This window comes from Dromiciops gliroides, chromosome 4 (genome assembly GCF_019393635.1).
Source record: "Dromiciops gliroides isolate mDroGli1 chromosome 4, mDroGli1.pri, whole genome shotgun sequence".
NCBI classification, from domain to species: Eukaryota; Metazoa; Chordata; class Mammalia; order Microbiotheria; family Microbiotheriidae; genus Dromiciops; species Dromiciops gliroides.
The window spans coordinates 442025527-442169705 of NC_057864.1; the positions used below are offsets into that span (position 1 = coordinate 442025527).

Sequence of the window (144179 nt, forward strand, 5' to 3'; positions counted from 1 at the left end):
TGGCTCAGTTTACTAGGAGCCATCTCCAGAGACAATCTGATATCTTTCTTTGAGTGCAAAATCCAGCCTCTGGACACCAGCCTTGGCCAGTTTGGCAGCATCACACAATCATGGAGTCTTAGAGTTGGGAAGGACCTCAGAGGTCTCATAATCCTCCCTAACAAGTGGCCATCTACTTTTCTTTTGGAGACTCCTTGTAAGAGAGGACTCATTGTTTCCTGAGAAGCCCATTTCTCTTTTGGACAGTTTTAATTGTTAGGAAGCTTTCCCTTACATTAAGTCCAAATTTGTCTCTCAGGAGCCTCCATCTATTGTTCTCAGTTCTGCCCCTGGAGGCCAAACAAAGCAAATTCAATATCTCAAATACATGAAGAAAGCTATTCCCATTTGAATCTTCTCTTCTCCAGACTAACCAGCCCCGGTTTTTCCAAACAATCTTAGTATGCTGTGATATCCAAGTCCTTTACCATTTTCATAGTGAAGCAATTACATGGCACAGTGGATAAATCACTGAGCCTGGAGTCAGGAAGACCTGACTTCAAATCTAGCGTCAGATACTTGCTGCCATGTGACCCTGGGCAAGTCACTTAACCCTTACCTCCCTCAACTGTGAAATGGAGATAATAATTGCACCTGCTTCCCTGGATTGTTGTGAGAATCAAAAGAGATAAGATTTTCAAAGTGCTAAATAACTGGCATATAGTAGGCACTTAATAAATCTTATTTCCTTCCTTCTTCCTCTCATCAGGATATTTTCCAGCTTGTCAATGACCTTCCTTAAATGCTCCAGATATAGTTTGGACAAGGCAAATATAACAGGATTATCAAGTCTCATATCTTGGGCACTAGCTCTTTTAAAATGAATCTTGGCATCATTAATTTGGGGGGGGGTTCCATATTATACTGTTTGTTCTGAGCTTGTAGGAACCTAGGTGTCACAGTAGGTAAGAATGTTGGACCTCAGAGCCAGGCAGACCTAAGTTCAAATCCTACCTTAGACACTTAGCTGTGTGACACCGAGCAAATCAGCCTTTCTCAGCTTCAGTTTCCTTGTCTGGAAAATGGGGACACCTCACTAGGTTGTTGTAAGGAACAAATGAGATAACAAATGTATAATGCTTGGTAAACCTTAAAGCACTATGTAATTGTAATCATAATTGTTATTAGTATTGTAGTCTACTAAAATATATATTCCAATCCGAGCTCTTTCCCTGGATCATTTGCAGCACCAGTAGGATACCAAATGTGAAACATCCATCAGAAAGTTGAAATGTGGGTCTGGAGTTTGAGAGAAGTCACAGCCTTGGGCATCATTTACACAGAGATGATAGCTCAAACCATGAAAGGGGGAGAGATTGCCATGGTAGAGTGTGTGGAGAGAAAAAGGGAAGGTCAAAAACTGAGGTTTGAAAGGCTGGGGGCAGAAGTAGAGCTAATAAAATGGACAGCAAAGGACCGGTCACAGAGGGAGGGAGAGGATCAGGACAGCGTCCTGTCATACGAGCCAAAGAAAGAGAAGGCTTCAAGAAGCAGCGGGGGCGGGGGTACAGGGCTAATAACATCAAATGCTACAGAAAGGTCAGAATGAATTAATACCGAGAGAAGTTTAGCAAGTCAGAGGTTCTGGATAGCGTTGAGATAGCAATTGGGACAGCATCTGGTTTTGCTCAGCTTATTAAGTGGGATCCATTTTGGTGTCAGAGCCCCTTGTACTTGGCTTCCACACAGGGCTTGGCATTCGATGCTCTGGACAGACTGGCCTGGCTGTGCTAGGCAGCAGCCTTATAAATCTGATGTTAGAACAGTCTCTCCCCTAACTTATTGTTGCTCTTGCCCCTTGTGCGCAGCTGTGCGATGGCAAAGCCGATCTGTTAATATTTATACTGAAGTTGGCTAAGACTGACCTTCCCCACAGAGAGCCTAGGAAACAATGATCCTGCTTTGTTCCTCAGAGCCCAGGCTCAGTATGGGGGGGAAATGCACTTGAGTCTCCAGGACTTTACAATCTGCTTAGACTGCTTAATGATCTTTCTATTTGTACTTCAGTTATATGGTCGTGTCTGGTACAAAATCATTATTTATTGTTGTTCAGTCGTGGCTGACTCTTTTGGCTCCATTTACAGCTTTTCTTGGCAGAGATGCCGAAGTGGTTTGCCATTTCCTTCTTCAGCTCATTTTACAGATGAAGAAACTGAGGCAAACAGGTAACTTGCCCAGGGTCACATCGCTAGTAAGTATCCGAGGCTGGATTTGAACTCAGGTCTTCCTCACTCCAGTCCCAGCACTCTATCCACTGTCCCACCTAGTTGCCCCCCTGGCAGAAGATAGGTGCTTAATAAATGTCTGTTTGAGTTATTATTCATTAATTATCTGCTGTGCTCAAGACACTGAAATAATCTCTGAACCGAAGAAATTTAGAGCCTAAGATGGGGCACAACATGGCACAAATGAATATGTTATAAGACACAATGGGAGAAGGCCTAAAGAGAGATCTTTCAGAGACATCATGACATGATGAAAAAAGCAGTTTTGGATTCAAATCCTGATTCTACCTTTTATTTAGTTGTACAATCTTGGATAAGTCACTTAACCTTTATGAGTCCCAGTTTCTATGTCTGTTTTGTTGTTCGATTGTTTCAGTTGTATCTGACTCTTCAAGACCCCATTTAGGGTTTTCTTGACAAAGATACTAGAGTGGTTTGCCATTTCCTTCTTCAGCTCATTTGACAGATGAGGAAACTGAGGCAAGCAGGGTGAAGTGATTGGCCCAGGACCACACATCTTGTAAGAGTCTGAGGCCAGATTTGAACTCAGAAAGATGAGCATTCCTGACTCCAGGCCTAGCACTCTAAACAGTGAGCCACCTATCTGCCCCTTCTACAGCTATACAAGATGGTTAATAATACTGGTACTGCTACCTCCCAGGATGTTTGTAGCAAAATCCTTTGGAAACTGCTTTCAACATGGGAGTTATCAATTAGACAGTGGTCAGGGAAAGTTCAAAGATCACTTTGAACTGGAAGGTGGGGGTGTGAAGGGTGAAATTTGGGGGATGGAGGTGGTACCTGTCTTGGGCCTTGAAGAAAAAACACGATTTTCATGGGTGGAGATAACAAAGGGGTATGTTCCAGGCATAAGGGAAAACTTGTGTGAATACACCAAGTTGAAAAAGTAAAAATGAGATTAGGGAATAGTTAATAGTCTAGTTTCCCTAGAAAAAAGAGTGTGTGAAAGAGAATACTGGGAAATAGGCTAGAATATTAGGCTGGAGGCAGAGTGTGGAGAAGCGTAAATGCCAAGCTTAGGAACAGTCACAACAAGGGCAAGGCCAATGGGGTTTTGTTCTAGGGCAATGACATTTAGTAGGGTGCCCTTCTGTAGAAGTCTACTCCTCTCCCCATACCATACATCACCCCTCAATCCTCATTCATTCCCAAATGCTAGGTTAAACCACTCAGAGGCTCTCTCTGCCATGTCACCCTACTTCTTGGGTCTGTCTTCCTCCCCAATCTTCATGAGAGTGAGGGCAGGGGTATCCGTGATGCCTTTTCTCCAGCAAAAGTACTTGGTCTGCTATCTCCATCTGTTGTAATGGTTTTGTCTCCTTATAATTCCCATGTCTTGGAATCAACAATATATAAACCAAGTATAGAAGCAAGAAGACCAGCACTAAAGGAAATCAGGCTATGGATAAGTGAGAGCTCAGACATGAAAACTCAGCTGGTCCTTCCTCCCCACCACAAGTCTTTCTTAGGCTCTGGACCATATATGACACTTTGGACATTGAATAAAGAGCCAGTCAACTCAAAACTGACCTTCCTTTTTTGGGGGGAGGGCTGGGCAATGAGGGTTAAGTGACTTGCCCAGGGTCACACAGCTAATAAGTGTCAAGTGTCTGAGGCTGGATTTAAACTTAGGTCCTCCTGAATCCAGGGCTGGTGCTTTAACCACCTAGCTGCCCCCACAAAACTTATCTTCTAATAGTGGAAGATTCTGCCCAACCTTTTCTTCCTTCTCCTCTTTCTCCTTCTTCTCCTCCTTGTCCTCCACCCCCTTCTCCTCTCTTTCTCTCTGTCTCTTTTTGTCTCTGCCCCAGTCTCAGATTCAGTTCAGTGAAGTTTAAAGGGGGAGGGGCACAACCACACAGGGTGGCCACACTAAAAGAATCACATGCCATCCTAAACTTTTGATATGTTTCTTTTGGAATGGGTGCTCTGTGCACTTTTAGGATCAGTGTCATAGTATAACAATGGCTAGCTTAATGGTGATTGCCTAAAGTAAGGCTATATTTTCCTAACTAGAGGAAGCATGACAGAATCTGGGGGTCATGGCATTGTGCCCTTTCTGCTTACAGTCAATGCAACCTCTACTCCAATAGTCCTCAGGCACCTAAGACTATGGGATGATGCTAACAGACTTCCTGGTCAAAAGCAGGATTTTGTTGTTGTTGTTGGTGGTGGTTGTGATGTTTGGGTGTTAAACCAGGCCTTAAAGCTGCAAGGAGAAGAACTGGGAGATATTTGACATTTAACAAAGGCAGCTGGAATGAGCGAGATATCTACTGGCACATTCATTAAATGTCATCACTTTTGTCTCTCGTCAACATCCAGTGCTTAAGTTATCCTGAATTAATTATGCAGCAACTTGATTTATTCTTTCCATCCCTCCCCGTGTTCATTCCTGCTTACCCTGGCCATAAGAGCCTCATAATTCTCCCCCCCCTCAGTTGCCATAGGATTATAGATCCAAAAGATCATAGATTTTGAGCTGGAAGGGCCACACAGTAAGGTAATAACTGTCTGAGGCAGGATTTGAACACAGACTTTCCTTGGTCCATTACACCATGTTGACAATCGTAGGATGTCAGAGCTGGAAGGAGCCTTAGAGATCATATAGTCCAATCCCTTCATTTTATAGAGGAAACTGAAGGCCAGTATGCACTTGTGAAAGGAGGACCGTGATGTTCAGGAGTGAGATCAGCTCATATTGTCATGTAATTTTTGGATTGAAAAGAACTTTTGTAAATATTCACTCATTTGATCCTCCAAACCACTCTGTGATGCAGGTGGCACAAGTATAATTATCTCCCATTTGATGGAGGAGGAAACCAAGGCAATGAGAGTTGAACAACCCATCCAAGGTTACCCATCTAGGAAGTGGGAGAGCTAGGACTTAGGGTCAGATCTTCTGACTCTAACGCCAGGGTGCTTTTTATTTTTTATTTTTAGATTAATTAAATTTTTTATGGGGCAATGAGGGTTAAGTGACTTGCCCAGGGTCACAATCTAGTAAGTGTCAAGTATCTGAGGCTGGATTTGAACTCAGGTCCTCCTGAATCCAGGGCCTGTGCTTTATTGACTGCACCATCAGCTGCCTCAGGGTGCTTTTTATTATACCCCACTACTTCTCAGGAAGAGAGATGTTACAACCAGGACACCTACGTTTCAGTGACTGGGAATGTTACTTGGACTCCTGGTCAATCTGGCTCTGATCATATTCTATGTCATTGTTCTTTTTGCTGGATCTAGGACTAGGAGACTCCCTTTCCCTGGGGCATTTCAGCTATGCATTGTGGGAGACTAAAGAGCTGCAGATACAAGTTCAGAGGGATGGACATTCATCTAAACAAGAGGGCCCCTTGGTAATTCCTAAGGTAATTCAAATTAGCCCAGACTCCACCCACCCTCCCAAGAAACCCCAACAACACAAAAAACCAACCAACCAACAAACAAAAAAACAAATGAGTCCAGACCCACAGCCCCTAATGGAGAAGTAAGAAAATAGAACAGAAGGAAATCAGATTCTGGGCAAATGGGAACTTTAAGATCTACTTTGTGGATTAATATTGGCAAATGTTTCATCTCATTGTCTTTCCCCTGCCACTTGGCTACACATTAAGACCATTTCCCTCCACCATCCATTGGTACAGTTTCACTGTTGGTCTAAAATAAATAAAATTAAGAATTCAACATTTGTAGGAAGTGTGATTTCATTAGTGTAAATTATACCCTGCATCATGTGCACCATAATCCTTCCATTCCTTGGTCTTTGGAAATTGCTATGATAAAAAAAATTCATCATCTTGTGGCCAACCCTTGGGTGGTGAGCCCCTCTGAGCTTAGCTGATCTGGTCAACAAATGTAGAATTCACGTTTGGGCCCATGAAAACTCTAGCTTATTCCCCACTGGTGTAATCTTTGAGAACCCAGAATAATCTCCATGCCATAATGTGGTGTCAGAGGAATTCTTTAATGAAAGAATTAAATCCGAATTTAGTATATTTCAATACTTCAATGGACTTTTGAATTCGATGGCATGGTTGTTCCCTCCCCTAGTGTGGATAGCAATTCATCCATGTCTTCTCCACCTGTGTTATTCTTGACCACGTCTTTCCAATAATCCAAGTTTCATTAGGTTTGGATAAATCATGTAGGACATGGAACTTGGACTCCAAAAGACTTGAGGTAAAGTCCTGCTCTAGAAACTTACTTTTTGTGAGACTTTGGGCAAGTCTCTATGGCTATCTCAGTTTGTTCAGTTGTAAAATGAGAATAATAATTGCACATGTCTCACAGAATTATTGGGAGGATCAAATGAGAAAATATGTGTAAAGTGCTTCATGAAACTTAAAATCATACATAAAGTTATCTAATTCTTATTAATTCTCCACATAAGACCTTCTTATTTAAAAATCTTTTTGAGTGTTAGGGCAGCAACTGGATAGCATCACTGTTATTACTCATCTGAGTTACCTGATGTCCTAATTCCTTTTGTGGTCAAATGTGTCCTTGATTGGCCCCATTGTGCCAATGATATGCTGAGCCTGTTTACAACCTTTGTGTACCTTCCCATTTCTCTTTGGGTCACACGTGACTTGGATTCCTCCGAGATTGTGGTGTTTCCATGATTCATAGCCTTGTAACATCTCATCTACAGAAGAATATGTCAGTATAGCAAGGGACCAATGACCCCATCCATGTGGGTAGTCCTACCAGGAGATGACTGATATTAAAAAACTCAATCAATCTACAAGCATTTGTTAAGCACTTTAACCCTGTCAGACTCTGTCCTAGGTGCTGAGGATACAAGGAAACTAGGAGCTTTTGCCAAACAAATAGTTTGGGATCATTGAAGAAACTTATTTCCTGGATAATGAATTTTGGCCTTAAGACTATCTAAGAATTTAATATGCTACAAAAGATAATTTGCATAATGCTTCTTACTTTTCGAAATATGCACCTCTATGCAGACATACATTTAAGCCCTTCACAATCTGGCTCCAGTCTACCTTTGCCACTTTGTTACACATTATTGTTATTTACATACTCTATGACCCAAACAAACTGCCTTCCTCCTATTCCTCACACTTGACACTGTATCTCCTATCTTTGTGACGTTACACTAGCTGTCTCTTTGACTTGGAAACCATGCCCTCTTCACCTCCACATCTCAGAATGTTTAGTTTCCTTCAAAGGAAAGGCAGCTAGCTAGGTGGTGCAGTGGATAGAGTGCTGGACCTAGAGTCAGGAAGACCTGAGTCCAAATCTGGTCTTAGACACTTACTAGCTGTGTGACCCTGGGCTAGTCACTTAACCTCTCTGCCTCAGTTTCCTCAATTCTAAAATAGCAATAGCATCTAATTCATAGGACTGTTGTAAGGATCAAATGAGATAATATTTGTAAAAAAAAAAAAAGTACTTACCACAGTGCCTGACACATAGTAGTGCTTAATAAATGCTTATTCATACCCTCTCCTCTTTTTTTTTTTTACCTCAAGCCTACATTATCCTCATTTTTCAAGTGAAGAAACTGAAACAGAAAATGCTAACCTACATGGCTAGGTAAGAGACTAGGTAGGTTTGGACCCCAGGTCCTTAGACTTCTGGAACAGACACCTTACACTGAACCTCGTTATAGTCTGTAGCATTAAGTATTTGGGTATTTTCTTCTTTTTTTGCAGGGCAATGAGGGTTAAGTGACTTGACCATGGTCACACAGCTAGTAAGTGTCAAGTGTCTGAGGCCAGTGGTTCTGAATCCAGGGCCAGTGCTTTATCCACTGTACCACCTAGCTGCCCCGGTATTATCTTCTTATTGTCAGTAATAATAATAATAGATATCATTTAGATAGCACTTTGAGATCTGTAGAGTTCTTTACAAATGTTACCTCATTGGGGCAGCTAGGAGGCACAGTGGATAAAGCACCAGCCCTGGATTCAGGAGGACCTGAGTTCAAATGCGGCCTCAGACACTTGACGCATACTAGCCGTGTGACCCTGGGCAAGTCACTTAACCCTCAATGTCCCACAAAAAAATGGACAAACAAATGTTAGTTCATTTGATTCTCACAACAACCCTGTTGTGGTAGGTCCTACTATTATCCCCATTTTACAGATTAGGAAAAGCTGAGGGTTACATGTCTAGTTCTGAGTCATATAGCTAGTAAGTATATGAGGCAGGACCTTTGCTATTGTCCACATTATTGCTTTTCAATAGAGCTGTAATTAGGAATTCTTTCAACTGAGGAAGAAATGGCTGGGGAGTGCAGCAGTGGTGCAGAGACCAATCTGAACACTGGGAGGGGGGTTGGTCCATCCTTCAGAAAGGTCTGCTCATGCCCCTGTAAGTGTTGGGGGGAGATCATGAGTCCCTAAGAGAGGGACATGGTACCATGGTTACAGGATCCTGGCAAGGGAGCTGGATGAGGATGCTCATCTTTAGTGGAGGACTGTGAGGCACTGGGATGGCGGTCTCTAGGCTGTTGTTGAGAGAAAGCATGCTCCCCCTGGATATTAGCAAACTGGAACAAAGCCCAGGTGGTCCACTCATGTGATGGCTCTGTTCCCTTCTATCAGCACGGAATGTAATGTAATTGAAAGTAAGGAAAGCTTAAATATGTCACCTCAAACATTTGTATTCTTTGTCCCTGTAGCACAAGCAGCTCTAATAAGGAGGGTTCCAAGGTCTATCCAGATTCTACCTTGCTTTTATACCACCACCCCCCCCAGGGGACTTCCTCTTAAGCCAATCTAGGTGAATTGCAAAGCTTTATTTTGCGATCCAGAGGAGGTTGACTAAAAGCTTCAGTGCCAGGGAGGGAGATATATGACAGTCCCACCCCACAAGCTGCAGACCTAGAAAAGAATAGCAGTAAGGGTCTGGGGGGGAGGCCCACTGGGGCTGGAAGTTGGCAAACACAGCATAGCCATATACCACTGCCACCTCCACAGAGGACAGAGGGGTGGGGCTGGGCAGCTTCCTAGAGGAAAATGAAGAATCTCTCTGCATAGTAAGTGAGGCAAGTTTGACCCATCTAGAAAAGAAGCATATTTGTAATTTACGTGCCCAGTGAGAAGGTGACTTGGTGCATGAAGCTGCAGCTGGTCTTCCTCTTTGATTTCAGAACCAGTTTTAACTGCTCTGTATCAGTCAGTGATTTCTCTGGAGATATGAAAGGTGGTGGTACAAAGGAAGATAGCCCTTCAAACTCTGATTACCAAATTCTTTGTGTGCTTAGCAATTCAAATTTCCAGAAATAGTTCTGATAGCTTTTCCTTCTGAAGGTCACAGGATTTCTCACCCCCCAGTTCTTTAGACCTGAAGGGTTCTTACTAACCTGGGCTTTTCATAGCATCTAAGAAGACGCCAGAGAAGGAAAAATTGCACATTGTCTCAGGAAGGCCTCAGGCTGCCTGCCCACGTATGTGCGTCTATGTGCTTGGTGCATATATAGATAATCCTTGATATGTCACCTGACTTTCCAAGTCCATGTTAAAAAAAAAGAGCCTCCTCAGGGAAGAGAGTCACAGCCCTCCCAGATACTAATTTATTGTGAATTAGTCATCTCCAACTTGAGATTGCTGTGGGAGATTTTTGATGGGAAGCCAAAACTGAAAGGAAAAAAAGTAAGGTATGGCAAGAAAAGACAGCCAAAGGTATCATCTATGTGTCGCTCTGAGGTTGTTGACTGTTCTTGGCCACAGCCTTCCACTAACATCATTCCCTTGGACCATTCCTCAAACTGGACTTTTCTCTAAACTTCAATGACACAAACACATTATTTTGCATAATATCCTTTCTTTGTGTCTAACAACTCCTCTGTCTCTTCTTCTTTCTTAGTGTCTAGCACACTCTATTCTGATGATTCTCAAATCTACCTATCCTGTCCTAACTTCTGAGCTGACCTCTAATCTCATATCTACAACTGTCTTTCAGATATCTGGAATGGGATGTCTGGTAGATATCTTAAACTGATCATGTCTAAAATGAAACTCAATATCTTTTCCCCTGAATCCCTGCCCCCAACTACCCCAGTAGAGACGATTACTGTTAAAAGCACCACCATTCTCCCAGTTCATTAGGCTTGCAACCTAGATCCCATCCTTTATTCCTCCTTATCTCACGGCTACCCAATCCAATCTGTTTTTTTTTTTAATTTCTCAATAATGGCGAAGGCTTGCATCATACCACCAATACCTGCTTGTTCCCACTTTTCATTTGGGAGATGACTGAGATCAGGGGTTGCAACCTGTACTTGTGGAAGTTTCTAACCACCAAAGGACAACTGACTCACTATGTTGCAATGGGACTTCTAACTGGTACTGAGAAACCAACTAACCTTGATAAGGTAAGATATATGAGGAAGTGTGGTTTGGTGCACTGGAAAGATAACATGGTCTGATTTGGAAAGTACATTAGAGCTAGAGTGAGAAATGGATTTCTAGTCCTGCCTTAGTCATTTTTGCTAGCTGTGTCATCTTGGGTAAATCCCTTATGCTTCCTGAGGCTCAGTTTCATCATCTACAAAATGGGGATGATTAGTTACATAATAAAACATGGACAAGAATCATCCAGGATTAGGAGTAAAATGGTGGGAGGAAGAAGTACCCACTATTTTATTTTTTTGCGGGGCAATGGGGGTTAAGTGACTTGCCCAGGGTCACACAGCCAGTAAGTGTCAAGTGTCTGAGGCCGGATTTGAACTCAAGTACTCCTGAATCCAGGGCTGGTGCTTTATCCACTGCGCCACCTAGCTGCCCCCAGAAGTACCCACTATTGATGAGATTATGCATCCGCTGAAGGACAATACTTCATTACCCCCTTCATCAGGTTGCTGTGCAGATCAAAAGAGCTAATGTATATGAAGTATTGTTACATTTACAAACATGTGCTACTATTCAGTTGAGAAGTATAAATATTTAGTGAAGAAAATTATTAATATTATTAGAAAATGTACATTCAGTTAAAGTAGAAGCACATTTTATTGTTTTCTGTGTCTTTGACCTCCTTCCATGATGGAAGCAAGCCAAGATTATTGTGATATTCCATCTCCTACCTCCATGTATTTGCATGGGCTGTTCCCTGTTTCTGAAATGTTCTCCCTCCTAACCCTGGTTTCTTGGAATCCCAACGTCCCTTAATTTTTCAGTTCAAATGTAACCTTCTATAAGAAGTTTTTCCTGATTTCTCCAGCTATTGTCATTCCCTTTCTCCTGCCCTGGAAATTATTTGTATACATGTTATTTTTTTAAAATCTGTGTATATATTTGGTTTTTTTCTACCCCACCACTCCTCTCAGTAAAATGTTAGCTCTTTAAAGATACTCATCATTTCCCATTTTAATCCCCAGGTACTAGCATAGTGCCTTGAACATAGTAGGTGTTTATTGAATATTTATTGAATTGTATTTATTTCAAGCTATGCGAGGGGCAGGTATCCACATTCATGTGGTGTGTTGAAGGTATGTCTGTGAATCTGTGCATACATGTGATGATTCATCAGTTTTATGTGTATTGGGATGTCCACTAAGTCCCTGCACTAATATCTCTTGTAGATGTGGAAGTCTTAAAGGTTATACCAGCAGAAACCCAGTCCCCAGCAGGTCCTGTCAAATTGGAAAGGCTCCCAATATGGCCTGTGGTAGCATGGGAATTCACGTTACCAAGCACCAGCTAAAGTAGAGAGAAACTTCATGGTCAGACTTTGATCCATAGGGGATAGATTTTCACTAGTCTTCAATACAGCATGGCCACCTCTCCTCTATTCCACTAAGGAGTGATGAAAAAGGGGGGCAGAGGAAGATGGAGCTTAGAGTGATAGCTCTAATTTGCCATTTTAGTGCAATGATCAAGTTGACATATCCCTGGAGAAACTGAACCCTTCCCCAGCCCCAATCTTTTTTTTTTGTTTGTTTTGTTTTGTTTTGTTTTTTTTTGCAGGGCAATGGGGTTAAGTGACTTGCCCAGGGTCACACAGCTAGTAAGTGTCAAGTGTCGAGGCCGGATTTGAGCTCAGTACTCCGTGAATCCAGGGCCGGTGCTTTATCCACTGCGACACCTAGATGGCCTCAGCCCCAATCTTAAAAAGAGCCCAAGGAAGGCTTCCAATGTACTGGGTTCTCTATTGAGGATATAATGGAAGATGTGGTTGAGAAACAGATGGGTTGCTGTCTATCTCCACTGTGGAATATGATGAGATCTCAGATCTATTTAAGTATTGAAGGCCAGAGGAGTTTGCTGCAGTGATCTGTAGGTAGATCAAATTAGAACCCCTTAACTTATTGATTTTGTTGATCAGGATCATTACCTATTAGGTTTGCTTTTAACTTGGAACAACTATATCATGATTAATATGATTTTACTGGGAGGAATTTACCTTTTCTGATTAGATTTGGGAAGTCAGCCATTCATTCCATCCTGGTCTCTGCTGCTCCCACAAAACTTTATGTTGTTTTTATCAGTTCTTTGGCTGAAACGTCACTGAATTTCCTGCTGGACTGATCTGTGACCCTCACAATAGGCCTATTATAATATGTTTCTTCACATCAATGGTTCTCAACGTTTTGATCTAAGGACCCCCTTTGCAATCTTAAATCTTAAAATGATTGAGGACCCCTGAAGAGCTTTTGTTTATGTGAGTAATATTGATCAATATTTGCCTTATTAGAAATGAAAATATCTTAGCATTTTTAGGACACTAATTTTGACCTCTGGAACTAAGGACCTGCCTGAAAGGGTCTTGGAGGTGGCCAGCACGTCCCCGAGCCATACTTTGAGAACTGCCTGCTTCAGAAAATGAGGGTAACTGATTGAATTCAAATTCTTCAGAGTCTTATTGTAATTTGAATGCAGATGTATCCAAATGCATGTTACCTTCAATTCTCCACTTAGCATACCTTACTGCTAAATTCTTTAAAAGCTGAGGGTGAGTTGGAAAGAAGTTGGAAATCTCTTGCTTTCTCTACTCTGCCTCAATTGCTCTAGACTGTCATTGATTTCCATATTGCCTCCCCGAAGCTTGCTTTGAGAGATAAGACAGGATCCTCTTTCTTGGAATAGAAAAGTATCACATCTTAAGATGCTGAGGATATGTGAAATCTTTTCCTCAGGGGAGTGGTTGGCATCTGGAGGGGCCTGCTTGTTGAGCTGAACAGCTTGAGGAAACAACAGGGTCCTCCACAGTGAAGTACTCCTGTGAGTGACACTTTACAACTACACAGGTGAGTCTGAGTGCTGTGGCATGCGCAGTGTTACCAGGGTCAAAAAAAAGGAAAAGAAACCAGCCCTTCTGCATATGGCCCAGTAGTAACTTCTGTGAAATAAAGATTAAAAAATAGCAAGCAAGGGGCAGCTAGGTGGCACAGTGGATAGAGCATTTGACCCTGGATTCAGGAGGACCTGAGCTCAAATCCAGACTCAGACACTTGACACTTACTCACTGTGTGACCCGGGCAAGTCACTTAACCCCAATTGCCCTCAACCAAAAACCCCCACAAAACAAGCATTCCCATGTCCTGTGTGTGGGCTTGTCCACCTACTAACTTTGGAACCTTGAGTATTTGAAATGGTCAGAAAAAAACAGGCAAGAGACAGAGACTTAACTGAACTAAAACTTTCAGTGGTGAAGGAGATTGAAAAGACCCAAAGAAATGATTGATGATATATTTTGGTAAATGATCATGTAATTAATTAACAATGGGGGGGGGGTTAGGGAAGGGAGGAGGAAGAAGAGAGGTATCCTCAGCCACAAAGGCAACGGCATGTTAGTTTGGAGAAAGGAACAGTGCTCCAGATAACTTGGTTCTCCAAAACATCCTTGAAGTTGTTCCTAGCCTGTTTATTTGATCTCTACAAGTTTACAGGAAGATGGAGGATAGGCATTACTTAATCCACCTGACAAAATGGAGAGCTTGCAAAGACTGAAATATTTCATCCAAAGGACATCAAACTCAACTCTTTTTTTTGGGGGGGGGTGAGGCAATTGGGGTTAAGCGACTTGCCCAGGGTCATACAGCTAGTAAGTGTCAAGTGTCTGAGGCCAGATTCGAACTCAGGTCCTCCTCAATCCAGGGCCAGTGCTCCATCCACTGCACTACCTAGCTGCCCCCGAACTCAATTCTTTTTCTAAAAGGTCTGAGGCTAGAATCAGCAATTGTCACCTGCCTACAAGAGTAAAGAGAACAGGGCAGCTAGGTGTCCGCCCTAGACTAGGGGGACAAGGTGAGGTTTGGGTTTATCTACATCTAATTTTTTTCAGCTGAATAATTCTCCACTCACCTACCTCAGTTCCTCATCTATAAAGGTGAGGGGAGTTAAATGCAATGACTTCTAAGTTCCCCAATAACTCTAAATCTAGGCTGCAATGCCCACTTTAGCTCGTGTAGTTTCTGGAACAATCTTACGAGTAGTTGACGACGCTTCTCAGAGTAATTCCAAAAGAAAAACCTGTTATTTTGGTTTAAAACAAGGGTTTACTTTATTGATTTACTGCTCTAGTAGCATGTAACATGTATAAAGAATGAGACACAAGGTTGGTGAATGGGTTTTATGTATTTGACCTTCCCACCGGGCTGATAGAGGGCATCTCTAGCTTAGCCCAGGTAAGTCCTAAATACATTGGTCTTGCAAGTTTTGCAATAGTGAGTTCTGATCTGGCATGGAAATTCCTCTCCAGCATATTCACTAATGCCATTCAGATGGAGGCTGAGCCCCTGGCCCTGACTGGTGGGCTCTAAATCCACCACTAACTCAGACTTAACATAAGTGTGGGGACAGATATCAGCCTTTTCCTTGAATCTGCCTAAAGTAGATAGCTAAAGAAAAACCCATTTATTAACATGGGAAACAAATGACACAGAAGTACTTAGCAATTTACAGGAACTAAAGCTGAAGGTGAAAATTATCTCCAAAGTCCATAGTTTGCCAAAGCAGATGAGGTGAATTGACCCTAGTAGAAAATATGGGTCCAATGGCAAGATGGACAGAGGGCGGTACCCCAGATCCCCAAACTTACTATTCAGAAATTTGCCTTTTATCTGGGTTTCCTTTTGGCCCATTTGAATGTTTTCAGCAGCTGTTTGGTATCTCATGGAAATTTGAAAACTATATATTACTGCGAATCATTCCTGAACATATGTTATATATGCCTTTCTTTCTTTATAATTAGGGGTATTTTGAGAACAAAGCTCCCGTTTGCAAACAAATGTCACCATTAGCCGCCGGGATCCAGGAAACAGTCGGCACGTTTGGCTCCAGCAAGACTCTTCCCTAAGAAAACATTTCTGCTTTCTTGAAGAGGCAACTTATTTCAATTCATGTGACAAAGCAAATTCAGGGGATCCGCCCCCTGTACAAATCTCACAACCCCCTCAAATTTGGTTAAATTTTCAAAATGAGAACACTTTGAGTTCAAATCTTGGTTTTCTAAATACCAGCCAACCAAGGATTTGGGTGAATCAAGGTCAACCCAACACTGGCTACAAAAGAGTGACCCCATTGGTAGGGAACTCTGAAAATAAAAGGGCTAGCTCAGCTTAGGTTCCTTCCTTTTCAGGAGTAGGGTGACTTTGGTGGAGGTGCAGAATTTCAAAGCTTCACCACCCCCACAGAAAACACTACTATTCTAAACTTTTATTTGACAAACCTTGGGGCACTCTATCCTTCACCACTTCTTCCTTTGCCCCTCTACTTTTTCCTTGACTGCAGATCCATAAAAGTGAAAACCACTACCCACAATGACAAAAACAACAACAACCAACAACAAAAAACCCCAACAAACAAACAAACAAACAAACAAACAAAATCACCTTGGGAGACAGAAAAGACTAAGACAAATCTGACCACACAAGAAATTTCTCAGCCTTGACCTACGGCAGGAACATTTAAGACTCTGGAGTGAGTGGCTGGCTGCTGCTGCTGCGGGTTAACTCCCCCGCACTTGGACTGTTGAACAAGGGCAAAAATAACATCGCTTAGTCCCGTTGGTGTTCCACGGCCATGCATCTCACGGTGTTGGAGGAAGTTTTGGAGATGGGCAGGAACCTTGGCTGTCGAAGCTTGCAGCTCGGCCCTGCCACTGGAGAGAAACAAGAAGTTCTTGTTATTATCATCATTATTATTATACCAGGAAGGCTGGAGGGGCAGGTCCCTGTCAAGGGATTGGTCTTTTTAATATATGCCCAGCAGTTATTGGGCCCTCATGCACTGAATTCACTCTTTCCCAGCTTTCATAAGCTTTCCTGAATTTTGCTGCAGGCCATGCAGAGAAGTAAAGGAAACAGCGTTACTGTTTCATTTTCAGATACCCGATTTTAAAAAAAAAAGACACAGCAAAAGTAATTAAAGCTCTCTTATTTTCTATTGTTTGTTTGTTTGTGTGCACATGTGTTTTAATGAGGTCCTGAGCCTGAGCCTGATTCCTGAGTGTCCTCAGTCATTTTTCAAACTGAAAATCGGATTACGCAGGGCGGCCAAAAAGGCACCCTAACTGTCAGGAACCCACAATCATGAATTATTAGCAATTTGTCTGCGAGCTGTTAGTCCGGCTTAAAAACTAATACAGCTCTGCTCTGGGGTCTGATGCCACACTTCTGCCTTATGCTTCATTGACATTGCATTGGGTAGTTACATTTAACCCGAGAGGCCATAGGCAATCTAAGGACAGGAAGCAAAAAGAGATGGGGAGGAGATCCTGACTGGAGATTGTTCTAGGTTTTCAGGCCTTTGCCCCTTCCCCTATTGGGAACTACTCCCCACTTCCCTACCTCCCACAAGCTTTTTCCCCTCCCTATCTCTACCCTCTATCTACCCTTTCCCTCACCTCCCCAGCACACACACACACACACACACACACACACACACACACACACACACACACACACACAGCTGACTCATCTCTCTGCAGAGCACGATGGTTGTAACGAGTTGGGGGTGGGAATGAAGATGGGTGGACTCTGGTTCTATGTGATTCAACTATTCCTTTAAACTAGAAATCAACTCACAGATGCAGTGGTGTCTTACTGTCAAGGATCTGACTTAATCCTGATCTGTTTGGGAGCCTTATCCTTTTGTCTGAGCCCTACTCACAGGCTTATAGACTTAGAACTGAAAGGGGCCATCTAGTCCAAATTTCTCACTTAACAGATGAGGAAACTGAGGCCCAGAAAGGTTAAGTGAGTTGCCTGAGGTCATATAAGCATTAAGTAGCAGAATCAAGATTTGAACCCAGGTCCTCTAACTTTAAATCTTCTACTCTTTCTATTATAAAACACCATCTCTCTCCCAAACTGTGGTATCTCTTGTTTTCTCTTCAGTGCCTGGATGATCCTACCTTGGCCTAACCTTTTTGATACCTACAGCAAGAAAGTAGAAATGATGGTGGATTCACAAGGATACAGGCTGTCTCTTTGATCAAAATTCCCAGGAGGTGAAATCTAGAGAGGCTGGAATCTCCTAGGAAGATTGAAGCTTCTCAGGGTGATAGGTCCTTAGTCACCCAGTTGTCTATTCTCTTCTCACCTGAAGACAGTGAGTGATTTCCACTGGACACATCTCATCATCTCCAGATACTAGGGCCAAGCTTCCTAAGGAGTAGACTACTTGTCTTTGAGCAAAACTGATAGATGAGCTCACCCATGGGATGGATGGATGATCAGCCCCCCCAAGTTGACACCCCAGACCCCAAAGCCACTGAGCTTATGGAGTTCTTCCTTGATCCAGGGAAGAGCAGGACTGTGGACTCAATGACTTTGTCATGCAAGGCTCAGGTTTCACAGCCCTCTGGGTATCATGAGAACAATCCAGCACAAAGCCCTTGGGTGATAATGAGGTGCTGGGTAGACAGTCGGTGGTGATCACTAATCCTATGTCCTGAGAGCACAAGGCTGTAAGGCTGACTGGATTGCTATGGAGTGGGACACCAACAGCTTGGGGCCATGGCCTCTCTATAACATCAACTCTCTCAGTTCTCATTTCTGGATTCTAAATCTTATAAAGTCCTATTGTTGAATAATCATATACTCAAAGGGCCTGGAGAAGGGGGTTATGTTATTGAAGCCCTTCATTTGACAGATGAGGGAGATAGAGTCTTGGCAAAGATAAGTGACTTCCTTAGCTCACGCAACTAGCTCGTGACAGAGCCAAGATTACAACCTGGGTTTCCTGACTCCCAAACCAGTACTCCTTCCATTCCATCACCATCTCTGCTCGAGGCCACTCTGGGCCAAGAAGGCAGAAAATACACCAAGAAGCCTAGCCTTGTTGGGCCCATCCCGGTGGGTACTTACTCCTAACTCCAGGTGACAGTCTCTGCTTGCAGCATCCACATGAATGAAATCACAATCGAGGGTTTCCCTGGTGAAATATTGTAGATAAATTAAATTGGTTGCTGAGGGCTCCATGCGCCCATTGTGAAATTTGACTCATGTGCTTCACCAAGAGGTGAAATTGGATTGACTCTATTACCCTTCGCGCTTAAAACACATTTCAAGACCTCTAATTTTTTTTCTTATAGCAGCCTTTAATGTTGGTGAAAGGTATATTGAAATTACTGTTTTCTCTCTAGGGAAGCCATACTACTTAATCCACTGTTTGATTTATAGACCAGGCAAGAGGAAGGGGAATTGAAACAGCCACAGGGATACCTTCCATACTGTTAAAGAGAAGTCACATTGGGTTTAATTGTCCAGCTAGGGCTAATTGGGGATGGACTGATGATTTCCTGGCTATTCTGTTGGTTGTTGTTTTTTTCCAAACAAAGATTCAACAAAGAAAGGATCGAGATTTCTTGGACAATGGCAAGGTCAATGATTGCTTCAGGGAGGATGCTCCTAGAGACTCAGAGATGGTGAAGGAGCAGCCCCCAGCATGCACTGAAATGATTGTACAGGGCTATGGCAATTTGAGCAGGGGGCCTTTGTTGGCCTGAAATGGGTCAGACTCCAACAGGGACAAGCATCGCTGGCTGACGATCCGAGCTTGGCCTTCCCTGAGGAAGCCATTGAGTCGATGGAGACACTGGCTATTGTGACTGAGATGATATGTTAGAACTGGAAACAGGGAAGGAAGGGGACAGTAGCAGGGGTGGCTACAGCAGCAGAATCAGCAGCGGCTGCTGCGGGAAAGGGAGGGATAGCTGTGATTTAATTAATTTTTATTCATGAAAAATTCCCAGCAGGGAGAAATGTCTTTTTCAGATAATTTGTTCCCTCTCAACATTATTTTATGTCCAAAACAAGCAAGTGAGGATGGTGTCCTCTGTTCTCATTAGGAAAAAAAAATAATCACAGCATTCTAAGCTTCTCTAAGAAAGGTGCTATATAAATAGAGAGTGCTTCTCAGATACTATCTTATTTATCTTCCCATGAACTAGGGAATAAAGATCGTTCTCTTCATCTTACAAATGGAGAAGCAGGAGACATGAGAAGTGAACACTCAGGCAAAATGGCCCAGTAAGTCAAGAGGGAGTGGGGAGCCAGAACCAAAGGTCTAGGCTCTCAGTAAGGATTCTCTTTTTGGATGACTCCAAGGCGGTTGGAAACGATAGTCAACAGCAAAGAGTTTTGGACACAGAAACACAGAAGGGTTATTACTACCAAGCTGACGTTTTAGGTATTTTTTTTAAACAAAGATCCTTCAACCACCAGGTGCAGTAAGTGTGGGTGGGAATTTTATGCAGATGAATACCAGTGAAATCCTCTTGCTGAGAAGTATCACGTTTTTCAGCTTTTTTTTTTTTTTTTTGAGGCAGAGGAATGATCATCAATTGGAAAGAAATATGAAATAGCTCCTGGGCAGGGTGTGGGGTGTGGGAGCAGGAGTGGGAGAAGAGTCTTGGAAGCTGAGTGTAAGAGGACAAAGGAAAAAAAGAAAACCCATAAGATATTAATCAATTTATTCTTCTTACTTTCCCCTATACTGTTACTTTCCTTTTATTGTCTCATAAAATATTCATTTCCAAGATCTTGGGTCCATTTCATCTTTTTTCTTCTTTTTTTTTTTCCTTTTTCTCCCCTTTTTTCTTTTTTTTCAGCATGAATTCCTGCATGCAAGTTCTCAAAGAAATAAAACTTAAACTCAATTATTTGGCTTAATTACTTTGCATTCATCATGAACCTCTGGGGTCAAGTCTCTCTACTGTAAAACTACCAAACTTTTTTCTTTCTTTTTTTTTTTGGTGGGTCAGTGAGGGTAAGTAACTTGCCCAAGGTCACACAGCAAGTAAGTACCAAGTGTCCTGAGGTCAGATTTGAACTCAGGTCCTCCTGAATCCAGGTCTGGTGCTTTATCCATTGCACCACCAAGCTGCCCCCAACACTACCAAACTTTGACCTCTAAAAATCATTGTCTTGAATGTGCCATAGACAACCCCAGCCTGGGAACTGGGATAGAGAAGGGTTGGGATTTATAGAATGCCTACTCATAGAGCTGATTTTAGAATCCTGGGGATACCAGTTAACTAGAATCATGGATGTTTAAACCTGAAAGATTTTTTTAGTGCCTTCATTTCATAGCTGAGGAACCAGGAGGCCCAGAGAGGTTCAGCAATTTGTCCAAACTCACATAGCTCTTTAGTGGCAGAGCAAAGAAGAGGGACCCACTGCTCTTAGAGAGGGTATTCCTAAACCACTCCAGACATACAGGTGCCTACCTGTTTTTAATTATCTCCAGAATGGGGGGCAGCTAGGTAGTGCAGTGGATAGAGCACCAGCCTTGGATTCAGGAGAACCTGAGTTCAAATCTGGCCTCAGACACTTAACACTTACTAGCTGTGTGACCCTGGGCAAGTCACTTAACCCCAATTGCCTCACACACACAAAAAATTATCTCCAGAATGGGGCAGGGGGTGGGGAATCCACAATCTCCCTCAATCACTTCATTTGATGCTTAAGTGAGAGATACTGATAGGGGGAGTCTCACACACCTAGCTGAGAGAGGGCAGTAACTACTGGAAGATGAAAAGAGGAAGGGAGATGCATTTGTGGGATGAGAGTCTTCCCTTCAAGGAGGGGACTCTGGATAGTGGAAGGACTGCTCTTGTAAAGACTGACAACATAGATATGGGGACATCAGGCAAACATAAATCATTGGAATGAGAAACACTTTGCTCCTGCTGCCTTACTCCCTTTTGGAAAACCCCAAAGGCATCAGATCAGGGAAGCTTTACAAAAAGAGAGAGAATCGATTCATTCCCCACCTGCCTTTTCCATCTTCCCTGCTTATTTCCAAACCTAGACTCCCTCCTTCAAGCTTTCTCAGTGCATACTACTCCTACCCTCCCCATAGGAGCAAGGCGGCAGGCGTCTCTCCATTTTGCTGTCAGTACTGCTCCCATTGAACTGAGCGGAGTGGGAAAATGGCCTTTAGGGTTTAGGGTGAAGGGCTGTGAGATTGGTGAGATTGGAGGATTACACCATAAGGGCTTTTTTTCTCTTCTTCTTCTTTTTTTTTTTTACTGGTCGGGATTGATGGATTGACAGATCCTACGTACTTATCCAGAGTCTTATCAGACCCGAAGCCTAACTGAGATGACAACAGACAAAGCCTTTAGGAATCTGGGAGAATCCCAGAACTTCAAAATTAGAAAAGACCTCAGAGGTCACCTAGTCTGGCCTCTACCAGACAACACAACATCCCTGACAGGTGGCCATCCATCCTCTGCTTGAAATGAGGAGGACTAGCTTCCACCATATTTCTGTTGTAGGCTTCGATGCCTCGTGGCCTTAGGAGGTTTCACCCTCTCCCTGCAAATGAAGAAGAAGGTAAGCATTCCTGAAGAGGAATCACAGAGTTTTAGGGACTGGTGGGGTGAGGATTGCCTGAGAAGTTATCTCATCTGACCCAGTCTATTTCTTAGGTGGGGAAAATCTAAATTTAAGAGACTTGACCCAAATCACGGAAGGAGCTACGGGCAGAGCCAGCCCTAAAGCCCAGTACTCTTGCTTTTCAGGACCTAGTCTTCTTCTTTTTTGCAAGTATGAGAGACACCTCCCTGGCTATGATTAGAACCTAGTCCCATTGCCTTGGCCCGAGGACTACCAAAGTACCACAAGGGAAGCTCCTTTGAGATGCTGCTTGTTTGACTTGCATTTCTCTCCCTGGTGACTGTAAGAAACAAAAAGCTTCTGTAAAGGGGATTTTTCATGATTCCCTAAGCTGTAAAACTGCCAAAAGACTAAATTGAGCCCCAGGGACCTTCCCTACATGGTGGGAATTTCCCATCTGGGATTTAGCCTCCCATTCTTCAAGTCTTGTCGCTTTTCTCTCCTTCTCTGTTATTCTGCCTTCTTTAGAGATGTAGCTCATTGCATTGAATTGTGTGGGAATTGTGGGGGTGGTGTGGGTGATAGATTTGTCCTCTTTTGAGGGGGCACAAAACGTGCCCCCTTTATCCTAAGCGCAATGCAAAGACAAGGTGGGCATTGACCATGACTGAAAAGCCATCAGTTCTCTCTCAATACTTCGGGGATAGGGACGGGGAATGGAACCACTCTTCCTATCCATCCAGGGTCTCTTTTCTGGAGAAAAATCCTACCATATCTTCATGTATCTCTTCTCTTAATGTTAGTCCTATCTTCAGGGGGACTTTCTGAAGTCATTTCAATGATTAATATAACAGGGTTATTGGATCATAGATTTAGAACTGGACGGAATCTTAGAGGTCATCTCGTCCAACCCATTTATAGTACAGATAAGGAAACTGAGGCCCAGAGAGATGAAACGACCCAAGGTCGTACAGGCAGCAATAGCCGAGCTGGGATTTGAAATCAGATGCTGTAACTCTAGGTTCAGTGCTCTGTCTTCACCTCACTGTAACATTACAGGCTCATACTTATTTTCCACTGTGAAAATATTCATGGCTTTCCATACCGCCCTCTACTCAATGACCAAAATTTTTATCAGTTGACTTTTCATCTTCATCTCAAGGGAGCACATCCATTATTTGTTCTCTGCATTTTTAAGCCTTAAGGACAAAACATTTGAAACCAAACCAAAAAGAAAATGGTGGGGTGGGGGAACCACACACCTCAACGCATGGCCTTGCACTGCCTCTTTTCCCAGGAAATGTCTTGAACCTATAGAAAAGCTGATTGCCATTCTCTAGCCAAGTGAGCCATGCACAACCCATGCAATCTAAGGGCCAAGAGGGGCCACACCCACCTCTTTGAAGGATTTCTTTACCTCCACCAAGGAATGCCAGTGTGCAATGGGCTTCCGTGGATAGGCCAACATCTCATTCCAGTGATCTCTTCCCAGGCCTTCAGCACTGATCCCCACTCGGCAGACTCCAATGATCTCATTGTGACCCACTCTGAGCAGGAGACAAAAGACAGAGCATCGGGGAGCTGATGGTGAGTTTTCTTAGGAGTTCTTTGAGGTTGAGGCTTTGAATGGAAATCTGATACATGACTATGCTCCTCTGCTTTGTCAGGATTGCTCTGGAGTCTCAGAGGAGATCTTAAAAGGTAGTAAATCAACCTCCCATGAGTATTTTCTCCTTGCCCTTTCCCATACCTCTTTGGGTTTTTAAGTGTGGCTCATAGCCTATCTCTACAGTGTCCTGGGGGCAGAGTGGCCTGTGCAATAAACCTGATAGCTAAAGTGACATATTCAGAAAACAGTAAATCAACAAATATTTAGTGATCACCTATTATTGACAAGGACATGTACTAAACAACTTAGAATGATGCTTGACTTCCTGGTGTCTTGTTTTTTACTTTTTGTTTGTTTGTTTGTTTTTAACTTCAGAGATAAGAATTTCTGGAATTCCCATCATGTGTTCAGCATTCACAATACTGGGTGTTATAGAGTGACTATGAGATCCAGTCTTTGCATCTGAGCAGTTTATAGACCGAGCAAACAATAGTAATACAAATGAAACACATAGAACAATGAAGTGACAATTGGATTCAGGGAAGGGAGAGAGAAGTTTGAAAAGAATAATCATAAAAAGCTTCCTGGAGAAGATCAATCACTGAATGTTTATACCTTCCATGTATTAGACACTATGTTAAGGGCTGGAGATATGAAGAAAGGCAAAAAAATGAAGAGGTGGGACTTCACCTAGCCATTAAAGGTAGTGGTGCCATAGAGTATAGAGCTCTGGTCTTAGAGTCAGGAAGACTCATCTTCATGAGTTCAAATCTGGCTCCAGACACTTAATAGCTGTGTGACACTGGGCAGGTGACTTAACCCTGTTTGCCTCAATTTCCTCATTTGTAAAATGAGCTGGAGAAGGAAATGGCAAACTACTCCAGTATCTTTGCCAAGAAAATGTCAATTGGTATCATGGAAAATCAGACATGACTGAAAATGACTGAACAACAATAACAACAAAAGGGAAAGAATAAGTAGACCTCAGGAAGGTGAAAACAGTATGGAATTAAGGGTACAGTGAGTATATACATCTCTGATTGGAGCAGAGGGATCCTATTTAGACATGTTGGAAAAGACAGTTAAAGAGATAGAATGGGGCCATATGATAGAAGGCCTTGAAAACCAGGCAAAGAAATACTTGATGCAGCAGGAAATAGGTTCTTAAGTTGGGAGGGGGGTGGTGATATGAAGTAAGTGGTCTTTTAGGAAGATTAGACTTGACTAATATACAGCATATAAGACAGATTAGAACATGTAAAGACTGGAAGCAGGGAGACCACTTAGACATGCATTGCAATGATCTGTGCATGAGGTAACAGAGGTCATAGCTATGTGGTAGCAGGGGAAATGGAAAGCCAGGGGTAAATGAGGGCGATATCTCAAACTGAAAAAAAAAGGTTAAATAGAGGCAATAATGGAGAAGGAAGAGTTAGAGAGGACACCATGGTTTCTAGTTCAAGAAATGAAAAGAATGAGGGTGCCACAGACAGAAATGACACAGTAGAAAGAGAAACTTGACTTTCATCTTTGAAAAACATCACCATTATCTCCTATTGCTGTTGGTTTGTTGGTTTGTCCTTTGTTCTCAAGGAGGACCAAAATAACATCACTATGTTGGGGTCAAGTGGACACAAGCCACTGATTGTGGCTGATCAGACCAACATGGGCTTGGAAGGTTCTACCGAAGGTCAGGCATAAATAATCCATATGAACATTAAAAATTTTTTTTTGTGGGGCAATGAGGGTTAAGTGACTTGCCCAAGGTCACACAGCTAGTAAGTGTCAAGTATCTGAGGCTGGATTTGAACTCAGGTCCTCCTGAATCCAAGGTCAGTGCTTTATCCACTGCACCACCTAGCTGCCCCCCATATGAACATTTGGAGTGGAATGTTTCGTTAGCTCTATTGGTACCATGAAGGTCCAGCTCTGGGCTTCAGGAAAATAAGAGCACTAAAACACAAGCCTGAGAAGCCCTGAGCTGGCTGAGAACTTTTCCCTTTTAAAGTCTCTCTAGGGCAGAGGTTCTTCATCTGGGTTCTATGAACTTAAAAAGAAATTATAATTATATTTCAATGTAATCAACCACATGTATTTTATTTTACTTATCTAAAAATATCATTCTGCAGAGGGGTGCATCTTCTTCCCCAGACTTCCATACTCACCGATCGTAATCCATAACGGAGATGAGGAGGCTGACTTGATCCATGTTCTCTGGTGGGATGTCAAAGATGATGGCCTCATTGTAGACTGGATTAAGTGTATTCTTCTTTATGGTGGTCTTCTTCTTCTTCAGCCTCCGCCCATCGCACAGGAGGGACACTTTGACATAGGGATCTGCGAGGAAGGTGGAAGTGGGATAGAGGGTTAGGGAAGGGGGGAGGGATAGGAAAGGGCAAGAAATGTGTTAAGCAGGTGTTCCTGAAACAGTATTTGAACAAAGAAGGAATCTGTACACAAGACCGACTGTGACTTGTCAGATGGTATCAGTGGGTTGGTAAAAATAATACCACCACCTTGTATTTATATGGAACACCTGCCTCCAAGGAGCATTCCATGCTTAATAAACATGGTCTCTTTAGTTCCCCAGTGTCCTTGGGAGATAACTTAATAGGTTTTTACTAATGGGGAAGTAGGTCCAAGAGCAGTCAAGCGACTTGTCCGTGGGTATACAGGGGAGAAACCAGGAGTCCTTAATTGATGACCCCATGCTTGGCTGACTGAAGGCCCACCGCCTCAGGCTCAGAAAGGTGGTGAGGCTGAACAAAGCCGGTTTATTTCTTTTACCTATTTGGATTCCTGTTCTCTGGGGGGTTTGCCAGGACCATTAACCAAAGGAGTTTAGATTAAGGGGTAAAAATAGAACCCATTTAAGTCCAAGAAGTAGAAATAAACGTGTCAGAGTGAAATGAACAGAGACCAGCAGGACTCTGCTCCTGTCTTCCCTGGCTGACAGAAAGATTATGGGGTCCATTGTCCCCAACAATCACATTTTCACTTGGCCTAGAAAGGGGGAGTGGAGGCCCTGCTCTTGGCATCCCTGAAATTTACTCCCAGTTGACTAGAGGGCAGTGGGGCAGCCAGGAGGAAATGTCAAAGGTCTCTCTGGGATTCAGGGAGAGAGGGGGTGACACATTCCAAAGGGACATCTTGCGTATATTATGCAGGATGAAGAGATTGGCTTCCAGAGGCTCACTGAGTGGTCAGATGGCTACTTTTTAACCAACCTTCCCTTCCTCTTGATGCTCCTACCCCCACTCTTGTTCCCAATAGGAATACTTTGGTGTATTCTCTCTACCCTGAAATTTTCAGCCATTGTCCCTCCTAACACAGGTGTCTTGGGCCCCACCATAATTGTTATTTATGTTCTGCAGCTGAAGAAACAGGAGGAAGCTCGCAGGTAATAACAGCTTTCGAGCATCTGATGTTCTGAGCTGCCCTCTTGCCTGGGAGCCAGGGCACACAGTGTCTCAAAGCAGGCAGAGGCCAGAACAGCTTGCCCACACTAGACATGCAATTCATGATTCTGACTAAACATATATGAAGTCAGGGTTAGAACCCTCTTGAGAGCTTTCTAGTAGGATACTGGGCTCATATCACCAGTAGTAAACAGAGAAAAGGTGGGAGGTGGAAACTAGAAGCTGAGATCAGAAATTTGACATCTGGAAGGCTCTCACACAAACTTTTCAATGAGCCAGAAACTAAGCAATGGGACAGAATAGTTATTTTAAAATACTATTCTGCAAAGGGGTCCATAGGCTTCACCAGCCTTCCAAAGGGTGCCATGACACACCAAAAGGACAAGAACCATTGCTAGAGCTCATACCTACCAATTGTAAATCCATAACAGAGATGAGCAGACAGTGACTTTATTTAGGAAACAGCAGTCAGTGGAGGAGCAAGATAGACCAGGTTTTGCCCATAACACTTAGTAAATGCAGGAAGCAGAATTTGAAACCAGGTTCTCCGAATCTAAACACTATAATCTTTTTTAAAAAAAACAACAACAAAAAACCCCCTACCCTATTCTACGGCCTTAGACCCTGACTCAAGAGAAAAGATAAATATCAACCACGGAGGCTCCCAGGACCCAGAACCATTCTCTGTGTTAGTTTTTCAAACCTTGAGCCCATAAATGCCAGTTCCTGGTGCAGTGAGAGGAGCTGGTTTGTTTTTTTCCAATCAAGCCCAAATATAATACCAGACCCTCCATCTCAGTGGAGAAGAGGTGTGAGTATAGGAGGGAAAAGCAAACTTAACTCAATAAAAAAAAGAAAAACCCTTCTGATTTGGAACAGCTTTTTACAGTTATTTCAGTGGCATTACCACAATCTAGCTTTCCAACACATCAATTTAATTACATCAGGGAAGGTGGTATAAGAATTTAGGTAGCAAAACCCTATTTCCCTCTGCAGCTTCAAGAGTCCTCAGTGAATTTCCATCCCTGGAACATACTTATTTTGATATTAAAATGAAATATACATTAGATATCTTTCAGGGGAAGGAGAGCTGCTGCCGCACAAGAGTCTTTTCACACTCCAGAAGTGGTTCTCTGAGCTTCTCTCCATGTCTTAAGAGTGGTATATAGAGTTGGGGGGAGGGGGGAAGGAGAGGTGTTACGGCTGTCTTTCTGGGCTGGTGCTATCTGGGGCAGACTTTGGCCGCCAGCCTCCCTCAGAGGTGTGAGCTTATCAGAGAGACATTAGAAACTGGGAGCAGAATCTTGGTGTGGTTCAAAGATTATATATATGTGAGTCTGTGTATTTATATTTAAGCACCCAGTTGCCTTTCCCCGAAAAACTTCCAGTTTCAAGGACTGATACCTCATATTTTTTTTCAAATGCCACAGGATGCACCTGGACATAGAGATTGGCAACTTGGATATTATTTCTTTACGGCTGCTATGATTATATTAAGCATGCTTTTCTGCAAGGAAAAGAAAATCTTAAATTTTGTTTCATGCAAGTTTGGGACCCATTCCTAATTGGCTTTGAATGTTGGACTTAAAGTATCAGGATGGGCTTGTTTAAGGTGACTAGGCTCTCAGGTACTTAATTAGTGATCTCAAATTTAAGTTTTTCTTGTTTGCCTTTGAAGAATCTAGCTAAGGATTTCAGTGACCATGTAATCTAAGGTCTACCTTCCATGCTGGGAACCTACAAGGGGAATTCTCAGTAGCATGACCCCATTTCAACTCTCAAGGCAAAGAATGATAGTTCAAGTTGATTCAGGGAGAGATTGCCAGGATTCATCTATCCTCTGGTAGCTAGAGCCTCAAGTAATCCCTCCTTCCTAAACTCTTATCACTTATCCCAAGACACTTCTTTGTGGGTAGGGAAACACATTGGCATAAAAGGTCCCTCTGAGATGGTCACTGCAGCTGCTCCAGAGATAAGAGTATTCTTTGTTAGAGGGTTAGAGCTGCTGTGCTGGATAGAGGGGGAAGAGGAGGAGTAGGTGCTGCAGCTGCCCCAGATAGCTCTTATGAAGTTGAGGCTGAGACTGAGACATGCAGAAAAACTCCAGTAGAAACACTACATGATGAGTGAATGTCATGCAGGTCTAGGGATGGAAAGGCAAGAATACTTGAATGGTGGTCAAACAGACCTCACCCAAACTTGAGGGTTCCTGTTTCCCCTTTCCTTCACTCCTCTCCTTTTCCTTCTCTTCTTATCCTTCTCTTAGAGGATTGTCATGTAGCTTTTCTATCCTCCTCCCCCAATACCCTTTTAGTCCCAAATGAGTTCCCTGAGGTTGAGAGGTGATAAAAGAAGGGACTGTACCTGAATAGCCTGTGATGTCCATTGCTTTGAGGTTGCGACATTTGATTACTGTTAGGGTGAGGCGACCTGCTGTGGGCAGGTAGCAGAGGGAAAACATGATTTCTCCCAAGTCCACACTCTCCTGGAAAGAAACACAGTATAGAGAGAGATCAGGGACATAGAAAACACCTGGACAAAGCAGAAAACACAATCATAGACTTTAGGTCTGGAATCAACGATGGTCTGGTAAATGTTTAACAAACAGCTGTCCAAAAACCCCCTATATGCACAATGTGCATTTAAATTTAATGTTCATTATTCATATTTTCTCCATCACTTTCCTAAGTCTAGATGGTCAACAAAACAATAAGTCAAGCAATGATTTGTAGCATTTGCTGATTTCTAATTTAATGATTAGTTCTCTTTTCTTTTTCTTGGGTGAGGCAATTGGGGTTAAGTGACTTGCCCAGGGTCACACAGCTAGTAAGTGTCAGGTGTCTGAGGTCGAGTTTGAACTCAGGTCCTCCTGACTCCAGGGCTGGTGCTCTATCCACTGTGCCACCTAGCTGTCCCTTAATGATTAGTTCTCAAGAGCTGGTTTAAGTTGAATCTAGCACATGCCTGACTGGAATGCACTTCCTTGATCACCTGGTACAAATTCCTCATTTGACACAGAAGCAAACTAAGCCTAGAGAGGCAATGTGATTTGCCCAAGATCATGGAGCAAGTAAGTAGCAGAGCAGGATTTTAATCCCAGGTCTTTTGATTCCAAGGTCATCGATCTCTTCACCATATTATATTTGTTCTTTTTAGTTAAATATTCTCCTTCAAAGACAGAAATATAGTTCTAGTTTATGCCCAAATATTAATTATTCTATGTTTTGGTGGTGAGCAATGAACTGCAAAGTGGGTCCCCAACAATTGAGGAACAAACTGGGCTACATGAATGCTCTGGAATAGTATTGTGCAGCAAGGAAAGATAGAGATGAAGAATTCAGAGAAATGTGGAAAGATTTATATGATCTGATGCAGAGTTCTTTAAGCAGAACCAGAAGAACAATAAACATGACTATGACAATGTAAATGAAAAAGCACTAAGAAAGGAAGACAAACTTTCAGTAATTGTAAAAGCTAGTCCTGGTTCTGGAAAACAGAGAAGGAAACATACCTCACTCCTCTTAGCAGAGAGGTAGGGCACTAATGTGAAGAATGTTACATATATTGTCAGACTTCCTATATTGTTTTTGTTTTGTTTTGTTACAAAGGAGGATTCAATTTGTGTGTGTGTGTGCGTGCGTGCGTGTGTGTGTGCGTGTGTGTGTGCGTGTGTGTGTATGTGTGTGTGTTTGGGTGAGTGTATATCCAGAACTGTGATAGAAAGACAAAATATATAAACAAAACATTGAAAAAAATTAGTATCATTCTGTTTAGATAAGCCAAGCACCAAAGAGAAATTCAAACTACCTGGGAGGGTTTCTGAACCATGGGTAGAAAATGGCACCAAAGTTCTGAGATTCCCTTCTGTTGCGATAAATATCCTCTGGCCTAATGCCTTTCTTAACCCTCCTTTGAGCTCCTCACTTGTCAGTCCCATATTTCATGCTTGGATCCTGCATCTCTTATGGATCATGTTTGGGGATGCAGAAGTCACTCTATTGCAAAGACATTGACGTTTCTCCATGCTCATCCTCATCCCCATCCCCATCCCCAACCTCATATTAATCCTCATCCTCATCTCCATTCCCATCCCTATGTCCATCTCCATTCCTACATTAGGGCTTCAGGATTTGGGACTGTTCTGGCTTTAGGCTTGGCCAGCCTTCCTTGATGTCCTGGTTCATTTCTCAAAGAGAATCATCCTCCCTTAGGTTTTAGAGCATCAAATCACCAATGTGGTCTCAGAAATAAAGCTCTCGGGCTGTCCATTTCTGAACCCCAAGGTCCCCACCTCCCTATCTCCCTGAATATCAGATCTGTCTGTTCACCTCTAGGTGGCACTGGCTCCATCCCTTTCAAAAGTCAAAGACTTGGTTTTTCCTAGAAACTAATTAAATCTCAGGAGGTCAACTAAGTGGGGATCCAAGAGCCTGGAGAGGGCCCATCTTGTCCCTTTCCAGGTGTAATATCTTCTCTCCTCCATTCAGCAGGGCTCAGCTGCCATTCATTCAATTATTCTACAATTAGCAAGCATTTATTAAGGGTCTACTATATTCATATACTGAGAGAGATACAGAAACAGAAATGCAGATAGATGAACAGATCCTGTTCTCAAGGAGCTTATAATCTAATAAGAAAGGCAGACACATAAATAACTGTGATACATGGGGGCAGTGAGATAAGTACACAAGAGGGAGATAGTAACAGCTCACATATTTCTATTGGGCTTCAAGGTTTATGCAATGTTTTCCATATTACAACCCTGTGAGAGTAGTCATGTATTATCTCAATTTTACAGATGAGGAAACTGAGGCTCAGAAATGTTACACTATGTGTATGTCCTCATTTCTTTTGACTCCACATCCAGTGTTCTCCCCCACTTTACCACGAGTGGCAAGGAGAGGTTCAGGTTCATACACTACAAAACATCTGACATCAGTTCCCTTGGGGGGTAGGCTGAGCCAACCTCAGTTGGGCCTTGGAGAAAGGGAAGGACTTTAAGAGACAGAAGAGAGTGTCTGAGGGTGTTCTAGGCACTGTGAATGAAGGCTTGAACTAGGCACAAACCCTCTGAGCACCAAAGATGTTTTAATTGGCTGACAATTCTAATAATTGGGTTCTTACACACTGAAATTCCATAGATGCTTTAAGTTGCCAAATCTTGCCATTTTTATATCCCTTGCATCTGTTTCCTTTCTAATCAACATCACCATCACCCCCATACAGGTCCTCATCCCTACTGGGCTACTGATTGGCCTCAGACATTTACTAGCCGTGTGACCCTGGGCAAGTTACTTACACTCTGCCTCAGTGCCTGGCACATAGTAGGCACTTAATACATGTTATCTAATTTGAATTGAACTGATCTCTCATTACTCACCATCAGACACAAGCCACACACTGCTTTGTCTCCCTCATGCCTCCTAGCACACTGACTTCTGCATATTAGATACTCAATAAATATTTGTTGAAGATGATGCCAATGTCTTTAGCCTCCCTGAGAGAAGAATTGCCTTTAGGTCCAGAGAAGGAAAGCAATATCTCCCTTCTCTGAATTAATTTGGCACTTTGTCCCTCTCTTCTTGTGATATAGTTATTCTTATACATGTCTCCACCCCACTAGACTGGTGGGGCCAGATCCTAATCTTGGGTGTCCCTGCTCCCCTTCTCCCCTCTGCTCCTACCACAGATTTTTGAGCTGAGTGAATGCTCAATTTTCCCTGAATGAATAAATGGGCCATGAATGAGCTAGCACCCACAAAAATTATTCTTGAAATCAGTAGAGATCTTCTGTCATTTGCCACCCCTGCCCCCCAACCCCACCTGCTCTGAGAAACATTGGTGTCATTTTCTTCTTTTTACCATTGTAACTCCCATTGGCTATGTCCTACAAGATACAGGAATCAGATAAGCCAGCTTCTGGTCCTGGCTCTGCCACTAACTCTCTGTATGACTTGGATAAGTACTTTCCCTCCCTGGTCCCTAAAAATAAGGGTTTTCCTTATCTGCAAAACAAGGGAGCTGGGCCAGATACTCTTGGAGGTTCCATCTGACTGACATTCGATGATCTTCTAGCCCACTTCAACTGGCTTACTTACTCCCACAAGGTCCTACATTTCTCATCTTTGTACTTCTGCACCAGTTGCCTGTGCCTGAAATGCATTTCCTCTTCACCTTTGCCTCTTACAATTCATAATTTCCTTTAAGACTCAGCTTGAGCGCCATCTATGACCTGCCCATGCGTCCTCCCCTGTAACCTTGCATCTATTTTGTACATGCCTATACTTAAGGAGAACCAGTGTACACACTATCTGTTCCTAGTAGAATGTAAGGTCTTTGAGGGCAAAGACAGGTTCACTTTCACCTTTGAATCCCAAACCTTGTCCATTAGGAAGTGTTTAATAGATACTTGTTGATTGATTGAATGAATAATTGCTTCGAAAGGCCAGAGGAATTCTCTCACTAAGCCATTATAAAGATGTAAAGGGACTGCTCCCCACATTTTACAGATGGGAAGTTAAGTCTAGACTGAATTCCTGGAAATATTTATCTTCTTGTTGCTTTCTCATTCTTAACTCTGGATTTACTAAATCACTCTTCAGCTAGTCTCTAAAGATTTAATCTTCTCCCTAAGATGCCCTCTCCTACCAGGGAAATCAACAGAGAAACATGGTGGAATTTACTCTAGTATGAAGAATTATTCCTTATTTCTCTTGGGTCTTTGAGTGATCAGAGGGCCTCAGGTAGGTGACCCCCTTTTCCTTCAGCTTTGATTTGGGGTGACAGATCTGTCCCTCTGAGAGGCTGCCATCTAACTAAACCCTAAGGTTTGATGCAGTAATGTTTTGGTTATAATTAGGACCAAAATTTTTTCTCCTCCTTTCTTCCCACCTTGCCCTTTCCCACACATATTCTGCTTCCCCCCCCCCCAGCTATTTTGTTTTGTTTTCTTTTTTTAAGTGAGGCAATTGGGGTTAAGTGACTTGCCCAGGGTCACACTGCTAGTAAGTGTTAAGTGTCTGAGGTCGGATTTGAACTCAGGTCCTCCTGACTCCAGGGCTGGTGCTCTATCCACTGTGCCACCTAGCTTCCCCTCCCCCAGCTATTTTAATCACAGTGCATTCAATTCATCCTTTATCCCTGGTCCCATGCAGACTCACATCAGACTCACTCACACTCAAGGCTTCTTCTAAGTGAAGGAAATATCTGTACCCAGAACATGAATGTGGCAAGAGAAATCTAGTCTTTGTTATAGGAATATAAACAGGTTGATGTTTTTCTTTTTTAAAAAGTAAATATAAAGAAAAGAGCTAAAGAAACTCAGAGAGTCAGCCTTTCCTCATGGGCTCTTCTCACCCTCTTCACGTCAGCCTTTCCCTCTGGTCAAAGCACCTCTCTTTTTTCTATTTCTTTTGCTTGTCATCTCTCAGCAAGTTCTTGCTTCATCCTAGCCTCCTTCTCTCTCCAGAAGGTTTCATTCTCCCACATTCATTGCATCCTCAGGCCCTGAACATTTTCCCATTTTTAAAAATCCTAATTAGAGATATTTGAGATATCAGCCAAAAATAAAGCTGGGGGTAGAGAAGGGATGTGTAGTGCCTGCCGCATTGTTGCTACCATCTTTTACCTGGCTAAGGATGGCTCTAGGGCCACCAGCTGGTAATGAGGTTCCCAGTGCTGGGGAGATCACCCATCATTAGGAGAGGGTCAGAAACCAGCTTGGCGCTCTTAGCTCCTTCTAGCTGAGGGCTTGTGAAGTGGACCTAGGCTGAGCAGCAGATGGGAAGTAGCACCTGCTGCTTCTGTTGAAGGGGTGAGGTGAGGGCTCTGTGGCCAGAACAAGAGGCAGGCAGATGTTAGTTCCTCAATAAATCTTTCCTTGAGTACAACCTGCCCACATGATGATAGTGCCAGTGGCATTAACAAGATACCATTTCTGGAGCTCTAAGTGGGGTCTGGGCAGTGAGACTTTTAAGGGCCAGCCCGTAACAAGGCATTGTGTTGGACTTGGTTACCTTTGGCCCATCTTCAGTGGTTTACTAAAGCATGTCCTGCCTTGGCCTGAAGTCAGCCCTCTCTGAGTGCGCTGGACAGGGAATCAGGAAATGTGAACCCTAATCCTAGCTCTGCTACGAAAGGCTGAATAACCTGGGGCCAATTTATTTTTCCTCTCTGGGCTTTTCTTCCCTCTTCTCTAGGATACAGTGGCTGGACCAGATGATCTCAGAGTCTCTTTACCTTTAATATTCTATGATTCAAAATGGGAAGGGGCAGAGTTCTCCCATCAACCCTTACTAAAACTTCTAACTGGTGTCAATCCCCTATGCTGAGAAACCCAACAGTTCACTTCTAAGATAGTAACACCTCACATTTCTACACCCCTTGAGACTTATGCAATGCTTTTCTAGTATCTTTGTGAGATAGGTAGTTGGGGTTTTTATCCCCATATTAAAAATGAGGAAATTGGAGTTCAGAGAGGCCAGGCTGCTTGCTCATCATCCTGAAGCTAGTAAATGTTAGAGACGAAATTTGGACCCAAGTCCCCTGGCTCGGAAGCCAGTGCTCTCTCCAAAACACTAAACAAAGCTGATGGGGTGAGGAAAACCAAACATGCATCCCTTCTCATCAGACTTCATTGCCTCTCCATGCCCCTTTGGGGAAGCTCTGAATAGAGCCAGTGTTGCCATTTGCCATCACGGGAATCTGAGCTTCAGAGAGCAAGGATGCTTTTTTTCCCCTTATTCTCAGAGAGCACTTTGGATATCTTCATCTTTAAGTGGTTTGTCTGCATCTCTCATCATCAGCTGGGAAGAATCCCTTACACTTTTATAAAAGCTACAGGAGACCAAAACTGAGTCTGATGCATTGGGCAAGAAGTGCAGTTAAGTTGCATTGTGTGCGTAGAGCTAGTCCAAGGAGGGAAAGAGATTGGCTTTGGCTTTAGGTGATGGCCAGCAGCCTCCTCCCATCTGCTGGGTTCTACCTTTGGAAACTGAGCAGAAAGGGCATGAGCCATCCTCCCCCACATCCCACAGTTTTCTTTATATATACATATATATGTACATATATATGTATGTGTGTGTGTATGTGTATATATAAATATATATTTTTCAGAGTAACTGTGTTAGGGAATCTGCTGCATACTGGGATGACGTGGTTTCTGAGCTTCACTCCTAGTCAGGCTTGGGACTCCAGGGCTCAGGCGGTGAGTCTGGGGGCGGTTGTGTTTGCAAGGGTGGCATCTGTATCTATTGTGATGCTTGGGCTCCCTGCTGTGAGCTCCAGGGGTAGGTTGTATTTGTTTTGTGTTCTGCCTCTTGAATGCCTTTCCACCCCAAGGGCTTTGTGGCTTTATGAATAAGTGATGAGCCTAAGCAAGGTGTCTTAAGTGATACTGTAATAAACTCTAGCTTCTAGTGACTGGGCAGGGGTGCGGCCAGGGAGAGAGAGAGAGAGAGAGAGAGAGAGAGAGAGAGAGAGAGAGTCCTTGAGAAAGCCTGGCCAGAATGGGGCTGGGTTAGCCAGGACCTAGGAGGATTTAGTTTGAGAGGGAGCCTCAGGTGGTGGAGTTCAGCTGTCGGGGATAAGTTGAGAGGCAAAAATGCATGTCAGCAGGGGGGTGAGCAAACTCTTCCATTTCTAAGCATCTTCAGGGAAACAGATGGCTTCATTTCGTAAACTTTCCCTCAGCCTCTGCCTTGGGAACCTGACCTTGAAAAGAGGTCTGTTGTATCACACGCACCATTACTTTTGGGCAAATATTCGTGAGTCAGAATCACACTGGGAGGTACCAGATTTCTTCCTAATGACTTTTTAAAAGGTGGGCGGAAGGCTAGGGAGGTTGGGGAAAAGTAAGGGTTTCAGTAAATTTGAGAAAGGCTGAGAAAACAGGCCACTAATATGAAACATTGGGAAGCCTGTTGCAATTGGAATAAAAGACAGTCTACTGTTAGGAAATGTCCAAGGGCCTGCTGGTCTACCCGAGGTCCAGTCATCCCATAAAGCAATCTCCATTAAGGAATAGGAAAAGGGAGCAAGTGGCATATTAATGGGGTTAATGATGGAGAATCTGTCTTCATTTACTGCCCCGAACTATGGTGTTATGTGAATGTTGAACAACTGTTGGTTTCTACTAGGGAGAGGGGAACATTTCAGTGGTGATTCTCTCTCTGTACCCCTCAATGCATTCATTATCTGTAGTGGGGTATGTAGGTGTTTGTATGTGTGTGTGCACGCTAAAAACTTTCTCCTATGACTGATGAAGAATTCCAATTTAGAGCAAGCATTTCTGGGAACAGACACTTCAGGGATTGGCAAGCCAGTGGGGGTTACAGCCTTAGTGAAGTTTGACGTGTAGTACAGGGTGATACCTAGAGGCCTGTAAGCTTGGCTGCCTCTTTAACAGACTTTGATCCTTAAAGCTCACCAGCTCTAGCTATACTCTTGGCCCACAGTCTGAAATCTTCTCTCCTCTATTATGTGGAGGGGGTCTATGGCTGTTGAGGTCCTGTCTAGCTCTGGGATGCTTGCCTTCCTATTCCCAGGAGCTCAGCAAGGAAAGGGTCACTGTCTGCTGAGGTCAGGCCATTCTGGGGGACAGCCACAGAATCAGAGACATCTAGAGGTTGGATCCCACCCATCCATAAGACAGGAGCCCCTTTCAGGGGGCAGTTTGGTGGCAAAGTGGATAAAGCACTGGCTCTGGATTCAGAATGACCTGAGTTCAAATCTGGCCTCAGCCACTTGACACTTACTAGCTGTGTGACCCAGGGCAAGTCACTTAACCCTCGTTGCCCTGCAAAACAAAACAAAAACAAAAACAAAAACAAAAAACATAGGAGCCCCTTTCTACAACATCCTTGATGAAGGAGTAGCCATTCAGCTGGGGCAGCTGCAGAGTGTGCAAGGTAACCCCCAGGTCTGCACTTTTCCACCAGGGCTCAGCTGCTTCTCCCTCTCCCCTTCACAGCTCCCCCTTTTCCATTGGTAAGTTCCTCTAACTTACTTTTAGGAATGGCCTAGACCAGCCATTCTTCGTTCTCTGGACTTCACTGTCAAGGCTTCCATGGGTATCTCCTCTCACCCCTATCTTTTCATCTCCTTTTTTATGTTATCCTCCCCCACCAGAACATAAGTTCCTTAGGCCAGGGACTGTCTTTCTTTTTGCTTTTATTTGTAATCCCAACCCTTAGTACACTGCCAGGCATATAGTAAGTGCTTAATAAATGCTTATAGACTTAAGTCCTGGAGGGGAGAAGCACTGGTGGAGAAACTACTGGGACTTGGAGTATCTGCTTCCTTTTGTCCCTCTCCCTGCCTCCCCCAACCACTAAGAGAGACAAATTGGTGGTGTCAGACTGCATTACAGATTGCAGGAGGATCCATCTCCTGTTCACTCAAACCTTCCCGGTGCCAGCACACTGGCCCTGGACTGTCATTTCTCAGGAAAATGCCTGTTATGTCATCCTCTCACTCAGTGCTAAATTACTCCAAAGGACACTGCCTTGTGGGAGGGAGGGTGGTGGTGGTGGGAGAGGAAGCTAGGTCCAGTTGGGGCAGAAGTATTGTTCCAGGAGATCTAATTCCCCGAACACCAAGGTGGAAAGACTCCCAGGAGCCCCATCCTGGGGAACGGAGCCTGAGACCTCGTGGTCAACCTTCACCCAGCAGTCTCTGGTCCCTTCACCTCACCATTATGCCCTTTGTCTTATGTGGTGACTGGGGAAGAGAGGAGAGAGCTCCGACTTGATCAATCAATCAATTGGATCACTAAGTCACTAAGCATTTATTAAAGTGCCTGCCATGTGTGGTGGATGTGGGCATACAAAGACAAACTGGAATAATCCAGACTTTCAAAGAATTTACATTTCATTAGGGGTGAAAACATAAGTAGGTATATACAAAGGGTAGGAGATGGAGGCTGAACCTGGACTCTCCCTCTTCCCTTCTACTTCTCTTCCCTCTCCTCCTCCTTCCCTCTTTCTCCTCCTCTTCTTTTTCCCTCTCTCCTCTCCTTTCCTCCCCTTTCCATCCCCCTCCATGCACTCTTCCTTCTCCTCTTTTCCCCTCCTCTTTTTCCTCCTTTTCTCCTTCTTCCCCTCTCTCTCCCTTCCCCTCCTCCTCTTTTTCCTTCTCCTCTCCCTCCTCTTTCTTCTCCTTCCCTTCTCCTCCCCCTCCCTCTCCTTCCCTTCCTCCTCTTCTTTTTCCTACTCCTCTCCTCCCCTTCCCCTCCCCCTCCATGAACTCTTACCCATCAGAACTGAGTATAATACTAAAGAGGGGAAATTAATTTTTTTTTTGGTGGGGCAATGAGGATTAAGTGACTTGCCCAGGGTCATACAGCTAGTAAGTGTCAAGTATCTGAGACTGGATTTGAACTCAGGTCCTCCTGAAGCCAGGGCCGGTGCTTTATCCACTGTGCAACCTAGCTGTCCCCACCTCCATTCACTCTTCCTCCTCCTTTTCTCCCCTCTTCCTCCCCCTCCTTCTCTTTCTCTTCTTTTTCTTCCTCCTCCCCTTCCCCTCCCCTTCCATGCACTCTTCCTTCCTCTTCTTCCCTCCTCTTCCTTCCCCTCTCCTTTCCTCCCTCCACCCTCCTCCTCTTTTACTTTCTTCTCTTCCCTCCTCTTCCTCCTCCTATTTTCCCTTCCTCTTCCTTCCCCTCTTCTTTCCTTCCTCCCCCTCCTCCTCTTTTTCCTTCTCCTCTTCCTCCTCCTCTTCTCCTTCCTTCCTCTTCCTTCCCCTCTCCCTCCCCTCCCTCCCCCCTTCTTCTTTTCCCTCATCCCCCTTCCTTTTCCTCCTTCTCTTTCTTATCACTTTCCTGGCTTCTTTCAAGACTCAGTCCAACTCTCCCCCTCTACAAGCAGCCTTTCCCCATCCCACCCCCCTACTGCTAAGATCTTCTTTCTGAGACCCACTTTTCCTTTACACGGTATAGATCTTGCATGTTGCCACCCCCATTAGAATGTGAACTCCTTGAAGGCAGGTGCTGTCTGTGCCTTTCTTTGTAACCCCAGCATTGAGCCCAGTGTCTGGCATATGGTAGGTGCTTAATAAATGCTGGTTGACTAACTGACTGCTGGATTTCACTGGTGTAGAGAACTCCCAGATGAGGAGACTCTCTCAATGACGCAGGTCAGCCCCCTCGCTGTGACTTAGCGTCTTAGAGATACAAAAGAGACATCCCATGAGCACAAGGCGCACGAACAGATGGGAGATCAGAGGAGAGTGGGATGTCAGGAGGAGGAATTGTTTTCCCTCCTATCTGGATAGATAGCTTTGTGGGCCACTTCTTTTTTTTTCTCTCTTGCCTCTGTCTAGTGAGGGGGGTTGTGCCTCCTTGCAGGCACCCTGGGGCGGGGAAGAGTGCCTCACCCACCAAAGAGAAAGCTGGGCTTTTCAAAGGGAAGAAACTGGCAGATCAAAGGATTACAGCATCACGGATTTTGAGCTGGAAGGGATTTCTGCAGTCCTTTACGTCAATACTTCTTTTTACAGGCAAGGAAACTGAGGCCCGAAGCGGTGGCCTCAGAGACGTAGCCAAGGTGACATACATAGCATCAGAGCAGGGCTTTGAACCCAGGCCCTCTGACTAAAAACTCTGCCCTCAGGGCCACAGATCTAAAGTCATGAGGGATCCTGGAAATCATCTATTCTAACCTCTTTCATTTTACAAGTGAGGAAACTGAGTCCCTGAGAAGGGAAGTGATTTATCCAAGGTCACAGTGATCATAAGACATAGATTTGAACCCAGGTCCTTTAACTCCAGGGACTTTGGTTTCCCTCTGTGCCTTTCTGTTCCCCCCCCCCACCATATCATATGCATACTTCCAAAGAGCAAGAAGACCTCACACTGCTTTAATATTGCCTTATACACTAAAAACAACACCCACCCTCCTTGATTCTCAGCCCCCTTCCAGAAGCCTAGAGTTTAGGAAGTCCCTCTTCAGGTCTAACCCAAATAAATAGCTCTCGTGCAGTTTTAAGCCCTGCCCTCTGGTGCTGTTCCCCATAAAAAAGAAAGAACAGCTCCGCTCATCATTTATTCATCGCCTCTTCATAGACTCTAGGCTGCTTTTTAATTTCTAGTCAACTGCCTCTTTTCTGCAAAGATAAATTCACTTGAGTGAATGGTATAGTGGAAAAAACAATGACTTTGGAGTGGAATGGCCTGTGTTTAAATCCTGCTGGGCAAGTCTCTTAACCTGGGTGGGCCTCTCTGTTCCCATCTGGTTTTTGACCTTTGACCCTATAATCAATCCCTTTGTCCCCTTAAGATTTTTTTTTTTTTGGACATCCCAAGGAAAGTCATAGTTATTTTAAAAAAATTCCTAGAGGGACAATGGAATTGGTCATAGGATCAGAAGTTTGGAGTTGGGAGAAATTTCAGAGGATATGCAGCCCAACCCTCTCATTTTACGGGTGAGGGGACAGAGAGGCCCTGAAAGCTTAGTTACTTGTCCAAGATCTCCCAGGTGGTAAGCTGGATTTGCATTCAAGATTCTCTGATGCTAAAACCAGTGTCCTTTCTACCATACTATTTGGATTTGTGGTCTGCGCTCAGAATTTTACATAAGAAAATGACCTCCCCAGATTCTATAATATGAGTGTGTGTGTGTGTGTGTGTGTGTGTGTGTGTGTGTGTGTGTGTGTGTATATGGGGGGCAGAGTGGGAGGGGAGACAGTAAGAGTATTGAAGTAGCCCACTCGAAGAAGAGGCAACTTTAGAGACCTGGGGTTCATAGCCATACCATAAGCCCACAGATTTATACCAGCTAAATACTACACTGTGAAAGTACCTCCGAAACTAAAAAATCTATCTTTAGGCATGTGTTGGGATTGTTATTATTAACTATAACAAAGAACTGATTAACCATCTTTTACTTCTCTTGTAAGCATAAGGTTATAGGATCATAGATTTAGAGCTGAAAGTAGTCATTCAATCCAACTCTCTCATTTCGTAAGATAAGGAAACTGAGGCAGACAGGTTAAATGACTTGCCCAGGATCAAACAGCTAATAAGTAACTGAAGCAGGTCTTCTTGACTCTAAGTCCATTGCCTAATCCAGTGGGCCATCCTGATGCCTAAGAATTAGGGTTGGTAGGGTACTCAGAGATCAGTGAGTCCTTTTTTTTTTTTTTGGTATTATGGAATGCTTTGACAATCCAGTGGAAGCTATGGATCCTTTCTCAGGAAAAAAATATTTTAAATGCATAAAATACACAGATTTACATAGTAAACCAATTATACTGAAATGCAGTTATCAAAATATTTTTTTAAAAGTCCAAAAATCTGGTAAAAAGCCCTCATTTTATAGAGGAGACAGTTAAGGGCACCTAGGCAGTTGGTACCAGTCGGGATTTGAACTCACATCTTTGGACTCTAAATCCCATACTCTTAGGGCAGCTAGGTGGTACAGTGGATAAAGTACCAGTCCTGGATTCAGGAGGACCTGAGTTCAAATCCGGCCTCAGATACTTGACACTTACTAGCTGTGTGACCCTGGGCAAGTCACTTAACCCTCATTGCCCTGAAAAAATTTTTTAAAAAATTAAATCCCATACTCTTTCCACTTGACAGGGCAGGAAGGTACCCCATGTAATTTGCTCCTCAGAACAATCCTAAACTCTGTACCCTAGATGTGGCAGTCAGGCCCTTGTGTGCTGGTTTAGATAGATCAACCTCCCTACATATAGAGCATCTGTCTGCTGGGCTATGGAGTGATATGCTTTTTATGTAGTTTTAGAAGGTGTGTGGTGGGGAGGGGGTCAGTAAAAAGGGATCAGGACTAAGGGGCGGTGGAGAAGGGAGGGAGCAGCAGCCTGCTCAGCACCTCGGCCCCCTGGTTTGGAACCACAGGGATCTGCGCTGACCCCCACCATCCCTCTCTGGTGCTGGGTAGTCAGGATAGGAAGCCTTTCAAGTGCAGACAATAATGTGATGGAAAGAGAGGGGAGTGGAGCGAGACACAAGCAGTGGGGGTGGGGGTCCACAGGGGCAACTCCTGGGAGTCTGGGGCCGTCCCCAGTGAATCTAAAGCCCTTTCTCAGGGGAGCTGTTACTCATCAATCTGCAGCCTTGTCTCAGCACTCCCTCGCTTGTCCCCATTGCTCCCCTAGGAACAAAATGATGAAACACCAAATTAGCCCCATTATTGTTACTCCTCTAGAAATTACAGACTGTATGTTCTGGCCATGCCAGCTAACGTCTCCCACCACTGAGCAGGTGACACTGATGGCTATTTCCTTGTGTCCAGGAACCAAGCTTAAAGAGACAAGAACAAACACAGAATAGGAATTCAGGGCTGGTGATGCAGCCAGCCCACGTGGAGAGATTAGGGAGCTCAGCTGAAGCTGCAGATGCCTTTATCTTAGGCAGAGGCCACACCTCAGGATTTTTGAGTGCCCCCATGGTAAGAACTCATTCCTGACCAATCCTACTGAGCACCTGGGATGCAGGGGAAAGTACAGGAAGACTCTGCTGGAGTCCAGATAACTGGGTCCTTCTCCCACCTTGGTGGATTACTAGCCCTGTGACCTTGGCCAAGTCACTTAGCCACCGAGCCTCGGTTTCCCTTATCTGTAAAATGGGGACAGTGAAGACTTCCAACCCCTCCTCTATGAACTGTGAAATGCTATGTAAATGTGAGCTAATGTTATTATAACGCTAGTGCCAGGGGACTTTTAAAAATGCTTTCAACTGAATAACTGGAAGCTGGGATAAATTCCTATAAACATTTCAGAAGCTCTCCAAAGACAGATTCCCCCTTGTTTATAACCTTTGTACATGGCAGAGCCCTGCCTCCTTAGAATCACAGGATTTAGAGAAACCCAGGCCTTCTGACTCTAAATTCAATGTTCTCCCACCAGTTCATGATGCTCCTGGGGAGCTGGTCCCCTTTTCCTTCTAGCGTCCAACAATTTTTTAGGCTCCTCTTCTACCTCAATACTGAGCTTTTCTCTCCCTCCTACATAATCACTCATCATTTCTTCTCTCCCTGATCCCCTTCTCACCTCTTCCTTCCCCCTTCCCCCTCCATCTGCCTCTTCTCACACACCAGACATCCACATTCTCCTGCCTGTGTCAGCTTGAGGATGTGATTCCCAGGGGGAGGGAGGTGACTAGGCCACACTAGAATTGCCTGCCTCCTTCTCATCCCATCTTCTCTTTCTTCCCAGGCACATGTTGGCTCCTTTTCCTTGTGCTCATCCAGAAGCTCACCAATCCAGAGGAACCAGAGAGACAGGTAGTGAGGCTAGAGTCAGAGGCCTGAAGCCTAGCTTTGCCGCTCAGGACCCGAGTACGTCATTGCACTGTGCTGGATACCAATTTCCTCCTCTGTGAAATGAGGGGGTTGGGGTCAGCGTGGTGCACGGACGAGAGCTGGGATTTTGAAGAAATCTTGCTTCTGACTCCTTACTTGTGTGACCTTGGGCAAGTCACTTAACCTCTGGGGCCTCTGTTTTCTCATCTGTAAAATGAAAGTGTTGGACTAGGGGGCTTCGGGGTTCCCTTCCAGTCCTAAATCTATGATTCTATGGCTGGATGAATTCAAAGGTGCCTTTTAAGCCTGGATAATCCTCAGCTATCCAGAGAAACAGTGTCTGCTGCTGTTTCCAGCTCCCACCAGCAAAGTAACCAATAATGTCCATTGTCATCCTCAACATCACTGAGCAAAGTAACTAGTGTTTTTGTACTTCCTCATATCTCAGAGTGTAAACTCTTAGAGGGCAGAACTCTACAAAGGGGTACATAACTCACATTTCTATCCGATTTCTAATTTAGAGCCAAAAAGGACCTTGTTGTTGTTTAGTCAATTAGTTGTGCCTGACTCTTCCCCATTTGGCATTTTGTGGGGTTTTTTTGTTTTTGTTTTTTGGCAAAGATACTAGTGTGGTTTGCCATTTTCTTCTCTAGCTCATTTTACAAATGAGGAAACTGAGGCAAATAGGGTTAAATGACTTGCTCAGGGTCACACAGCTAGCAAGTATCTGAGGCTGGATTTAAACTCAGGCCCTCCTGGCTCCAGGGCTGGCACTCTATCTACTGGGTCACCTAGCTGCCACCAAAGGGACCTTAGAGATCATAAGATTCAAATTTATCTTTGAGAAAGAGTAAGGGACTTGTTCAAGGTCATTTAACCAAGGTCAGTGCCAGAACCAGGTCTACCTAGTGTCTTGACACTTCAGCTGGTGTCACTCACTGTGAGGTGGATGCTATGATTCTCTGTAGTTTATGATTAAAAAACTGTAACTCAGGGATGTTAAATTACTTGATGGGATCACACAGTAACTTGTAACACTGGAGGGATTTGAGTCCAGGTCTTCATTTCTTTCCAGGTCCAGCATTCTATTCCAAGATCCTATAATGATCCTGTCTATGTAACAACCATTCTTTGATTCTGAAGCTTTTTCTCTGAACTACAGAGAAACCCCTTGGGAGCTTCTTGGAGAACAACTAGCTGTTCATCACATTGATGTAGCCTCAAGCATTTAAAAGCACTTTCCTCACAACAGTTTTGTACAACTATTATAACCCCATTTTCCAGATGAGGACACTGAGTCTCAGAGAGGGAAACCTTATACTGGGAGATTGTTCTTGTGTCTCTTTCTTATAAGGATAATTTGTTTGTTTTTTTGTTTGTTTTTTTTATAAGGATAATTTTTAACATAGAAAAACTGATTTTGAGCACAGGGTTAAGTTGAAAACATGACCCATTGGGTAGGAGAAGTAATTCTCTGTTTACTTGACAGTTTAAGTTCTGTCTGTCTCCTGGGATCCTTCCAAGGTGCAGGACCCAGGCAGGCAGTTTGCTTCTGGCTGCCCATCCCCCCACCCCATCTCTGGCTCACCATGGGAATAGGAGACCCTGCTGTCGGTACCAGGCTGCTTGCTTTGTGGGTGGTCTAGAACTGAGATCTCATACTCTAGGCTCAGGGCTGGGGCCCAATCTTTGCCATAAGCAGGAAAACAGACCATGAGCTAGCTCTTCTCACTTCTGATGAAGGTGCTTTATCGTTTCTTTGAGCTGCCTGATGCTGAGGTGGAGGGGAGGAGGAGGGGTGGCATTGAACCATGCCAGGCCTCATGCTTCTTGTTCCAAGCACTGGGGCCTCCGCTCATTTCAGGAGCTGCTTGCCTGAGAAGCAGCTCATTCTGACTGCAGAAAGGGAGAGAGAGGGAGAGAGAGAGAGACCGAGAAAGAGAGAGAGAGATAGACAGATGGACAGAGACAGAGAGACAAAGACAGAGACAGAGACAGAGAGAGAGAGAGAGAGAGAGAGAGAGAGAGAGAGAGAGAGAGAGAGAGAGAGAGAGAGAGAGGAAGAAACACAAGCGAACTTTTCCCTAGGGGAAAAAGCCAGCCATTGAGAAAAGGTCACTAGTACCCTAAGAAGCCAGGGAGGCTCCTGGCAAATCACTGAGGCCTCCCTCTGGGTCTCTGATTCCATCAACTCTAAGGCCAGAGGCTGGTTATCTCTTTTTCCCTGTCTCAACCCACCTTTCACTGAGGTCCCTGGGGACCTCACAGTGATCAGTCCATCAGTACCCATGAGCTACTGAAAGATGACCAGAATTAGCATCCCCACAGTCACAGAGTCCAGGACACTGGAGGAGTCAGAGGGATAAATTCTGTGCCTGGCTCCCATCCTGCCTTATGTCTGGGTTTCACTCTGTTCTGAGCTTGTGCTCTCATTTTCCTGCAGGCCAGGCCAGTCTCCACCCCACTTTCTCCCTGTCCATCCCTTTCTTTCCCTTGATTGTAACTCAAAGCCCACTCATTCTGGGAAGCCTCCCTTAATTAGTTTAGTCTATTTCCCATCTCCCAGTACTATCTCTGGTGCACCCTTTCCCTGCAATACCCTCAGAGGGCTTGCAATCACCTTCTATTATACCTCTAACCTTGGCAATTACATTTGTCTAGTCTCACAAAGGCAGCACTTGACCTGGAACTATGAAGCCTTGATTTGAGTTCCCAACCTAACTCTGTTTAGCCATAGGGTGGTGGGGCAGGTTTCAGAACCTCTCTGAGACTCAGTCTCCTAATCTGTAAGATGGGGATAATAATCTTGAACTATAAATACCTCACAAGTTATTTACAGTTGTATAGTATACAACCAAGGTTGTGAGGAAACCACTTTGTAAACAATTATACTAGCTCACATTATGGGGCAGCTAGGTGGTGCGGTGGAGTAAGGAAGACTCATCTTCCTGAGTTCAAATCTGGCCTCAGACACTAGCTGTGTGACCCTGGACAAGTCATTTAACCCTGTTTGTTTCAATTTCCTCATTTGTAAAACAAGCTGGAGAAGGAAATGGCAAACCGTGCTAGTATCTTTGCCATGGTGGAATCATGAAGAGACAGACCAACTGAAACTACTAAAAACCAACATTATAGAGATCTTTAAGCTTTGCAAAACACTTCATATACTTTATGTCACTTGATACTCAGGACAAGCCTATGGGATAGGTGCCATTATTATCCCCATTTCACAAATGAGGAAATTAAGACTCAGAAAGTATAACAAGTCAGTGGCAGAGACCAGATTTGAATCTTGTTTTTGCCTTTGTATTTGTGGTCTCAGAGCTTGGCACACAGTAAGTGCTTACTAAATGCTCATCCATCCATCCATTCATTCATTCCTATCTCCAAGTCTGAGAATCTTTTCATACTTTGTTACACTGACTCTTGTAAACTGTAAAACTCCATATGTCCTAAATCCCTCATTTTACAGATGAGAAAACTGAGGTCCATAGAACTTGGGCTACCTAGGTTATCAAATATGGCAGGTGCAATCTAGTTGAGACCCTTAGGAGGCCTGTTTTAATGTGGTAGAAAGTGATGGAATGTGGTCTTTTCCCAGCTCTAAAATGTAATGATTTTAGGTATGGGGGATAAGTAGCACATTAAGTACCTTGTGCATTGAGTTGGTGCTGCTAAAGGACTCAAAATAGTGCCTTTCCATAGAATATTCTCTTCCCAACCTTTTTCTTACCACTGATTTGTTTAGAAGCCCCCCCCCTTTTAAAATAGACAAGCCACAGGCAAATGAATTCAGTCAAGAGCTAAAGAATCAACTATTCTAAATTTGTGTGATTTTCCTTGTGTATTTATATTCTTTCTTTCTTTCTTTCTTCCTTTCTTTCTGTCTATCATCTCTCCATCCATATCTCTATCAATCTACCTCTCCATCCATATCTATTCATCTCTATCTATCAATCATCTATCTATCTCTCCATCTCTCCATCCATCTCTATCCATATCTATCTATCTATCTATCTATCTATCTATCTATCTATCTATCTATCTATCTATCTATCTACCCATCTATCTATCTACCCATTTCTGTCTCTCCTATCTATCTATCTATCTATCTATCTATCTATCTATCTATCTATCTATCTATCTATCTATCTATCTATCTACCTCTCCATCCATGTCTATCCATATCTATCTATCTATCTATCTATCTATCTATCTATCTATCTATCTATCTATCTATCTATCTATCTATCTATCTATCTATCTAACTATCTGTCTGTCTGTCTCTACTACCTATCTATCTATCATCTATCTATAATCTATCTATTCTCCTCTCCACCTATAGATTACCAGTTCCCTGAGAGAAGAGAATGTTTCATTTTTGTCTTTGAATCCTTAGTACCTATCACTATATGTGTGGTATATAGCCAGCATTTAACAAATGCTAACTGACTGATCGAAGAATATGATTTGCTATTATAACTGCCATTGGATCAAAGGATCCTTATAGTCAGGGACCATATCTATACCTTCATGTGCATTTCAAATGGCAATACCCTGCCAACTACCTTGTGAGGGCTCAGTGGAGACTTCTGCCTATCTTCCTGACTGTACAACTTGGAACAAATGTGTTCTTGTTTCTAGGTCTCAGGTTCCTTATCTGTAAAGAGAAGATAAACTTACCTCTCTATTTGGGAGGTGATTCTAAAAAGAGCTACAGTATCTACTCCCTACCCACAAAACACTCCCTGATAGAGATCTCCCCCTGTGGACTCCTTTGAATCCTTGCTCTCAAAATGTAGTTCCTTCAGGTGGCCCAAAATGCTACTCACCTGGTGACTGAAACCCTTCTGAGGCCTGTGACAGAAAGTCGATAGACCAAGCTTTTAATAGGAACTGAGCCCTCTGTTTATCCAAAAATATTCAGTGTCCAGGGTTGAAGCACATAATCTTTCAAAAGCATGGCAGTGGGGAGTAGAGGGTAAGGGGGGGAGAAGTCATGGGGGAAGGCCAGTGGGTAACTTTGCGAGGAAGGTTAAACCTTCCCCTTGCTGCTTTTTCTTAAGGGCCTACTGGGGAGGGAAGAGGCAGCTCACTTAAAAGAATATTCTTTGGGTAGAAGGAAGGGAGAGGACAGAATATATTAGAAAACCCCATACGGGGGTAATATTCTCCCTTTTGCAGGAGATCTCACTCTTTACCAGGAGCTCATTGCCTACCTATCAAGAATCCATCAAGGGTGTCTCTGTAGTTGGCATGATAAAAAGGCCTGATACCTCCTTCCATACCCTCATTTTTCCCCTTTGCCATAAAAAAAATCCTAAAGCATAAATGCCAGAGGACCTGTGCTTTCCTTCTCAGCAGCCTTCACTGGTACCACATTATTTCATCTTTAGGGGTCCCTAGAAGCTATTGAGCCTGGGCTGATCCCAGACAAAATTGTGAAGTTTAAATAGTCTGGCCTCACCCCTCATCCCTATTGTCCAATTCTGGTGCCTTCCATGAAATGCTGCACTATCCCCCCACCAACTTTTTAGAGTCTATGGTTTCCAAGCGATGCCTGTTCTATTAGACCTCAATACATTCCATGTCCTCCATCCAAACTGACTTATCCTGTGTGTGTCTCATTTCTCCAAGGCTTCTGCTCTTTGCTATGCACAGTGACATCTAGTTAATATGTTAGACTAATTATGTAGATGAGTTCGGGAAATCTGTTCAGATAATGAGTTAGCACTTTAAATGGGGCCATCTTTTAAGACACTGCTTTAACTCAAAGGAGTGACTCTACCCTGGAGGAGAGAACAGGCTTGGTGGAAGAAATCTTGATGGATGGGCAATCCTTTTAGTGTCTCAAATCATACCACCAGCTCAGTCTTTAGTTTATGTCTCCTTTTCATGGAGGGAGACTCTACTCTCCTATTTGGAAATGAAAGGAAATATGAGAAATAAGCACTACCTTTCAGTCCTTTGAAAATCATTTTCCTACTCTTGCCCTTCACTCAAATATATGTGCTTCATAACACACAAAAAAATTGAAGAGATGACTCATGGAAAAATGTCGATATTGACATGCTAGTTAATTTCACTACTGTTGGCCATGTAGCTCAGGGTAACTGTAAATGAAAATATAATTGTAAATGGATTTGAGATTCTTTAAAAATGAATAAAAGTCACCACCTTGGTGACAGATCAGGGCAGGTGGGAAAAGCACCTAACTAGGGATCAGTAGAATGTAAGCTCCTTGAAGGCAGGGAGTATGTTTTTGTATCCCCATTACCTAGTAGAGTGCCTGACACAAAGCAAATACTCAATAAATGTGTAAGCCAGCTAGGTCAAATTCAATAAACATGAATTAAGAACCTACTATGTGCCAGGCATTGTGCTAAGTACTGGAGATATAAATAAGAAAAAGCCAGTCCTTGAACTCAAGGAGTTTCAATCTAAAAAGGGAAGACAGTATATAAAGGGAAGCTGGGAAAAGGCAAAATGTGGAATTCAAACCAAATGGAGCTGCAGATAGAAAGCTGCCATAGTGGTTAGAGCTCTAGACCTGGAGTCAAGACAACTGAATTCAAATCCTGCCTCAGAAACTTACTGGTTATGTGATCCTGCACAAGTCAACCTCTGTCTGCCTCAGTTCCCTCAACTGTCAAATGGGGATAAAATTGCACTTACTTGTGAGGATCAAATGAAATAATATTTGTAAAGCATTCGGCACAGTGCCTGGTACATAGGAGGCATTCAATGCTTGTTCTCCCCTCTGGCTCCCACTGTCTATAGTATAAAATACTTATAATATAAAATACTATAATACTTAGCTTGGCAGAGTTACCATGTAGAATCAAATGAGATAACATGAAAAGAGCTTTGTAAACCTTAAAGTGCTACATAAATTCCAGCTGTTACATTGTTGAGGTCTGGGTCTCAGAGCAGACTTGTTCACAAGCCAATTGTGTACCCTTGGACAAGTCACTTAACTTTTTAAAGCTTCAGGGTAAAAGTCGCAGGGTGGTAAACTTAGACTTGATATAGAAAGGAAAATCTTCTTAATAACTGGAATTATCTCAAGGTAGAATGGGCTGCCTCAGGAGCTAGTGAGTTCCCACTCCCTGTTTTTGTTTGTTTGTTTTTTGTTTTTTGGACAGGGTAATGAGTGTTAAGTGACTTGCCCAGGGTCACACAGCTAGTAAGTGTCAGGTGTCTGAGGCTGGATTTGAACTCAGGTCCTCCTGAATCCAGGGCTGGTGCTTTATCCACTGTGCCATGCCCTCCCAACTCCCTGGTTGTCCTCAATCAGTCACTAAGTATTTATTAAAGACAAAAGTGATGCAGCTCTTGACATCAAGGAGTTTAAAATCTAGTTGTGAAAGATGACATATTAGTTATAGAGTTCTATATGAAAAAGATACAAGGCAATTTGGGTGGGGGTGAGGGTGTGGTTGTGGGCATCAGAAAAGGACTCATGTAGGAGTTGACATTTGAGTTAAGCCTTGAAGGAAGCTAGGGATTCCAAGAGGTGGAGGTAAGGAGGGATTGCATTGCAGGCATAGTGGACAGTCAGTGTAAAGACAATGTGATAAGAGATGAAGTCTTGTGTATGAGGAATAACAAGATGAATTATAGAGTTACATGCAGTAATAAAGCCAGAAATGGAGGTAAAGCCATGTTGTGAAGGGATTTAACTCCTAATCAGAGGACTTTATATTTGAACCTTTAGGTAATAGGTAGCCCCTGGAATTTATTGAACAAGGGAGTAACATCATTAGACCCATGCTTTATGAAAATTTATTTTGGATGACCACTTGGGCATGTAATGGTCGGGGGAAGGAGTTAGGGGAAGGAGTTGGACTAGCTGGCTGCTGAAGTCTCTTCTAGTGCTGAAATTGTATTATTCTGATTCAGTTAGAGGCAGCTAGGTGGCACAATGGATAGAGTTCTGGGCTTTGAGGAAGACATGAGTTCAAATCCAGACTCAGACATTTACTAGCTGTGTTACCTTGGTCAAGTCACTTAAACCGTTTGCCTCAGTTTCTTCAACTATAAAATGGGGATAATAACAGCACCTACCTCCCTGGGTTGTTGTGAGGATAAAAAAAATAATATTTGTGAAGTAGCCCAGTTCCTGGCACTACATAAATGCTTATAATATTTCCATTCCCCTCCCCATCTGTCAAGTGAGGAGTTTGGATGAGACAATCTCTGAGCTCCTGAGCCCATGAATCTCACCCTGGATTGTCATCTCTTTACATCACTCCATTTGAATTGTTCTTCTCATGAAAAGTTCCTGGCATGTGATCCCAAATATCACCACAGGAACTATGAGTAAACCCAGTCAAAAGGAAGGAGTGGGCTGTGTGCCTGGCAGACCCTCTCCTTGAGGTTTCTTGAAAAATGGCACTACTTGAGTTTCCCCCCCACCCTGAACCAGGGAGACAGGAATACTTTTGTCTCTCCCTGAAACAATCTTTCTGACCATAGTCCTATCAGAAGCCAATTTCATATCTGGAGGAGGTTAGTACTACAATCAATCAATCAATTCATAAACAAGCATTTAGTAGCTGTCTTCTCACCCTAGAATATCCCTCCAACATGCTAGCCCCCCTCCCCAACTTGTGAGTTTTTTCTAAGGGTCTTCATTTGGGGGAGTGGCACAAGTGTCCATGCTTCATTCCCCTCCCAGCTGTGCTTCTGTCTCTCCAGACTTTGCCACTACAACCTTGAAAGCTACTTTCTACATTCTTCCTGTTCAGCTCTATTGGATGTGTTCCTCCATTATAATGTAAGTTCCTTGAGGGCAGGGGTTGTCCTTTTTTGCTTTTATCTCATTCCCAATACTTAGCACACTTTAAGTGCCTAATCAATGCTTGTTGCTTACTTGCTTTCTTGCTTACCATGTGTTGGGCACTGTGCTAAGCACTAGGGCCAAGCTATAGGCATAAGGGCAAACCCAAAAAATTAGTTAGTCCAGAGCTCCAAGAGGAAAATATAGGTTCATAAGATCCCAGAGTTTGAGAGTTGGGAGGGTCCTCAGCAGCCACCCAGACCAACCTATACCAAACAAGAAATTCCCACTACAGAAAAGTCAGTGTGTGTGTGTGTGTGGGGGGGTGTGTGGGGGAAATCTAGTATCCATAGATACTAGATTTAAAGCTGTAATGGCCCTTAGCAGCTACTTGGTCCAACAGCCTCATTTTATAGATGAGAGCACTGAGCATCAGAGAGCATTAAGTGGTCTAACCAAAGTCTCCTGGGTGAAGGAGCAGGATTCAAACTCAGGTCCTTTGAATTTAAATGCAATGTTCTTTCTACTACATCAAGTTTATGAGAAGGCAAATGAATGTGGCCATTCTGTACCAATCATTAGCACCATTTTAAGGAAATTGAGAGTCAGAGAATAGTACCCGACCAAACTGATGATACAGGAACATATTAGGAACATGAACCCTAATTTAACTCCTCAAATCACTGGTTCTACCCCCCCACTCACCCCCCCTCCCATTTTCCTTTATGCCCAAGGAAAAGTGGAAACCAGCAAGAACTTCCCTTCTGTCTTCAACTAAGCTTCTGTGCCATGGACAGTCTCTGATGGGGCTACAGACTTACCATGTGACAAAGGGGCACTGAGCTGTCACTAGGAATGAATGCAAATCAATAGGCAAACAAGAGTAAAATGAAGCTGCTTCTGGTGGAAAATTGCTTAGGATAAATGAAGACCAGATGGACATATAAGGGGAGTGACTGTAATAAGCCAGAATATAACAGAAGGCCACATTTTTCTGCATTGTTGCTAATGATAAAAAGCTATAAACAATATTTTGACCATTTGATGATACCACATTCCCTCTGCATTTCCCCTTACCTCTTCCAAAATTATAAATATCCAAATACTTTTTAAGGGGGTGTTCAGTGAAGTAGGGAGAACTCTGATAATGGTTTCTCCTTATCTTTTTTCCCCTGATAATGGCTTGACCCCATTCATATGTGTTATGCCCATTATACCTCTTGGTAATTTCAGAGAGAATATTTTCAGTAGCACAATAGAGTTAGAAGACAGATTGTAAAAATTGGATGAAAAAGTAGGTTATAAGAAAATGGATAAAGTGAATATAGATGACTCTTTGTGGAAATTTAATAATGAAGAGGTAAGAGACAGGATGATAACTTGAGGGGATGACAGGGTCAAGGGAAGTTTTACTGGGTCTCCAATGTTTAGGAGAAACTAAGAACTATATCCTTTTTCTTGGCTATATTCCTTTGGTATCCAACACCAGTGGCAGTGGGTCACAATGGATAGAGTGCTAACCATGGAATCAGAAAGAATGGTGTTTAAATCTGGTCTTTGCTGCTACTACCATTATCTGTGTGACCCTGGGCAAGTCACTTAGCTTCTAAATCCCTTAGAGACAACTTGGTTATCAACTAAATAGGTCATCAACCATTTGGGGGGAGAAATTACTACCATGGTAGTTCTCCATCCCAACAGTGTCAGAATCCCTCATGTGTTCAAGTATTTTGTTCTAGAGACTCCTGGGACTCCCTGGGAGAATTATGGTGAAAAGAGGATTAGACTCAAAGAGTTAGAGTTTGATTCTCTTCTCTGCCACTAACTAACCATGTGATCTTGGGCAAGACATGATGATGATGATGGTGGTGGTGGTGGTGGTGGTGATGACAATGATAACTAATATTTATCTAGTGCCTACTATGTGCCAGGCCCTGTGCTTTATTGCCTCAGTTTCTTCATCTGTAAAATGCAGATATTACTTATACTACATACTTTGTGGAGTTGTGCTACAAACTCTGAAACATATAAATGTGACTTGCTTATTCTCTCTACTCTACTCTACTGTTTCCTTTCTTCCTCTCACTCCTCTCTACCATGAAGCAATGGGCAGATCTATTGAAATGTAGCAGTAGGCAGGTCTCCCCATTTAAAAAAAATCCTTCCCTTGACCCTGTTATCCCCTCAAGATATTATCCTTTATCTCTACTCCTTTTCACCTTTAAACTCCTACAAAATGTTGTCTACCCTCACTATTTCCATTTCTTTTTTACCCACGTACTCATCAATCCCTTATAATCTGGCTTCTAATTCTATAGTGCTAACCCTAAAAATGCTATCTCCAAGGTTACCAAAGACCTTTTAATTGAAAAATCCAGTGGACTTTCTTCAGTTCTCTCCTTCCTTGTTCTTGCTGCAGCATTTGACACTGCTAAACACCCCTATCCTAGATATTCTTTCTTCTTTTGGTTTCTGTGGTGCTGTTTTTTCTTGGTTTTCCTACTTTTCTGACTGCTCTTAGTCTCCTTTACTAGTTCATTAATGCCTCCCCCCAAGTGTAAGTGTCCCCCAAGACCCTGCCCTCAGCCTTCTTTCTCTCCTATCTCCCCTCCCCTCCCTGCTTCATTTATGCTTCAATCACTTCAATGAAGATGATTATCTTCCATGTAGTCAGCCCAATCTCTCTCTCAAATTCTAGTCTTGAACTCTCAAATGACTGTTGAACATCTCTCCTGTATTCCCTAGTAGCATCTCAAACTCACTGTGTCAGAAATTTAACTTATCTTTCCCCACCTCTGCTCCCAAACCTTCCCCTCCTCCCAACTCCCCTCTTTTTACTGATGGCACCAGCATTCCCCCCAGTCACCCAGGCTCACAACTTGAGTCATCTGTGACTCTTCCCCCGCCACCCCTGCAGCCAATCAATCAGATGCCAAGTCCTATTGCCTCTACCTCCACAATATCTACTCCGTCTGACACTAGCCTCATCATTCCATTCACTTTGGTTTAGGGCCTTGCCATCTCTCCCTTGGACTATCATAATATCCTTTAAACAGAATCTTCTTGCCTTTAGTCTCTCCTTTCTCCAATCCATCTTTCACACAGCTGCCAAAATAATCTTCCTAACTCATTTCCTAATTTCTAATCAAGTCACTTGCTAGCTCAACAATCTTTAATGGCTACCTACTACCATAGGTGGCATGGTAATAGAGCTCTGGGTCTGGAGTCAGGAAGACCTGAGTTCAAATCCCACCTCAGACATAATAGCCTAATATTCCTGAACAAGTCACTTAACTGCTGTTTGCTTCAGTTTCTTCAACTGTAAAATGAGAATAATAAAACATCCACTTCCCAGGGTCAAATGAGAGAATATTTCTAAAGTGCTTAGCACAGTACCTGGCACATAGGTAGGTGCTTAATAAATGTGTGTTCTCTTCTCTCCCTCCCATTGCTTATAGTATAAAATATAATCTATTTAGCCTAGCATTTAAAAACCTTTACAGTCTGGCTCCAACCTGCCTTTCCATATTTATTTCCCATTATTTGACTTCAGTTGCTCTATTTTTCCTTGATAGTAAGTAGACTACTCATTGTTCCCTGATTTTGTCCTGTTGTCTCACCTCTCACCATCTATCCTCCAAATCTTCCTCACTTCCACCTATTTAAATCTTCATATTTCAAAGCTTAAATCTGGAACCACTTACTTTATAAAGTCCTCCCTGATTCCCCTAAGACAATAGTGGTTCTTCTTCCTTAGAGCATTGTATATAGGAAGGAGCTCAGAGGGTTAGTCAGTCTAAGCCCCTCATTTAACAGATGAGACCCAAGGACACTAGGTGACTGGCCCAAGGCTTTATACATAGTAAGCATTAGAGACAACATTTAAATCTAGGTTCTCTGACTCTAGAGGCATCTGGGTGATGCAGCAGACAGAGGGTTCAGCCTGGAGTCAGGAAGACTTGAGTTCACATCCAGCTTCAGACACTTACAGGCTGTGTAGCTCTGGGTAAGTCACCTAACCTTTGTCTGCCTTGTTTTCCTCATCTGTAAAATGGGGACAAAAACAGTACCTACCTCCCAGAGTTGTTGGGAAGATCAAATGAGATACTATTTCTAAAGTGCCTGACACATAGTAGGCACTAGATAAATGCTTATTCCTTTTGTCCTTTCTTTCTTTCCACGATACCACACCATCTACCCCCCTTAAACAAATATCTCTTGAATTGAATCATACAGAAGACATGACAGAAGGTTAATGAGAAAAATCAAGCTGGAGAATTTGGTAAAAAAAGAACAACAAGAACAAAATGAAAGCAGATCGGGACTGTAAGAAAATGACAGAGCTCTGCAGGGCCCACCAAGCTTTCTGCCTGGGTGCACGCCATCTCTGGTCACACTTCTGCACTATGGCCCCATTGCTCCAAATCATTGTGAATCCAATGAGGTTATTTCCTCCAGAAAGAATCCGGGATATAATGCATCTATGACTGTGCGCACAGGGGTTTGCTTGCTTCCCCTGTGACCAAATAATCTCTCTCCAAGAGAAAATGTCACTGTTATCAGGTGATGGGACCAGTAAGACAAGTGTATATGTATTCAGGGGAAAGAATTGGGGGGAAAGTATAAAATGCCCCATGTTAGAGAAATAGATTTTTGTTGATGCATGAGGCTATGGCCCAAATGATTGCCCATTCATTCTCTTGTGAGGAAAAGATTAGATATTTATACCATTCTGGTGCACAGAATACCAATGAAGGCCTTATTAGTGTGAGGGCATGGCATGCTGTTTTCTTAGAATCGTAGGAAGTTAGAAATGGAAGGGAAGACCTTGGTGATCATGCAATTGCATGCCCTCATCTCCCAGATGACAAAACTGAAGTCCAGAGACATAAGGTGGTTTGCCCAGGGTCACACCATATCTTCTGTAAGTCATCTCAAGGCAAAAAAAGAGGAGGAAAGAACATAGATGTTGCCTTGTCACACAAAGGAATTGGGAACTACAGGAACCCAGCAAGACTAGAAGGCTTAGTCAATATGATTGCAAAATATTTTGAGGGGAGAAGAGGGAAGAGAAGGGATCTTTTCTTGGTTCCATGAGCCCAGTGGCCTGTAAATTGAATTCCTTTAAAGCTCTGGAGGGAAGGACCAAGCTCCTGCTGGGAAAAGCTTAATTGGGAAATAGTAGTTCCCATGCTATAGCTACTAAGTTCATCTGATTAGCACACCGCACTAATGAAGCCAACGCCATATCCCTTAATAGGTTATTCAGCAGTGATTCTCCCAAGTCCTTCATCAAACTCCTAACTTTATTGGCACTGATACACACTATTTGTCACTCAGGAAAGACTGAGAAATGAAATATGCATCAATGCAAATTTGGTAAATGCAGATCCATTCACTACCTGGAGAAGAATTTTAGGCATGAGGTCCACAAACAAATCTAGTCTACCAAGAACAGTCCACCTAGTCTACAAAGAACAGTCCATTACTCCTCGGGGAACCTAGTTGTTGCTGTTGTTCAGTCATGTCCAACTCTTTGCCACTGCATGGACGATAGTACGCCAATACCATCCACGGGGTTTTCTTGATAGCGATACTAGTTTGGTTTTCCATTTCCTTCTCCACTGGATTGAGACAAAGGTTAAGTGACTTGCCCAGGGTCACACAGCTAGGAAGTGGCTGAGGCCAGATTTGACCTCAGATCTGAGCCACCTAGTTGCCTATATAACCCCAGAGAGAGGTTAATGGTGATGCTTTGGGAAGTTGTACCATACCACATACCTTCTCCTATTTCACATGGATTTTTAGCTAAGTTCTGTCTCAGAAAAGCCAAGAACTTTTTCTACCTTGGACCTAAAGCAATTGCTTCTAACTCCCAACCTCCAGATGCCACTGGCACGAGAATACATACATGACACCGAATCTGGGCTTCGGTATGTGGGGAGCGGACAGATCCCTGGCTCAATCATTCTGAGATCAGGCTTTGTCTAACCTGCCAGGTACTCTGGCATCCTTCTTCCCTCCTGGTCTGCTTCCTAGTTATTCTAGGGCTAGAGAAGACTACATGATAATCCTGTTAGTCATCAGCAAAAGTGATTCATCACTTTGATGTTCCCTGCTCCACCAAGAAATGCCTTCACTCCTTTCTTCTTCCTGCCTTTCCTTGTCAATTAGGTGAGCAAAGGGATTGTCACTGAATCCTGAGTGTTGCTCTTGGCCCAGCTCAGACACAGAACCTGCTGGAGTGTTTGCTGTCTGCAGCCTCAGTTGGCTTGGGGTGCATAGAATGTTAAGACCTAAACAGTTCCGCCCACCCCAAGCTATAGGAAGGAAGTGGAGGAGCACCGTGCTGGAGCCAAAGAATAATGAAGATAATGAGTCCAGGCTCAAGAGACCAGGGATAAATGAAAATCCAGGAAAGGCAATCAGGCTGCTATGCAGCTCTCTGCCAATTGGCTGCTAAACAGGCTAATGTAGAAGCCCCCTAGTCCAACACCAGCCCTAGGCCTGGCTGAGCTGAGGGCAGGGGGTCAGGCAACTGGCAGCAAGCTGGGTGCAGACATGATGGCTCATTCAGCCTCTGTGTTGGGTTGGGACTGGCTTTCCTTCATCTATTATTCAGAGCAGGCTGGCAAGGCATCCCAGGCTGCAGGCTGGGAGAGAAATTGTCTCTCATCTGGGCAAGCAGCCTGGGTAGAGTTCCTGGTTTTCCCCTCTTGGGACTTGGCTGTGGGATGGGGATTTGTCCTTTGACCTTTTGGAGATGACTCTCTACTTCTACCTTTTTCAGTTCTAGTTGTGATCCTTTCTGATCCAAGATCCATGATTTAATTGGCTTGGGGAACCCCTGTTGTGAAGACTCCCCCTGAACCCCCAAAGCGATACTGACTGGAAACTTATCAGTAATTTAGAGTCTTAGACGTACTGAGAGGTTAAGCTACATTGTGTTGTTGGGTTTGTTTTTTTTTATAGATTTAGACCTGGTAGGAACATCAGAGGTAATTTAATCCAGCCTCTCATTTTTCAGATGAAGAAACCGAGATTGGAGAGGTTAAGTGATTTGCCCATGATAGCACAAGTTATAAGTGGCAAATTGAGGAAGTGACCTCCGGTACTCTGGCTCCAAACCCAGCACTCTTTTCCATCTGGAGTATGAAGTGACTTGCTTCTGCTCATGTAGCTGGTATGTGTTAGAGGCAAGATTTCAATCCAGGTTTCCCTGTTGCTCATACTGCTTCACACAGCAGGAGTCTCAGAGTTGGAAAGGACCTCACAGATCACCTAGTCCACCCCATACCTAGGCAGAAATCCCCTCTATCATATCCCTAACAAATCATCCACTTAAAATGGAGATAGCTAGGTGGCCAGGGTGTTGGCCAAGGAGTAAAGAAGACCTGAGTTCAAATCCTGTCTCAGAAACTAGCCCTGTGACCCTGGGAGAGTCTCATAATCTTTCTCAGTCCTAGCTTCCTCATTTGTAAAATGAAGATAAAAATAGTTCCTACTTCCCAGGATTATTGTAAGGACCAAATATGATACTATATGGAAAGGCATTTGCAAAATTTAAGCACTGCATGAATGTTAGCTAGTATTATTACTACTGAAGTCCTTCCATATTGGGAAATTCACTATTTCCTGTCCACTTCGGGGACAGCTCTGATTGCTATTTTTTTTTTTTGCTTATTTTTATTGCTTATTTTGAATCTAAATTTTCCCTTCTTCACCTTCTATCCATCATCCTCTAAATTTCTGACCTCTGAGTTCAAGCTGTATGGGCTTCTATGTCTTGGTTTGTAGAAGACCATACCAGCCCCTCCCATGGCAGCCTCAGGTAGTTTGTTTCAACATAGCTCAATGGGCAACCTCTGTCTTTTTATGATGGGACTGGTCTGGATAATCCATAAGGTCTCTTCTAGCTCTGGCATTGAGTTATTCTGTAATTATTCTTCTAGATGGCAGCCTTTTAAAAACTTCAAGATAAGTGATCACATTCCCCACCAAGTCTCCTTATCTCTAAACTAAATATCCCAACTTCCTTCAATTAATTTTCATAGGACATAGCCTCCAGATCCCTCACCATCCTTTTTCCCATTCTCTGGACATGCTCTAGCTATTAAATATCCTTCCTGAAATGTGGCACCAGGGACTGCAACATGAAGTTCCAAATGGGCTCTGTTCAAGGCTGCATTCAACAACCCCTGCACCTTGGATAGTCCAATTGCTATTTCTGTTTTATAGGCAAGGCTCAGGGAGATGAAGGGACTTGCCTTTGATCGCATAAATCATAAGTGGCAGAGCTAGGATTCTAACCATGTTCTTCTGTCTCCAAGACCAAGAGTCCTATTCACAACCCCATGCCAACTCTCAACCGACTTTTAAGTGTTTAACTGTTTTGTCTCCTGTCAGATCATTAACTTCTTTTTTTTAAAACAGATACCCACTATTTGTCATTCAGGAAAGACTGAATGATAGAATATGGATCAATGCAGATTAGGTAAATGCAGATTCATTCACTACCTGGCAGATCCATTCACTACCTGGAGAAGGATTTTAGGTACAAGGTTTACTAACATACCTAGTTTACAAAGAACAGTCCATTTCTCCTTGGGGGACCTTGTTGTTGTTGTTCAGTTGTGTCCAACTCTTTGTCACTACATTGTGAGAATCAGGGTGCCCCCCCTGATGATAGTGTGACACTATGCCCAGGGACACACAGCTAGTAAGTGTCAAGTGTCTGATGCTGGATTTGAACTCAGGTCCTCCTGACTCTAGGGCCAGTCGCTCTATCCACTGTGCCACCTAGCTGCCCCAGATTATTAACTTCTTAGAGGCAAAGACCTGGTTCTGCCCTTAAGTATTGCAAGTGCTATATGTCTGTGTGTATATAAATGCCTACATAATATACATCTATATGTATGTGCATATATATACATATATACACATATGTACACATATATGTGTGTGTGTGTGTGCCTTCTCTGGACTCAAGCCTTGCTGACTGATTGAAGGGTCAGAGAATAACCAGGTTAGACCTTTCTGAGTCTCCCTTTCTCCCATCCTGTCTTCTTATATGCAAAGAGACTAAAGCTGGGAGTCTTCAAACCTGAGCTTAGCCCTTTGAAGGTGCTGTTTAAAGCTCCTAGTCAATGATGCTTTGAAAATTTCTATGCCAATGTGATTTTGTGAGTCACAGCTGTGGATCCATCATCGGTCAATTGCTGGTCTTTGCATCTACCATGTGAAGAAGTGTGGGAGCCACCACAGAGTCTCCTTTGACCTAAATATCCAGGGGTGAGAAAGGAATGAAATGAAATTTTCTCCAACCAGGCAAGCCTGTCCAGGGAAGCAAATTTCCCTTCAATATACATGGCTGGGGTCAGAGAGGACACAGTTTGTTCACTGGGGCAGCCTGGGGTGATGTAGATGTAAGTCTAGGATTGTCCAAAGGAAGCTGTTATCTCTCTGCCTCTCAGATTTTCAGCCCTGAGCAAAAGCTTCACTCTCCAAAAGCAATGGAAGAAGCAAGCTCCACTGCCTCTCACTTTGTGCTTTATCCCTCCATGGACAACTATTCCAACCCTGTCTTCAGACCTGGCCCCAAATACCCCAGACAGCCTTCTCTCCAAATTCTCCAAATAAAATTCTGCTCACTGCTTTATACTGGATCCTTTTAGTACAAATATGTTTAATAATAATAATGATAATAAAGAACTAACATTTGCATAGTGCCTATTATGTACTAGATGATTTTTTTTTGGTGGGGCATTGAGGGTTAAGTGTCTTGCCCAGGGTTACACAGCTAGCAAGTGTCAAGTGCCTGAGGCCAGATTTGAACTCAGGTCCTCCTGAATCCAGGGCCAGTGCTCTATCCACTGCACCACCTAGTTGCCCCTATGTACTAGATTCTGTACTCAGCATTTTACAATTAGTATCTCATTTGGTACCTACAAAAACCCTAGAAGGTAGGTGTTGTTATTATTCTCATCTATAGATGAGGAAATTGAGGCAAATAGGGGTTAAGTGACTTTCCCAGGGTCACACAGGTAGGGAATATCTAAGGCTGTATTTGAATTCAGGTCTTCCTAACTCCAGACCTATTCACTCTATCCACTGCTTAGGAACCCATTATATGGTATGTGTTTACATTTCTCACAGGGAGTCTTTTAAAGTTATTCTCCTATTAGCTGGATCTTTTCTAGCTTTGTCCCTTCTCTATAGTATCCTTCAACCTCCTCATAACTTAGGATAGGGACCTGCATATAGAAGGGATTGGGAGAATGATTTAATACTAAGAACAACATCAGCAGGAAGAAACTATAGGGAAAAGGCAGAAGGTAAGGGAACACAAAAGAATCCCACACTTCCCCCATTCAAGTGACAGGTTTCAGAGGAAAAGGGAACCAAAGGGGCTGGATTAGATGATCACTAAAGTCTCTTCTAGTATTCTATGAACTAGCAGCCTAAAAGGAAAAGAAAACACCCCCATCAACAAATCCTTTGGCAAGTCCAATGATACTGGGACCCATTCCATGTTTGCCCTTAGCAGTGTGACCATATGCCCTCTCTAATTTCCCACTAACATTATAAGCCTTCAATTTCTCCTGATGAGCAAAGAGAGGGAGACAGAGCAATGAGGATGATGGTCAATATAAGTACAGGGCTGCACCAAATGTGAAAAGGAAGAAAGCACTAGGGTTTATTAACCCCTTGATCTTGATGTTCCCCTATATTTAAGTATGGACACCCTAATACTATGGACTTCCCCAGATCCAAGAAAACAGCTGAGAATTCCCTTTAAGGATTGCCATTTCTTAGAGGCCCAGCCATGCTCTTCACTTTAGTCCCAGCTCAACTCAGTCTCCAGACGGCCTCTATCACCTGCTTCCTTCCCCCCACTTCCAGCATAGGAACCCTTCTCTACACTGTCCCCTACTTCCTAGCTCCCCTATATGTTTTCTTTTTCCTTATTAGAATTTAAGCTTCTTGAGAGTAGGAACCACCTTTTTAAAAAATTGTATTGTTAGCACTTAGGACAGCTCCTGCTGCATAATAAGTATTTAATGCATTGTCTATGTATCTGTCTATCATCTATGTATCTATGTATCTATCTATCATCTATGTATCTATCTATCTATCATCTTTTGGGGAGCCTATAATTTACATCTGTTAAAAGAGGAAAGGTTTACTGAAATGATGTCCAACAGCCTGGCTTTCTGGAGATTTATGTCTATAATTGGAATCTACGGCTCACTCTCCTTGTGCTGTTGACACTAACGTGTTTGATGTAAAAGCCAGAATACCAAGGGCTTTCTTCAAAGCATTGTGGTGGGGTCACAGACCATTTGAGCTGGTAGGGATCTCAGAAGTCAGTCCAACCCCCCCACAATTTACAAATAAGAAAACAGAGGCCCCCCAAAGTGAAGATACTTGCCTGGGATCACATACATACTAAGGAGCAGAATTGGCACTCAAACCCGGATCTTCTGACTCCCAGTTCTGCACTTGCTACCTCCCTTCTTTAAAGGCCTTGCCTCCTTGCTTTCCTCCCTCTCCTCAAAGCATAAGGCATAGAGTATAATTAATACTGCCTCCCTTCTCCCACTCTGACCTAGCTCTAGACTGCTTGGGACCTTTGCAAAAGGCAGGAAGATAAGGAGTTCATTAGGGTCACCACAACACTGCGTATTTATGGTGCCAATTACAAATTTTCATCCCCTGTCACAGAACAGAATCCACAGTAGGATTAGTCGCACCGTACGCATAAGGGTCTAAGGCCTCCTCAGCAATAACGACAATATTACAGAGATGTTGGCAAACCCAGATGACGGCTTTTCCATTATAATGATAAATCTACAGCTTTATATAGAAATAATAAGGCTGGGCCAGGGTAGGGGGGTAATGCAGAGGTAGGGAACAACCCTAATTTTTGTCAATATAAATACATGGAGGAAGGTAAGAGGAAGCTGGGAAATGTGGTAAATTACTGCTGGTCCTTGAAGATAAACAGAGGTAACATTAGCTGGGAAGGAGAGGGCCTCTCCTGCTTAGGTCCACAATTGTTCCACAATTCAAGTGTCAAGTGGCCTCAAAACAAGGGGAAAGATAATGACCACCTGAGATCATGCTCCCAAACCTGAGTTTCTATGATTCAGTGGATGGCAAAAAAGAAATGACAAGCTGAAGCAGAAGAATCAGTCTGCTTGTCTCTAACCAATGTGGAGTGCAAATTCTAATTAAGCAGTCTCTGAATTTTGTGAGGGGTGGGAGAGCATATGTGAGCACATGTGCCCTGAGGCTCTGTCTGCTTTGTAGCCAGTAAAGGGGCATTAAAAAAAACTCCAAGTGTCTACTGAAACTACTTCTCAGGACTCATTTTATTTACCATCAAGTCACTGAAAATGAATGGGAGAATGACTTTATAATCCTGGACTTTATAACCTGAGACTAAGGTGAGCACTTTAGGAAGGACAGCAGTACCTGTAGGCACCTGGTCCCCTTGACCCTTACCTATTCAGACCCCTTGCTGCAAGAGTTGAAAGCAATACTGGAATGGTATCCAAAGAATACATTGAACCTGAAGCCAGTCTGTTCAACTTGGTCTTCAAGGCTTCTAAACACCATAGCACCCCCAATTCCCAAAGGCAGCATGGTACAGTCAGAAGAGTATCAGATCTAAAAGCAGACTTGTGTCCAAATCTTAGCTTTACAACATGCTGCCTGTGTGACTTTGGGTAGGTAATTTCATTTTTCTGTGATTCTGTTTCCTCTTGGAAATTGAAAGAGCTTATAACCAGATGATCTCTAAAGTCTTTCCCAGCACGAAATCTATGATTCCTCTGTCACCCTTCTCCCTTCCCCCCATTACTTTATGTCATTTCCCAGCATGGCATGTCCATCCAGCCACATTATCCTTCTTGTCACTCTCCATACAGAGCCTATCCACACTAACTTATTATTTCTTCTTCTCACCAAGCCACATTCTAACCCTCCTTCAAAACCTGGCTCGATATTCATTGTATCAAATGCTATACAATATTTGCTTCAGGAAACCTTCCCTGATTCTGAATCAATGAGAATTGATTCCAATCCTGATCCCTTCCTTACTATGCAAGTGTCTTTATTATTTACAAAGAACATTTCCACTAAATCATGCTGCATTCATTATTCATTTGAATGCAAAGAGAATAAGAATAGGAGACCTGGTTTGAAGTCCCAGTCTGGCCACTTGGGGCAAAGCTCTTAACTTTTTGGACCATCAATTTCCTCATCTGTAAAAAGGAGACAACCAAATTTGCAACACCTGCTGGAGAGAGATGCTTTGCAAATTGTAAAGTGCCACACAAATGGGTTATTTTTATAAGTACAAGGAAGAGTTTGCTGAAATTAAAATGGGAAGACCTAGGTGCAAGTCTTGACCCCAGTGACCCTTACTGGCTGTGTCATTTACAAGTCCCTTGACCTTTCTTAATTTATTTCCTCATCTGAAAATGGGAATAATCATACTTGAACTTCATGCCTTACAGGTCTGTTACAGAGAATGTGCTTTAGAAACTAAGAAGTGGTATATAATGTAAGTTATTGCTATGGAGCTTCTCCAGAGTGACAGGTAGCTATAGACACTGGCCTCAGTGTCAGAAAGACTGGGCTCACATCCTACCTTGACACACATGGGCTGGGAGACCCTGAGCAAGTGACTTAACCTTCTGCTCTATGCAATTCTCTAGGAGTATATGCTGAATATAAGGCAATGATCAGTAGCAATAGAGAGAATTTACTCTATGGGAGTACTCTACTCTAGTAAAAGCACAAGTCTGTACCAACCTCCTTCCTCAAATGTTACTGAGCAACTATATTGAGGCAGTAACATGGAAGGCAAGATTCTACATAGGACATGATCCTTTGGGAGTGTGCCAGGTCTTTTGAGCAATAAGACATCAGTAAATGAATTAGAATATTATATGAGGCAGGAAGAGATTATTCACCCAAAAAAGAGTGATGTAGACCAGTGATGCGAAACCCAAATAGAAAAGGGGCCACTAAACTGTCCATAAGGATCTCGGCAGGCCACATATTGATTTTGAAAACCACATATTAACACTATGTTTTATTGTATATTTATCTCTTTAAACATTTTCTAATTATAATTTAATCTGGTTCAGGCTGCATTCGGGAGTGTGGCAGGGCCCATGATGCTTCAGGGGGCCATAACTTGACACCTCTGATATAGACAAAGAAGGGGGTGATGGGAAATGAGAAGAGCATTAGGAAGGCCTCATAGGAGAGGCAGAGTGGAAGAAGAAGGCCACTCTGTGTAAGGGGAACAGCATGAGATAAAGCCTAGAAGTTGATATGAGCAGAGTGAGCTTGGAATGGACCAGCCTCGGTGGAGCAAAGGGTTTGCATCGAGATAAGGTTGGATGGATAGGCTGAGCTTGCAGCACTGTGGAAGACTGAGGAGTTTGGGCTTCATCCTGAAGGCACTGGAGTTCTTAAGCAGGAAATGAAATGATGAAAGCAATACTTTAGGAAGATTAATCAGGTGGCTCGTGAAGGATGAATGGGAGTGGAGAGACACCACAGGCAGGTCCTTCATCTCTATCTGTTCCCTCTATAACTACTCCAGTTCTCTGGGTATTCCATCAATCCTATAGACAGGCTGACTTGGGCCTTCTAGGCCAGGAGAAAACTGGGATTTCGAAGAGTCAGCACAAATCAAAAAGCCCGCTTTCCCTCTATGCCCTTCTCCCCTCCCCTCCCCACCAAAGTGGTAGGGGATGTATCTTAAGGTAGGTTAGTATGATCTTTTCTTGGAATAGGCACCCACCTTCTCCCAGGCTCCCTTCAGAACAGCAAAACTGGGCAGCATTCAGGGAAGTAGAGCAAATCTGGGGAATCATCCCTCATGGGGCAGGCCCAGAGAAGACCCAGGGAACTGACTGGGAAGTAAAATCATTCCTTCAAGATGGCGGTTCTAAACCTCTTTTGTGTCGTAGACCCCCCCATTGCAGTCTGATGATGCCCATGAACCCCATCTCAGAATAATGTTTGTAAATGCATAAAATACATATGATTACAAAGTCTAGTGAACTAAAGATGTAATTGTTTTCCCATCCAAGTTCACAGAGCCACTAAAATCTATCTACCAATTCCTCAGGGGAGTTAAGGTTAAGACCTGCAATAATAATAATAATAATAATCACAACAACAATAACATCAATAATGGTGGTGATGATGGTGGTGGTGGTTAACATTTATATAGAGCCTAGGATATGCCAGGCACTGTCCTAAGTGCTTTATAATTATGATCCCTTTTGATCCTCACAACAACTCTGAGAGGTAGGTGTTGTTACTACCTCCATTTTACAGATGAGGAAATTGAAGCAGAGGTTAAGTGACTTGCCCAAGGTCACACTACTAGGGAGTATCTAAGGCTGGATTTGAACTTGTCTTCCTGATTCCAGGTGCAGTGCTCTACCCACTGAACTACTGAGCTGTGTCATCTCATGAGCAGATAAACCCTTTCTGTTCTCTGAGGTCTAGGACTCCTTGGAGTAGGATGACTTCTCAGAGACTGAGAAGGCTTATGCTCATGTCATCCCTGCCACTTGGGTTGGTTGGCCCTTCCTCTGTACATGGCCAAGGCCCAACTGTCCCTCAAGGCCCGAGTCAAGTCCCCCTACCAATACACCATCCTCAAGGAGGTCCCATAACACTCAACCTCTAATACTCATTTAGCATTTACCAGACACTGACTCCCCTTGCAGTCATAAGGAGACAGCATTTTGAACTTGGCAGTAATAGGCCTGGACTGTCCAAGTCACAAAATTAGGCAGTCACCTAAACTCCCTGAGCCCAGGTATTTTCATTTGTAAAATGAGGGTGTTGGACCAGTTAACCTCTCAAGTCCATTCAGCTCCTTTGTTCCTGATGTCCCATCAGGCTATGGCTATAACCCTGGGTCCTTGGGATCATAAGCCCTGGAAGGTCCTTCCAAACTAGAAAGGCTTCCTCACATATGGGCCTGACATCCTGGAGATGGGGTTGGGCTGATAGGTCAAGATGAGCCCTACTTGTCTTTGAAGTCAGACTTATAGAATATTGGAATTGGAAGGGCTCTGAAAGATCATTTATTGTAACCCTCTCCTTTTGTAGCTAGGTGGCACAATGGAGAGAGTGCTGGACCTGGAGTCAGGAAGGCCCGAGTCCAAATCCAGCCTCAGACTCTTACTAGCCATATGACCCTGGACAGGTCACTTACCCTCTGCTTGCCTCAGTTTCTTCATCTGTAAAATGAGCTGGAGAAGGAAATGGTAAACCACTCCAGTATCTTTGCCAGGAAACCCCCAAATTGGGTCATGGAGAATTGGACATAACTGAAACTACTAAACATTTCACAGATGAAGAAACAGGCCTAAAACAATGATGATTCATGTTAAAGGTCACTCAGCTAATTAGTGACAGAGCAGGGACCTGGGGGACCTCTACAGTTAGCTCTCTGTTCATTGCAGATCTGACTGAATCCCTCTCCCTCTCCCAAATCTCCTTCCTGAAGTGGGAGCAGAAAGTGGATGCCTGGAGCATAAGTATCTCGCCTCCCAACCCCTCCATTCTGTTATTGTTCACACCTCACCTCCTGCCTCTCTGTTGGGGCAGAGGCCTGTTGCTTCCTCTCAGTTCCTCTCCCCTGGGCAGGTCCCCTGCAGAGTGTATAAATAGAGGGTGGGGAGAGAGTTTCTCTCCAGGATGTATACAGTCACCATAATGGATTCTGTCCCTTGGGAGACTGAGAGGCAAGAGCAGAAACAGATGTAAACTTCCAAGTGATTTATAGACAAAAGCTCCTGGGCTCTGGGCCGAATCTGTTTGCTGTTCCTTCCTCCTTGCCTTCCCTGCCCTGCTCTGCTGCCTGTGCTATTGGGGATGCTCTGTTGGGAAGGCAGAAGGAGCAGAGGTGTTGGGAAGCCACGTATGGCTAGACAGGAGCCCTGGGGATAGGGAGAGCCATAGGTCTTTGGGAACTCCAGGCAAGCGGTATTACTCCCTCCATGATTAGCAGCTGGAGCTAACACTGCTCTGGAAGTGGTGTGTGTGTGTGTGTGTGTGTGTGTGTGTGTGTGTGTGTGTGTGTGTGTGTGTGCGCGCGCGCACGTGCATCAGTGCATGAGAGAGAGAGAGAGAGAGAGAGAGAGAGAGAGAGAGAGAGAGAGAGAGAAGATAGATGCTGCTCCAGTGTTGCCTCTTTAGGGTAGAAGCAGGGGCCATCTAGAGATTAATTAGTTTCTTTTTATTTTCTCTCTATCTCCGTCACTGTCTCTGTGTCTCTCTGCATCTGTCTGTCTGTCTCTCACCAACAATTCTTTCCTTTCCCTACCAGTTAAGGGTGTGTTCCCCAATTAATCAATCAATAAGCATTTATTAGGCACCAACTTCACACAGTTCCCTGTGCTTTGTATTGGAGATACTAAGATAATAATGAAAGAATTCCTGTCCTCAATGAGCTTATAATCCCCTTAGACCTTCATTCAATATACCTCAGTAATTCAATCCATCTTGCATTTATTGAATGTCTTCTATGAAAGAGGAAGGTTCTAGGGTGGAGAGAATTACTTCGTACCAGATGCCAGAGTGACAATAGGCAAGGGAGGGTCTCAGTTGGCAGCCACTAATGGAACCTTATCTAAACCTATGTGACTGGAGATGTTAACCCTGCCAGCATATTCAAGTTCTCCATGAGACTTAGTTACACTAAAGCAAGGAGGTCCAGCAACACTGATGATACCATATATTACCCATCACCCACCTGTATACACCACCTGACCTGTACCAAAAGGATCTGGAGATGCAATGTATACCATGCCAAAGGCACTCAGTGACACTTCTCTGCTACATGGAAGAGATTGCCACCAATGGACAAGACTGACCACATCTGGGGAAAGTAGATAACTGAAGGCCATAGGGCTTAGGACTAAAGCCTCAGGCCTGTGGCTCTTTGTGGCTAAAACATCCCACTTGAAACTCCTTCCCCTGTCTCTTTGTGAAGTTGTGCCCTTCCCTACCTTCAGAACCCTGTTTAAGATGGAGTGCCAAAAAGCCTTCTCTGAATAATCTTGATTCAATGGGATCACTTTGGCTCCTTCTCAGCCCATATGCACACAGCTCCTGATAATTCTTCTAGCTTCCACATGTTTGCACGCCACCATTCCAAATGTAATTCATTGATCTTCATTTAGATTTGTCCCTTTTTCCTATTAGACCTTAGAGCTCACCAAGAGAAGAGACCATGACTGTTCTTTATTATCTGTTTATTATCTGTTCCAAGCATTTAAAAAAACAACAATGTGATCTATGGGTATTGCTATCTGTTGATTTCACCCTACCTCTTACTCTTGTCCCTTGGGGTGCCTGAATTAAACATGCCCACTTGAAAGATGGGAGACTGGGGCAGCTAGGTGGTGCAGTGGATAGAGCACCAGCCCTGGATTCAGGAGGACCTGAGTTCAAATCTGACCTCAGATCCTTGACACTTACTAGCTGTGTGACTCTGGGCAAGTCACTTAACCCCTATTGCCTCACCAAAAAAAAAAAAAAAAAAAAAGGAAATGTAGGAGACTGAGGCCTGGTGCATAAGGAAAGGTCTCAAAATATGTGATAAGGCAGGAGCAGAGGCACCAGGATTATAATTCACTTTCTATTCCTTAACTTTTTGGCTGTTTTGGTTTCCATAACTTGGAACAGGTTCAGATGACTTTCCCAGAGCTAGCCAGGCACTCCTGGGAAGAGTCTCCAATGTCCCCTGCTTCTCCCTCCCCATTCTGGAGATTATCTAACAGACCATCAGAAAAAGGACCAGCTGTCTTCTGAGAGACGCCAAGCCCCCTCCCAAGAAACAGCAGGAAATAGAGAGAGGTACTCACGCTGGTGGCGTACTGAATGTCCTTCCAGATGGATGTCTCTCGGGACAGGTCAGAGGCCTCAAAGAGGTTGTCCAAGATAACTTCCCCAATCATATCATGGCGGGAAAAGCGGTCAAAGTCGAAGACGCTGAGATGGAGCTTGCGGTCAGCAAGCGCCTCATAAGGAACAGGGAAGTGGAAATTCTCATCAAATGTGGGATTCAAGGTCTTGCGGTGCACGCGGGTCTGCAGCTTGCATTTGCGATCAGGCAGGAGGTAGATCTTGACGTAGGGGTCTGAGCTGCCACAGAAGTCCTTGGCGGGGAGGTCAAAGGCCTTCAGGATCCGCACCACCAGGGTCTCATTCTCATAGTCGTACTTCAGGCTAAAGTTGATCTTCCCACAAGTCTTGGCAGCCTCATTTTTGCCTTCCTCACCATCCACAGACTTTTGCTTGTAAAGCTCAGGCTTGATGCGGCCAATGCTGGTAGGCTGCTCGGCGGCAGGGGGCAGGTCATTGCCGTAGTCCACACTGGAGACATGCATCTGCCGGGGCAGGTGGCGCTTAAAGGAGATGTGCCTAGGAGCAGGCAGGGAAGGGCAAAGGGAGGTCAGGTCTTCATTCAACAAGCATTTAAGTCTCTACTATGTGCAAGGCACTGAACTAGATACTGAGAAACACAGAGTTGAAATATGACTGTTCTTTGCCCTTAAGGAATTCATAATTCAACACATTTAAAATCAGTGAGCTGGGGGCAGCTAGGTGGCACAGTGGCAGTACCAGCCCTGGATTCAGGAGGACCTGAGTTCAAATCTGGCCTCAGACACTTGACACTTACTAGCTGTGTGACCCTGGGCAAGTCATGTAACCCTCATTGCCCCACAAAAAATAAAATAAAGTAAAATAAAATCAGTGAGCACACATTATTCACCCACTGTGTACACAGCATTGTGCCAGGTTCTAGGGGAGAGATACAATTTAGATAGCACATGATCACTCCTGGAATTTACAGTCTATAAAGGAGACATGACCTCGACATAAGTAATTGAGGCAGCAAGGATATCATAGTGGTTAGTGTTGGACTTGAAGTCAGGAAGTTTAAATCTTGCCTCAGATACTTACAAGCTGTGTGATCCTAGGTAAGAACATTTAACCTCTCTGGGCCTCAGTTTCCTTATATGTGAAATGGGGATAATAATAGCTACCTTGCAGGATCAAATGAGTTTGTGTGTGCGTGTGTGTATGTAGAAAACATATAGAAAGCACTTTGCAAACATTCAATGTTAACCATTAGTAGTAGAGACATGAAAGAAATATGATTCTTTTGAGGATGAAGGAGGGAAGGCTATTACCAATGGAATAGAATCAGGAAGGCTATGTGGCACAGTGAATTGAGCACTTGGAGTCAGGCCCTTGGGATCTGCTTGACTCTTGACAGTCACTAAATTTCTCAGTTTCCTCATCTGCAGTATGGGTATAATAATCATTATATCTTAGAGGCACTGTGAGAAAATTCCTGGGAAATCACAAAGTCCTCAGAAATGCATTTCTCGGGGCAGCTAGGTAGCACAGTGGATAAAGCACCGGTCCTGGATTTAGGAGGACCTGAGTTCAAATCTGGCCTCAGACACTTGACACTTACTAGCTGTGTGACTTTGGGCAAGTCACTTAACCCTCATTGCTCAGAAAAAAATGCATTTCTCAAGAAAAGAGGTGGCACTTGATTTGGACCTTAGAAATTGGGTGAGAATGCAAACAGGAGGGGATGGGGAACAGCTTGAGCAAAGGTTCAGTGGTAAAAAAACAAAGGGGTAGGGCAGTGTAAGAGAAGTAGTCCAAGCTGGGCTAGGTGGCACAAGTGGAGAGAGCATTAGGCCTGGAGTCAGGAAGGTCTGAGTCAAATCCAGACTCAGACACTTGTTAGCTGTGTGACCCTGGGCAAACCCCTATTTGCTTCAGTTGCTCACCTGCAAAATGGGGAAATGGCAAACTACTCCAGTATCTTTGCCAAGAAAACCTCACAGACTTTGTCCATGGGGGTCATGTAGAGTCAGACCCGACTGAACTATAACAGAGTATGCAGAGATGAGTAGCATTGGCTAAGTCTGGAAAGGTAGGGAGGTGCCAGATTGTGGAGGCCTTGAATATTTGAACTTATTTATTATTATTATTATTATTATTGTGTGAGGCAATTGCAGTTAACTGACTTGCCCAAGGTCACACAGTTAGTAAGTGTCAAGTGTCTGAGGCCAGATTTGAACTCAGGTCTTCCTGACTCCAGGGCCAGTATTCTATCCACTGTGCCACCTAGCTGCTCCTATATTTGAACTTAATAGGCAAGAATGAACCACTGCAGTTTTGTTTGTTTGTTTGTTTTTGTTTTTTTTTGGGGGGGGGTTGGTGGAGCAATGGGGGTTAAGTGACTTGCCCAGGGTCACACAGCTAGTAAGTGTCAAATGTCTGAGGCCGGATTTGAACTCAGGTCCTCATGAATCCAGGGCCGGTGCTTTATCCACTGGGCCACCTAGCTGCCCTCTTGTTTGTTTTTTGTGCACAGTAATGATACTAGATCTATGTAGAAGGAAAATCAATCTGGTGGTGGAGTAAAGGATAGTTTGGAACTTGGGGGAGGAAGCACATGGCAGGGACATGGGAAGAACTATTAGGAGGCTTTTGCAATAGTCCAATGGAGTGGTAATGAACCTGCACAACCTATGGGAGATAAGACAATGCAAGTAATGACATGATAAGTGAATGGAAGAAGTATAGCAAATGGCCATGAAAGCTGGGAAGAGGAAGAGAGATCCCTGTCAGCTGGAGGGAGGGAAGAAGGAAAGCTTCACACAGGAAGTGGACCCTGTGTTGGTCCATGAAAGAAGGGAAGGTTTTCAACAGGCAGAGATAGGGAGAGGGGCACCTGCAGGTGGGGGTTGGGTCCCATGCTAGTTCTAGGGTGTGCCAAGTGCAAAGACACAGAAGTGAGAGAAGACAGGAAAAGGTTAAGGCTTGAGAAAAGGAACTTTCAGATACACACAACCATAAGTCATCCCCTGACCCCTCTTACTTCCCCAAAGCCCACATTGATGAACAAGTCCAATAATTACAACTTCCACCTCTTAGCTGACCTGATGGTCTTTACATGTTTCTAAGTCACTTTCAGAAATTTCCATATTGGGGGGCAGCTAGATTACACAGTGAATAAAGCATTGGATTCAGGAGGACCTGAGTTCAAATCCAGGCTCAGACACTTGACACTTACTAGCTGTGTGACCCTGGGCAAGTCACTTAACCTTCACTGCTCCACCAAAAAAAAAAAAAGAAAGAAAAAAGAAAAAAAAAGTTTCCATATGTCTAAGGAGAACCACTTCATCCCATTCTCAAATGAGATAATAGTTGTAAAGCGCTTAGCCATAGTAGATGACCAATCAAAGCTTGTTCCCTTCCCCTTCCTCTGTACCTCCTCATAGATACAGGGGAGGGGGAGGGGAGAAAGAGAAGATTTGTGTTCGCAGGAGGCCAGAGGGTAGACTCCTTACCTGGTGGATGAGGCCGGTTCTGTGGTCTGCCGCTGCAGCCTCGTGTGACGCATGATGTGCTCCTTAACAGACATCTGCACTTCTGCCGGGATGTCTGGAGACGTGTGGCTGATCTTCACAGCTGCCTCCAGGAAGCCAAGGGTGTTGGGGTCCTTCAGCTTGTCGGCCATCGTGTCTCTGGGGCTGGGGCCGGGACTCTGGGGGGCCGCCAAGGTAGGGTTAGTGGAAGAGGGGCTGGAGGCCTCCTTGTTCCTCCAGGGCATCCAACACAGCTTCCAAAAGAGAAAGAAAAATACTGCCACCAGGGCCACGCCACACACAATAACTACCACAGCAAGGAGGCTGACGGAGGCGCCTACCAGCAGGGACAGAGCAGGCAGGGGAGACAGAGACGGACAGAAGAGAGGGGAGGAGATGGCAGAGGGGACAAGGGGGTGAGGAGTGAGGGGGGAGAGGGAACGGGGGAGGGAGCACACATGGGGGACAAAGAAAGGAGAAAAGAAAAGAGTGATCATGAGAAAGCTACCAGGTCAAAGGAAAAAAATGGTTTTTCAGCCAACTCTCAATTTTCCATCATGTGGATTATCAGCAGAAAGGGTTTTTTGCCCCATATTAGGTTGCTCTTACCACCGGGATGCCTCCTCTCCCTGAGGGTGGGGGATGTTCTTGAGGAGTGAAAAGTCAATTGAATAACAGCCTAAACAACCCATAGATTCACTGAAGAATGGAATTGCATCCCGTGTTTCTTTTGTGTCACCCACAGTGCCTAGCCTAGTGCTGCTCATGTGGAAGGCTTAATGCCATTGACTTCACTTGAAATGTGCTACTTCAGAGTGTGACATATATTACAAAATATAAGAGAAGCCCTTCCCCACTTTTTTGTGGTGCTGGCAGTAGGGATTATATGCTGTTTGAGATTATTGTTAGTATTTTTTTGTTTTGTTTTTGTTTGTTTTTAGTAAGGCAATTGGGGTTAAGTGACTTGCCCAGGGTCACACAGCTAGTGTCAAGTGTCTGAGGCCGGATTTGAACTCAGGTATTCCTGAATCCAGGGCCTGTGCTCTATCCACTGCGCCATCTAGCTGCCCCTGAGATTATTGTTAGTATTAAGCGTTGGCTCCATTCATGGAGATAATTGAGAGTCTTACTGGAAAACCTTTTCATTTAGATGTTATGGCAGGCGGCCTGAGACAGCACCCTAGAGTTACTGCTGACCCATGAAGTCAGGCCAGATAAATCCCTCCCTCCCTCTCTCCCTCCCATCAGACCTCTGGAAGAGTCCCACCTCCCACCACTCCCCAGGGAGGGGGCTTGCTAAAAGGAGAGTAAGGTAGAGAATAGAGTTTGGCTCCTAGAGACAATATTACCCATACCACCCATGTCACCCCAACATCCAAGCCAAGGGTATACCTACCACACCTTGGGTAAGTACTTACTCTGGGTAGAAGAGACCCAAGACAGAGGAGGAAAACTGAGTATCATTTTTTCCCAACCAAACCTTCAGGCAGCACTGGGACTTTATCTAAGAGCACTGACCTAGGATTCTTGTCTGAACTTTAGCAAGCATCTAGACTTGCTCTAGGCCTCCATTTCTTTATCCTTAGAATGAGGGGATTTTAGTAGATTTTTGCTATGGTCCCTTTCAACTCTAATATTCAATGATTCTCTGAATCTGAGACAATAAGAGAATGCCTAAGACTTCCTGGGAATGAGTTAAATCAGACTCCAGGGACCTGAGATGAGCCTTCCTTAGCCCTAAACCTCTTCTGTTAGAGTGACTGGGGCCAGCAAATGTCCTTCAGTCTGCAAAGCCCATTGAGCGATTCAGAAGAGAGTAGCCAAGGTGGGTTTGTACATATGGTGTTATTATGATCCAGAACACCGAGGCAATAACTCGGCTATTACACAAGCCTAAGTCATTATGTGAGGGAAATGATAAAACAACAACACATGGGCCAAAAATCCAGGGATGGGGCCCAGAGAGTGGGGAGGGCTATACTGAGGGCAGGTCTTCAGATGAACTGGGAATGGATCCTCCCCAAATGATAGCCCAACAACCTGGAAAACTGGTTTTCTGGTACCTTTTAGAAGCCACACTGCACTTTGCAAACAAAAACTCATCCAGCAACAATTCAAGGAAAAATCAGCTCAAAAGATACCCTTATTTTAAGTAGTGGGGCGTTTCAAGATACTTCACATCTGTTCCCTGTTACAGCTGTGCTGGATGTAATCCCTAAGAATATGAGTCACCTTAAAACACAAGGTATTTCTAGGACTTCATTTCCCTTTGATCATGCCTTCTTTTCTCTGATAATAATTAGAATTTTAATGTGAATGGCAGGGTGGGGAATCTATAGAACATAGAGTGCATTTAAATGTTCAGTCTGACAAAAACCTGAATCCAGATTAATTGATCTGGGTAGTTGCTATTTTGAATGCTCTCTGAAATGCATGTATCCAGGCTGTTGCTCTCAGTCTGTGACTCAAAACAAGTGGGGTTTACTTGTTAGGAATGATAACCCTAAACTCCATCCTAGTTTGATGCTAACCAAAAGGTGCTCTCTTGGGGGGAACTTCTTCAGGGAGGACTGAAGCTCACAAATTTCTGCCACAGGCAGGGTTGTTTGGCTCAGTTCAATATCAGAGAGACCAGGGTGATAGATTCAGTTCCTTTCAAGGCATCAGAACTGAAATCCAGCCAGCCTTCTCACCACTGCACTAGGTCACAAGGGGTTTGGGGTGACTGATGGCTCAAAGTCTAGGCTAGGAGGGTATACTGAATGCCACTGACAGGCCTTCCTGACACGTAACACCATCTCCAATGGACCTGTTATAGTTAACCCATTAGTACCCATATTCACCTATAGGATACAAGCAAGAAAGATTGCTACAACTCTCCCTGCACTGTGGGGATATGGGATAAGTCACACACACACACACACACACACACACACACACTCATGCACACTCATGCACACTCTCTCACACACACTCTCATGAACACATTCACACATAAATACACTCTCTCACACATACTTATACTCTCTCTCTCTCTCTCTCACACACACACACACACACACACACACACACACACACACACACACACACACACACACAGACTCCATTCATTATTCTAGAAGTCTGTTTCTTAAACAACCACCAGGAATCTTCCTGACTATTGAAGGATTCCAGGAGACAACAATTGACAGATTTGGTATTTGGAGTCAGGAGATGTTTTTTTTAATCCTTTCTCTGCTATTTACTACCAACGTGACTGCAGGCAAACATTTAATCTCTCTGGTCTCAGTTTCCTCATCTGTAAAATGAAAACTTTCAACCAGAAGTCCTTGAATGTCCCTTCTAGTCCTAAATCAATGATCTTCTATAGCACAGTGCAAGGTCTTTGGAGATATGTGCATTTTTCTGACCCAGGAGATGGGTTAGAAAAGGGAACCCAAGAAACTTGAACTTTCAGAAATTCTACAGGTTTATGGATTAAATGACCTCTAAGCTTCCTCCTAGCTCTGAAAGTCCTTGCTTCACAAATGAAGCAGACCAGAGGGGTAGAAGAAAGAGTTCTCACCTAGGAATCAGGAGACCGGACATCCTGCCCCAGTTCTGCCATTAGCTAGCTGTTTGACCTTAGCTGAATCACTTTACCCCACAGTTTTCTCATACATCAAAGTGGAGGATTGGATGTAGAACATCCAGACCTAGCTGGAACTTAGACACAGGGCAGAAATCTCTGTGATTGTTTGTCCTAAGCTTGGTAATCCCTGTGGATCCTTTTCCTTGTTGTAGTCTGCATAGGGAATGGTCCTGAGAGTCTCTGAAATGTCTTTCAATTCTGATTTTCTAATTCTGTGAGCCAACAATGTTTGGGGCTCTGTTCCTGCCTCCAAATCTGGTGGAGAAGATCCCCTCCACTCAGTGAACTAGGCAAACTTCCAGTACATCAGGACCCTCAACAGAGTCTTCTGAACCCCTCATTTCCCTGCTGTTTGCCTGGAAAGGAGCCAGTTCCTCCAAAGGCTATGAGGCCAATATCTCTTTGCCATTCACAGCAATCCCACCATGGCCAGGGTGACGGCTCTCTTATGAAACTGTCTAGGGCCTTTCTCCTCTTTCTGAAATTACATGAGGTTATTAATTAGCAGGCAAAGCCTTATCTTTCATATTGACACCTCATTCCCCAGAGACTGGCCACCACATCTCCTCCACCCTTGGCCTTAAGTTTCATCATTGCTCTTATCACTTGCTATTGTTACCATTTTTTCTAAACTGGCTTCCATGTCAGGAAAATCCATTTTGTTACAGTAATAGGCGTTCCTGCTAACAGATTATAATTGAAAAGATAAACCAGGGAGAGAAAGCAAAGGAAGGGCCTTTTTCTTGCCTTACTCTAGAGGTGGGGTGGGCTTGGCATCAGGGTCTGCCTGGGGCTTCTGGGAGACTCTTAGAGACAGACCCCACTCAAACACTACAGGGAGAATTAATGCTGCCTCTGAAGAGCAGTGCTCACATACAGACAGATACACAGAGATGGAAGTAGACTCAGAAACAATAGTTAGATATAGTGACCCAAGGAACAGAAATCTCCAGAGATGGAGATCCAGGCACAGAGCTAAGAGACACAGAGTGACAAAGACAGAATAACCAGAGGAACAGAGAAATAGACAGACTCAGAGCTAATCGACAGAGAAAGGAAGAGACCCTTAGATACAGGAACATAAATACTGACCAAGAGACAAGGGAAGACAGAGATCTTTGATGTTTTCAGAGAACAGTTGAGGTCCACAGTGAGAAGAAACTTGGACTGGTACTGCATAACTATGCCCCTTTGCCAGCCCACAAGGCAGAGATGAGCCAAGAATTAAAGGCCAGGAACAAGAGGGTGTCAGAGAATAGAAATTAATTCCCTAAAGCTCACAGAATCTTTCCAGGGTGGATGACCTCCGTGCCCCAAGCCCTGAAGCCCTTCCCTAGGGTTAGTCTCCCTCCTCTGGAAAAGTAAAGAGGCTGCAAATCAGCCTCCAGACCACCAGGCAATTGGCCAAATGCTCTCTAGAATAGGCCAACTCTGGTTTCCTCTGAAAAGCAAGGGTGTATGTATATATGTGTGTGTTTGTATGTGTGCATATGTGTGTGCACTCCTGTATGAAGGGACATGGGAGAGCAATAGTGTGTGGAAGAGGAGGGATGGGGGTAGGGGCTTGTCTTATTCCGAGGCTCTCAGATTCAGCTCATTAATAAAATGGTCCATTTGACTTGCAAATTCACTAGGAGAACCCAGTGTAATTAAAATTCAGGGTTTTGGGGGGTTGAGTGTTTGCTGTCTTTCACTTCTTCCAGAGATCCAGGCCTGAGTTACCAGTGGGGATAATTAGCAGAGTCCAAACAGAGAAGAGATGAAGGCTCCCCGATGAAGCTATGATGAGGGAAGACAATAGTGGGCTAATTACTGAAACACTGAGCTTTATGACTCCATGCCTGCTCCCACCATCATTAAGGGGATTCATAGACAAATAGGAGACTAATGTGAGGAGTTATATTTAATAGAGCTCTGGCTGTAATTTAGCAATTATTAGTATTATTATTTTTGGCAGATTGCAGTGAAAAGCTTTCTGTCAGCTCAGCCACTACTTATAGCCCTAAAGTTGGGGATTAAGGGGAGAGGTAGGAAAAGAGTGGGATTGAGAGACTGGCAGGGGGAAAGAAAGAAAGAGAGAAGGAAGGAGGGAGGGAGGGGAGCAGGGAGGAGAGAAAGGAGAGAAAAAGGGAGGAAGGAAGGAAGAAGGGAGAAAAGAAAGAAAGAAGTAAAGAAAGAAAAAGGAAGAGAAATATGGAGGTAGGTAGGTGGCTTATTGAATAGAGTGCTATACCCAAAACTAGTTTAAATCCTGCCTCAGATATATATTAGCTGTGTGACCTTGGGCAAGTCACTTAATTTTTCTTCACCTCAGTTTCCTCATCTATAAAATGGGGACAATAGTCCCTATGTGACTGGGTTGTTATGAGGATCAATTGAGATAAGACATGTAAAGCACTATTTAATGCTGGCTATTATTAAAAAGTGAAGGAAACATGGAAAGACAGTGAAAGACTAGTGGTCATGTTCCTGTCCACCTGCAATTGACATCAGTGAGAAAAAGGCCTTTGTGGGTCTTTAGACAAGATATCAAGCAGAGATTTACCCTCAGAAGTCACTAAGTCACAGGGTAGAAGTGTACATGAGGAAATCAAGAGCTAACGGTCGGACCTACATGCCTCTTCTCCTCCAAAGGCTCTGTATTTTAATTACTAACCGAAAAGAAAATGCATTCCTAAGAGTCTGCCTCTTTCTGAGACAGGACCAGATAGAGCTTTGGGTCTGCTCCATCCATGTCTACATCTTAGTGATCATCCTGGCATGTGACACCAACCCTAAAAGGTTCTGTCCCAAACCCTAACTATAAACAGCAGTCCAACCTACCCTCGATGAATGCAGAAGAGGGAAGAGAATTAAAGACTTAACTCTACAATGGGGCATTCTTAGCCCAACATTCCTTATACTAAAGCAGGGGTCCTTAATCTAGCATCTGTAATTAAAAAATATTTTAATAACTTTCAATATAATTGGTTATCTTTGTAATTCCATATGTTTTGCTTTATGCTCATGACACAAAAAAGGTCAAGAACCCTGTCTTGAAGTTTCGACCACCTCCCCATAGGGAGATCAGAAGACTAGGTGTTCTACAGGAGGACCTGAGTTCAAATCCAGCTTCAAACTCTTGACACTTACTAGCTGTGTGACCCTGGGCAAGTCACTTAACCCTGATTGCCTCACTCCACCCCACCCCTAAAAAAAAGAAGACTAGGTGTTCTAAAACATACCACTATCAGGTCATGAGTTCTAGAATTCTGGAAAACAAAACTTTTGGAGAAGGACCATCACTCTTCCAGGTTCTCTAGGCTCCTGACGCTGGGTCTCGTCTCTTAATTCTTCAAGGAGCCATGCTTTCATAATCCTGGGCTGTTTGTCCACAAGGAAGATTACAATCCCTCTCCAGATTAACAGATAGTTTTAGAGAGCAGCTAGAGCCAAAAAACCATACACATCACATGGCCAGTCTGAATTTAGGCTGGCTGGTCTTTAAACAGGAGATAGTCTGTCACTAGAGTGGTACTTGAAGAATCCTTTTCGGCTTAATAAAAATCTGTCAAAGTTTGTGTTCACCTTTGTGGACCTAGGGTCTCTCCCATGCCACATGAGGCACGTAAATAGGAATTAAAGAAGTCTTTACTTCCAGAAGGGAAAATTGAAAGAGTCTTCCTTTGTAGGACACTGACAGAGCTTTTGGTCATAAAGTTACGGAAATAGGGATGTGAGTTTTTTAATCAAATTGTTTTGCATGCAATTTGCCATCACCAACTAAGAAAGCTTGTCCAAGTTAGAAAGGGCCAGGTTCAAAGACAGGGAGGTGAAGAAGAAGTTATTTCTGGAGTCATTAGACAAATGAATAAAAAATCACAAACATTCTCCTCATTACCACCCGCAGCAAACACTACCAAATCCCAAATCTGTTCTCTCTGATGGACAGAGACAGACTCAGAGGCCTAAAGACCCAGAGGAAACCAGAAGTGGAAAGAGATTTTTGAGATGGAAAGCTAAACCCTGATCTGAATTGCAAAGCTATGCCCTCCCTAAATCAAGCCCCCTCCCCCAGTCCCCCAGCTCTGCCTGGGGCTGTCAGTGACTCAGCAGCTAAAGTTGCCCCCAGGGGGAGAACTCAAACTTGCTTTCTGAAGCAACCAGGAGAACAAACCAGATTCACCTTCAAAACCTCCCCCAAGTATTTGTCCCTCTCCCCCCCCCCAATTAGTTTAGGTCTTAGCCATCTACACAAAAGGGCGCTCTTTCTTTAAAGGCCTCCTGGGCAGGGCTAACATACAGGATCCATTCTACGTCCCATCTCCCATCCTCTGACTGTCAGCAAACTTTAACTCACATCCATCCCTCTGGCTGCTGGTAGTTCAGCTGCAACCCTCAGTGGATAAGGAGGGCTGGTCTTTTTCCTCTGTAGAAAAATGGAAGTCAGTCATCCCTCAGCTTCCTCTCTCTGAGAAGGGTCAGTGAGAGGAAACAAGGTTCCAGAGGATGACAGGTGGCTTTGTGGAACAGGCCTCAAAAGGAGAGTGATTTTGAGAGGAAGGCTGCGATTGGAGGATTGGGAGGGAGGTACTGAGAGATTGTAGAACTGATGGAGGAAATTGGATGAAAGTCAGGATGTATTTACTTGTGGGATGGGGGTCTCCCCAATCCAAGGTATATCTTTGGTCAGCATGCAAACTCTATCCAAAAGCAATATGGAATTGTTCAGTCTTAAGGGATGGGGCCCCAAGAGACTAGAGACAGAAGAAGAGGAAATATAGTGAAAAGAGAGCAGGCTTAGTCCTCAGAGGACTTCGGTTCAAATCCTTCCCCAGTCACTTTCAATCTATGTGACCTTGGACAAATCACTCAACTTCTCTCGGCCTCAGTTTCCTTATCTGCAAAATAAGAAGGTTGGGCTAGATGCCTTCTAAGGTCCTTTCCAGTTCTAAATTTGTGAATCTATGACTCTATATCCTATATCATAATCACCATCAGAAGCACCATCATACAGCATACAGTATACATTGTCTCCTTTACCATGTGGCTATTTATTGTCTAGAAGTTCTTTCTAATGTCTAACTTCAGTTCCTTCTGCAGCAGTATCAACCCATTAATTAAGGATTCAGTAGATACGGAGTACAGCGCCCCCTTCCAGCCATCCGGGCCGAACTAAGCTTGAGCTGACCCAAATCTTAGACGCAGCCCCCCCCCCCCCCCCCCCCCCCCCCCGCCCAGCACCGAGTGAGTGATCCCAGCTCTCAAGCCTCCGGGTCTTTTTGGATTTCTCACCTTTGACCCAGAGGAACAGAAGCAAGAAACATAAGCCCAAGTTCCCCGTCCCAGCCAGCACAGAGCAAAACCCCACAGTCACCCTTTGCTAACAAGGATGGGGCTAGGGGTTCTTAGCTTCAATTTCTCCAAGGATGGGGGATGGGGAGAGGGGGAGCGTGGGAATTAAATTCCAGCTTCTCTCCTACCCCTTGCCCCACTTCTTGGCTTGCACCTACCTACTAGCACCGTGTTGACATGGTGGCGAGGCCTTGAGAGATTTCCCCCATTGCTCCACTATAACCCCCATCCCTCCAGGGACTTAGGAGAGGGAGGTGGGGGTTAGGGAGCTGAGACAGACCCCCGTCTCCTTTTCATCTCTGTAGAATTTCCCGACACCCCCTCCCAGCCAACCCCAGTTCCCCACTGAGAGTCTCGGCTACCAGCAGGTGGGGGGCCGACCTCGAATCTCCTCGCCCCTTCCGAGTCCCCCCACCTTCGTCTTATACCCTGCTGTGCTGTCTCCCCACCAGATGTTGGAATCCGGACAAAGAATCAACATCTGCAGACCAAGGGCTGAGAGATTGGGGGGGGGGGGTTGACTGCAGGAAGCTCATCAGGTCGTCAGAAAGCCAGGTAAACGCCCCCTCCTACTCTAGACCCAGTACTTCCCCCCCAACCTCTGGCACCACAAAGTCCCCCATGGTGTCTAGATTGCCCGACAGCCCACTGTCGCGACTCCGCCAAGCCACTGCGGCCGCGCGCCGGGCCCCAGCGTAGGGGCTCTCGGCTCCGGGCTCCGGGCTCCGGGCTCGGGACTCACCCGGCTCGGGTTCCCGCTTTGGCTCCGAAGCCTCTCTGGGGCCGGCTCTGGGTTTCGGGTCCTGGGGGCTACTGGAACTAAGACGCCCGGTTCGGAAAGTCAGAGAGGAACCGGCTCAGTCCCCGCACCGGCCCCGAGTCCGAGTGAGTCACGGAGAGAGCGCGAGCGAGTTATAGAGGTGGTGGTGGTAGGGGGTGGGACGGGGACGCGGAGACACCCTCCCCCCTCCTCTTCCCCCGCCCCCCCGCAGGGACGGAGAAATAGAGCCAGAGAGAGGCATTGGTACACAAAACCTGAGAGCGAGACAGTCAACTCAAGTTTCTCGCTACCATGGGGGACTGGGGGGTGGGGGTGGGGGGTGGAGGGGGGAAGGTAGTTGAACCTCTCCGAGACGGATATGGAGAAAGAGAGACAGAGACACAAACCTCTCTGCAACTGGGGAGGTCTGTTCATCTCTTCCTCTGACCTTTTTCCGGGGTATTTTGCCTTCTCTTTGTGGGAAGAGAATCTCCCCACCCTACAGGAGGAAACTGAGGCACTAAGGTAGGGCTATTTCCCAGAGTTGGAAAGGGTCCTCGAACGAAACTCAAGGTCTGGCTCCACACTAGGGGCTTCCCGAATCGCACTCGGAGGGTAGGAAGACACCCCCTCCTCCAACTCCACTCCCCAGGACCCTCTTTACTGACACTGGCAAGATCTGAATCCAGATCTAAGGGAATGGGTGAGAAGAAAGGTTAGCTCCTTCCTCTTCAATCTAAGCTTTTCTCTTAGGGGAGGGAAGGGTATCAAGAAAGAGAGGCTCCAGATTAGGAAGAGGGGCTGTGGTAGGGAAAGGTGGGGAGGGCGCAGGGTCGCCCAGTTACCTGTATCAGCAGAACTCGGACTCCGCTCGGGGGGCTGCAGCTCGAAACTCCGACAAGTCTCCAAGTCCAGACCCTGCGGGGGCGGCTGCCCCTGACATAGCGAGGCCAGGATACCCAGCGCCGCCTGGCACCTCGCCTCCTCGGACCCCCCCACCCTGCTCATGCCCCGAACCCTCCCCCCTTCCCTGCTTAGCGCACTGTGGGTTAGTCCCGTCCCGCCCAGCTCCCTGCAGCTGCTCCAGGTCCCTAACTGCTGTCGGGCTGGGGCGGGACAGGGCGGGTCCGCTAGAAGACCCTCCCCCAAACAGCTCCAGGCGAGTCACTGCACTCGCATTCCCTGTCTAGGCTTTTAACCACTTCTCTACGGGGTCTCCGCCCCTCAGTGAGATACAGACTCTACAGAGAAATTCAGTTCCCCCTTGTCAGCCCCCTCATTACGTTTGGTGTCCGGCCAGATCCTGGTCCCAGTACTGTGTCATTGGGGAATGGGTTGGTGCCACGGAGGCTGAAGGAGAAGAGAATAAAGGGTGATTGAGCCCAGCACTAGTAGGATCCTAAGGGCATGTCTTCCCAAGAGAGGGACCCATGGTTCCCAGGTCTCAAAAAGGGCAGGATTGAGGGAGGGGCTCGGACCGCCGGGCAACGGAAGTTGGTTAAACTTGCAGTATTTTTTTTTATAAGAGGGAAATCTATCCTAGCCCCAGAACTGTGGAGCTAGGGTAGAGAGTGGGGTTCAGGGGCTTTTAGAGCCCCGCAATCGGCTGGTCGCGTCACCCACTCGTTGCTATGGCGACAGGAGGCATCGGCTGTCTCTCTCCATGGCAACGGGAAGGAAAAGTTTCAGGAGAAATTGGGGAGGGGGGGAGACGACACTTCATCAGATCGTCTTTTTTCAAGTCTGTCCCCCTCCTTCGCCATCGAATCGCACCTTATTTCCCATATGTCTTCAGGAAGCTTCAACATAAAGATAGAAATAGACTGAAAATATAACGGGAGGGCTTGAGGTGAGACAAAACGAAGAACTTCCCTACGGTGCGAACTGTGAGATGAAGCACCAGCTAGGGTGGCTAAATGAGTATAGGACGTTTCCACTCGTTTACCGCCCCCCCCCCCTTTCTGGAGCTAGATCTCTCGGTTCTGGAGAGCCACGCTGCGGCTGCTTGACGGCATGGGTTAGGGGAGGAGCCACTTTGTCCAGAGACAGGGGCATGGATGAGATGTGGTGTGAATCTCTTCTTCAGTTGAATACGATTCCTTTTGCTCGGAGTGGAAGCGAGGTTCAGTGCCTGGCATTTGAAGCCATGGTCTCCACTTCCTTTCCTAGCGGTTGAAAGTCATTCTTTGGCGGTAGCATCCGGAAGCCACGGGTTGGCTTGTTCCTGGGTTGGTTGGGGGAGGAGGGTCTTTACTTCTAATTAACACACTAATTGGAAGTGGCTCCGGCGGTGACTCACGTTCCGGAGCTTTGAGATTCTCGGCGAGGGCTTTTGGCGGTAACAACTGCACGCGCCATCTGTGAGCCCCTTTATCCCACCACCCCTCCCCCGCCGCACCCCAAGCAGACCCTTTTGAAGTGCAGGCTCCCCTCTGTCCCTCCTCCCGTTCCCATAAGAGTCCCCCCATTTCCCATCTGGGTATGCAGTTTCATCGCAGAAACTAGAGAAAAAGACTTCATCGGTCTGTTGAGGTTTCCTGGTGCTTACCCCACCGGGGACCCACCTCTGTCCAGGGTGCTGATGAATTTTTTTTTTTTTTTTAAAGAACAGCCTGGAGCTGAGTTCACAATGTGATTTGACTAGCTAGGTACGTGATGACTGGGAAGGGACCACATTTCTTCTACCTTGTCCCTTAAGTAGGGGTGATAAGAGTTGTGGGGTTGGGAGGTGAGGAAGGATGTGGAGGGAATTGAGAAACTAAAGGGAGGTGGTCATGCTGCAGGATTGTCAACTCCAACACACCCTAAAATCAGGGCAGTCTTCCTTACTGGAGGGGAGGTTTGGTGACATTTTACTGTTTAAAGCCAGGCAAGGCCGTGGTGTGTGTGTGTGTGTGTGTGTGTGTGTGTGTGTGTGTGTGTGTGTGTGTGTGTGTGTGTGTTCGGTGTTCTGGTGTGACCCATGCCTGTAGGTGTTTCTAAGGCTCAACTAAAGTGTTAAGAGAACCTGTTTGGATCTCCTCCACTTCCAGACCCTAGCAATTCAGAGATTGGAATTCACGGACTCAAACCCCCACCCCCACCCCTCCTCAAACCCCAGCAAACTGCTCATTAGCTTCTTTGTATTTGTATTTATGTATTTATGTATTTATGTAAAATAGTAGTGGAGAGAGGTTCACCTCATCTTTACAGCAATGCTACTATTCTCAGATTTCTCCTCCCCCTCCCCAGTTACAGGAGAAATTGGGAGAACAAAGCTCTTGTTTTGCTTTTCCAGGGAGTGAAACAACACAGGACCGCACCAACAGCCAAGGCCTGTGATGCAGGGAAATCAATATTTTGCTTACAACTAGTCAGGGAATTTGCATCTAAACAGAAGGCTAAGGAGCCTTTTCGGAGCAGAGCAGGCAGCAGGAGCCACAGAGAGCAGAGAATTAACAGATAATTTCTCATTGTTCCTGGATTCATCCCCCACACCAGGCAGCTGGGACCTGCAGTGTCTCCTGCGGTCACAGCAGCAGCCAGGACCTGGTATTTCTCAGCTTAAATGGGAAAAAGCATTTGCCCTGACACTGCTGTAGGAAAGGACTAAAGGCTCTGATACTCCTATGGTCATGTCAATAGCTATTGGATGTGTGTGTGTGTGTGTGTGTGTGTGTGTGTGTGTGTGTGTGACAGAGAGATGGTTAGAGATCTCTGAGACAGAAACAGAGTTTGTGAAATAACTCTTGTGTCTGTGACTACAATAACCATAATTTTGTCTTTCCTTCCTTCCTTCCTTCCTTCCTTCCTTCCTTCCTTCCTTCCTTCCTTCCTTCCTTCCTTCCTTCCTTCCTTCCTTCCTTCCTTCCTTCCTTCCTTCCTTCTTTCTTTCTTTCTTTCTTTCTTTCTTTCTTTTTTTCTTTCTTTCTGGCAATGGGGGTTAAGTGACTTGCCCAGGGTCACACAGCTAGTAAGTGTCAAGTGTCTGAGGCTGGATTTGAACTCAGGTACTCCTGAATCTAGGTCAGGTGCTTTTATCCACTGAGCCACCTATCTGCCCCCTTTAGTCAAGTCTTGAGAGTGGGGTGGGGCAGGGATCTAGTTGCTTGTCCCCAAACCCACACCCACTTACTCTGAGAGAATTGGGAGATGGGGTGAGGGAAGGAGGGGAACAGGAATAGAAAGAAAAAGTATGGGGTAAGGGAAGACTGAAGGCTACTTACTAGTTATTTACACTGGCCTAGAAGCAGCAGAATGGATATCTCACGGCCTGGAGCACTACTCCCCTTGCACCCTGTTTGCTTTCTTCCTCTCTTCCTCTCCTTCACTTTATCTATAAATTGTTCACAATCACTCATGGGTGAACCTTTCTGAGCCTCAGACCCTCACAGAGCAGAGACTAAAGAGCCAAACCAGCCCAAGCATACTTCTGGAAAGTCAGCAAAACCGTTGAAGGCTTAGGTCACTATTTCCCACCATTTCAGGGGGGTGAGGGGAGGCAGCGCAACATGTAGAGCTCTCCCTCACCCCTCCCTCACCTTTATCCCAAGGCCCCAGGGGGGCAATTCTCTGATATCTCTCTGAGCATAAATCCATATTTTATTATCCTGTGAAGTTTTGCCAAAATAAAATAATATATTTTTTTAAATGAGCCCAGGTAGATAATCGCTGCTGTGGTGGGTGGGAAGAACAGTTTCTTTGACATGAGCTGATGTGTCATATTGTCTTTCTCTCTCAATGTGATTTATAAATAGGGAGTCCTTACCCCCTCCCTCTCTCCCCTCTAAGTCCCCAGCATGGAGTTAAAGGGAGCAGTCTGACGTTAGTACCTGTGATTGTCTAATATTTAGGCAAGCATGCATGCGTGAGCATGTGTGCACACATGCACGGCGTGTGTGCACGCACACACACACACACCATCAAATTACACTGCTCTGGTCTGAACCAAAGGGAAGTTCTGACCCATCCTGTGTACCCTCTAGACCCCCCCATCCACCCCCATATCCTCATGGTGTCACACATACCACCTACCTGGAGCCCACTTCTGTTGAAGCTTTTTTTTCTTTCCTTTGAGAAAACATTTTAGTGGGAATTGGGCTCTTAATGGTGGCAGATTCAAGACTTATGGTCTGCATATGTTATTAATGGGAGAAAAAATGATTTTGGTATCCTTTTTTATTGTCTTAACAATTTGAAGCCCTAAAATCAGTATAGAGGTCTCAGAGTACAGGTGGAGGTGCTCAACTCTGCTTGAAATAATCCATTTCCTCCCCTCCAGCTCCATCCAATGACCTCTGCAAAGCTGACTTAATAAATTCCCATAATACAGGCTTCAAGGTGGAGTTTCCAGGGATCCCTCTCACCTCTAGACAAAGTGCAAAGGGTACTTAAAAGGTCACAGAGTTAGCCTGGGGAATCTAGTTCTGGCTTCCTTCCATGAAGGGTCCCCAATTCTCAACCCACACTGAATCAGATTTGCCTGTCATTCCCCTGTTCTTCAAATAATTCAGATGAGATCTGAATCCTCTGAGGTTTTGGTCTCTTGCCAGGCCAGCTACAGCCTGGAGAACCAGAGCCTTCCTCGGGGAACAATGAGAAAGGATCAGAAGACAAATTTTACATACATCACAGTCTTGCCTGTGGCTGGCCTTGACCCTGCCTATTCCCTTGATTTGTGTTGATTTGTTTATTTGTTTTCTTTTAAGAACTCACATCTATATAGCATTTTATGGTGACAAACCATGTTACATATATTTTCTTGTGCAGTCCACATAATATCCCTATGAGTCAGATAATGAAAGAAATTATTATCCTTATCTCATAGGTTAGAAAACTAAGCCTGAGAGAAGTCAGTATTCCCATTTTACAGATAAGCAAATTGAACCTAAAAGAGGGGATGTGACTTGTCCAACCATACAAAGCTAGGAACTGGCCAAGTCAGGACTTAAATATAGACTTTAGGATTTTCAAAGTACACTTTGTAAATGCCAACACTCAAACACAGATCTTCTGCCTCTGAATCTTGTACTCTTTCCAGTATATTATATAACCTCTCAATCTCAGAGATGGATGGCACCATTCATGTGAAAGAGAGCTGGTAGCTAGATTTCAGGGGGTCCTTACAGCCATGGTCCTATAGTTCAGAGAATAAGAACACTTGTGACCTTATTCTTGAATGAGTCTTCTCATGTTGAACTGAAGTCCTAGAGGGTAGAGTGGTGAGTTAGGGCTGGCATCTCTGGGCTGCCTCACATCGTCAGTGAAACCAGTTTCCTGGAAAGGGCCAAGATGAGATTCTTGTAAGAACAAGGCCTCAAAGACTGGAATTTTCCCTAAGGAGCAGGGAGGGAGTTTGCAATGTCAGGACTCTGGCTGCTCTGCTAATGAAAATAAACCAGATAAAATGCCAGAGCTAATTAAAGTGACAAACCTGGAAAGGCCCTGTCAAACCAAGGAAGTCTTAATCTTTGATTTCAGCAGAATTCAGGCAGCTCTGATGAAGTAGGCTTCTGATTGGTGGCCTGATGGGCCCTGGAGGTAAAGGAGATCTGGGTCCCCTGGAAAGAGCAAATCTGTCTAGCCAGTCAATCATCCCTGATTGTTCAAGGGTGAAGAACAAATGACTTCTCACCACCCAATCCCCAAACTTCCTTTGCATAAGACCAAGTTCCCCAAATTCCAAATCCACTGATTTTGAGATGGACAAAGGCACCATGGAATAGTCAGCTAAAAGCACTGATCAAGCATGTCTAGTATGCATGTCCGTCCTAAGGACTGAAAGAAATAGAATATGTGATGTTTGTCCCTTTGAACTTAAATGAACTAATGGTCTGGAGAGATAAGACATCTATCAAACAAATAAATGGGCAAACTAGAAGAGTATAATATAGCCCTTGTTTCAGAGGCTTTCTCCTAACACAAAGGGCCTGGGCACATTTTCAAGATAATAGATATGTAACATATTATTTGATATGATATAACAACATAATATGATATTTATATAATGCTATATACATACATGCATACGTACACACATACACGCATACCTACATAAACACACATTTATGGTTTTTCCCAACTGATAAAACCTAAGAATTTTAGTAAGGGTGGTCATGAGTTCCTCTTATAAGCACTTAGATTCACAAACTTCAAAAGATAGAAGTTTTATTTATACAACAAAGGTCACAGAAACAATATACATTTGAACATGAGAATCAAATAATATCTCCTTTTTCCATTGGTCCATTTCCTCCCAAGGGACCTATGTGTTCAAATGACATAGTTCTACCCTGAGCAGAGTCCAAGATAAAGATAAGGACTTATATCTGGGTCCATAGAGAATCATAAGATTACCCCACTTTACATGGATCACTCTCTCCTCATGGACATGTATGTTCCATATAAAATTATTATTATTATTATTATTATTATTTGCAGGGCAATGAGAGTTAGGTGACTTGTCCAGGGTCACACAGCTAGTAAGTGTTAAGTGTCTGAGATCAGATTTGAACTCAGGTCCTCCTGAATCCAGGGCTGGTGCTCTGTCCACTGTGCCCCCTAGCTGCCTCTGACACATTGCTCTTTTTATAGCCTCTATGTGATAGTTCCCAATTTTTGTTACCCGTTACCCCAAGAAGTTAGATTTTAGTAGAATAGGGTTCGTTTGTTGTTCATTTGTTTAGTAATGCCTTACTAAACTTACTATGGACCTTACAGACCAATATTTTGTGAAGTCTGTCCAAGCTCATGTGTATTGGCTTCCATGACACTATCTATCAGTCTCATCTTTTGCCATCCACTTCTCCTTTTGTCTTCAATCTTTCTAGTCTTTTCCAATGAGTCCTGTCTGTTCATTATGTGGCCAAAGTATTTAAGCCTCAGCTTCACTAGTTATCTTTCCAATGAGTAGTCTGAATTAATTTCTTTAAGTATTAACTGATTTGATCTCCTTGCTGTCCACGGGACTCTCAAAAGTTTTCTCCAGAACCACAATTTGAAAGCATTGATTCTGTGACACTCAGCTTTCTTTGTATTCCAGGTTTCGCAGCCATACTTTTCTACTGGAAAAACCATAGCTTTGATTAGACAGACCTTTGTTAACAAGGTGGTATCTCTGTTTTTTAATATGCTGTCCAGATTTTCCATAGCTTTCCCTCCAAGGAGCAAGCATCTTTTAATTTCATGGCTGCAGTCACCATTGGCAGTGATCTTTGAGCCCAAGAATATAAAATCGAACACTGCTTTCATTTCTTTTCCTTCCGTTTGCCAGAAAGTGATGGGACCAGGTGCCAAGATCTTAGGTTTTTGATGTTAATCTTCAAGCCAGCTTTTATATTCTTCTCTTTCACCCTCATCAAGAGACTTCTGAATTCTTCTTCATTTTCTGCCATCAGAGCAGTATCATCTGCAGATCTGTCTGAGATTGTTGATATTTCTCCTGGCAACCTTAATTCCAGTCTTTTATTCATCCAGTCTGCATTTTACATGATGTACTTTGCATATAAGTCAAATAAATAAGGTGACAATATGCAGCCTTCTCATACTCTTTTTCCAATCTTAAACCAATCAATTGTTCCATGTTTGGTTCTAACTGTTGCTTCTTAACCTGCATACAGGTTCCTCATGAGGCAAGTGAGATGATCTAGTACTTCCAATTCTTTAAGGATTTGCTACATTTTGTTTTGTTCCAAACAGTCAAAGGCTTTAGTGTAGTCAATGAAGCAGAAGTAGATGGTTTCTGGAACTCTCTTGCTTTCTCCTTAATCCAGAAAATGTTAGCCATTTGGTCTCTAGTTCCTCTGCTTCTTCAAAAACCAATCTGCACTTCTGGTAATTCTTGGTTCATATATTGGTAAAGCTTAGCTTGCAGAATTTTAAGCATAACCTTACTGGCATGTGAAATGACTACAATTGTTTACTAATTTGAACATTCCTTGACATTGCCCTTCTTTGGGATTGGGATGTAACTGATCTTTTTTCAACCCAGTGGTCACTGTTGACTTTTCCAAATTTGCTAGCATATTGAGTGTATCATAATTAACAGAATTGTCTTGTAGGATTTTAAATAGCTCATCTGGAATTCCATCACCTCCACTAGCCTTATTGTTAGCAATGCTTTCTAAGGCCCACTGGACTTCATTCTCTGGGATGTCTGGCTTTAGATCTGTAACCACATCATTATGGTTATCAAGTGATGTTAAGATCACAATTCTTCTATATATTCTTGCAATCTCTTCTTAATCTCTTCTACTTCTAAGTCCCTACCATTTTTGTCTTTTATCATGTCTGTTTTTGCATGAAACTTTCCTTTGATATCTATAATTTTCTTGAAGGGAAATTTGTCTTTTCCTACTCTATTGTTTTCTTCTCTTTGCATTGCTCATTTGAGAAAACCTTATCTCTCTCTTTCTGCTATTCTCTGGAATTCTGCATTCATTTGGGCATATCTTTCCCTTTCTCTTTCATTCTTTCCTCAACTATTTTAAAAGCCTTGGCAGACAGTCATTTTGCTTTCTTGCTTTTCTTTTTATTTGGGATGTTTTTTCCATATAAATATTTTATTATTTTCCAGTTACATATGATAGTTTTCAACACTTGTTTTCACAGGATTTTTAGTTCCAATTTTTTTCTCTCACCCTCTCTTTCCTCCCTTCTCCCCAAGATGGAAAGCAGTCTGATATAGGTTGTATATGTACAATCACATTATATATATTTCTACATTAGTCATTTTGTGAAAGAAGAATTGGAGCACAAGGGAAAAACCTCAAAAAAGAAGGAAAAAAAACAGTCCAAAAGTAGAAACAGTATGGTTCAATCTGCATTCATAATTCACAGTTCTTTTTTCTGGATGTTGAGAACATTTTCTATCATGAGTTCTTTGAAACTGTTTTGGATCATTGCACTGCTGAGAAGAGCCAAGTCTATCCTAATTGCTCATCACACAATGTTGCTGTTACTATGTACAATGTTCTCCTGGTTCTGCTCCTCTCAGTCAGCATCAGTTCATGTAAGTCCTTCCAGCTTTCTCTGAACTCCTCCTGATCATTGTTTCTTACAGCACAATAGTATTCCATTACATTCATATACCACAACTTGTATAGCCATTTCCCTATTGATGGGCATTCCCTTGATTTCCAATTCTTTGCCACCACAAAGAGAGCTGCTATAAATATTTTTGTACATATGGGTCCTTTTCCCTTTTCTGTGGTCTCTTTGGGATACAGTCAGGTCTTATTTTAACTGACTGTATAGAGTTTCTCCACATTTGGCTGCAAAATATATAATCAATTCGATTTTAATATTGACCATCTGGTGATATCCATGTGTAGAGTCACCTTTTGGGTTGTTGAAAAAAGTTTTTGTTATGACTAGTGAGTTATCTTGACAAAACTGCTTCATTTTGTGATTTGAGACCAAACTTTCCTATTATTCAAATTACATTTTGATTTCCTACTTTAGCATTCCAGTCCCCTATGATGAATGTGACCTCTTTTTGGATTTTATTTCTAGATGTTGTAGGTCTTCACAGAACTGAGCAACTTTGGACAAAGATGGGATTGTCAGTTGTTCGAGCCTAGATTTGTCTTACCGTGATGCTGAAAGGTTTGCCTTGAATTCCAACAGATATCATTCAGTCATTTTTGAGATTATACTCTAGTAGTGCCTTTCTTATCCTTTTATTGACTATGATGGCTACCCCATTTCTCCTTTTTTTGTGGGGCAATGAGGGTTAAGTGACTTGCCCAGGGTCACACAGCTAGTAAGTGTCAAGTATCTGAGGCTGGGTTTGAACTCAGATCCTCCTGAATCCAGGGCTGGTGCTTTATCCACTGCATCACCTAGCTGCCCTTCATATGGAAACTTTTGAAAGTGACTTGGAAACATGTAAAGACCATTTCTTCTAAGGGATTCTTGCCCACAGTAGTATATGTAGTGATCACCTGAATTAAATTCACCCAATCCCATCCATTTGAGTTCACTGACACTCAAGATGTTGATATTTAATTTTTCCATCTCCTTTTTGACCACATCAAGCTTATTTTGGTTCATAGATCTTACATTCTGGCTTCCCATGCAATATTGCAAAAGATATGCAAAATTTACATCAGACTTTCCTTTTGTCATCAGACAGATCTGCAGCTGTCCTTTCAGCTTTGGCCCAGCTGCTTCCGTCTTTCTGGATTTACTTGTAGGTGTCCTAATGTGTTGGACATCTTCTGACCTGAGGGACTCATCTTCTGGTGTCCCATCTTTTATCATTTTGTAGTGTCCATGAGATTTTCTTGGCAGATACTGGAGTGGTTTTCCATTTCCATCTCCAGTAGATCACCTTTTGTCAGAACTTTCTACTTTGACCTGTCTATCTTGGGTAACCCTGTACCACATAGATCATAGCTTCATTGAACTCCTTCACCATGGCAAGGAGGGGAGAGAAGGTTTCGATGGGATGATTAGACCAGGACTTCAGCTGCCTTTGTTAGAGGTCTTTTACATCTCGGGGTCTGAATGCTTCCAAGCTGTTTGTACCTTCTACTCTTTAACATCTAGACTCTGTAGCGCTCCTCTACAGACTGTCACCTATGTAGCTATAAAGTCAATTCATCTAACCTCTTTCCTGCCTCCCTGAGTATAAAAAAGGAGCTAGATTTTTGCTAAGGTCTCTTCTAGCTATGTAATTCTGGGGTCCCACAATGCCCTAATGAAGAAGAACATCCATTCCAGTTTGTGGGAACAGTTTGTGCCAAGCATCTGAGGCAGAGATAAGCACAGCATGTGAGAGATGTTGAACAGATTAGAACAGAGTCTGATAGGGCATGCTGGCAAATGAGCCTGGTGACATAGGGAAACCATGGCCCTCATTCATTCAACCATCTTTTAGTGGGTGGTCACTGCACTATTCTAGCTACTTTGGGAAAGCAGACTGGCATAGAAAAGGGACTGTGGTGTGGTATAAAGAGCCCTGGATCAGGAATCAAAAATCTGGGTTCTAGTCCTGATCCTGCCACTAAACAGCCATCTATCTGTCCACCAGGGACCTTTGACAGAAAGGGTTCCATTATCTTCAATAAAGGGACACTCCAGAATATGGGGAAAGCTGCCATCTGTGACCTGGCTACACACATTCATGGGATGCAATGAAAGGGTACTGATCTTACAGTCAGAGTTTTTCTTTTGTACTCCTTAGCCATGTCATCTTGAACTAGTGATTCAACCTCTAAGCCTCAGTTTCCTTAGCATTGTATATTGGGGACAGTGCTGGACTTGGAATTAGGAAAACATGGATTCAAATCTTTCCTCAGATACTTACAAGCTGTGTGACCATGGGTAAGTCAATTAACCTCACCAAGCCTCAGTTTCTTCATCTATAAAACGGAGATAATAATACCTATAGTATGAATTAAAATGTACATTAAATCTTTTTTAAGAAAAATTTTTGCAGGACAATGAGGGTTAAGTGACTTGCCCAGGGTCACATAGCTAGTAATTGTCAAGTGTCTGAGGCCAGATTTGAACTCAGGTCCTCCTGAATCCAGGGCTGGTGATTTATCCACTGTGTACCTAGCTGCCCCTGCATTAAATCTTAAAAGACATCATGGCATAGTGGATAGAGAGCTGGCCTCAGCATCAAGAATACCTGGTTTCAAGTCTCACCTGATATTGGCTTGTGACCTAGTAAAGTCACTTTGTCCCCCCAGACACTTCTTTAAGATTATTAGTTATACAGATGTGGCTACCTGCATTGGTAGATGAAATTTCTACTAGAGAGTTCCCTACACCAGTGAAATCACATATCTAATTTTTTTTCTGGGCAATGAGGGGTTAAGTGACTTAACCCAGGGTCACACAGCTAGTAAGTGTCAAGTGTCTGAACCTGGATTTGAACTCGGGTCCTCCTGAATCCAGGGCCTTTGCTTTATCCACTGAGGCACCTAGCTGGCCCACATGTCTAATTTTTAAAAATAGCAACCAATGTTAAAATGCTGTGTAAATGTCAGTCATTCTTGTAAAATGGTTAGAACAATGCTTATATGATCTAGCAGGTGGGTGACTCGGTGGATAGAACATTGATCCTGTAGTCAAAATAGATCTGAGTTCAAATTCAGCCTCAGCTACTTACCAACTGTGTGACCCTAGGCAAGTTACTTAATCTCTGTCTGCCTCAGTTTCCTCTACTGTCAAATAGGGATAATAAAAGCCCCTATCTCCCAGGGTTATTGTGAGGGTCAGATGAGATATTATCTGTAAAATGCTTAGACCAGAACCTGGCACATAGTAGACACTATACAAATACTTTCCCTCTTCCCCTTTTAGCTTAAAAGACTATTGTGGGAGGGCAGGTAGGGTGGTGCAGTGGATAGAGCACCAGCCCTGGATTCAGGAGGACCTGAGTTCAAATCTGGCCTCAGACACTTGACACTTACTAGCTGTGTGATCCTGGGCAAGTCACTTAACCCTCATTGCCTGACCACCCCTCCCCCCAAAAAACCCACAACAACAACAAAAAAAGACTATTGTAAGGAATATACTGTTTCAGCCATTCAGGGCTACATAAATATGAACTTTTATTGCTATAATAGTAATAATAAGGGGCAGCTAGATGGTGGAGTGGATAGAGCACTGACCCTGAAGTTGGAAGGACTTGAGTTCAAATCTAACTTCAGACCCTTACTAGCTGTGTGACCTTGTGCTAGTCACTTAACCTTAATTGCATTAAACATCCAGAGCCATCTCCAGTCTTCTTTTTTTTTTTTTTTGCGGGGCAATGGGGGTTAAGTGACTTGCCCAGGGTCACACAGCTAGTAAGTGTCAAGTGTCTGAGGCCGGATTTGAACTCAGGTACTCCTGAATCCCGGGCCAGTGCTTTATCCACTGTACCACCTAGCTGCCCCGTCTCCAGTCTTCTTGATGAATATCTTGCCATTGGATCCAGATGACTCTGGAGGATAGAGTAAGGCTGGTGACTTTGCACAGCCCTCCCTCATTTAAATCCAATTCACTGCAAGTCATGACATCGCCTCCTGATGTCATAGCCCTCTATGAGAATGAAGGACAAACAACAACAGCAGCAGTAGCAGCAGCAACAGTAATAATAAATACAAGCATAATGTTTTCCAGCTTTGAGAAGTACTATAGAATAATTGCGCAAGGAGAGCAGTACAGACATCATCAAATTAAAGTTGGAAGGTACCTTTTAGGTCTTCTGGTTCAACTCAGTGATTTTACAAAGAAGGGAGCTGAGGTCCAAAGAGTGTGTCATTTCTCCCAAAGCTCATAGCAGGTAAGTAGCAAAGCCAGTATTCAAACATGAGTACTCTCACTCTAAATGAAGTTTTCTTCCCATTTCACCAGTCAGATGGATTGTACCCTGCCATTGAATTCCCTTTTTATAGATGAGTAGACTGAGGCAGGAAAAATTTGAGTGACTTGCCCAAGGTCACTTAGCTAGTAAGTGTCTGAGGCTGGCTTTGAATTCAGGCACCCTTACTCCAAGTTAAGCATGCTTTCCACTACAACAATGCTATCGTTGTCACAATTGTTGTTATTGTAGTGTTTGTTATCGCTGTTTAATATTATTGTTATTACTATTCCCCTCCTACCCTTCAGTGGTCCCTGTGCCCCAAACCTTAGGCAGCTTGCAGCAAATCTCAGCCCATGACACAGAGGAATACAGGACACCAGAAGAAAAGGCACTCAGGAAATCCATCCCCCTGACTGTTGGAGCTATTCTGCTCTGCCGTGGGGAAGTTTCATCTCTATTCTCATATGATCAGCTGGGCCAGCCTGCAACACCAGCCCAGAGGTTCTGCCTCTTCTTCATGTGCTGCCTGAAGGCAGGAGAGGCTGGTGTAACTTTGCGGCACATTGTCCAGAGCTGCAGTCTATTGTCCTTCAGATCATAAAATTTAGAGTTCAAAGAGATTTTAGAGATCATGTACCAGTCTGATACATTCATTTTCTAGATGGAGAAACTGAGGCCTGGAGAAGAGGATTGACTTGCCCAATGCCATACAAAGAGTAAGTGACAAAACCAGGACTCAAATTCAGATCCCCTGCTTGCAGGTTCAGAGTTCTTTTCATAACACCACATTGATTTCCCCAGCTTCCCTAGCCTGATAAAACTGTTTTTGATCTTGGAAATATTACTTAAAGTCTCTGAGCCTCAGTTTTCTCTTCTGTAAAAAGGGATGCTCATTTCTGGCCCCCTCCCTCACAAGGTTTTTGTGCAAATATTAAGAAATAAGGAATATCCAGTAAATGGGAGCTATTCTTCAAAGGAGATAGAAGACATTGCCTCCCTCTAAGAACTTGTGATGTGAAAGATACTGAAGCTGGAGGAAGCAGGGAGGAAGGATGCTGAGCCACTAAAATTCTCTGTTCCCCCTCCCCCATGAAGCTCCCAATTGACCAAATTAGAGCCAAGTTTTTGGTCTTGAAAAGTTTCCCTGCACGAGAAGAAATTGCTCATTTGTTCTGAAATGTCAGGCGAGTATCTCTGTGCAAAGAATGAGCGTCTGCTGGGGCAGCTGACTGTTTTCCCAGATACATTTCTGGTAATGACACAAAGGCATTACTGAGCAATTAGCTCTGTTAATGGGGAATGTGCAGCACCCCCCCCTTCTGCTGCTTCCCTCCCAAGCCCTTTTTCCCAAATGTTTTACTTAGTTTAAAAAATTAACAAGTATTTATTCTCTCTCTTTCTATCTGCCTCCCCCCACCCAAAAAAAGAAAGACAAAACCCTTGTAACAAATATGCATAGTCAAGGAAAACAAATTCCCACATTGGCCACGTCAAAAAAATATGTCTCAATCTACATCCTGAGTTCATCACCCACCAGGAGGTGGGCAACATGTTTAATTATGAGTTCTCTGGAGTTGTGATTGGTCACTGTATTGATCAGAATTATTGTCTTTCCAAGTTGTTTTCTTTATAATGTTGTTATTGTATAAAATCTTCTCCTGGTTCTGATCACATCAATCTGTATTAGTTCATACAAATCTTCCCAGATTTCTCTGAAATTGTCTGTGTTATTATTTCTTATGTCATGTTAGCATTCCATTACATTTATACACAATAATTTGTTCAGCCATCCCCCAATTGGTGAGCACTTCCTTAGTTTCCAATTCTTTTGCCTCTACCAAAAAAACCTGCTTTAAATATTTTTGTACATACACTTTCCTTTTATTTGATCTCTTTGCCTCCCAAGTCTTCTTAATATCACCTTCCAACCACAGCCCTGACTATGATGAAAACAATGACTTGAGTCCTAGGTGTGGAAAACTAGGAAACAGTACCTAATGGGCTGAGGGAACAAAGCTAGGCAAAGCAGAAGATAGTAAGGACAAGAGAGAAAACAGCAGTTTTTCCGTGGAAAGAATAATGACAATTTGTATTCACATAGCAAGTTACAGCTACAAAGAGCTTTCACATCCATTATTGTGTTTGACACTCACAACATTTTAGCCAGACTAGACTCCCAACTGTCTCTTGGTCTTCTCCTCCCACCTCTGCTCATCCTCAGCAGACCACCCTGCAAGTCTGACGTACTCCACAACTCAACAGGTGGAAATCCTTTATCTTTAAGACCAAGTTCAGGTACTATCTTCTCCATGGAGCTGTCCTTGATTATATGCCCCTAGCTGAAAAGTGATTTCTCTGCCTTCATATTCATTTATTTTTTTTTTAGTCCTATCTAGTGTTCCTTTTATTATTTATTTAATTTTCGATCTTTAGATTTATCGATGCCTTTTGTTTTCATACTACATTAATTTCTGAATATATTCTTCTCTGTACCACTACCCAGTGGGTCATCTCTTGCAACAAAAATTAAATAAGAAAAAGGAAGAAAAAAAATCAGTTCAGCAAAACTAAAAAACTAAAAAAATCCAAACATCAGCAGAGTCTGACAACATATACAATATTCTACAACAACATTCCCTACCTCAGTACTTAGGGAGAAGGAGGTACATTTTCTCAATTCTTCTGTGGGGCCAAACATGCTCATTGTAATTACAGTTTGGTGTTTTTGTCTTTTGTTTATATTGTTTTAGTTGGTGTGGATGTTGTTTTACTGGTTTTGCCAGTACTTCACTGTGGATCAGTTCAAATGCCTTTCCATGCTTCGCTGAATTCTTCCTATTTGTCGTTTCTTAAGGAACAATAATATTTCCTTATGTTCAAATGCCACAATTTATTTAGGCATTTCCTAGTCGATAATCAGCTACTTTGTTTCCCCCTTTTTACTACCACGAGAGTGCTGTTATGAATACTTTTGTGTATATAGGACCTTTCTATCTTTGCTCTCCTTTGAGTATATGCCTAGCAGTGGAATTTTGGGGTTAAAGAGTATCTGTCATTTTAGTAACTGCTTTTCCCCCCAACTAATTCAAAGTTGCTTCCCAGAAAATTTAACTATCTAGTTCCACTCACAGTGTATCAAAGTGTCTCTGTTCCTGTAACACTACCATTTGCATCTTTTGTCATCTTTGCCACTTCACTGAATATGAGGTGAAACTTGAGATTTGTTTGATTGGTAGAGTACTAAATCTGCAAATTAATCTAAGCAATATCATCATCTTTATTATGTTGGGCTGGCCAAACCATGAGCAATAAACATTCCTCCAATTATCAATCAACAAGCATTTATTAAGTACCCCCTGTGACCCAGGTACTGTAAGCATAAGCATGAATACTGGAGTCCCCAAGTATAATTTCTTTGTTTGTTTTGTTTTGTTTTGAGGGGCAATGAGGGTTAAGTGACTTGCCCAGGGGGCAGCTAGGTGGCACAGTAGATAAAGCACTGGCCCTGAATTTAGAAGGACCTGAGTTCAAATCCGGCCTCAGACACTTGACATTTACTAGTTGTGTGACCCTGGGCAAGTTACTTAAACCTCATTGCCCCACAAAGAAAGAAAGAAAGAAAGAAAGTGACTTGCTCAGGGTCACACAGCTAGTAAGTGTCAAGTGTCTGAGGCCGGATTTGAACTCAGGTCCTCCTGAATCCAGGGCTGGTGTTTTATCCACTGCACCATCTAGTTGCCTTTCCCCAAGTATTATTGCAGGAGTTGGGCAGGAGAGGAAGACAGTGAACCAGGTACTGAACTCATTAAAAAGGGAGAGAGAATGATCTAGGGGCCATTAGAATTTTTTGTCATTCTATATTTCTTGAAAAAAACACATTTTGCAATAGTATTAAGATGTCTTGATTTGTTACTGACTCCCAGATATGTTATATGTTTTGTAATGATTTTAAATGAAATTTCCCTCTCTCTTAGTTCTTATATTTGTTATATTGTCATTTTGTGGATTTATTTTGAATCCTGCTTCTTTACTGAGGCAATTGATTATCTCAATTATTTTGCTGCTTCTTTGAGATTTTCCAAGTGAACCATCATGTCACCTACACATAGGGATTATTTTGTATACTCTTTGCTAATGGTCATGTCTTTATTTTCTTTTTCTTGTTTTATTTCTATCACTACCATTTCAATAATTGTGAAATAATAGTAGAAAGTTCTGTGTTTATTGAGAAAACTTGCCTAGTTGTAAATGCTTAATAAATTCTTGTTTCCTTCCTTCTCTCCTTCCTCTTTTTTCCTTCCTTCCATCTTTCCTTCCTTCCTTCCTCCATTTATCCAACGAACATTTATTAATGGCTTATGTAAGGAAAAAGTAGTGAATTGGGGCTCCATGTATATAATGAGGCAAGGATGCTATCCTTGTGTGTTGCTGGCAGAGAGAAATAGACATCTCCAGCTCCTTCTACTCCAGCCCTTCTTAGAGGGAGACTTTTTCATTCTTGAGAAAATAGGAAACAGGAAATTAAGGCCAGAAGACATCCATTCTCCTCAGAAAAAGGGGTACTGGAGTAGAAATATACCTTTTTGATCCCTTAAATATTGTTTGTCTAGGGGATATGATCAGGTTACATTTAAATTTTTATTGCTTTATCATTTTGGGGGGGAAGGGGCACCCTAAGCTCTATATCCCAGGCTTGGCCCCTTACCCACCAAATATCAGTCCAACAGTGAACATCCATAGTAAATAGCAAAGAAGCCCTTTTATCCAAATTGGTGCAAAACAGAAATCAGAGAAGGTATACATAGGAGAATAGATGTCAGACAATGGAGAGTGAAGCATCTCTTCCACTGGGAGTGATATAACTCAACTCAACCAAATGTCCTAGATCTCACCCAAGGGAAAACTCCACAAAGTCTCTAGCGTAGCAAGTTGGAGAAGGGACACAATAGAGACCTCGTCTTCATAGAGGCTTTTTCTTCAGTAACTTGAAGTGAGGTTAGCCTCTTCCATCTTCTCTCTCAAAGCTGGAATCCCCAAATGGGGACTGACTGAGAATTGAAGCTCTTGCCAACTCCACCCTTCCCTTCATGCAGGGCAGGGCCTTCATCTCCACCAATAAGGAGAGAGTCCCTTGCCAATGGGCTTTGAGACAGGGATGATACCTATTATGTTCAGGGAAACACACTAGGTGCTGAGTGGGTGGGAAAGAGGATAACATGAGCATTTTTGTATTTTTTTTTCAGGAAGCACAAATGACCACGGTGCCTAAAGGCTATCTAGTGGGTGTGCTTTCATGCCTATGCAGTGTTTAGTGGGGGAAAATACTGGATCTGAAATGAGGGGATCTGGGTTCAAATTCTGATTCTAATACTGTCTATCTGATCAGGGACAAGTCACAGATGCTTTAGGTTTTGGTTTCCTCATCTATAAAATGAGATGGCCAAAAGAGCCTGACTTTAAGGTCTCTTCTGACTCTTGACTCTATGACCGATGAGGCTGAGATTTGCCCAGCATGCTTTGAGGACAGTGTTTATTCCAGAGTCCAAGTAATAGGGCTTGAGGTGGCTTCTGATGAGAAAATATTTTGTTCTGTTCTAATCATTTTGCTCTCATACACACATCATTGAGTATATTTCTCAGCCAAATTCCTCAAATAACTTGACAGTATCTCTGACATGCCTATAGGCTTTCTGACTACAGGTAACTGCTATCCTACTGGGAAGTTCATAGCCTCTAAAGAAATCTCATTACCTTTTTATTTATTTATTTTGGGGAGAAATGGGCATGGGGAATGTTGAGAAGAAAGAGGCACCTGAGAGATAGACTTTCCTAGAAATTCTGAGCTAGAGGTAAGCACTAAAGTAGGAAATGCAATGGGATCATTAAGGGAAGTAGGGAAAGATCCCCAGAGAGAAGGCCCCAGATAGGAGATTATGATATTCTAGGCTCCCTTGGCTCCTGGATTTTAGGAATCTTAACTTTAGTTTGTAATATTTATAAGGTCATAAACAAGGAAACCAAAACTGAGATATCCTGAAAAAACTTTTAAGAATAAAATGAGTGCAGAACTTTGATTTCATTGGTATAAACAAATCATTTCTGATGACTAAAGTTCCTTTACCAATTGAAATCTGCAATTTATAATCTTAGACACTTGCCTGTGGCTCTAAGAACTTAAATGACATACCCAGGGTCAAACAGCCAGTTGGTGTCAGAGGCAAAACTTAAGCCCATATCTTTGGGACTCTGAGTCCCACTCTCAGCCATTAAATCAAGCTGCTTCTCTCTTTAAAATAATCATGAAATTACAACATGCAAAAAGTGGGAAACAGGCTTATGGAGTTCTTATTTATTTCTAAGTTGTTTTTAAGCTCTTAATTGATGCTCAACTATTTAAAAATAGTCAGCAATGTTTTATGGAGCAAAAGGAAATGGGATTTTCTTGTTTACATTTTTCCCTATGGAGGAAGTCCTAGCAAGGTGCTGTTGTACTTGAAAGTAGAGGACCTGACTTGGTATCCCAAACTCTGCTACTTTCTACCTGCATGACCTTGGGTTAATCACTTAACATCCATGGGCCTCAGTTCCCTTATCTGTAAAATAAGGGAGTTGGATAAGACACCTTTAAATCTCTGTGACTAAGACCCCGTGGCCATTTTCTGCCTCGTCTTGGTTCTTCTGAGTTACTGAGGATTTGAAGCTTCCCTCTTCCTCCTTGTAGCCACACCTCCCAAGCCCTCAGCAGTCAATTTTCTCTAGGCTTTGAGTTAAGTGGGGGCAGTTCTTGGCCTATGAAAAGATGGACTCAGGCTACCTGCTTTTCTTTGTCTAGGCACATGGTTGTCCTTAGGTAAGGGTTTCACATACTTACTAGATAATCCAGAATGGCTCTCAGAGCTTCTGGAGACTTCAAACTAGAATTCATCATGTGCTAAACAGGTGATTCATTGACTCTTCAAGTGAAGAGAGACCTATAGCATCTGTACACCAAATTAATTTGATCCTATGGGCTCCTCACTGCACCTCCATCCCAGGGAGAAAGGTAGGCAGGAAGATCAGAGGAGAGAAGACTAATGACTAAAGAGGAAAGAAGGAAGAGGAGCTATTACTAGGGGGAATTGTAGAAGGGAAGGGGGCAAAGATGGTGCAAAAGAAAAGGACAAAATATCAACAAGAAACTCAGTCCAGGTATCAAAAAAAGTATCTCCATGGAGAGGGGAGATGAGATGATGAGGGAGAAGGGGTTGAGAAATGGATGTCATCACAAATACCCCAAGCCCTGGCAGGGAGTGGATTGAATCCTGTCTTGTACTATCTCCAATTCTCTATGATTCGTGCGTGAAAATTGGCAAAACCCCATAATTTTCCTCACAGCTGGGCATGTGTGTGTGTGTGTGTGTATGTGTGTGTGTGTGTTCATTATTCATTGGACTGAACTGAGCCAAATAACACAACAAAGGGAAGTCAGTTGTTTCTATTGAAAGTCCTTTCAATTTCCGATGTAGACCCAGGGACTAGCAACCATGTAGTGTTTTGGTAACTTCAGGCAGCCTACAGGTAAAGCTCAGGGAACCTGGGACACCTGCCCAGGCTCCTCTTTGTTTATCAATGTCTTTCACTTCCCAAACATAAATCAAAACCCACCTACTCTGGGAAGACTCACCAGTTAACCCTACTTGGGCAAGATTATCGCATATCTGCTCAGCACCTACCCATCTATCATAGTCTTTTCTTTCCTCTTCCATAGCTTTTATAAAGCCACTGGTAGGTGCTTGGTCCTGGCGCACAGTCTTCCCTTCAACACCAACCCCTGCCCTCATGCTCATGGTCTTGTGCTCCCAGTCTGCCAGCCTTCTCAACCCCTCCATGACCTGCATCTTTATTCCATCACATCTTACATCTTACCATCAATCATAACATTCCATGACCTGAATGCTGAAATGCCTCACCACGTCATGGTCTCCTGTCCTCTCATCTTTTCTCTGTGTCTCACTTCTCATCCTCTTCAACTTCCATTTCTCCTACTTCATCCTGTTCTGCCATTCTATTACCTCCCTCTGACCTTGATTTTGTCACTTTCTAGTCTTGACCTGTTTAACTATACATCACCCTCCACCCTTGAATTCCTTGACCTCTTGTCCTCTTGCCCCCAACAAACCTCAGTCCTGGGTTCTCTCTGTCTCTTTCTCTCTGTCTTTATCTCTCTGTCTGTCTCTGTTTCTGTCTGTCTGTCTCTGTCTGTCTCTGTCACACACACACACACACACACACACACACACACCGTCCTCTGCTTATTTGACACCTACTGAATGATGTTGCAGGAAGTCGATCAAATCTACTGACTTGGTCCATGACAAATTATTGTTACCTAATCATAATTGGTTCCTCAATATGGCTCACAATTCTTTTATTCTTCCCTGATTGACTACCATATGTCCCCATCCATCAACAAGCATTTATTAAGAACTTACTATGTACCAGGCTCTGAACTGAGTGCTGAGGATACAAAGGCAAGAACAGCTCCTGCCCTCAAAGAGCTTATACTCTAATGAGGAAGGGAACCTGTACGATATCAATAGGTAGACAAAAGATGCAGACAGAGCAGAATTGTAGCCCGAGATGGAAAGGTGTTAGCAGTCAAACATGTCAGCCTTTCTTTTCTGCCCTCGAGACCTTATGCCACCATTTCTCTTTCCTGTTCAGTTGAGGATTTCTCTTCATGTGCTAATAAAAAATAGAAACTTTAAGCCCCTGTTTTTTCTCTACTCCTCTACATCTATATGATTCTTCTTTTGCTCATGTCTGAGGTAGACGTAGAACTTTTTTTTTTTCTGAAGCTAACCCTTCTACTGGTGCCTTTGATCCTGTCCTCTCCCATTTTGCCAGGGAGCTTACCCCCTCTCTCCCTCCCATAATTCCCTGTTTTTATCTTCATTGCCTCCTTTTCTACAGGAGGCAATATTTCTACAAACATACCCTGATATAGCCTTACCCTTAAAAAAAGTCACCTGACCTTTCTGTTTCCTCAGACTATGGTATCTAAAGTTCATTGAGTCCATCTGGCCTCTGGAAGTAGAAACCATTGTAACTCCTCCCCAGGGTCTTTCTCCAGGCAAGTCAGGGACCCTGGCCTCCTGATCAGGCTCTGATTCTTTTACCAGCTCCAAGGCAGGCCTCTTGGGGACTAACAAGACACAGCATCTCCATCTGACAACAGGTTGAACCTCAAGGTGGGACCTGTATTGTGTTTCCCTCAATGTATCTCTCTCTAACCACTGATCCTCTTCCTAGACTCACCCCTCAATGTTTAGCATACTCTCATTCCCCTTGTCTTCTCTCTACCCTAGTGATTCTGAACTTCCCAGCTTCCAATGTACAAAACCCATTCTCCAATCCCAACTCACCAGTGCACACCATCCACTTCAACTCTACTTCCCCCCACCCCACCTGCTTCCTTAATCAGGTCCCATTCAGATGTGCCTGCCCTCTCCATAATGAACAAACTTCCTTTTATCTTATAAGTACTCCCTTTCTCACTTCTATCTTATGGTCCTCAGAGAAGTGAGTCAAACCTGGAGAGAAGTGGGGTGTTTAACATAATTAGGTGAAACCCCTTCACGACGTGGGTTTTGACTAAAGCTTACTGTAATAATGCCACACTCTTTTTTAGTGTCAATTTACAATTGAAGGGTTCACATAAGTGAACCCATTGAATGAGACTATCCATTATCCACATTACATTATACTTTGCTCTACTCCATGTAGTCTATATTTCAGGAATACTGGCCTCCTTGCTGTTTCTCAAACTCAAAACTTCATCTCCTGTTTCCTTTTCATGAACCATTTCACCCATTTACCTCTTGCCCCTGACACCCCCCCCCCCCCCAGGGATATTCAATCTTCTCTGAGTTTCCCTCACTTCCTCCATGGCTCAGATCAAACCTCATCTATTTCAGGAAGCCTCTTCAGGTTCCTTCCATATGCTGATACCTTCCCTTCTCAGAGTGCCATTCATCCCCTCTGAGATGGATGTGTATATATAGACATGCATGTCTATATATACATACACATATATGTATTTATGGATGCATGTATATATAGAAAACTATCTAGTTATTTACATGTTGTTTACCTCATTAGAATGCAAGTTCTTTGAGTAAAGGGACTGATTTCTCAATTGCTTCTTGAATTTGCATTCCCATTTCTTAGCATTGTATCCAGCAGTAGTGTTTAATAAATGCTATCTCTCATCTCTCTCATCTTTCTCTCTCTCTCCTCTCCTCTCCTCTCCTCTCCTCTCCTCTCCTCTCCTCTCCTCTCCTCTCCTCTCCTCTCCTCTCCTCTCCTCTCCTCTCCTCTCCTCTCCTCTCCTCTCCTCTCCTCTCCTCTCCTCTCCTCTCCTCTCTTCTCTTCTCTTCTCTTCTCTTCTCTTCTCTTCTCTTCTCTTCTCTTCTCTTCTCTTCTCTTCTCTTCTCTTCTCTTCTCTTCTCTTCTCTTCTCTTCTCTTCTCTCCTCTCCTCTCTTTCTGTCTCTCTCCTTTTTCTCTCCTCTCCTCTCTTTCTGTCTCTCTCCTTTTTCTTCTCTCTTCTCTCTGTCCATCTCTCTCTCTGTGTCTCTCTCATCTTTATCTAAGAAAAGACCCATCTATACTCTGATTCCAATTTCTTATCTCCCACTCACTTCTCAACTCCTTAAAACCTGGCTCTGACCTCACCAATCAGCTGAAACTACTCTTTCTTTCTCTTCACAAACGATCTCTTAACTGCTAAATATAATGGCCTTTTCATACTCCTCATTATACTTGACCTCTTCGCAGCTTTTGACAGTCAACCACCCTCTCCTCCTGAATACTCTCTCCTCCAGAGGCCTCTGTGACACTGCACATGCCTGTTTTTCCTCTGGCCTTTCTAACCACTATTCTTTTATGGAATCATCATCCACACACTGGGGATATAGCTGTCCCCCAAGACTGTCCTTTTCTCTTTATACTTTCTTAGTGACTTATTTAGGTCTCATGGGTTCAATTATAATCTCTATGCAAGTAACTACTAAATTCAGCCCTACTCTCTCTCCTGAACCCCAGTCCTATATCAGCAGCTACCTGCTGGACACTTCCACCTGGACACCCTTTCAATAAGCATAGCAAACTCACTATGTTCCCAATGGAATTCATCTTCTCCCTGATACTATTTCTTGACCTCAAATCTCCCTATTTCCATTGAGGACAGTCATCCAGGATGGGAGTGGCGAGAAAGACTCACCTCAGAGTCATCCTTCTCTCTTCTCTCTCCCTCATATCCAATGGCTACAACTCTAGTTCAGGCCTTCATCTCTTCTAACTTGGACCATTTCATTCACCTCTTAACTAGTCTTTGTCTCTACTGCTATTTTTCTTCTCCACTCCATTGTCCTGACCCCAACACCCACCCCAGCAAATGTCTGACCATGTCACTTCTATGTCTCAAGAGGTTCAATGCCTCCCTGTTGCCTCCAGGAGAAGATGCAGAGTCCTCTGTTTGATACTTGAAAGTCCTTCACACTCTGGTTCCAGCCTCTGCTTTCAGTATTACTGCACATCATCCATTCACATTCTGCCCAAACTATTTACTGTTCTCAAAAGTGGTGTGCCTTCTCCGGAGTCTGTGCCTTGCACAGTCTTTCCCCTCTCCCCTTTTCCACTCTGAAGCGCATTCCTTCCTCCATCTGATTCCCCTTCTTACAGGATGTATTCCTGGTGCCCTGAATTGCTAGGGCTTTCCTTTGCCAGAAATTACACTGTATATGTAGAAAGATACATACATGTACATGTATGTATGCATGCATAACTTTGGAATTGATTGAATAACATGGCAGACACCAGCAAAGGACTGTCCAGCTTGGTGCATCCACATCAGAGAAGGTGCTGTGCTCTATGAGGAAAGCAGAATTACAGTGGCACAAAAGAAATGTGAGATGCACAAATTTAGAGAATCTGGCCCAAATATTCCCATGGACCATTTGTGCCTGACCTGTGGTGGAGCCTCCTGAGCTTGTATTGGTCTGATGAGCCACAGTTGGATACACTGTACCTTAACCCAAACATAGTGATGCCATTTTGGTTCTCTTCGAGCATGAAGGACAACCACCAATGTATTTGTGATTTAGGATACATCTATGTAATAATCATCTTTCTGTATGTATGTAGTGAGACTGTCCCTGCCATATTGCATAGGGGTATTGTTGCATGACTCCAAAGAAGGCAGAATGGATATCTCAAGCCTTTTGTCTCCTGACCCTTCTTTCTCCAAGGAAGAATTTAATTCCTGCTAGAAGTGGAAACAGAAGGTTGGGGTCAGAAGCTTGGCCACTCTGTTCTCTTTAGTGTGTGTGTGTGTGGGGGGGGGTTACTAGGCTAGGATTATATCTATCTATATCTGTATCATTGTTGTTGTTTGGCCTTCCTTCCCAAAGAGGACCATGGCATTAGCATGATGTCATGACTTGTGCTGACTTGGATTTAAATAAGGAAGGGCTGTACAAGGTCACCAACCTCACTCTCTCCTCCAGAGCCATCTGGGTCCAGTGGCAAAATATACATCAGTTGGCCCCTAGTGTTTTTTTTTAAAGGCAATCAGGGTTAAGTGACTTGACCTGGGTCACACAGCTAGAAAATGTCTAAGGTGAGATTTGAACTCAGGTCCTCTTGACTCCAGGGCCAGTGCTCTATCCACTGCACCACCTAACTGCCCTTCTATATCTATATAGGAAGAGAGGATGGAGGGAGTGATAAAGAAAGGGAGAAAGTGAGGAAGAAAAGGGGGAAAGGGGGAGGGAGGAATGATGGAAAGGTAAGTGCAGAGGAAGGGAGGGAGGGAGGGAGGAAAGAGAAAAAGGAAAGAAAGAAGGGGAGAAAGGAAGGAAGGAAGAAAAGAGGTAAGAAAGGGAGGAAGGAAGGAAAGAAGGCAAGGAAGGAGGGAGGAACTGGCTTTGAGATCAAGAAAAGAGATTTGTCCTGGGTCACTCAGCTAACAAATGGTGGAATAGGGACTGAAACTTTGGCCTGAGTCTTTTGGTTCTAAGCCCAGGGCTCTGAGCCATGCTTCTTTCAGGTATCAACAGGCAAAGCTTCCAAAATCTACCATTAGACCACAATATAAAATGAAACAGCAATTGTCTAAATTGTCTGGATGTCAGGCTTCATTGCTTTGAGCCTCAGTTTTCTCATCTGTAGAATGGAAACAAAAAGACTTGTATTACCTCCAAGTGAAAGATGCTAGGTGGCACAGTGGATGAAGCACTGGATCTGGAGTCAGGAAGACCTAAGTTCAGATTTTGCCTCAGACACTTACTGGCTGTATGACCCTGGGCAAGTCACTTAATAGTTCTCAGCCTCAGTTTCTCCATATGTATAATGAAAATAATGATAATGCCTACCTCACAGGGTTGTTGTGAGAAGACAATGAGATCATATTTGTAAAGCATTTTGTAAACCTTAAAGCACTATTTAAATGCCAGTTCTTTTTTTAACAATTATTTTATGTGTTTGTAAGAAAGTGCTTTGTAAACTTCATGGTGCTATGTAAATATGTGAGCCATTGTATATGTTGCTTCCATCCTATTAACACTTCCCCTCCTCATAACCCCACATTATTTGTCTTGTTATTCTGGATGAGAGGCGTGTGTGTGTGTGTGTGTGTGTGTGTGTGTGTGTGTGTGTGTGTTTGTGTTTCAGTGTGTTTGTTAATCAAGGTGAGGTTACACAAACATATAAACATGATAGCTTTATTAATAAGATAAAAGGCACAACTAAATTTCAAAAGGACAAGAGATGATTCTGGTCTGTTAAAGGAGAGATTAGTTGAATATGCAAAGGTCAGAGGGATTTGGAAACCCCCAAAGGGTGCCCAGCTCCTGGGCTGGGATGTGACCTTCACCATAGAGAGAAGTTTCTCATTCAGTGGGGGAGGCCAAATGGGCTAGCCCAGGATTAAAGCAGAAACCCCAGGCCCTGACCCTCATGCCTGCAAATAGAGTTGGCCCCCCCCAGAGGCCTAATGGAGGAACACAGCCCACTCAACAGTGGGATTAATTAAACTCTGAAAGGTCACAGATTCATAATTGATAGGGAAATCTTTTCTAAAGGAATTCCTTAAGCTAAAGGGTCAGGGTTCCATTCCCCTACCTCTAGTCCCAAAGCAGAATTAAAAAGTCATCTAAAGGTTTCTGCAGTTGTTAATGCGGGCATCAATGATACCTACATGCTTTATCTGGGGCCAAGTAACATTCATTTGAGCTGCATCAAAGCCAGGCATCCATCGGCCTAGTTTAGTGTTGAGACACTATTCTCTGGGATTTGAATATTTAGGACTGGCATGGTCCAATATCAATCACTCCAGTTATCTTCTTGCCATCTACCTGGCATTCGAACCCTGGACCTCTGGAGATTATACCTCGGGAGATTTAATGCATTCTATTTTAGAACTCCTACCTAGGATAGGTTGCTGTGATTAGTGAGTATGGGAGGACAACTTCCCATAAGCCAGTCCTATACCGCCTAGATCACCTAGACCATCCTTCACATCTGGTCCAACCAGCCACCCTGGCCATCTTCTTGCTCTCCACCCTGCTGCCTCACACATATGCTCCTCCCCCCACCTCTCACACCCTTCCTTTCTACTGATTGCTCTAGGCACAGTAATCAAATCAGTGCTAACGTTGTTTCTGGAAAGGAAGTGGCAATGGGCTCATGTAACACTCCACTTACCATCCCTGTGAATTAACCTTAGCACAGAGCCCAGCGCATAGTAGGTGCTTCGTAAATGTTTGTTGAGTGAGTGACTATGAATTCCCATATGGCAGCTAGGTGGCACACTGGATTAAGTTCTGAACCTAGAGTCAGGAATACTTGAGTTCAAATTCAGCATCAGATACTTATTAGCTGTGTGACCTTGGGCAAGTCACTTAACCTCTGTTTGCCTCAGTTTCCTCAACTGTAAAATGAGGTAATCTCTTCGAGAAAAGAGACTGTCTCACTTTTGTATTTGTATTCCCAGTACTTAGTACAGTGCTTGACACAGATTCCACACTTCATAAATGTTTTCAATTAATTAATTTAATTAACGCCTTATCCTGAACATTGCCATGCACCCAGCCCAGCACTAGGTACTATGGGTAATGGCACAAAAGAAAGAGGAAGTACAGACTCAGCCCTTAGAGAGCTTCTGGCACAGAAGTCCTTCCCTAGTGGATGGGGATGTCCCATCCTGGGAGATCTTGAAACTTTAATTCATCATTCAAAGGGACTTCCAAAGTCATCTAGTCCAACCTTTCACCTGGATAGGAATCATCTAGTCTCTGCTTGAACATCTTTGGAGATGGGACACCCACTCCTGAAGTGACCAATTCCTTTTTGAGAAAACTCTAGTCATTAGGAAGTTTTCCCTTACATTGAATTTAAATCTGTCTGTCATTTCTCAACAACACTGCTAGTTTTTCCCTCTTGGGTCAGTTACAGGAAGTTCAGTCCTTTTTTTCACAGGATGATTTTTTTTCAAATACTTGAAGGATTGAACACTGGACTTAGAGTCAGAAAGAAGACCTGAGTTCTGATCCTGCCTCAGACACCTACTGGCTGTGCAACCACAGGAAAATTACATAATCTCTTGGAGCCTCAGTTTTCTCATCTGCAAAATGAGGATAGTAACATGTAGTAACAAGTAGCAGCTAGGTAGTACAGTGAATTTTAAAGTGCTGTCTTTGGAGTGAGGAAAACCTGAATTAAAATCCTGTCTCAGACACTAGATATGTTATCTTGGGCAAATCACTTAACCTCTTTTCAGTCTCAGTTATCTCATTTATAAAATGGGGATAATAGTAGCACCTACAGGATCAAATGAAATAATCTATAGAAATATCAAATGAATCGATCTATAGAAATGTTAGCTGTTATTAATATCTAGGGGCAACTAGGCAGTGTAGTGGATACAGCACTGGGCTTAGAATAGGAAGACATCTTCATGAGTTCAAAGCCAGCTCAGACACTAACTAGCTGTGTGACCCTGGGCAAGTCACTTAACCCTGTTTCCCTCAGTTTCCCCATTTGTAAAATGATCTAGAGAAGGAGATGGCAAGCTGCTCCAGTATCTTTGCCTAGAAAACCCCAAATGGGGTCACAAAGAGTTGGACAATACTGAAAAATGACTGGACAACAACAATTAATATCCAGAGTACCAAACTTATAAAGTTGTTCTGAGACTCAAATGTATGTAAAGTGCTTTGCAAACATTAAAGTCTTATATAAATTCTAGTTATTTTTAATTGCTGAGTTTCTAATTATTTGTGTTTTGAATTGGTGCATTTCCCCTAAATATTGCTATGTCATAAACATATATACAATATATATACATATATTTACATACATACATACACGCACATATATACTTGTTTTATCTCTAAGTCTTCTCTTCTACAGACTGAATATCTCTGGTGAGGATGAGAGAGAATGAAGAATTGAGGATGGTGCCAAGATTGTGAATCTAGGTGACCTAAAGGACATTTTTACCCTTGACAGAAATTGGAAAATTAGGAAAAGGGTTGACTTTATAGAGGGGTTTCCATAGACTTTCTTTGAGATTTCTTTCAATATTGGAGCTCTACGAACTTCTATGAAGAAATACATCCATGAATAAACATACACATGCATATATGTATATATGTATATTGTATATACATGTATTTCAGTTAATCAGAAATCCATTTAAAGGAGCAAGGCTACATATAGTATATTACTAATGCTGACTTGAATATGAAAAGGACTGAAGAAGTCAAGCTGATCATGGAATAAGAATGAGACACAATAAATGGATAGCCTAAGGTATGAATTGGCATCCCTATGATACAAAAAAAGCTGATGAGACAATATCCACCAAAAAAGTCATAGGGGAACCCTTCAAATCTCCATTGACTTCTACCCTCCCAGGGACTCAATTTGGTCTATTATCCCACCCTGGGTTCCCTCTTTGTTCAATTCAATATATTTCACCAGACATTTATCAAGCATATACTATATACAAAGCACTGAGGTAGGAGTCAAAGATACAAAAACAAAATATCTCTTGCCCCCAAGGAGCTTACCTTCTACTGACTGGTTCTACTCATCTACTAATTTAACCAACATCATAGGTAGAAATCCCTTGACACAGATAGAATCATAGATCTTGACCTAACCAGAATCTCTGAAATCATCTTGTTTCATTTTTTAACTGAGGAAATAAGTCCAGTTACATGAATTGCCCAAGGCCAAAAAGGTGGTAAATAAATAGCAGAGCTGGGATTTGAAACCAAGTCCCCATCCTGCACTCTTTCCTTTACACTTTGCTTTTATTATAGCTCCAGGTTTGTACTGTCAACCCGAATGCCCTCTATCCCATGGTCCCAACCTCATTTTCCCCATCTGTACTGAGCCACAACTGAATTTTTATTGAAGGTTAATTGATCATACACAAGAGATTTGTATGTATATTTCAAGAAATATTTCTTTTTGCCTTCAATGTCACTGACTCAAACAATTTCTTTATTCCCTTTTTTGGGGAAAATCTTCAAACCATCTAGCTAAACATTTTTATGTCTTCTAATTTTTAAAATGAGACCATCAATATGAATATGGTTAAGTTACTCCAATAATGTGTTAATTGGACAAGGATAATCAGTTGTGATGACTAATAATTACATTAATGTGTATAAATGATCTAAGAACAGCAGGCTTCTTAGTCTTATTTTCTCCTAGTCTATAAATGGAAAGAGGAAGGTCAGCCCTTCAGTTTACATTCCAAGGGATTGCCTTTAGCTGTGTTGTGATGCAGATCCCAGACATCCACGCCCAGCCAGGTAGAGATAATCCTAGGTATTTTTAAGTCTATTTCTTGATCAACTTTTCTCCTGGGTATTCCTTCTGTTGATATAGGTCACAACTCCTCAATATGTTCTTATTCTTATGGTTTTCATCTGTCTTTCCATAAGACAAAGGATTACAGATTTAGAGGCAGAAGACACCTTAGAGTCTAACCCGTTCATTGTATAGTTGAGGAGGTTCAGTGACTTGTCTCCTCTGGTCCTACTCATGAGCCACTGGATTCCTCAACACATGGAGGAAGTAGGGTTACTTCCAGTACCAAGAGGACTTAAAAGGGTATAGCACTGAGAAGTGTCTATGAGAAACTCAAGTAATATATGTGCATATGTATATATATTATGTGTTTATATAATATATGTGTATATACATACAATATACATTTATATTTAATTTACACATAATATATATTTATATGTGTGTATACACACATACATGCACACACACACACACACACAAATATACTCATACACTCTGGAATCGGTAGAGCTTTGACTTGTACTATATCTTCAGATCACATCTGAGTGCAAGAGAACCCAACATAAGCAGGTGTCACAGGGTGCCCTTCCACTCCAATGACCTCTTTCACTTAGATCCAATCCAGACACTTTTTCTACCAATAATAATCACAGCATTACTGTACCTCCTCATCCCATACAATTCTTGTCCATGTTTACTTATGTCATTAGTAGATATTCTACCCATAACACTAGACTTTCTTCTTTGACTTTTTGTATCACTGAACTTCAGTCCTGGATCACCAACTGCCTACTGAAGATTTCACATTGGCTGTCCCATAGACTTATCAAATGCAACATGTCCCATATAGAACTTATTATCTTTTCTCATCAACTTTCCCCTCTTCTATACTTCCCTATTCCTGTCAAAGGTACCAACATCTTTTCAGTGTTTCAAGTTTCTAATCTTGGTATTATCCAAGAATCTTCATCCAAATATCCACTCAGTTGTCAAATTTTCCTATTTCTACAACCCTCCTATCCAATCTCTTTTCTCCACCCACAGAGCTACCACTTTAATTCAGGCCATCATCTCCTCTGTATTGTATCTGTCTGCTAATCGGTCTCCCTGCCTCAAGTATCTTGCCATTCTAGTTCACCCTACATGCTGTTCCAAAGTAATTTTCCTTAAATGTTGTTCTGACCTTATGTTCCTTTTCCCCCCACTCAGCCAACTCTAGTGACTTCTTATTGCCTTTAAGATAAAGTATAGACTCCTTTGTTCATTTTTTAAAGCCTTAAACGACCTGACCCCAACCTATTTTTCCAGCCTTATTGGATATAATTTTCCTTTCAGCACTCCGTGATCCAGCCAATCCAACTTTCACTTGGTTTCTCACACACTGCCCCTTCTTTGCTTTTGTACTGGTTGCCCCTGTTCCTGGAATGCAGTCCCTCCTTATTTCTGCTTCATTGTCTTTTTCTCTTCCTTTAAAATGTGGTTCAAGCTCCTTCTCCTTTCCTGATCCCCCAAACTGCTAGTGACTTCCCTCCCCACTATCTTGTATTAAACTATTTTATATTTATTTGTATTTATTCACTTTACATTTATGCTATATGAACCTTGGTGCAGCATACAGTGATTGTTGATAATAATAGCTGACATTTATATAGAACCTACTATGTGTCAGGTACTTTGCCAAACATTTTATTGATATTATCTGATTTGAACCTCGAAACAACAGTGGGAGGTAGGTCCTATTATTATCTCCATTTTACAGATGAGGAAACTGAGGCAAACTGAAGTTAATTGACTTGCTCAGGATCACATAGCTAGTAAGTGACTAAGGTAGGATTTGAAATCAGGTCTTTTTGACAAGCCTTGCATTCTCTCCACCTTGATACCTCTATAAAGCTTAAAACGGCACTGACTTTCATAACACCCTATATATTTAATTGCAAGTGCCCTTCCTTCAAAATTATCTTTCATTTGACTATTTTGTATTTTTTATAATTATTCACTTTATATTTATGTTACATATGAATATATGTGCATACATGTGCTTATTTATCTCCCTCATTAGAATGCAAGTTTCTTGTGAGTAGAGATTGTTTCATTCTTTTTTTTTGTGGGGCAATGGGGGTTAAGTGACTTGCCCAGGGTCACACAGCTAGTAAGTGTCAAGTGTCTGAGGCCGGATTTGATCTCAGGTACTGCTTTATCCACTGTACCACCTAGCTGCCCCCAATTGTTTCATTCTTTATACTTGTATCCCACAGTTCCTGGTCCCAAGTAGAGGTTTTATAAATACTAGTTGATTGATTACCCAAAAAGGCAGCTAGGTTGCACAGTGGATAAAGCACCGGGCCTGGACTCAGGAGGACCTGAGTTCAAATCCAACCTCGGATACTTGACACTAGCTGTATGACCCTGGGCAAGTTACTTAACCGTCATTGCCCCCCCCCCCAAAAGACTGATTACCCAGCATCACATAGATAGAAGGTTAGAAGGTATCTCAACACCTCAATTTCAGTAGGGCAGACACAAATCACCATGGAAGTTCCCAATGAGTAAAATACCTGGTGTTTAAATTTATAAAATGGGGATACTAATATCTGTAATACTCACCTCACACCATTGTTGTATGGCTCCAATAAGATCAGATGTATAAAAAGTGCTTTGCAAACTTCAACATACTCACCATTTAACTATCAGCTATATAATTTCTTTTTTAAAATAAAAGCATTTTATTATTTTCCAGTCACATCTAGAGATAGTTCTCAACACCCATCTACACAAGACTTCCAATTTCAAACCTTTCTCCTTCCCTCCCCTTCCCCTCCCCCCCCCCCCCCCCCCCCCCCCCCATCCCCCAGACAGCAGGAAATCTGATACAGGTCACATATATACAATAACATATAATTTCTTTTATTACTAGCTGCAAAGCAAATGCTTTTTTAGCTGACTGACATGTTCAGGAAAGATTCAGTGAAGATCTGAACTCCTCTAGGTCAAGGGAATAGATTTCAGCTCATTGTAGTTGACAAGAGGAAAACATTCCAGGTCTCTGGAAGCCAACACCAGCTCAGAAGTGAACAAACTCCAAGTGAAAGGTAGATGCACCGTGCAATTATCATGGGCAGCACTGGTTGTCAACACAGAGAGAGCAAAAGATTGAAAGAGCGCAAGCATATGGCAAAGGGAGAACAATCATATGGACAGTCCAGCTGTTATCAACTCCTACTCCAATTGCAGATCATTAGCCTGAGCCTATAAAAATAAATGTCAGAGACACCTCCGATGCTAGTCATCTACATTGTTTTGTGCTGTCCAGGGAAGGCCATTACACAATAATGATTAGCCAAACCCTGCTTTGGTGGAAGGACAATCTCCTCTTGGATAGAAGAACAAGGTCCAAATTGGGATGAACACAAGCATAAACCAAAAAGTCAGAAGTGGATTGACCTGGGTTTCTTTGGAATACTGACAACTAAGGAAATGAGATGAGGAAGAAAGTGAGTTTCTGAAGCAGCAATTCAGGCCAGGTGATGAGTTCTGGTTGCAGAAGAATGTTAAGAAGTTGTCTTACTCGATCTGCCTCTCCAAAGTTCCAATCTTTTATGGAAGCTGCTTGGATTCCCTGTCCCTTTCACACTGATATTTGGTGTAGTCTTGGGTCAGCTCTGCCATGCTCCCTTCTTACTCTTCTCTATTAATAAGGACATTCAGTCAGTCACTATCCCTGCCCACAGAATGCTTCCCTGGACCTCAAGGCCATGGCCAAGTGAATGAAAACTCATTTGTTAAACATTTCAATCTATGTATAAAGTACCTGGGTGGGTGCTGGGGATATAGAAAATCAAAACAATTTCAGTTTTCAAGGATTCTGTTAGAGTGAGGGGAAACCACACATTTCAGTTGAAGGGCAAGTGGAAACATACGACGATACTAAGGGTTTAGAAAGAAGAAAGACAATAAAGTTTGGGGGTCCTTAGTGTATATTGGCAAATCACACGGCAGAGTGGGTGATCATATTCACTTTGTGTGGAGACAGTTAGAAGTATACCAGCTACTGCCTTTGGGAAAGGGAGAATGAGTCTAAGGATCAGAAGGGAGTAGAGACTCTGGATTCTCTCATGAAATTGGGAAATGGGGGAGAGGTCAGTGTCCAGCCAGGAAGGGCACTTGAGAAATGACAGGAAATTTGGGAGGTTTCCCATTATACCAGTCCCCAGTAGGTCCCCTGGTGCCTGGATGGGATTGGGTGAATGAAAGGACTGGAGTGGGGGAGAGCACCTTATATACCTACTTCTGCTGGGCTTTTTTCTCACTCAGATGGGATCTGGTGATATGGTACAAGTCAAAGACTTCCCTCAGTTCCAGGGTATGTATATTGCCTGAGCCATTCCCATATCTACTCCTCAGGGCCATACCCTTCTTTCATATGTTGAGGATTTTTTGAATATATTTTTCTTGCCCATTCATAATTAGCAGTGATGGGTAAGAACTTGAAGGACATATTCAGCTCAAATTGAGCCCATCTTAATAGAAGGGAATGAAACATGGGAGGTGTACATGGAGTAACAAGGTTAGCCCTGGCCAGTAGACCCATAGGACTTACCATCTGATTGATGAGAAGGGGGTCCATCAGCTTCCAGGAAGGTCTTTAGGATTTATGGGAAATATAATCAGATCTAATCCCCTATGCACATGTGGTTATAAAGGCAGCTAGTCCCTGGTTTGTACTCTCTTTGAACTTTTTTAGGCTGTATCACAAATCAGCCTGGGTAGCTTTCAGCAATCTTGGGCAGTTATTGACCACAGGCACTGCAGTATGCAGGATGAATACAGGAAAAAATTGAAGGTGAAACCATAGTTCATATCTGTATGAGCAAAACTAATCATTTAAAAGAAAACTATAGGCAAGCTGTAGAGTAGTCCAATAGTCTGATGATATTGGTGATGATGCACCACTAGAGACATTGCTTCAGGATTTGGTTCATGTTCTCTGCCTACCTTTTAGTCTGGAGGTGCAGGGTGTGAGGGTTGTAAGATCAGAAATGTGTGGTCAGCTGGGAACCGTGATTAGAGGGGATGTGAAAAAGAAGGCCACACAGAAAAACATGACACTAGTAGTGGTAGTGGTGGTAGTAAAAGCAGCAACAGCAAAAGCAGCAGCAGTAGCAATAGCAGTAGCAGTGATAGCAGCAGCAGCAGCAATAGTAATAAATAGGCTACAACATATAAATAATGGGAATTCCAAAAAATAGAGGTAAAATATGTCATCAAGGAATTGTATGATTGGAAAAGGAAATGGACTGCTTCTGTGATGAGAGCAAGGGATCTGAGTGCTCCACTGATACCTTGCCAATGTCAAAAGAAGGTGAGGAACTTGTAGGAAGTCAAGGACAAGACTTTCACAGGTTGGGCAGGTATGGAAGGACTGAAATCTGCCATGTTAGAGGAAACTTTTGAAACAATCAAACCACATGTCCATTTGAATATTTGGTAATAATGATAATGTTTCAGGATTGGTTATCACCACAAGAAATTACAAAAAGGTAATCCTCAAGGATCTTATACTTATTGATCAACACAGCTTATACAATGAAGTGGTGAAAACATATCACTATAGGTTGAAAAAAATTGGCATCTACTAGATACGTAGGAAGACACATGCAGGTAGCTAGAAAGTATATAACAAAAATCTTGCTATCCTTTATAAAACAGATGAAAAATTCCCATACTACAAATACAACCCCCCAAATATGCTTCAGTAAATCAAGTATACTGAAACTATAGTATAACTATAAGCAGAACTGCTGTCCACAAATGCCTGGATATAACACTGAATGTGACTCCACCAAAAATTACATGGAACAAATTTTTTGTTTGTTTGTTTGTTTGGGTTTTTTTTGGAACAAAATTTTTAATAGCTGTGACCATACTGAATACTTATCATCTATAAAGCTCAGGGAATGAAAAGCTTTTAAAATATGGACATTGAAAGAAATAAAAACCACATGGGACTGACATAGAGTTCATGCCATTGCTGTGGTTCCCATGTGCTACTTACTAGAGCTGTCCTAAAGATATTTTCAATGATACTACAGAAGATGTAAGATTTATATCCTAATACCCTTATTCGGTTACAAAAGACTGGAATTTTTATTGACCCATGCAATAATCTACAAAACATTAAATACATAAGAATAAAATCAGGATAGAAAATTGTCTTTAAAGTATTTTTATTTGAATCCCTTCAAAGCCGCCCCATCATCTACATTATGGGCTGATTATGGAGTGGGGTGGGGACAGAAACAATGAGAAAATAAGGCAATGGCAGCAAGGGTGATGTACAGCAAGGACTCTGGGAGCCATGGAGGTCTGGCAGGAACTCTAAAATATTGGTTCCTGTACTTTAGTGTGACTAGGTAAGCATCTTAGCCAACATGATGAAACTCCTTCTATGAATCTAAGAAATAGGCTAGGCAGCATAGGGTTGTGGACTGATTCCTCTTTTAAATTGTTGTGATGATCATGTGTTTTTATTTTTTTATTTTTTTGATCATGTGTTTTTTAAAAATGTATTTTATTTATTTTTTCAACCATTTCTCCCATTAAGTTTTATTTTCCCAAATCACAAGTAAATACAAATTTTGACATCAAATTTAAAAAAAAAAACTTTGTGTTCCAAATTCTCTTTCTCCCTCCTCCCTGAAGAACTCAAGCAATTCAATGTAAGCTATACATGAGCAGTCATACAAAACATTTCCACATTAGCCAGGTTGTGAAATAAAACAGACAAAAACAAAAGATGATCATATGTTGACATGGAGAACTGCAGAGAAAATGGTACTTGGTGTTTTGGTGTCTACTATAAGAAGGAAAGATACATCGGAACAACTCAATCATTGTGTATATTATTTTCCTGGTTTTTCTCACTTTATTATGCATCAGTTGATGTATCTTCCCATATTTTTCTCAATTCTTTATATTTGTTCACTTCTGATTATGCAGTAATATTAAATTGCATTTGCATGCCATAAGTTGTTTAGTAATTCCCCCAACTGAAGGGTGTCTATTTGTTTTTGTTGCTGGGTATCACATTTTAGGAAGGACATTGATACACTAGAGCGTGTCTAGGGGAGGGGCAACCCAAATTGTAAAGGGTCTAAAGATCATATAATGATTGGTTGAATTAGTTGGTTTTTAGCCTAAAGGAAGGAAGTATAAGGGGGTTGGGGTGTAGGCATCATTGCTGCCTTCAAGTATTTGAAGGACTGTCACATAGAAGAATCAGACTTGTTCCATTTGACTTATAGAGCAGAACTAGGAACAATGGGTAGAAGTTGCAAAAAGGCAAATTAAGATTTGATATAAGCAAAAAATTCCCTAGTAGAGCTTCCTAAAATTGAAATGGGTTTACTCAGGTGGCAATAAATTCTCTGGAATTCTTTATTAATTTTTTTGTTATTTCCCAATCACCACCACCAATTACATGTTAAAACATTTTTTAAAACATTTTAAAAAAAGTTTTAAGGTCCAAATTCTATCCCTTCCTATCTCCCCTCCCTCCATCCCAGAGATGGTAAGCTCTTTGCTGGGCAAAGAGGGTTAAGTGACTTGCCCAGGGTCACACAGCTAGTAAGTATCAAGTGTCTTGTCGGATTTGAACTCAGGTCCTCCTGAATCCAGGGTCAGTGCTTTATCTATTGTACCACCTAACTGCCTCCTGATATAGATCGTTCTTGTATAATCATGCAAAACATTTCCATATTAGTCATTTTGTACAAGAAGACTCAAGGAAAGAAGGAAAGAAGGAAGGAAGATTGTATGTTTCAGTCTGTATTCAGACAACACAAGTTCTTTCTCTGAAGACAAATAGTATTTTTCATCATGAATCATTTGGGATTGTCTTAGATTGCTGAGTATTGCTGAGACTAGCTAAGTCATTCACAGTTGAGTATTGTACAATATTGCTGTTACTATATACAATGTTCTCCTGGTTCTGCTCATTTCACTTTATATCAGTTCATGTAAGTCTTTCCAGGTTTTTCTGAGTCATCTTGCTTGTCATTTCCTATAGTACAATAATATTCCCTGGAGTTATTCAAGTACTGTATAACCACTTGTTGAGTATACTATAGAGAGAATTCCTTTTAAGGTATGGCTTGGACAAGATGGCCACAGAATTTTCCACCAGGAAGAAACCAGAACAAAAAACCATCTTTGCCCAAGGTATTGGAAATCTAGAATGTGATAGAGATTCTACAACTTGTATTGCACCAAGAGTGGACCAATCCAATCAATGAAAGAGTTTGGGGACTTCAGATCTGATCTGGAGCCAGATCCAGTGACTCCATCTGCTGTGTGACTACAAATTTGTTTTCATCATAGTAGCAAATGCTGCTTTACAAGGCATCCAGATTCTTAGGGATCTGAGACAACTATATTTCCAGTTATGTAGTCTTTGGAGTTTCTACTGGGGAATCTTAAAGTGCAGCAAGAGGCCCTGCCATTGCCAATTACCATATCCTTGACAAGTGCATATGTATCCTCTGTAGGTCATGTTTTAAAGGAGTCATATGGTGGTTTTATATACCTCTTAGGAGTGGTAGGAAGGCTAACAAATGACTGATGATCAAGCAAAAACTAGAGCAGAAGAATGACCATCCTGTCCCTTGGGGAGGGACATGGTCCAAGTTGGCAAGTGCCAACCAAAAAGAAAGTATAGATCAATACTAGGGTTTTTCAGAAAGCCAAAATCTAGTGGTCTAAGTTAGGTAGAAATTCTTGTTGCTAGAGTGCGAATTAAGGGTTGGGAAGTTAGTACTGGATCCAAAAGCAAGGTCCAAGCTGTGTTGGAGAAACCAACTATTTTTATGACTTAATCAAAACTTTCAGTCTTTCTTGGTGACTGCATTCTTCTCTGGGGAATTCCTCTCATTTAATGCTCAGGATCTCTCTGTCTCTGTCTCTGTGTCTCTCTGTGTCTGTCTGTCTCTTTCTGTCTCTCTGTCTCTGTCTCTGTCTCTCTGTCTCTTTCTCTGAACTGGCCTGTTGAGTGATTTTACACCTCTGTTTCTGGGTGAGACATATTCTGTTTTTATGTTTATGGGAGAACAAGAACCCTTGGGTGGAGGTTCTATTGGTCTCTATCTGCCTGTAGGGAGCAGAATAAAACCAATAAACAGCCCCATACTAGTCATGTGACTCTGAGGGATGAGTACTGATGAGAACTGGCCTCAGAGTAGGCTAATAAGGCTTTTGTCTAAGACTAAGTCTCTATGGTACCTTCTGTCAACCTTTCAGGGAATGACACATGGGGAAGATGATAGGACTTTTAATAAGCCACCAGATCCAGAAGCCCTTGGGAGAAGAACTGGGAGGAGAATCAGGGTGTTTGGATACAATGCCTAATGATGTAAGAAAAGCAAAAATAAAATTCCAGAGTGACTCATTTTGAGGAGTCCTTTTGTCTCACTTGGAAGAGGTGCATTATTCCCACAGCCTTTATTCTTTTGCTGTGACTTTTTTATGAAGTTCCAGGATGATTTTTGTTAACCGGTTCTTCAGCTCTTTTTCTGAAGGAAGACCATTTTTATTTTGTCTGCATTGTCAACTGAGCAGTGACATTACACTGTTTCTTATTTATTTATTTTATTACTATTCAGTACAAAACAAAATGCTGAAGGTGCCCATCAGGGGAAAAAAACAATAGAGGAATGGCTGGAGGAAGCATTGCTGAAACATCGTCCTGTCTTATATTTTTGCTCCTGTTCTTCCCTAAGACTTTCATAGGCACAAAAAAGGCAAGAAATTTATCACAAATGGCAGAAAATTGCTTCCCATTAATTTCAGAGCCTTTGGCTACGACAGCTCAATCTGCAAGAGCTGTTACTGCAAGGCTGTTCAAGGAAACAGAGCACGTTAGAATAAAAGCTATTTTGCTTATCGGTTTCATATTTTAGAAGAATATGTTTCAGCACGTTATCCAGAGAGACTTTGCAGAGCATCCCATTGGTTTATTGAAAATCAGAATCCCTGTACACAGGCATTTCAGGTCCTTGACTTAAACATGGAGATGAGACAAAGCTGCTAGCAAGATTGGGAAGAGTGCCTTCCTCACCTCTCTGGCAAGGACCAAACTGAGAAAAGTTAAATTGTTTTTCAGAATTAAGTGAGAGGTACTTAAGAAAGAGGAAATGAGAGAAAATGTGTCTTTTTTCATTTTTTTTCTTTTGATTGCCTTTCTAGGGTTTTCTGCAGGCCCAAAATGCTAAGAGTTTATATGACAGTTAGGGTAGTATAGAGAAACAAGAATAGATTTAGAATCAGGAGACATGGATTTGAGTTTAAGCTTGGAGAGCTATTAATTACATAACTGTAGATAAGTCACTTAATCTTTCAGGACTTCCATTTCTTCATGTGTAGGAAAAGGATATTCTTTGGATTCCATGGATTTGTGGTAAAGAAAATGCTTTGCAAACTTAAAAAAGGTATGTGTACTGCCCCCCCCCCCCACAACACACACATTCAGTTCCTAGAGTCTATTTGGACTCAGCATAAATATATCACTACCCAAGAGTTCTTCTTTTCCCCTCTAAAAGCTCTATTAGCCAACCAGGACTAAACACGTGGTGCCATGGTAAAGTAAAAAAAGAAAACATTTACTTAAAATAAGAGAGAGGGAAGATAATCAGGTGTTTTTTGCCTTTCTTTGTATCTCTATTACTTAGCTCAGTACCTGGTAAATAGTAAGAGCTTAATAAATACTTATTGACTATCTGAGAAAGGGTTAAATTAAATAGGAAGTATCACCAACACTCATTCCAGAAAAAAAAGGCTGCTGCCTCCCATGTGTCTAAAGGAAGCAACTGTCATCTCCTGAATGAACACACTGTGTCCTCAGTCTGATGGGAACGGACAGTGACCAACAGGTCTGTAAAGGAGTTAACATGAGAAAGTGGTTCTTTGGATCACCTTCTCTTTCCTCTTGGTTTGGCAGTTTAGAGCACGATGTTAATACCTCTTCGTGCTGTTTCACCATTTCCTCAGTAACTGCTCCCACAAATCTCTTTTATCCACCCCCAAATTCTTTCTAGAGTCACTTTCCTTCTCCATGTCTCCATCCTGCCTCTGTGGTCTTGGAAGCATTAAAGCCTGGGAAGTGCTTGTCTTGCCATCAGAGACCCAATGATCTGGAAGTATTGCAAGGACCTTGATGCTTCGTCTCAGGAGTTTGTGTGTTCATATATGTGTCTTTGTAAAGAGGAATGGAATGCCTCCTGTTTAGTAGCAGCAGGGAAAGCTGCTTGGCTCCTTTTATATTTTCTTTCCTCTCTCTCCATCTCTATTTCTTCTCAATTCTATTTCAAACCTTTCTGGCCTTTGTTTTAGAGCTATCTACCTGGTATCTTAATTAATTTTTTTTTTGGTAAGGCAATTGGGGTTAAGTGACTAGCCCAGGGTCACACAGCTAGTAAGTGTTAAGTGTCTGAGGCAGGATTTGAACTCAGGTACTCCTGAATCCAGGGCTGGTGCTTTATCCACTGTGCCACCTAGCTGCCCCTATCTACCTGGTATCTTGCAGGGCAGTCTATAATTGCCCATCTCCCAATCACCAGTGGGCAGAAGTATGCTGGAGCCAGCTCTTACTGGCTCTAAGTTTATTGTTAAATTTTTAGTGTGAGTATTTATACCTTCAAAATTAGCAAATACTACAAATCAGGGCTTGATTTACAGTTTTGCTGATTGTCTAGACTTTAAAAAGTTATAGAGAAAATGCTAATAATGCATATTAAATTAAAAATTTGTCCTGCAGGGGTAGCTAGGTAGTGCAGTGGATAGAGCACCAGCCCTGGAGTCAGGAAAACATGAGTTCAAATCCAGACTCAGACACTTACTAGTTATGTGATCCTGGGCAAGTCACTTAATCCCAATTGCCTCAAAAATATGTGTCCTGCCTATATTTTTTTTGGGGGGGGGCAGGGCAATGAGGATTAAGTGACTTGTCCATGGTCACACAGCTAGTGAGTGTCAAGTGTCTAAGACCGGATTTGAACTCAGGTCCTCCTGAATCCAGGGCTGGTGCTTTATACACTGTGCCACCTAGCTGCCCCCCCCACCTATATTTTTTTTTTCAGAGAACTGTTAAACATTTCCCAGAACATCCTTGAGTTCCCCTACCTCAGCTATTGTAGTCACAGACCTACTATATAATAACCAGGTGCTAATGAAGTATTTAAGTGCTTCTATAACTTGCAAATGTTTCTCTGGTTAAGCAAACGAGAGAAAAACAGAGATTGGCTGAAGAAACAAATCAATCATGCTTCTGTGTGATTTAAATAACTGTCTTGAGGAGCATGGGGTAGTCAGAGCTCAGAAGAGTTATAGTCTGAAACCCCTTGGGGGAGAGGGAATTTCTCTCTCCTCTTCCTCTCCCATTAGTCATCACTCTCAGAAGAGGAAACTCTACACCCAGGAGTTTAAAATTTCTAAGACTTTCAAAGGCAGGAGTGGAGGAAATACCCTACAGGGAAGGAGGAGGGTAATAAACCAGCAGGAGACCCTGCATCTATCAGGGAGCAGATAGACATTGATATTGAGGGATAGTCACTTGAGGAAGGAAGTAACTTGTATTTATGGAGAAGAATTGACTCTAGAAACCCAGCATGAGATTCTATGAAGAAAGAAAGGACTTGAAGACCCTTCAATACCAGAAACTATGCCACAATTAATCCCACATACATACTCAATATCTCTCACACTCACTTTTCCCATGGACACAGTGTATATTTCTAGGAGATTAAGCCACAGGTTTGGGGGAGGGATTTTTATGCCTACTGTTCTATACTGTTTTATACTTACCGTTCTTACTATGCCATATTTGTAACTTTTTGCTAAGAGTTAATTGTATCTACTGCCTGATTGTTAATGGAAAGCACACTGGTAGGGGCTCATGAGCCCTACCAGTGTTAAGACTACAGAGTCATAGAGATACACCTAGAACCTGAAGTAACAGCCACCCTGTGGGACTCAACCTGCAAGTGGGAGTATAAGTTGGGGGAGCAGCCCATGGGTGGTACTATAACAAAATAAGATGAAACTCATGGTTAGGAAACTTTGAGTGTTATTCCAGTTAAAGAGGAAAGGAATATCACATTGACCAGGAGAAGTCCCAGAGCACAGAAGCACTTTCAATGGAGTTGAAAGCTTATTTGTCCAAATTCCCTTCCCCTCCCATATGAGGCAGAAACTTCCCTCCAACCCCCACCAGACTTCCTGCCAATTGATCATCTAGCCTCTTTTTGAAAGTCTTCAGTGGTGGGACACTAGATGTTGGCCCATCTCATTTTTTAAAATTACTTTAATTACTAGTAATCGCTTATAAATAAACAGAAATCTGTCTCTTTATAACATTTACTCAGAGGTCCTAATTCTCATCTCTAGGGTTAAAAAGGAAGTCTAATATCTCTTCCAAATGATAACTCTTCAAATACTTAAGATGGTGATTTTGTCCACCATCTCCACCCATTTTTTCTGCTTACTGCCAATCCTCAGTTTCTTTAACAGGTTAATGTGATGTGGTTTCTAAGTCCCTTGTCATCTTCTGGTCATTCATGGAATCAGAGTTGGTAGAGACTTCAGAAGTTGTCTAAGCTAGGACTTCTTAAGATAGGATCTATGAACTGTCTTAATATTTTGATTATATTTCAATATGTAATTGGTTTCCTTTGTAACCCTATGTATTTTGCTTCATGATTTAAAAACACTATTCTGGGAGACTGTCCATAAGGTTCAATAGACTGCCAAAGGTGTCTGACACAAAAAAGGTTAAGGACAACTGATCTAATTCCACACATACCCAAACATGCATCCCCTCTACAATATGCATTTAGTTTTTGCTCAAAGACCCCTAGTGAGAGGAAGTCCACTGCCTTCCAGAGCAGACCACTCCACTTTTGAGTGGCTCTAATTTTTAAAAAGCTTTCCTTTACAAGCCTAAAAATACTTTCCTGCAACTTCCATCTGTTACTCCTGATTCTATCCTGAATGAAAGAATGATGTGTTCTAGTCAGAGCTGGATTAGCATGAGGTGACTGCAGCTATGCCTCAGATGCTAATATTCCCTCAGGAAGTAAGATTCCTCCCTCTAAGGGATGAGGTCTGGGACTGTGGTAGGGTTGCAATGCTAACTACCTAACTTGTCAGTTTTTCTTCCTAGCTCTCGGTCTGCCATCCCTAGCATCCCATAGGCCCTTTCTTTGGAAGCCATCTCACCAGAGCAGGGTGGAATAACCCTCCCTATGCCTAAGACCTTCCTGGCCTGGGAATTAGCACAGGATAGACTGGAGGAATCAGTAATCAGTGTAGCTCACAGCTGGGCTCACTGGACAATGTCATCCCCCAACCCACCCATAGAAAACTCAGCCCTAACCTTCCCCCCAGTCACTCTCCTTCCTTTGTCTCCCTTTCCACTGTGCCTTCTGCAACTTTACTCTCTATATTTTGAAAGCTTTCCATTTGACAAAATTTGGAGCTTATAAGTGTTTACTATGGTGACATCTATTAAAAAAACACAATTCTTAAATTTTTGTGGGTCAATATTACATCCAAACTACTGTGGGAAACACTTTTGTCTGTAATAATACTCTGGTTCCAGGGAAGTTTATCTGTTAAATTCTTAAGGATATTTTAGGGTTTGTATTTGTAGTAAAGAGATCTTTGTGTCTCTTAAATTTAGGGGTAGAGAGCTCCAGGTATGTGATTCAGGCCTTTTGATCATATCCTTTAAAGTATTAAATAGGTGTTAAAGTTTTGTAACTCACAGTGACATATTGGGCAGTTTCTTTTATTTCCTTGAAAAATGGAACTGAAGCAATGGAACTGTACCAAGTACTGTTAAGTCCAGGCTACTTATGGATAGACCTTCAATAATTCCTAGTCTCACATCGCTATCAAAAACCTCTTCATTTCTAGAAACAAATCTGCTTGACTAAAGCCTTGTGTCCAATGCTTCTTTCTGGATTTATAGGTTGCGTTCATGTGGCTGTTACACTTTTGGTTCTTGGCTTTTTCATAGGCTCATCCTATTTTTTCCTGTTATTCCATGAATATTTCAGGAAGTATTCTTGTAAATTTTTGACCATTTTGTCAGGCAACTGGATAAACACCTGTTAGTCCTTTTCTTTGTTTTTGATCTGGAAGTTTTAATCTTTCTGTAACTGCCTTGAGAAAGCTGACTCTGTGTTTTGTTAACATTGTATATATTTTTGTTTGATATTTTAAAATTACATTGTTAGCCATTTTACTACTTTTACTACAGATCAATCAAATTAGTGTGGCTAAAGAATCCTGAGAAGGGCTGGAACCAATTACCATAATATATGTATGTATTTGCATATATAATTTTATTTTCAATCTAAGTGCCCTATTTTACATATAATTATAACTTTGAGTAGTGCAAATTATAACAATAATGATGATACAGGTTCAGATGATAATGATGATGATGCAACCACTCCAGGGGACTCACAAAACACTAATTGGGACCTAACAGCTTTTATTAGAAGCTTTCATGAGCACTAATAGAGACTTAGTTGCTATTCTTGACATTATAACATTTTGCTATTATATCTAAGCCAGTATTGTCCTGCAGAATAAGATCTGATAGTTTGAAACATGTTCTTCCTCGTCTAATCCTCCAGCATCAAGCTCCCTTTGCCAAGAGATGGCCACACTCACAGGACAAGATTTTTAATTGAGAGCTTGGAAGAGGTTTATGGTGCACCCTGTGAGTGACCCCAGCCTAGCATCAGATCATGTGTTCACATTGACTACACTTCCCATGCAGCCATCCTCTCCACAAGAATACTTCTTGTTCTTGGTCTCAGAGGAGGCTGAACAACTAGTTTACAAGGAACTTTCCAGGAAGGGCCTTTTCCCTGTTGTGTCACTCCATCTCTACCATGGGGCACACCATGGTGATTTCCCACAGCTGGTGTTCCTTCCAACAAGCCATTCCTCCCTCAGGCAGGTGAAATTGGGAAGTGACTCTGCCTGCTAATGAAGAGATGATGTTCCTCTAATGAGAACAGGACATGGTGCTGGGAGCCCACTATGGATGAATAATTACATCCTAATTAAATGCCGCCTTTTGTTTCCTACTCATTTGCTCAGCATTAAATGTGAATGAAGTTTCCTGCACACAAGACTTTCAGGCTCTGATGAATTCCCATGAAGTTGCCAGGGAGCTCTATCTCCCACAGAGCTCATTACACCATTAGTTTTTATCAGGATTTATATATAATCTTTTAAAGTGCAAAAACCAAATTCCTGTTAGCTCCTGATTATCTTCATTATCTGAATTACAGTTTATTCAGGGCAAGCCTTGTTTTCAAGCTCTGTTGACATTATCACCACCTCTGATTAAATAAATTCTTTGTTGACATTATTACCATCTCTGTTTACTCTTCCTGTCCAGGCAGTCTGGAAAAGGAAGACAAAGGAGCAGAAAGATTGGCTTTTAGGTGAGTTCTTTGTGCTAGTCTGAGAGGTGATGCTGTCTGTTCTCAGAATGGGATGGGGCGGGGGAGAGAGAAAGTGACTAAGGGTTGAGCTGGGGAGACTGGATATCTTTTGGATAGTTTTACATTTCCTCTCCCAACAGTTCTTCACATGTGACTTCAAAATATGAGATAGGCATAGTAGGGATGATCTGGGGAGCCAATGGCTTGCTAGAATGAGGCATTCTGGTCCTTTGCTTCCCCTACCCCCAGAAGCAATGGCTGTATGCAGCAAAATACACTATTAATCCCTTCTTCTAGCCTAGCTGAAAATCCAAGGGAAAGAAAGCTTTGGGGAAAAAGTGCCAAAAGAGAGTAGAACCTTTTACACAACCTTTATAGACACCAGAAAAGGGAGTTCCTTCCCAGGAAAGCTTATTCTCTTAAATCATTTTCCAGCTTCCAAGGCAGCTATAGTCACTGGAGACCAATCTCCTTTGCAACCTGTGTCATCTCTGAAAGGAAAGTGCATGTCTTTCAACAAAAGGCCAGAGTGCATATCTAGCCTCCTAGGAGGCACCCAAAGTCCACCAATTCAGAGGTTCTGTTATTCACCATTGCTACATAAAGTCTTGTAAAGCCCTTGAACATTAGACACATTCATATTCAAATTTATTCTAAAACCAAATGGAAAGTACTTTGAGAATCTCCTCTATTCTTAATGCCACTCAATTTGACCTCTCATAATTAGAGTCTAGAGCAGGAGTTCTAAACCTGAAGTCTGTGACTGTTTTTTTTTTTATATTTTGATAACTATTTCAACATAATTTTTTTCCTTTGTAAACTTGTGTATTTTGCTTTATGCATTTGAAAACATTATCCTGAAGAGTCTATAGACTTCACCAGATTGCCAAAAGTGTCTATGACACATAAAAAAGTTAAGAACCACTGACTAGTATAAAGATAATGCAATGAAGTAGATAGAGGGCCAGCCTTTGAATTAGAAAGAACTAGGTGTAAGTCCTGCCCCAGAAACAGCCTGGCTGTGTGACCTTGGGCAAGTCACTTAATCTCTTAGTATTCTAGGCAATTCTCTAAGACTAAATTACAGAAGAGCTACTGATTTGTATTAGTGGTACACACAGGTAGTCTCCCACATGGGTGAAGTCACAGATCCAACCCTCCTCCCTTAATTTTTGTTATGGTTATTTGCATATATGTCTTATTTCTCCTACAAGATGGTAAGCTCTTTGAAGACAGGGATGGTATCACAAAAGCACAGGATCTCAGAATCTCAGAGTTGGAAGGACTTTGAAATAGTCTAATATCTTATTTTTTTGTGTGCCTAGCATCTAGCATTGTTGATTGTTCTTCATTTTTGGAAGACCAATGATACCATGGGTGATATCTTAACTTGTGTGTGAATTAGATTTAAGTGAGACAGAGTTGCACCAAGTTGTCAGCTCCACTCTCTCTTCCTGAGTCATCGATGTCCAGCGGCAAGACCTTTTATGAGCTAGTACAGTCACTAAAATCATGTCATCGGCAGCATCAGTCTTTATTCACCTTTACCAATTTCACAAATGAAATCAGCAGCCTGATTGTTTCTGTTCACGATGAAGAGCTGATCCATCTATCCCAGCACTACAATTTCTTAAGTAGCATATTCCAGGATCTTATTTCATATGGAGTTCACAGGGAAGCCTTCCACCAGAGCCTCTTGACTGACCCAAATTTGCTCATGTTGGGCTAAGATAAGGCCTTTGAGCATCAATCACAGCACAGACATGAAAGGTCGGCTTCCAATACGAATGTTAGTCATAACAGGCAGGCAGAGAGTTATTGCCAACAGAGTCAGCAGAACATAGGAATTGCATACTCCACAGTATGTAGACAGTTGAGACAGATCTGATCCTCCCCAAGCAGAAGAAGGAGGATTACTCAGACACTTGGCCTGCAGGGTCAAGAATGGAGAGAGTAGGGGCGGCTAGGTGGTGCAGTGGATAGAGCTCCGGCCCTAGATTCAGGAGGACCTAAGTTCAAATCCAGCCTCAGACACTTAACACTTACTAGCTGTGTGACCTTGGGCAAGTCATTTAACCCCAATTGCCTCACTAAAAAAAAAAAAAGAATGGAGAGAGTAGATTTTGAAAGAATCTTGTGAGTTTGCCATTCAAAATCTATCAGAAAGGAATCCAAGGACTGTGGTAGCAATTCATGTCTCTTGCAAATCAGTGATCCTGATTCATATGGGGGCAGTAAGGCAAGAGTTTTTTCCAATTAAAAGGGTCATTGGCAAGATGGCTCAGGATCCTGCCATGTTTTTTGGCAATTCTTATAGAAGGAGGCATTGTGGGGTGGTGAAAAGAGCTTTGAATTAGGCATCCAACAGCCTGAGTTCTATCCAGGTGAATAAAATTTAAGCCTCCTTTCAGGGCTAACATTCTAGGCATTGGTAATTGGTGAACATAATAATAACTGACATTTAAATAATGCCTTAAGCATTACAAAGTATATATAATCTCATTTGACCCTCATAATAACCCTATGAGAGAAGTTCTTCAGGCATTATTATCACAATTTTACATATGCAGAAGCTGAGATTTAGAAATGTTAAGTGACTTTACCCCCTGGCGCTCAGCCAGTAAGTGTGGTAGGATATAATTGGGGTCTTCAGGTGATAAGATCTTAGATTTAGGGCTGGAAAGGACCTCAGAGACCATCTAGTTCAACTCTCTCATTTTAATATTGAGGAAACTGAATCTCAGAGAGCCTTAATGTGTCATTCAAAGTCATATAGGCTATAAGGGGCAGAGTTGCTATTTGAACTCTGATTCTAGAGCCAGCACTATTTCCCTGCCCATACTTGATTTAAGTGCATGAATATTTTCTTTCATGTACCATTATTAAAGTTGTTGAGATCCCCATGAATTCATTAAGATAATATTGGTTATCCCTTCATTTCTGAAAGTGTTTTTGGAAATTATGTTGTGAAGAGTCAGGTTGCTTCCCTCAAAGAGAAGCTTCCTCTTAGGAAGGAACTGGTTCACACCACTAGAAATACAAAGCATTCACACCATTCTATAAGGAATCTGGTAACAGATTTCCAGGGGTTCTCCATTCTGTGGAACTTGGAGCCTACCAAAGGGACCCAGATTCCATCTGGATCTAAGTGTGGCATCAATTAGCCTGAAAACTAGAAATGTTTTTGTTGTGGTTTTTTTTTGCTCTAAAGGAAAACCTTAAAGTTGAATTTGATTATCCAGTCAAATAAGGTGTCCAGGGGCCAATCTTATACTCCCCTCCTCATTGAAGCTGAAGTGCAGATGTGATCTTGAGGGCATTGAAAGTGCCCTAGGGGGAAAGATACTTAAGCTGTAGCTATAGCCAATGACTCCTACTAGTCAACTTTCCTTTGCAGATAAATTACCTTCTCAAGGCACAGGTCTGACCATGTCAGTCCTCTCCTCAAAAATCTTCAGTGACTCTTTATTGCCTAGCCTTGCACCAAAAACCTTCTACCATCTGTTGTTTTTTTTTTTAGTGAGGCAATTGGGGTTAAGTGACTTGCCCAGGGTCACACAGCTAATAAATGTTAAGTGTCTGAGGCCGGATTTGAACTCAGGTACTCCTGACTCCAGGGCCAGTGCTCTATCCACTGTGCCACCTAGCTGCCCCTACCAACTGGTTTTAATGTCAATTTCTAGTCTTTTATGTTTCACTTTACATGGAAGGCATCAAGCCAAGTGTTGGATCCAAAGAGACTGGGTTGGTCTTGGGAAAGTCACTTAGCTTCTCCTGTCACTCAGTTTCTCAGGCTAGAGGTGTCAGACACTACTCCTAATGCTCACAGCATGCAGAGTGACTGGAAACAAGTTAAAGGGTATTTGATTGTGTTTAATAAAATAATAATACAGTAAAATATAGATAATGTTAATATGTGGTTTTCTAAGTCAATATGTGGCCCACAGGAATCCTTAAGTATGATTTAGTGAACTCATTTCTATTGGAGTTTGACACCACCACCCTAGGCAACTTTCTAAGACTATAGATTGCAAAGAAGGTGCTGACCTACTTTAGGAGAGGGAGTTTCCTAAGTCACAAGGCAGGTCCTTATCCTTCTTTCCCCCTTTCTATATTCTAATTTCTGGCCAAACTGGACTATTAGCTGTTTCCTGAAGATGATGCATTGCCAAGTAGTCACAATGTGCCTAGAATGTGCTCCCTTCAGGTGACAACTCCTCTGTCTGCCCTGATCCCTTTAGGTCTTGCTGGTCCTCTTCCTCTTCAAATTTACCTAGATCACTTTGTCATACTTTGCCTGTTTTCTAAATCAATGAGATCACAGATCCATTTGACTGTCCATAATGCCTGGGACAATGCTTTCCACAGAATAGGCACTTAATACATATTTGCTGAATCTCATTAAATTAAATTAGGAGGTAGAAATTTCTTTGCAAAACTCCATCTCACTCAAACTTACCAACAACTGCTGGAAGATGATGCTCTTGCTGATATCCAAGTAATTATCATGCATACAGAGATATCCTGAGCTAAATGCCTTCATTTGTGAATTCATTGTCTCTAGAATTTTCTATTGCTTCATGGAGACTGATTTCTAGGAAATATGTAATATCATACTTCAATAATGTCCTAAGTATAATCAGCACATGAATCTTTGCCATCAGGCAGGGATGCCTCTCCTCCAGCCCAGAGACTATGCCATGGAGCAGTTAACCCTTTCAACTCTGTACTTCCCCCCACCCTCAGGCATTCTGGTCTACCTCCCACTCACCCCTCTCCCATTGGTGTGGAAGTGCCTCATATACTGCAACCCTATGGGCTGCCTACATATAGTGGGTCACAGTATGTAAGCCCCCACCTTACACTATGGTCTTTTCATTAGCTTCTCTTGTACCCTCTGCACCCTCTCCCCTCATAGTTCTGGAACCTAAGCAAATTGATACTGCCATTACTATAAGAAAGAACGTGTAGTCCACTCCCTTATTTCTTTTTTTTTGTCTTTTTTTTTTTGAGGGGCAATGAGGGTTAAGTGACTTGCCCAGAGTCACACAGCTAGTAAGTGTCACGTGTCTGAGGTCAGATTTGAACTCAGGTCTTCCTGAATCCAGGGCCGGTGCTTTATCCATTGTACCACCTAGCTGCCCTCCACACCCTTATTTCTTAAATCAACTATGCCAGGAACTTTCCAAACCAAAATATTCCTTTCTGGCCAGCACTCCACATATGTATTATTTTGCTTTATTGGAAAGTAAGCTCTTTGAGGTCAGGGACTGTCTTTGCTTCTCTATTTGTATTCTCACCATTTAGCATAGTGCTTGGCACACAGTAAGTCTTAATAAATGCTTTTTTATTTATTCATTTATGCACAGTCCTATTTATGCTATGGGTGCCCAGCAGGTGGAAGCCAACTTTGCTCTTTTCTCCCACTGGTGTTTCCTGTGTTTTACCAAGGCTCAGGGTTATTTGCATGATCTGACCATGGAGATAAGTGGTGGGGAATGGAAAGGCAAATGAAAAGGTCATGGGAAGGTTTTTGCCAGACCCAGCAAACAGAAGCATATGCGTTTATAGAGAGGGGGGAACTCTACTATCTGAGCACTGGAGAAAGACTGAGATGAACAGAACCAAGTCACCAACAGTCTAACTTTTGTTTGATCAAAAGTTCCCTCCCCCGACTTGCCTGATGGGACATTTTGAGTGGAAGGTGGGACTGTAGGAGCTCAAATAAAGCTCAAGTGGTACAAGTAGATAAAGTACTAGAACTGGAATCAGGAATACCCGAGTTCAATTCCAGCCTCGGATTGTTGTTGTTCATTATTTATTCTCAAAGAGACCTAGTGACATCACAGGTGATGTTTGAACTTGTTGGTGAATTGGATTTAAGTGAGGCAGAACTGCACAAAGTCATCAGCCTCACTCTCTCTTCCTGAGTCACCAAAGTCAAGACAACCAACAATGGCTATTTTATAGCTGTGTGACCCCAGGCAAGTCATTTAACTTCTATCTCCCTCAGTTCCAGATCTGTAAATGAGGAATAATAGCAGCACCTCTATCAAAGGGTTGTTGGGAGGATAAAATGAGAGGACAATTGTGAAAGTGTTTAAGCTTTTGATGCTATCATCACCAGCACCAGCACCAGCACCACCATCATCATCATCGGAAAGGTACTATACATCCTAGAGGCATCTGACCCCAGGCCTGCCAGAAATACTTCAGATAGCCTTGGGGAATGTTAGCACCAGTTATCTCCCTCTCAAATTGCTTTAAGGCTTCCCTGAGGAAGAGGGCAGAGAGCAAGAAATGACAGCTTTGGTAGAAAGAATTGTCAGGAGTGAAAGGCAGTGATAAAGGCAGCAGCATAGGCCATGGTGGGAGAGAGCAAGACCTGGGTTGCCTGGGACTACAAAAACAAGGCCCAAAGGAGAGGCTGGTCAAGGCACAGACTTCTAGTGTGGCAGAGTAAGTCTGAATCAAAAAGACTTTTTCTGGATGATACAAATTTCCCCATATTGGGGTGGCTAGGTGGCGCAGTGGATAGAGCAACAGCCCTGGATTCAGGAGGACCTGAGTTCAAATTCAGCCTCAGACACTTGACACTTACTAGCTGTGTGACCCTGGGCAAGTCACTTAATCCCCATTGCCCTGCCCCCCAAAAACCAAACCAAACCAAAACAAAACAAATTTCCCCATATCATAGAGAGTACCCCTAGAGTAATAAATTGAAAGGATTGCACAGGTCCCTGAGGAAGGTAGATCCTACCAAAGGGCTCCACTCTTCAGCAAAACTACAATGATAGTGATTGGGACTCTGCCCTAGACAACCATACTTCTGTGGGGAGGAAGGGGTGATGCTACCTTCCTTCGGTGGTTCTGTAGCACATGATTTCTTGGGTCTCAACTCTCTGCTAACCCTGCACAAGGAGATGTGGCTAGATCTGCTGGCTGACCCAACCTTTTCTGTCCTTCCTGGGCCCCACCAAAACCCTGCTCCTATGGCATCCCTTTGCCAGAGCCCCATCGATATCCCTCACTCTCATATGCCTTTTCTGCTGCTACCTCATTTGGAGGGATGGGGGCTCAGTCTGGATTGTCTGAAGGATGGCATGATTGCACCTGACTGAGCTGTAGGGGCATACCAGCCAAAGCAGGGTCCTGAGATTTTTTTAGCATCTCAGGTGAGCTTTCATCACATTAGCTCCATCTGACTCCCTCTTCAATTGTCCTGCAAACAGCGGAGTCCCAGAGGACAAGGACTCTCTTCAGGTCCTTTCCTTGACATCCCTCACACTTGAATTTATCCAAAGCAGCAGGATTCTTGGTTATGCCTCAACTTTCTAAAAAGCTTGAATTTTTGCAACAATGTAGGTGACCACATAAGGTTGTATTATCAATCTGGAAGACTATGAAAGACTTAGTGAGAAGACCAATACCAATCAGAAAGGGGATGACAGTTTTGTTTTGGTTTTTGTTATTTTAAGAAAAATAGCTGTGGGTTTAGTTCTGTGCCCATTCCTGTATTCAGTAAAGCCTGACCTATGCTCGATGTCTTTGTTAGCCTGAATGCTTGCAGGGGAGCTGAGGGTACCCCTTTTGGGGAAGTGTCATAGACTGATTTTCTAGGTGCTATCTGAGATGGGCATAGGCATTGTATTTAATAAAGAATGAATCTATTCCAAACACAAAGTAGGAGCTTAAAGCCTCCAGGACCTACCCTGTTTCTACCATGTTTTTCTGGATCAAAAAGCCCTTTCATTACTTAGCCACTTCATTGCCTCCTGAAAAGTGGGCTTGCCAGCATGGGAATGCTTTCTAGAATGTCAAGTAGTTATTGACTTCTGAATCTGTTCCATAACACAAACTGCTATTTCTTACCACCAATGCCTCACTTTATGCTGCTGGAACTGTGCTTAACCACAGAATACTAGATAGCACTCAAGAACAATAGCATTTGCAAGGTGGAACCAAGCACAAATTAACAAGGACCCTATTGAAGGTTCTTATTGAAGGATGCCATAGCAATCTGTAGATCTCTGTCTTTACAATTTCTGCAGATAATGAGCCTCTTATGGGACTATTTTTTAAATGCTATGACTATACCCTGAAAATTATCTTATATTTATTGATACCTTCTGTTTTGACATATTTAATTCCAAATACATCCCTACTCAGAAAGCCATACCTTGTAATTTAAGGGGATGGTAGTGGTAGAAAAGGCAGTTCATCAAAGTTGATCAATATAGAGACCATGTTTGACAATATATAAATAGTTGATCAGTCAATAAACCTCTATTTAACACCTACCATGTGCCAAGCACTGGTATAAGCTCTGGAGAAAGGCAGAAGACAGTCCCTGCTCTCAAGGAGCTCTAGTGGGTGAGATAGCAGGCAAACAGTTGTGTACAAACATGAAATAGATTGGATAAATTGGAAGTGATCAACAAAGAGAAGTCACTTTAATTAAGGGGGATCAGGAAAGGCTTTCTGTGGAAGGTGGGATTTTTTTGTGGGACAATGGGGGTTAAGTGACTTGCCCAGGGTCACACAGCTAGTAAGTGTCAAGTGTCTGAGGCCGAATTTGAACTCAGGTCCTCCTGAATCCAGGACCAGTGCTTTATCCACTGTGCCACCTAGCTGCCCCTCAAAGGTGGGATTTTAATGGGGACTGGAAGGAAGCCAGAGAGGACAGGAGGTAGAGATGAAGAGGGGGAGTATTCCAAGCATGAGGCACAGTCAGGGAAAATATCCTCAAGGTGGGAGGGGCCTGTCCAAAGAATAGCCAGCAGGGCTGGTGTCACTATAATCCTCCACTTCTGCAAGGAAGGGAAGGAAATGTCATTTACTTACATCTTTTTCTGGAGCCAAGCTTGGTCATTATTATTAGAATGCTCTCTTTAATTTCATTGTCCTTTCCATTTCCATTGTTGCTCACACACTTAATAAGCCAGTCAGTCAATAAGCATTGATTAAATGTCTACTATGTGTTACTTAACCGCTGTGCTATTTATTACAAAAGACTATTCCTACCTTCAAGGAGCTCACAATCTAACCTTAATATAGGATTTTGAGTTGGGAGGTACCTTAAAGAGTGTAGCCCAGTACCTGGTACATAGTAGGCATTTAACAAATGTTTATTGAATTTAATTGAATTGAAAGATCACTTTATCCAGTTCCCCTCCCCTTTCCCCATTTTACAGAGGAGAAAAACGAAACCAGAGAGATGACTTGCCCTAAGTCATACAGATAATAAGTAGCAGAGTTGGGATTTAAATCCAGGTCTCCTATGCTGATATGACCCTATGCGTGTAACATTGGAGCCTATTACTCATCCTGGGAGAGTAGTAGCAAATTCGATTCCACATTTTTTGAGTGCCTATTTTGTGCAAGGGACTGGGTTAGGCACTGAGGAAGATAGACCAGTAGACACAGCTCTTGTTCTCTCTCTCTATCTCTCTCTCTCTTTCTTTCTTTCTTTCTTTCTTTCTTTCTTTCTTTCTTTCTTTCTTTCTTTCTTTCTTTCTTTCTTTTCTTTTCTTTTGTTTTCTTTTCTTTTTTTTTACAGCTCTTGTTCTCTAGGAGTTTAAAAGGTAATATTTTAAAAAATTTGATTTCATTTGATGGAGAGAGACTGTGAGGTGTTGATCAGGCCAAAATACAAAAGCCAGAGTATCTTACATTGTTGTCATTATGTTGTTGGCAGATATATGTAAGAATAAGGGGTAACAACCTTGATTTCTTCTCTTAGCTTTTGTTGTTGTTCAGTTGTATCTGACTCTTTGTGACTCCATTGGGGTTTTCTTGGTAAAATTTGGAGTCATTTGCCAATTTATACTCAAGCTTATTTTACAGATGAGGAAACTGAGGCTAACAGGGTTAAGTGACTTGTCCAGGGTCACTCAGATAATAAATATCTGAGGCCTGATTTGAACTCAGGAAGATGAGTCTTTTTGACTCCAGGTCTGGTGCTCCATCCTCTGCAATCAACTAGCTGTCTCTCTTAGCTTTTACTCTTTTCCAAGTTTATTTTAAATATTGAGAGCAAATGGGCTTCATAGCCCCAGATTCCAAATAGCTCTTGTGGGGTTTTTGAGGAGAGGGAAGAATCCAGGATATGGATTTGGGGAACAAAAAAGCAATAATAAGGAATTTCTAAACACATTATGTAGTTGTTTAGGATCTCCCAAACACTAAGCTAGTTCTGGCAATGAGTGTACCAACCTCATCATCTATGGGGAC

General features: G+C 42.9%; 1 protein-coding gene across 8 annotated transcripts; it reads right to left on the reverse strand.

Moving 5' to 3' along the window:
- Window positions 1–14742: 14742 nt before the first annotated feature.
- Window positions 14743–86332, reverse strand: SYT6 (synaptotagmin 6). Of its 8 annotated transcripts, none has more exons than XM_043964611.1 (8): window positions 86131–86332; window positions 75543–75897; window positions 72027–72585; window positions 29431–29551; window positions 25813–25984; window positions 23456–23585; window positions 18562–18628; window positions 14743–16352 (listed from the first exon to the last, which is right to left on the reverse strand). In XM_043964611.1, exons 1-7 carry the CDS (start codon window positions 86291–86293, stop codon window positions 18611–18613), a joined length of 1518 nt encoding a protein of 505 aa, XP_043820546.1. In that variant the 5' UTR covers window positions 86294–86332; the 3' UTR covers window positions 14743–16352; window positions 18562–18610. The 8 variants fall into 8 exon arrangements, with proteins under 8 accessions (XP_043820546.1, XP_043820545.1, XP_043820544.1 ...); XM_043964610.1 differs by having other exon boundaries at window positions 23435–23585; XM_043964609.1 differs by lacking the exon at window positions 18562–18628.
- Between the last annotated feature and the right edge of the window lie 57847 nt (window positions 86333–144179).

Excerpts from the sequence above, each read along its gene's own strand:
- SYT6 (XM_043964608.1), bottom strand. The coding sequence starts at position 86,293 with ATGAGCAGGGTGGGGGGGTCCGAGGAGGCGAGGTGCCAGGCGGCGCTG. Across the intron at positions 29,552-72,026 it reads ACATTCAGTACGCCACCAGC|GAGAGTGTGGACTTGGGAGA; the intron begins GTGAGTACCTCT and ends GTTTCTTTCCAG. Across the intron at positions 16,353-23,434 it reads TAAAGAAATCCTTCAAAGAG|TGGCAGGGCCGAGCTGCAAG; the intron begins GTGGGTGTGGCC and ends GTTTCTCTCCAG.